The sequence below is a fragment of the Phytophthora ramorum genome (genome assembly GCF_020800215.1).
Source record: "Phytophthora ramorum isolate Pr-102 chromosome Unknown Phyram_PR-102_s0015, whole genome shotgun sequence".
In the NCBI taxonomy this organism is placed as follows: domain Eukaryota; phylum Oomycota; class Peronosporomycetes; order Peronosporales; family Peronosporaceae; genus Phytophthora; species Phytophthora ramorum.
The window spans coordinates 27164-155672 of NW_027150661.1; the positions used below are offsets into that span (position 1 = coordinate 27164).

Below are 128509 nucleotides of genomic sequence, written 5' to 3' on the forward strand. Positions count from 1 at the left end.
CCTGCCGCTCTCGTGTGAGGAGCAAGTGACGTACGTCGGTTTATGGCCAGTCTGGCATAAATCAACAACAACGACACAACGTAGCTCCAGCTATTCATCTACGCCCACATACCCGCAAGGGCAGTAATATCACCACTACGGAGTGAGTAGAGTCGACAGAGCTTCCATAATGAAGGAAGAGGGGAAGAGAGGGAGGGAGGGAGGGAGGGAGGAAGGAAGGAAGGAAGGAAGGAAAGAAGGGAGGAGGCCTTGAATCGGTGACAACCTGTCCGCTCGTCGATCAATATATGTTTCTTTCAAAATGGACATCGGACGATAGTACACTGGCGCACAGTGGTGCTCGGTATAGCAGGGTTGGACGGGACAGGGCGAGGCAAGGCAAGCGTCGGAGCGATTGGAGCGGTGAGAACAGTGAGGTATGTAGGTTGGCAGGCAGGCGGGTGGACAGACACGTAGGCAGACAGGTAGACAAGGGCCAGTGGGTGTGGCGTGAGGTGGTACTCATACTCAGGTGTGGTGGTACTCATACTCAGGTGTGGTGGTACTCATACTCAGGTGTGGTGGTACTCAGGTGTGGGTAGTTGTATTGCACGTTGTGGTTTCGTTTTACGTGCATGAAAGTTGGTGTGGTGTAGGCGTTTGGTTGGTTGGTTGGTCGTGCGGTGAGTTGGTTTGTTTGGATTGTTTGGTTTGTTTGGATTGTTTGGTTTGTTTGGATTGTTTGGTTTGTTTGGATTGTTTGGTTTGTTTGGTTTGTTTGTTTGTGATTGCATGCGCTGAGTATGTGTGAATGTTGTGGTGTTTATGTGTATATGGTGTGCTGTGCACCGTTGGTCTAATGGTTAGGATTCATCCCTTCCAAGGATGAGGTCGGGGTTCGATTCCCCGACGGCGCAACTTTTGCCTCTCTTAGCCGCGCCGCTTCCCATCTTGTACCTTGTTTGGAGCGCTTACCTACGCGTCCTTACATATGTACATGCGTGTCCAACCTACAGGCCATCCCAGCACCTCATATCTCCTTTGTGGATGCGTGCAAAAGCAAGTGAATACCAGACGTCGTTTCACGCTTCCACGGGCTTACAACGTCAAAGCACTCGGCCCTGGGCCCGGGGCCCGGGGCACTGGGCCCTGGGCGGAGGCAGTGTGGGGGTGTCGCTTGATGCGGCATGATTTTGGATTGGGTAGCGGTGAGGTCGTGCGTGTATGTTTTTGCTGTGTATTTGTCTAGGGTTGTGGTTCTGTGGGTGTTCGTTTTGGGGTAGCATGAGGTTGTTCTGGCGCGCCGTTGGTCTAATGGTTAGGATTCGTCCCTCCCACGGACGAGGTCGGGGTTCGATTCCCCGACGGCGCACGCCTTCCTTATGCCTCGCGTTTTGCGTGTTGTGTTTTGCGTCTTGCGTCTTGCGTTTTACGTCTTGCGTTTTACGTCTTGCGTGAGCGTATGGCTACCGCAGGCGAGCCACGTACTAATCGCCTCACGAACCGACTGGCGTGTGTGCTGCTCTCTGTCGTTGGCTGAGCTCAGGGTGTTTTGTTGCTTGGTGCACCTTTTGTCATTTCTTCTGAGGCTTATTACCAGGCCTCCAAGAGACTCGGAGGTCTACTACTGTCCTCCTCCAAGCTCCGATAACCCGGACAATCATCAAACGCAATCACAGCAGCATCTGACATCGAGTCGAGGCGAAACGCGAGTGATGCGGTATCGGTCCACCACGGCATTGGATACTTGGCTCCGAAGCCTTGTTCAGCAAGAGCAAGAGTGTCTTGCCTCTTTGTTTGTTTGTTTGTTTGTTTGCTTGTTTGTTTGCTTGTTTGTTTGTTTGCATGTCGCGTTGTCGTCTCGATATGGCGTCATAGATGGAAGTGAACATGTATGCATATACCAAATGGCGGTTGTTGTGCAAGTCACTGCATCTCCCCCTCTTCCTGCCGCTCTCGTGTGAGGAGCAAGTGACGTACGTCGGTTTATGGCCAGTCTGGCATAAATCAACAACAACAACACAACGTAGCTCCAGCTATTCATCTACGCCCACATACCCACAAGGGCAGTAATATCACCACTACGGAGTGAGTAGAGTCGACAGAGCTTCCATAATGAAGGAAGAGAGGGAGGGAGAGAGAGAGGGAGGGAGGAAGGAAGGAAGGAAGGAAAGAAGGGAGGAGGCCTTGTATCGGTGACAACCTGTCCGCTCGTCGATCAATATATGTTTCTTTCAAAATGGACATCGGACGATAGTACACTGGCGCACAGTGGTGCTCGGTATAGCAGGGTTGGACGGGACAGGGCGAGGTAAGGCAAGCGTCGGAGCGATTGGAGCGGTGAGAACAGTGAGGTATGTAGGTTGGCAGGCAGGCGGGTGGACAGACACGTAGGCAGACAGGTAGACAAGGGCCAGTGGGTGTGGCGTGTGGTGGTACTCATACTCAGGTGTGGTGGTACTCATACTCAGGTGTGGTGGTACTCAGGTGTGGGTAGTTGTATTGCACGTTGTGGTTTCGTTTTACGTGCATGAAAGTTGGTGTGGTGTAGGCGTTTGGTTGGTTGGTTGGCCGTGCGGTGAGTTGGTTTGTTTGGTTTGTTTGGTTTGGTTTGTTTGTGATTGCATGCGCTGAGTATGTGTGAATGTTGTGGTGTTTATGTGTATATGGTGTGCTGTGCACCGTTGGTCTAATGGTTAGGATTCATCCCTTCCAAGGATGAGGTCGGGGTTCGATTCCCCGACGGCGCAACTTTTGCCTCTCTTAGCCGCGCCGCTTCCCATCTTGTACCTTGTTTGGAGCGCTTACCTACGCGTCCTTACATATGTACATGCGTGTCCAACCTACAGGCCATCCCAGCACCTCATATCTCCTTTGTGGATGCGTGCAAAAGCAAGTGAATACCAGACGTCGTTTCACGCTTCCACGGGCTTACAACGTCAAAGCACTCGGCCCTGGGCCCGGGGCCCGGGGCACTGGGCCCTGGGCGGAGGCAGTGTGGGGGTGTCGCTTGATGCGGCATGATTTTGGATTGGGTAGCGGTGAGGTCGTGCGTGTATGTTTTTGCTGTGTATTTGTCTAGGGTTGTGGTTCTGTGGGTGTTCGTTTTGGGGTAGCATGAGGTTGTTCTGGCGCGCCGTTGGTCTAATGGTTAGGACTAGCCGAACGCCGCCCGCGTTGCGGGCGGTGGGTGCATGGTTGGTTGGTGCCCGTTCGCTCGCTCATCCAGCTCGCTTCACTACTATTTTTACTATGACAGGGTTATGTTTTATCTCAGTATATTTTACAGTAGACTTGTATCAAAACCCTAAGCCCGCTACGGCTCGCAAGCTTCGCCTTCGCTTGTCTACCATGCACTGTTTGGTCCTGGGTTTTCACCCGCGTGCTTCGCACACGGACTTCAAACCACAGGCGTGCTCGCTGCGCTCTTCTCACGTGGTTCCCGTGTGTACGAACCCTAAGCCCGCTACGGCTCGCAAGCTTCGCCTCCGCTTGTCTAGCATGCACTGCTTGGTCCTGGGTTTTCACCCGCGTGCTTCGCACACGGACTTTAAACCACAGGCGTGCTCGCTGCGCTCGAGGGGGAATGGTGACTCTCAACAATTACCGTTATGCAAAGTGACAAATGTATTACTTTCGTAAAATATGCATTCACACGAAGTCGCTGCCTACGCCCTCTCGAACAGCTGTCCGTACACTATGGTCGCCGTGTACACTCCGTCTTCCTCCTCCCGCTCTGGATACTCGACCAACGCCTTGAATCTCGACCTCGACGTAACCCTTGACATGGCCACATACAGCTGACCGTGGGAAAAGCAAGGAGTCGCCAAGTACAGTCCCAGGTACTGCACCGTTTGTCCCTGCGCCTTGTTGATCGTCATGGCAAAGGCAGTCTGGATAGGAAACTGCCTGCGTCTCAGTCGAAATGGGAAATCGCGGATGTCGCCATCGCTGATGAACACGATGCGCGGGATCAACACATGCTGGCCTTGCCTGTCGCCGGCCATGATGGTGGCGTGGATGACATGATCTTTGAGTTCGACGATTCGCAGGCGTGTTCCGTTGCACAACCCCAGGTCGGGATTTAAGTTCCCCATCATGATGATCGGCATCCCCTTCTTGAGTTTCAGCTTGTGGGGTGGGATGCCACTGATGTTCAGGGAGTTGAGCACCTCCTGCTCGAATAAGTTCCCGTCCTCGTCATCCTCCACTGAGTCCGTGGACACATATTCTCGAACTGGTCCAGTCATGCGATCCGCTACGGCTTCGTTGATACGATGGACTATCGCGTTCGTGGTGGTGAGGATGGTGCGACTCGCAAAGTACTCGTCCGTTGCGACTTCCGAATTGTTGATGTCGGCGTACATCTCGTCGATCATGCGCCGCATACCTCGCGGAATAGCTCCCGGACGGATCCCCTCGTCCTCATCTGGATCACCGGCGGGGTTGTCGATGAGCATGTCGCGTGGAATCTTAATGAAGTCATTTCCCAGATCATTGTGTACCTCGTGTCTCCCCTCTCCAACCTCCAGCAGGTACTCGGAAAACGCAGCCATTTCTGCAGCACTATCGGACGTGGCAGCCGTGCGAACACGCATGTTCTCTGTCAGACGCACCTTCTGGAAAAGTGGCCACAATTCGGATGACTTCAGGCATGCGTCGATTGTTTCTGTAGCCGAGCCGCCCTTCACCACCTGGAGAATTTGCCTCCCTGAAACCTGAAACCTGAAACTCGACCACGTATGGGAATGAAAAGAAAAGCTGTTGAAAGGCGGTTTATTTTGTCCAATCAGCAGTGATTTCATTCGGCTAGTTCCGATGTGATGTAGTCCACTCTACGCATTATAATAGCCAATCGCGCAGAGGCTCCACTAAATAGCCAATAAGAGGCCTCGAATTATAATAATAGCGAATGGGGAGGCCGCCTTCGCTGCGCTCGGCAGCTATTTATAGCCAACGGAAAGTCCGGATTTGCGTTACGCTCGAGGTGCGTACGGAATGACAGACGGACGGACGGACGGACAGGTTACTCTGTTACTTGTAGGAGATGTTTGCAGAACAGACTGAAGCACCAGGCGTGGGAACTCGTGAAAAGAACCGTTGTTAAAGGCGGTTTATTTTGTCCAATCAGCATCAGTGATTTTATTCGGCTAGTTCCGATGTGGTGTAGTCCACTCTACGCATTATAATAGCCAATCGCGCAGAGGCTCCACTATATAGCCAATGAGAGGGCTCGAATTATAGTATTGGCGAATGGGAGGGCCGCCTTCGCTGCGCTCGGCAGCAATTTATAGCCAACAGAAAGTCCGGATTTGCGTTACGCTCGAGGTGCGTACGGAATGACGGACGGACGGACGGACGGACAGGTTACTCTGTTACTTGTAGGAGATGTTTGCAGAACAGACCCAAGCACCAGGCGTGGGAACTCGTGGAAAGAAGCGTTGTTAAAGGCGGTTTATTTTGTCCAATCAGCATCAGTGATTTTATTCGGCTAGTTCCGATGTGGTGTAGTCCACTCTACGCATTATAATAGCCAATCGCGCAGAGGCTCCACTATATAGCCAATGAGAGGGCTCGAATTATAGTATTGGCGAATGGGAGGGCCGCCTTCGCTGCGCTCGGCAGCAATTTATAGCCAACAGAAAGTCCGGATTTGCGTTACGCTCGAGGTGCGTACGGAATGACGGACAGACGGACGGACGGACGGACGGACAGGTTACTCTGTTACTTGTAGGAGATTCGTCCCTCCCACGGACGAGGTCGGGGTTCGATTCCCCGACGGCGCACGCCTTCCTTATGCCTCGCGTTTTGCGTGTTGTGTTTTGCGTCTTGCGTCTTGCGTTTTACGTCTTGCGTTTTACGTCTTGCGTGAGCGTATGGCTACCGCAGGCGAGCCACGTACTAATCGCCTCACGAACCGACTGGCGTGTGTGCTGCTCTCTGTCGTTGGCTGAGCTCAGGGTGTTTTGTTGCTTGGTGCACCTTTTGTCATTTCTTCTGAGGCTTATTACCAGGCCTCCAAGAGACTCGGAGGTCTACTACTGTCCTCCTCCAAGCTCCGATAACCCGGACAATCATCAAACGCAATCACAGCAGCATCTGACATCGAGTCGAGGCGAAACGCGAGTGATGCGGTATCGGTCCACCACGGCATTGGATACTTGGCTCCGAAGCCTTGTTCAGCAAGAGCAAGAGTGTCTTGCCTCTTTGTTTGTTTGTTTGTTTGTTTGCTTGTTTGTTTGCTTGTTTGTTTGTTTGCATGTCGCGTTGTCGTCTCGATATGGCGTCATAGATGGAAGTGAACATGTATGCATATACCAAATGGCGGTTGTTGTGCAAGTCACTGCATCTCCCCCTCTTCCTGCCGCTCTCGTGTGAGGAGCAAGTGACGTACGTCGGTTTATGGCCAGTCTGGCATAAATCAACAACAACAACACAACGTAGCTCCAGCTATTCATCTACGCCCACATACCCACAAGGGCAGTAATATCACCACTACGGAGTGAGTAGAGTCGACAGAGCTTCCATAATGAAGGAAGAGAGGGAGGGAGAGAGAGAGGGAGGGAGGAAGGAAGGAAGGAAGGAAAGAAGGGAGGAGGCCTTGTATCGGTGACAACCTGTCCGCTCGTCGATCAATATATGTTTCTTTCAAAATGGACATCGGACGATAGTACACTGGCGCACAGTGGTGCTCGGTATAGCAGGGTTGGACGGGACAGGGCGAGGTAAGGCAAGCGTCGGAGCGATTGGAGCGGTGAGAACAGTGAGGTATGTAGGTTGGCAGGCAGGCGGGTGGACAGACACGTAGGCAGACAGGTAGACAAGGGCCAGTGGGTGTGGCGTGTGGTGGTACTCATACTCAGGTGTGGTGGTACTCATACTCAGGTGTGGTGGTACTCAGGTGTGGGTAGTTGTATTGCACGTTGTGGTTTCGTTTTACGTGCATGAAAGTTGGTGTGGTGTAGGCGTTTGGTTGGTCGTGCGGTGAGTTGGTTTGTTTGGTTTGTTTGGTTTGTTTGGTTTGGTTTGTTTGTGATTGCATGCGCTGAGTATGTGTGAATGTTGTGGTGTTTATGTGTATATGGTGTGCTGTGCACCGTTGGTCTAATGGTTAGGATTCATCCCTTCCAAGGATGAGGTCGGGGTTCGATTCCCCGACGGCGCAACTTTTGCCTCTCTTAGCCGCGCCGCTTCCCATCTTGTACCTTGTTTGGAGCGCTTACCTACGCGTCCTTACATATGTACATGCGTGTCCAACCTACAGGCCATCCCAGCACCTCATATCTCCTTTGTGGATGCGTGCAAAAGCAAGTGAATACCAGACGTCGTTTCACGCTTCCACGGGCTTACAACGTCAAAGCACTCGGCCCTGGGCCCTGGGCCCGGGGCACTGGGCCCTGGGCGGAGGCAGTGTGGGGGTGTCGCTTGATGCGGCATGATTTTGGATTGGGTAGCGGTGAGGTCGTGCGTGTATGTTTTTGCTGTGTATTTGTCTAGGGTTGTGGTTCTGTGGGTGTTCGTTTTGGGGTAGCATGAGGTTGTTCTGGCGCGCCGTTGGTCTAATGGTTAGGATTCGTCCCTCCCACGGACGAGGTCGGGGTTCGATTCCCCGACGGCGCACGCCTTCCTTATGCCTCGCGTTTTGCGTGTTGTGTTTTGCGTCTTGCGTCTTGCGTTTTACGTCTTGCGTTTTACGTCTTGCGTGAGCGTATGGCTACCGCAGGCGAGCCACGTACTAATCGCCTCACGAACCGACTGGCGTGTGTGCTGCTCTCTGTCGTTGGCTGAGCTCAGGGTGTTTTGTTGCTTGGTGCACCTTTTGTCATTTCTTCTGAGGCTTATTACCAGGCCTCCAAGAGACTCGGAGGTCTACTACTGTCCTCCTCCAAGCTCCGATAACCCGGACAATCATCAAACGCAATCACAGCAGCATCTGACATCGAGTCGAGGCGAAACGCGAGTGATGCGGTATCGGTCCACCACGGCATTGGATACTTGGCTCCGAAGCCTTGTTCAGCAAGAGCAAGAGTGTCTTGCCTCTTTGTTTGTTTGTTTGTTTGTTTGCTTGTTTGTTTGCTTGTTTGTTTGTTTGCATGTCGCGTTGTCGTCTCGATATGGCGTCATAGATGGAAGTGAACATGTATGCATATACCAAATGGCGGTTGTTGTGCAAGTCACTGCATCTCCCCCTCTTCCTGCCGCTCTCGTGTGAGGAGCAAGTGACGTACGTCGGTTTATGGCCAGTCTGGCATAAATCAACAACAACAACACAACGTAGCTCCAGCTATTCATCTACGCCCACATACCCACAAGGGCAGTAATATCACCACTACGGAGTGAGTAGAGTCGACAGAGCTTCCATAATGAAGGAAGAGAGGGAGGGAGAGAGAGAGGGAGGGAGGAAGGAAGGAAGGAAGGAAAGAAGGGAGGAGGCCTTGTATCGGTGACAACCTGTCCGCTCGTCGATCAATATATGTTTCTTTCAAAATGGACATCGGACGATAGTACACTGGCGCACAGTGGTGCTCGGTATAGCAGGGTTGGACGGGACAGGGCGAGGTAAGGCAAGCGTCGGAGCGATTGGAGCGGTGAGAACAGTGAGGTATGTAGGTTGGCAGGCAGGCGGGTGGACAGACACGTAGGCAGACAGGTAGACAAGGGCCAGTGGGTGTGGCGTGTGGTGGTACTCATACTCAGGTGTGGTGGTACTCATACTCAGGTGTGGTGGTACTCAGGTGTGGGTAGTTGTATTGCACGTTGTGGTTTCGTTTTACGTGCATGAAAGTTGGTGTGGTGTAGGCGTTTGGTTGGTCGTGCGGTGAGTTGGTTTGTTTGGTTTGTTTGGTTTGTTTGGTTTGGTTTGTTTGTGATTGCATGCGCTGAGTATGTGTGAATGTTGTGGTGTTTATGTGTATATGGTGTGCTGTGCACCGTTGGTCTAATGGTTAGGATTCATCCCTTCCAAGGATGAGGTCGGGGTTCGATTCCCCGACGGCGCAACTTTTGCCTCTCTTAGCCGCGCCGCTTCCCATCTTGTACCTTGTTTGGAGCGCTTACCTACGCGTCCTTACATATGTACATGCGTGTCCAACCTACAGGCCATCCCAGCACCTCATATCTCCTTTGTGGATGCGTGCAAAAGCAAGTGAATACCAGACGTCGTTTCACGCTTCCACGGGCTTACAACGTCAAAGCACTCGGCCCTGGGCCCGGGGCCCGGGGCACTGGGCCCTGGGCGGAGGCAGTGTGGGGGTGTCGCTTGATGCGGCATGATTTTGGATTGGGTAGCGGTGAGGTCGTGCGTGTATGTTTTTGCTGTGTATTTGTCTAGGGTTGTGGTTCTGTGGGTGTTCGTTTTGGGGTAGCATGAGGTTGTTCTGGCGCGCCGTTGGTCTAATGGTTAGGATTCGTCCCTCCCACGGACGAGGTCGGGGTTCGATTCCCCGACGGCGCACGCCTTCCTTATGCCTCGCGTTTTGCGTGTTGTGTTTTGCGTCTTGCGTCTTGCGTTTTACGTCTTGCGTGAGCGTATGGCTACCGCAGGCGAGCCACGTACTAATCGCCTCACGAACCGACTGGCGTGTGTGCTGCTCTCTGTCGTTGGCTGAGCTCAGGGTGTTTTGTTGCTTGGTGCACCTTTTGTCATTTCTTCTGAGGCTTATTACCAGGCCTCCAAGAGACTCGGAGGTCTACTACTGTCCTCCTCCAAGCTCCGATAACCCGGACAATCATCAAACGCAATCACAGCAGCATCTGACATCGAGTCGAGGCGAAACGCGAGTGATGCGGTATCGGTCCACCACGGCATTGGATACTTGGCTCCGAAGCCTTGTTCAGCAAGAGCAAGAGTGTCTTGCCTCTTTGTTTGTTTGTTTGTTTGTTTGCTTGTTTGTTTGCTTGTTTGTTTGTTTGCATGTCGCGTTGTCGTCTCGATATGGCGTCATGGATGGAAGTGAACATGTATGCATACACCAAATGGCGGTTGTTGTGCAAGTCACTGCATCTCCCCCTCTTCCTGCCGCTCTCGTGTGAGGAGCAAGTGACGTACGTCGGTTTATGGCCAGTCTGGCATAAATCAACAACAACAACACAACGTAGCTCCAGCTATTCATCTACGCCCACATACCCACAAGGGCAGTAATATCACCACTACGGAGTGAGTAGAGTCGACAGAGCTTCCATAATGAAGGAAGAGAGGGAGGGAGAGAGAGAGGGAGGGAGGAAGGAAGGAAGGAAGGAAAGAAAGAAGGGAGGAGGCCTTGTATCGGTGACAACCTGTCCGCTCGTCGATCAATATATGTTTCTTTCAAAATGGACATCGGACGATAGTACACTGGCGCACAGTGGTGCTCGGTATAGCAGGGTTGGACGGGACAGGGCGAGGTAAGGCAAGCGTCGGAGCGATTGGAGCGGTGAGAACAGTGAGGTATGTAGGTTGGCAGGCAGGCGGGTGGACAGACACGTAGGCAGACAGGTAGACAAGGGCCAGTGGGTGTGGCGTGTGGTGGTACTCATACTCAGGTGTGGTGGTACTCATACTCAGGTGTGGTGGTACTCAGGTGTGGGTAGTTGTATTGCACGTTGTGGTTTCGTTTTACGTGCATGAAAGTTGGTGTGGTGTAGGCGTTTGGTTGGTTGGTTGGCCGTGCGGTGAGTTGGTTTGTTTGGTTTGGTTTGGTTTGGTTTGTTTGTGATTGCATGCGCTGAGTATGTGTGAATGTTGTGGTGTTTATGTGTATATGGTGTGCTGTGCACCGTTGGTCTAATGGTTAGGATTCATCCCTTCCAAGGATGAGGTCGGGGTTCGATTCCCCGACGGCGCAACTTTTGCCTCTCTTAGCCGCGCCGCTTCCCATCTTGTACCTTGTTTGGAGCGCTTACCTACGCGTCCTTACATATGTACATGCGTGTCCAACCTACAGGCCATCCCAGCACCTCATATCTCCTTTGTGGATGCGTGCAAAAGCAAGTGAATACCAGACGTCGTTTCACGCTTCCACGGGCTTACAACGTCAAAGCACTCGGCCCTGGGCCCGGGGCCCGGGGCACTGGGCCCTGGGCGGAGGCAGTGTGGGGGTGTCGCTTGATGCGGCATGATTTTGGATTGGGTAGCGGTGAGGTCGTGCGTGTATGTTTTTGCTGTGTATTTGTCTAGGGTTGTGGTTCTGTGGGTGTTCGTTTTGGGGTAGCATGAGGTTGTTCTGGCGCGCCGTTGGTCTAATGGTTAGGATTCGTCCCTCCCACGGACGAGGTCGGGGTTCGATTCCCCGACGGCGCACGCCTTCCTTATGCCTCGCGTTTTGCGTGTTGTGTTTTGCGTCTTGCGTCTTGCGTTTTACGTCTTGCGTGAGCGTATGGCTACCGCAGGCGAGCCACGTACTAATCGCCTCACGAACCGACTGGCGTGTGTGCTGCTCTCTGTCGTTGGCTGAGCTCAGGGTGTTTTGTTGCTTGGTGCACCTTTTGTCATTTCTTCTGAGGCTTATTACCAGGCCTCCAAGAGACTCGGAGGTCTACTACTGTCCTCCTCCAAGCTCCGATAACCCGGACAATCATCAAACGCAATCACAGCAGCATCTGACATCGAGTCGAGGCGAAACGCGAGTGATGCGGTATCGGTCCACCACGGCATTGGATACTTGGCTCCGAAGCCTTGTTCAGCAAGAGCAAGAGTGTCTTGCCTCTTTGTTTGTTTGTTTGTTTGTTTGCTTGTTTGTTTGCTTGTTTGTTTGTTTGCATGTCGCGTTGTCGTCTCGATATGGCGTCATAGATGGAAGTGAACATGTATGCATATACCAAATGGCGGTTGTTGTGCAAGTCACTGCATCTCCCCCTCTTCCTGCCGCTCTCGTGTGAGGAGCAAGTGACGTACGTCGGTTTATGGCCAGTCTGGCATAAATCAACAACAACAACACAACGTAGCTCCAGCTATTCATCTACGCCCACATACCCACAAGGGCAGTAATATCACCACTACGGAGTGAGTAGAGTCGACAGAGCTTCCATAATGAAGGAAGAGAGGGAGGGAGAGAGAGAGGGAGGGAGGAAGGAAGGAAGGAAGGAAAGAAGGGAGGAGGCCTTGTATCGGTGACAACCTGTCCGCTCGTCGATCAATATATGTTTCTTTCAAAATGGACATCGGACGATAGTACACTGGCGCACAGTGGTGCTCGGTATAGCAGGGTTGGACGGGACAGGGCGAGGTAAGGCAAGCGTCGGAGCGATTGGAGCGGTGAGAACAGTGAGGTATGTAGGTTGGCAGGCAGGCGGGTGGACAGACACGTAGGCAGACAGGTAGACAAGGGCCAGTGGGTGTGGCGTGTGGTGGTACTCATACTCAGGTGTGGTGGTACTCATACTCAGGTGTGGTGGTACTCAGGTGTGGGTAGTTGTATTGCACGTTGTGGTTTCGTTTTACGTGCATGAAAGTTGGTGTGGTGTAGGCGTTTGGTTGGTCGTGCGGTGAGTTGGTTTGTTTGGTTTGTTTGGTTTGTTTGGTTTGGTTTGTTTGTGATTGCATGCGCTGAGTATGTGTGAATGTTGTGGTGTTTATGTGTATATGGTGTGCTGTGCACCGTTGGTCTAATGGTTAGGATTCATCCCTTCCAAGGATGAGGTCGGGGTTCGATTCCCCGACGGCGCAACTTTTGCCTCTCTTAGCCGCGTCGCTTCCCATCTTGTACCTTGTTTGGAGCGCTTACCTACGCGTCCTTACATATGTACATGCGTGTCCAACCTACAGGCCATCCCAGCACCTCATATCTCCTTTGTGGATGCGTGCAAAAGCAAGTGAATACCAGACGTCGTTTCACGCTTCCACGGGCTTACAACGTCAAAGCACTCGGCCCTGGGCCCGGGGCCCGGGGCACTGAGCCCTGGGCGGAGGCAGTGTGGGGGTGTCGCTTGATGCGGCATGATTTTGGATTGGGTAGCGGTGAGGTCGTGCGTGTATGTTTTTGCTGTGTATTTGTCTAGGGTTGTGGTTCTGTGGGTGTTCGTTTTGGGGTAGCATGAGGTTGTTCTGGCGCGCCGTTGGTCTAATGGTTAGGATTCGTCCCTCCCACGGACGAGGTCGGGGTTCGATTCCCCGACGGCGCACGCCTTCCTTATGCCTCGCGTTTTGCGTGTTGTGTTTTGCGTCTTGCGTCTTGCGTTTTACGTCTTGCGTTTTACGTCTTGCGTGAGCGTATGGCTACCGCAGGCGAGCCACGTACTAATCGCCTCACGAACCGACTGGCGTGTGTGCTGCTCTCTGTCGTTGGCTGAGCTCAGGGTGTTTTGTTGCTTGGTGCACCTTTTGTCATTTCTTCTGAGGCTTATTACCAGGCCTCCAAGAGACTCGGAGGTCTACTACTGTCCTCCTCCAAGCTCCGATAACCCGGACAATCATCAAACGCAATCACAGCAGCATCTGACATCGAGTCGAGGCGAAACGCGAGTGATGCGGTATCGGTCCACCACGGCATTGGATACTTGGCTCCGAAGCCTTGTTCAGCAAGAGCAAGTGTCTTGCCTCTTTGTTTGTTTGTTTGTTTGTTTGCTTGTTTGTTTGTTTGTTTGTTTGTTTGCATGTCGCGTTGTCGTCTCGATATGGCGTCATAGATGGAAGTGAACATGTATGCATATACCAAATGGCGGTTGTTGTGCAAGTCACTGCATCTCCCCCTCTTCCTGCCGCTCTCGTGTGAGGAGCAAGTGACGTACGTCGGTTTATGGCCAGTCTGGCATAAATCAACAACAACAACACAACGTAGCTCCAGCTATTCATCTACGCCCACATACCCACAAGGGCAGTAATATCACCACTACGGAGTGAGTAGAGTCGACAGAGCTTCCATAATGAAGGAAGAGAGGGAGGAAGAGAGAGAGGGAGGGAGGAAGGAAGGAAGGAAGGAAAGAAGGGAGGAGGCCTTGTATCGGTGACAACCTGTCCGCTCGTCGATCAATATATGTTTCTTTCAAAATGGACATCGGACGATAGTACACTGGCGCACAGTGGTGCTCGGTATAGCAGGGTTGGACGGGACAGGGCGAGGTAAGGCAAGCGTCGGAGCGATTGGAGCGGTGAGAACAGTGAGGTATGTAGGTTGGCAGGCAGGCGGGTGGACAGACACGTAGGCAGACAGGTAGACAAGGGCCAGTGGGTGTGGCGTGGGGTGGTACTCATACTCAGGTGTGGTGGTACTCATACTCAGGTGTGGTGGTACTCAGGTGTGGGTAGTTGTATTGCACGTTGTGGTTTCGTTTTACGTGCATGAAAGTTGGTGTGGTGTAGGCGTTTGGTTGGTTGGTTGGCCGTGCGGTGAGTTGGTTTGTTTGGTTTGGTTTGGTTTGGTTTGTTTGTGATTGCATGCGCTGAGTATGTGTGAATGTTGTGGTGTTTATGTGTATATGGTGTGCTGTGCACCGTTGGTCTAATGGTTAGGATTCATCCCTTCCAAGGATGAGGTCGGGGTTCGATTCCCCGACGGCGCAACTTTTGCCTCTCTTAGCCGCGCCGCTTCCCATCTTGTACCTTGTTTGGAGCGCTTACCTACGCGTCCTTACATATGTACATGCGTGTCCAACCTACAGGCCATCCCAGCACCTCATATCTCCTTTGTGGATGCGTGCAAAAGCAAGTGAATACCAGACGTCGTTTCACGCTTCCACGGGCTTACAACGTCAAAGCACTCGGCCCTGGGCCCGGGGCCCGGGGCACTGGGCCCTGGGCGGAGGCAGTGTGGGGGTGTCGCTTGATGCGGCATGATTTTGGATTGGGTAGCGGTGAGGTCGTGCGTGTATGTTTTTGCTGTGTATTTGTCTAGGGTTGTGGTTCTGTGGGTGTTCGTTTTGGGGTAGCATGAGGTTGTTCTGGCGCGCCGTTGGTCTAATGGTTAGGATTCGTCCCTCCCACGGACGAGGTCGGGGTTCGATTCTTCTCTTGGAGGCCTGGTAATAAGCCTCAGAAGAAATGACAAAAGGTGCACCAAGCAACAAAACACCCTGAGCTCAGCCAACGACAGAGAGCAGCACACACGCCAGTCGGTTCGTGAGGCGATTAGTACGTGGCTCGCCTGCGGTAGCCATACGCTCACGCAAGACGTAAAACGCAAGACGCAAAACGCGAGGCATAAGGAAGGCGTGCGCCGTCGGGGAATCGAACCCCGACCTCGTCCGTGGGAGGGACGAATCCTAACCATTAGACCAACGGCGCGCCAGAACAACCTCATGCTACCCCAAAACGAACACCCACAGAACCACAACCCTAGACAAATACACAGCAAAAGCATACACGCACGACCTCACCGCTACCCAATCCAAAATCATGCCGCATCAAGCGACACCCCCACACTGCCTCCGCCCAGGGCCCAGTGCCCCGGGCCCCGGGCCGAGTGCTTTGACGTTGTAAGCCCGTGGAAGCGTGAAACGACGTCTGGTATTCACTTGCTTTTGCACGCATCCACAAAGGAGATATGAGGTGCTGGGATGGCCTGTAGGTTGGACACGCATGTACATATGTAAGGACGCGTAGGTAAGCGCTCCAAACAAGGTACAAGATGGGAAGCGACGCGGCTAAGAGAGGCAAAAGTTGCGCCGTCGGGGAATCGAACCCCGACCTCATCCTTGGAAGGGATGAATCCTAACCATTAGACCAACGGTGCACAGCACACCATATACACATAAACACCACAACATTCACACATACTCAGCGCATGCAATCACAAACAAACCAAACCAAACCAAACCAAACAAACCAACTCACCGCACGGCCAACCAACCAACCAAACGCCTACACCACACCAACTTTCATGCACGTAAAACGAAACCACAACGTGCAATACAACTACCCACACCTGAGTACCACCACACCTGAGTATGAGTACCACCACACCTGAGTATGAGTACCACCCCACGCCACACCCACTGGCCCTTGTCTACCTGTCTGCCTACGTGTCTGTCCACCCGCCTGCCTGCCAACCTACATACCTCACTGTTCTCACCGCTCCAATCGCTCCGACGCTTGCCTTACCTCGCCCTGTCCCGTCCAACCCTGCTATACCGAGCACCACTGTGCGCCAGTGTACTATCGTCCGATGTCCATTTTGAAAGAAACATATATTGATCGACGAGCGGACAGGTTGTCACCGATACAAGGCCTCCTCCCTTCTTTCCTTCCTTCCTTCCTTCCTTCCTCCCTCCCTCTCTCTCTTCCTCCCTCTCTTCCTTCATTATGGAAGCTCTGTCGACTCTACTCACTCCGTAGTGGTGATATTACTGCCCTTGTGGGTATGTGGGCGTAGATGAATAGCTGGAGCTACGTTGTGTTGTTGTTGTTGATTTATGCCAGACTGGCCATAAACCGACGTACGTCACTTGCTCCTCACACGAGAGCGGCAGGAAGAGGGGGAGATGCAGTGACTTGCACAACAACCGCCATTTGGTATATGCATACATGTTCACTTCCATATATGACGCCATATCGAGACGACAACGCGACATGCAAACAAACAAACAAGCAAACAAACAAGCAAGCAAACAAACAAACAAACAAAGAGGCAAGACACTCTTGCTCTTGCTGAACAAGGCTTCGGAGCCAAGTATCCAATGCCGTGGTGGACCGATACCGCATCACTCGCGTTTCGCCTCGACTCGATGTCAGATGCTGCTGTGATTGCGTTTGATGATTGTCCGGGTTATCGGAGCTTGGAGGAGGACAGTAGTAGACCTCCGAGTCTCTTGGAGGCCTGGTAATAAGCCTCAGAAGAAATGACAAAAGGTGCACCAAGCAACAAAACACCCTGAGCTCAGCCAACGACAGAGAGCAGCACACACGCCAGTCGGTTCGTGAGGCGATTAGTACGTGGCTCGCCTGCGGTAGCCATACGCTCACGCAAGACGTAAAACGCAAGACGTAAAACGCAAGACGCAAGACGCAAAACACAACACGCAAAACGCGAGGCATAAGGAAGGCGTGCGCCGTCGGGGAATCGAACCCCGACCTCGTCCGTGGGAGGGACGAATCCTAACCATTAGACCAACGGCGCGCCAGAACAACCTCATGCTACCCCAAAACGAACACCCACAGAACCACAACCCTAGACAAATACACAGCAAAAACATACACGCACGACCTCACCGCTACCCAATCCAAAATCATGCCGCATCAAGCGACACCCCCACACTGCCTCCGCCCAGGGCCCAGTGCCCCGGGCCCAGGGCCCAGGGCCGAGTGCTTTGACGTTGTAAGCCCGTGGAAGCGTGAAACGACGTCTGGTATTCACTTGCTTTTGCACGCATCCACAAAGGAGATATGAGGTGCTGGGATGGCCTGTAGGTTGGACACGCATGTACATATGTAAGGACGCGTAGGTAAGCGCTCCAAACAAGGTACAAGATGGGAAGCGGCGCGGCTAAGAGAGGCAAAAGTTGCGCCGTCGGGGAATCGAACCCCGACCTCATCCTTGGAAGGGATGAATCCTAACCATTAGACCAACGGTGCACAGCACACCATATACACATAAACACCACAACATTCACACATACTCAGCGCATGCAATCACAAACAAACCAAACCAAACCAAACCAAACAAACCAACTCACCGCACGGCCAACCAACCAACCAAACGCCTACACCACACCAACTTTCATGCACGTAAAACGAAACCACAACGTGCAATACAACTACCCACACCTGAGTACCACCACACCTGAGTATGAGTACCACCACACCTGAGTATGAGTACCACCCCACGCCACACCCACTGGCCCTTGTCTACCTGTCTGCCTACGTGTCTGTCCACCCGCCTGCCTGCCAACCTACATACCTCACTGTTCTCACCGCTCCAATCGCTCCGACGCTTGCCTTACCTCGCCCTGTCCCGTCCAACCCTGCTATACCGAGCACCACTGTGCGCCAGTGTACTATCGTCCGATGTCCATTTTGAAAGAAACATATATTGATCGACGAGCGGACAGGTTGTCACCGATACAAGGCCTCCTCCCTTCTTTCCTTCCTTCCTTCCTTCCTTCCTCCCTCCCTCTCTCTCTTCCTCCCTCTCTTCCTTCATTATGGAAGCTCTGTCGACTCTACTCACTCCGTAGTGGTGATATTACTGCCCTTGTGGGTATGTGGGCGTAGATGAATAGCTGGAGCTACGTTGTGTTGTTGTTGTTGATTTATGCCAGACTGGCCATAAACCGACGTACGTCACTTGCTCCTCACACGAGAGCGGCAGGAAGAGGGGGAGATGCAGTGACTTGCACAACAACCGCCATTTGGTATATGCATACATGTTCACTTCCATATATGACGCCATATCGAGACGACAACGCGACATGCAAACAAACAAACAAGCAAACAAACAAGCAAACAAACAAACAAACAAACAAAGAGGCAAGACACTCTTGCTCTTGCTGAACAAGGCTTCGGAGCCAAGTATCCAATGCCGTGGTGGACCGATACCGCATCACTCGCGTTTCGCCTCGACTCGATGTCAGATGCTGCTGTGATTGCGTTTGATGATTGTCCGGGTTATCGGAGCTTGGAGGAGGACAGTAGTAGACCTCCGAGTCTCTTGGAGGCCTGGTAATAAGCCTCAGAAGAAATGACAAAAGGTGCACCAAGCAACAAAACACCCTGAGCTCAGCCAACGACAGAGAGCAGCACACACGCCAGTCGGTTCGTGAGGCGATTAGTACGTGGCTCGCCTGCGGTAGCCATACGCTCACGCAAGACGTAAAACGCAAGACGTAAAACGCAAGACGCAAGACGCAAAACACAACACGCAAAACGCGAGGCATAAGGAAGGCGTGCGCCGTCGGGGAATCGAACCCCGACCTCGTCCGTGGGAGGGACGAATCCTAACCATTAGACCAACGGCGCGCCAGAACAACCTCATGCTACCCCAAAACGAACACCCACAGAACCACAACCCTAGACAAATACACAGCAAAAACATACACGCACGACCTCACCGCTACCCAATCCAAAATCATGCCGCATCAAGCGACACCCCCACACTGCCTCCGCCCAGGGCCCAGTGCCCCGGGCCCAGGGCCCAGGGCCGAGTGCTTTGACGTTGTAAGCCCGTGGAAGCGTGAAACGACGTCTGGTATTCACTTGCTTTTGCACGCATCCACAAAGGAGATATGAGGTGCTGGGATGGCCTGTAGGTTGGACACGCATGTACATATGTAAGGACGCGTAGGTAAGCGCTCCAAACAAGGTACAAGATGGGAAGCGGCGCGGCTAAGAGAGGCAAAAGTTGCGCCGTCGGGGAATCGAACCCCGACCTCATCCTTGGAAGGGATGAATCCTAACCATTAGACCAACGGTGCACAGCACACCATATACACATAAACACCACAACATTCACACATACTCAGCGCATGCAATCACAAACAAACCAAACCAAACCAAACCAAACAAACCAACTCACCGCACGGCCAACCAACCAACCAAACGCCTACACCACACCAACTTTCATGCACGTAAAACGAAACCACAACGTGCAATACAACTACCCACACCTGAGTACCACCACACCTGAGTATGAGTACCACCACACCTGAGTATGAGTACCACCCCACGCCACACCCACTGGCCCTTGTCTACCTGTCTGCCTACGTGTCTGTCCACCCGCCTGCCTGCCAACCTACATACCTCACTGTTCTCACCGCTCCAATCGCTCCGACGCTTGCCTTACCTCGCCCTGTCCCGTCCAACCCTGCTATACCGAGCACCACTGTGCGCCAGTGTACTATCGTCCGATGTCCATTTTGAAAGAAACATATATTGATCGACGAGCGGACAGGTTGTCACCGATACAAGGCCTCCTCCCTTCTTTCCTTCCTTCCTTCCTTCCTTCCTCCCTCCCTCTCTCTCTTCCTCCCTCTCTTCCTTCATTATGGAAGCTCTGTCGACTCTACTCACTCCGTAGTGGTGATATTACTGCCCTTGTGGGTATGTGGGCGTAGATGAATAGCTGGAGCTACGTTGTGTTGTTGTTGTTGATTTATGCCAGACTGGCCATAAACCGACGTACGTCACTTGCTCCTCACACGAGAGCGGCAGGAAGAGGGGGAGATGCAGTGACTTGCACAACAACCGCCATTTGGTATATGCATACATGTTCACTTCCATATATGACGCCATATCGAGACGACAACGCGACATGCAAACAAACAAACAAGCAAACAAACAAGCAAACAAACAAACAAACAAACAAAGAGGCAAGACACTCTTGCTCTTGCTGAACAAGGCTTCGGAGCCAAGTATCCAATGCCGTGGTGGACCGATACCGCATCACTCGCGTTTCGCCTCGACTCGATGTCAGATGCTGCTGTGATTGCGTTTGATGATTGTCCGGGTTATCGGAGCTTGGAGGAGGACAGTAGTAGACCTCCGAGTCTCTTGGAGGCCTGGTAATAAGCCTCAGAAGAAATGACAAAAGGTGCACCAAGCAACAAAACACCCTGAGCTCAGCCAACGACAGAGAGCAGCACACACGCCAGTCGGTTCGTGAGGCGATTAGTACGTGGCTCGCCTGCGGTAGCCATACGCTCACGCAAGACGTAAAACGCAAGACGTAAAACGCAAGACGCAAGACGCAAAACACAACACGCAAAACGCGAGGCATAAGGAAGGCGTGCGCCGTCGGGGAATCGAACCCCGACCTCGTCCGTGGGAGGGACGAATCCTAACCATTAGACCAACGGCGCGCCAGAACAACCTCATGCTACCCCAAAACGAACACCCACAGAACCACAACCCTAGACAAATACACAGCAAAAACATACACGCACGACCTCACCGCTACCCAATCCAAAATCATGCCGCATCAAGCGACACCCCCACACTGCCTCCGCCCAGGGCCCAGTGCCCCGGGCCCCGGGCCCAGGGCCGAGTGCTTTGACGTTGTAAGCCCGTGGAAGCGTGAAACGACGTCTGGTATTCACTTGCTTTTGCACGCATCCACAAAGGAGATATGAGGTGCTGGGATGGCCTGTAGGTTGGACACGCATGTACATATTATTGAGGGTATGGAGGGTTACCGGTTTGGTATCGATTGTTGACCGTGAACCGGTTAACCCGAACCGGTCCAATCCGAACCCACGCCGATTACGCCACCGACGATTACGCCACTGTCGATTACGCCACCTGTGGGTACAAGATTGTAGGTACAAGATGGGCTTCGACGTGGCGCTCTCTCATTGGCTGAAGTAACTCAGTATTCAGTAAAGAATCAAGTAGTGTGTATCCAGTAGGTCTAGAGTAGCGAGAAGGCTAGCGAGCTAAAGACCTCAATCAATCACTTTCGAATCTTCTTTCTACCCTCAAGTGGTTTCCAGTCTCCGAATATCGTAATGCTATAATGGATGCGCTGTGCGATGCCAAGACGATCAAGCAAGAGTTTACGGTGCCTTACAACCCTCAACAGAATGGCATGTCGGAGCGGGTGAACCGGACGCTGGTGGAGATGACACGCTGCATGCTCAAGGAGAGTGGGCTTGACAAGAGCTACTGGTGCGAGGCAATCATGACTGCGACAGACATTCGAAATGTCTTGCCGAATACGTCTAACCCTCACGCAAGTCCGTTCGAGATGGTGTTCAAGCGGAAGCCTCGACTGGACCACATGCGGGTGTTCGGATCAGAGTGCTATGCACACATGACCAAGGAGAAGAGGAAGAAGCTGGACGACTCTGGAGTGAAGTGCTACTGTAGCGGGGCTACACATTCGGTTCACCTCCTACCTTAGTGCAACATGTAGAGTGCTGCCCGCCCTCGCTCCGTCAAGCTTCACGGTGTCAAGATCCATACCTTCCATCAGGTTATGAGCCCAAGCACCATGTCCTCTGGCTACGACGCCTCCACCAAGGTCTCCATCGACAAGTTCAACGGAGACAACTACGCGACGTGGAACCGCTACATGCGTGGCGTGTTCCTGACCAAGTCGGTGTGGCATGTCGTGAACCGAGAGACGACGCCGAGCTTCACGGACTCGCGGCCCAAGGACGAGTACGTCAAGTCGAGCAACATCGCGTTCGGACTGATGTTTCTCCGCATGTCACTTCGCAAAATCTTGACCGTCAGTCCCACAGTCACCTTGATCTCCTTGAGAAACCTTGCGAATGCGTCGGGAACTTCGCTCTTCATACGCAACGGGTAGATCGTCACGTAGCGACTCTTCATCATGATGAAAGTCACAATGTACTTGTATCCGGACTTGGATGCTGGCGTAATAGGTCCGAGCACACAATGTCGTCAGTGCGCTTGCTCTCCCTGGCTTCAAGCTCTCCCTTGTTCGAATGGAAGGTCTTGTGCACTTGCTTGGCGGTCGCGCAGACGCCACACACGTTGCCTTTTTCAGCCGGTGTACCGCTGATCCGCCCGTCCTTGATCATGTCGTTCAATGTCTGGAACGACGCGTGCCCGAGATGCCGATGCCACAGTCCAACGTCTTCCTCTACAATGTGGCATTCTTTGCCGGCGTCTGTGTTGAGATACATCAACTTGCCAATCTTTCGTCCAGTTGCAACTGAGACGTCACCGCGCTTGATCACACACTTGTCTTGAGTCATAATGACTGTCACGCCATGAGCCGTCGCCGCTGTGAGTGAGAACAAATTCTTGCTCAAATCTTGAACGTGAAGTGCATTCTCCAGCCGCGCATTGATCCATGACCTCCCGCTCCAGACACGCAACTACACCGTTCCGTGCCCAAGCACTTTCAACTTGGCACTGCTCTTTGCGCTCGCCACACTGTATGACTTCGTCATCGGAGTGTAATCCTTGAACGCTTCTCGCGTCTTGCACATGTGCGTCGACGCCCCACTGTCCATGACCCAGCTCTCGCTTGCAAACATCTCGGTTACATTGAATGCAACGTTCGACTCGTCCAGGACTTCATTTTCTGGACTCGCCTTGGAACGGCAGTCCCTCGCGTAGTGGCCAATTTTGCCACAGTTGAAGCACGCCCCGGATGGCTTCCTGCGCCCACCCTGCTGCTTCTTCTTCGTGTCTTTCGCGTAACCCTTGTTCGCGAGTAGTGCCGTCGCTTCCTCGATCCGTGTTGAATCCTTCTGACGCACTTCTTCGGCAATTGACTTGCCCACCAAATCAGTCAGCTTCAGTTCCGTCATCGACATCCGGAACGCTTGCACCAGGCTCTCGTAGCTCGCTGGCAGACTCCGCAGCAACGTTGCGCAGACGTCTTCATCACTTGGCTCACAGCCCGCGCTCTTCATCTCCAGCACGAGCTGCTCCAACTCTGTCACGTGCTTGCTGACAGAGGACGTCGTGTACTTGAACGATGAGAACTTCTCCTTGAGCCACAGTCGATTTGCCACATCCTGAGCTCTGTGGAACTTCTCTAGCTTGTCCCAAGCTTCCTTGGCACTCTTCGCAGTCACCACATGCATGAGCTGCGAGTCGTTGAGGCTCAGCACAATCGCCGCATGTGCTTGTTGCTCCTTCGACGAAGTGGCTTCAGCCTTGCCCTCAACGGCCTCCCACAATCCCTTGGACATCAGGTACATCTTCATCTTGTAACTCCACAGCGTGTAGTTGGACCCATCGAAGGGCTCCATCTTGAACTTGGTGTCGTTGCTTGGGCTCATAACCAAAAGGAAGTTGGCTATCTACGCGTGCGGAGGTTGGTAGGAAGAAGACGGCTTCGGGCCGAGATTGAAAAACCAAAAGTGTGTGAGATTGATTGAGTTAACTTGGTTTGCTCTACTTTCTACCTGTCTGTCCTGCGAGCCCTATGGCACCATAATAATGCCCATCCCAATGCGCAACCCACATGCTACAAAAAGCATGCCATGCGATCCTTGATATGGTGGGATTTGAACCCGCGCCAGTTGGCTTACACACAACCCCGTTAACCACTTGGGCTACGGAACGCCAGCCACACGTCCAACAACACACTCTATTTGTGCGTGTCTCACACGCACCCAAATGCACCGCATGGGATCCTAAAGGTACCCCACACGCAACTTGACATGCAACATATGCAATATTGGAGCGTACCATCCGGGATCTGCAGGTGTGCAACCCACACGCAAGCGTGTGACATCACACCCACCAACAGCAATCACAAACAAACCAAACCAAACAAACCAAACAATCCAAACAAACCAACTCACCGCACGACCAACCAACCAACCAAACGCCTACACCACACCAACTTTCATGCACGTAAAACGAAACCACAACGTGCAATACAACTACCCACACCTGAGTACCACCACACCTGAGTATGAGTACCACCACACCTGAGTATGAGTACCACCCCACGCCACACCCACTGGCCCTTGTCTACCTGTCTGCCTACGTGTCTGTCCACCCGCCTGCCTGCCAACCTACATACCTCACTGTTCTCACCGCTCCAATCGCTCCGACGCTTGCCTTACCTCGCCCTGTCCCGTCCAACCCTGCTATACCGAGCACCACTGTGCGCCAGTGTACTATCGTCCGATGTCCATTTTGAAAGAAACATATATTGATCGACGAGCGGACAAGTTGTCACCGATACAAGGCCTCCTCCCTTCTTTCCTTCCTTCCTTCCTTCCTTCCTCCCTCCCTCTCTCTCTCCCTCCCTCTCTTCCTTCATTATGGAAGCTCTGTCGACTCTACTCACTCCGTAGTGGTGATATTACTGCCCTTGCGGGTATGTGGGCGTAGATGAATAGCTGGAGCTACGTTGTGTTGTTGTTGTTGATTTATGCCAGACTGGCCATAAACCGACGTACGTCACTTGCTCCTCACACGAGAGCGGCAGGAAGAGGGGGAGATGCAGTGACTTGCACAACAACCGCCATTTGGTGCAATTCTGTTGCACTTGAGGGGACCCTCACCAACCAACAAGCAGTTGGCATCTACTGGCGATCTTTATGCCACTCCAAACAGTCAATACCCTCGCCGTTCTCCTTGGCATGTTGCTGGACCGCTCGAATCTCAATAGAGGTTAGCCATGAAAAGTCAGGTTCTTCTAGAGGCAACACACGCTCGACAACAGCTGGCCGTGCACTCCGTAGTACTGTATTCGCGTGGAGATCTGGCCCCGCTCTTCAACGACTCAGCAAATCGCTCCAAACATTGATTTCTCCAGGTACATGTTCGATAATGTACTTAAATGCCATCAAGGACATAGCTCATCATTGCAGCTTGTCCGAAGTGTTCTGGTATGAACTGAATGCGGACAGGTATCATCCTGATTTACCATGACCTTTCAGTATCGTAGATTCGCTGCCATAGAAGCAGTGAGCAATCAGTTCGGAATTCGCCAAGGAATACACAGTCCTTTCGTTCTCACCTCGGTTTACTGCTGTTCTCGAGCGTGGAGACAGAACAGCTACGAGGCTGCTCCGTTGATGCAGTTAGGTGGCTTCGCAGTTGCACTACACAGGAAGACGAGCAGTTTTGTTGGTACCAGCACGTAGCTTTGTAATCGAGCGCTGCGCGCGGCAGAATTGTGAGATTTATACATGCCAGTGATTGACTACTCCCTGCGTAGAAATCAATTGTATAGCCTTTCATGCGAATCGTAAATGCGTTGATTAACTAAGTCACCCAAGTGAGTTGTAAATGTACGTCTCCGCCCGAATGGAGGAGTCTACGCAGAGCCACTCCATCCACACTCCACAAAAACACACTGCCAATGGCTTGAGGCATTATTAGCCAATCACAACAGAGTTGCGAACGCGATGCACAAATTGCGTGTATTTAAGCAATGCGGGCACGAATCCTGCCGAGCAGGTGCCTCCTGCGTCCTGCTGGACGCTTCCATTCCTCGCACAACTTCCGTCCTCTCTGCACACCACACATTAGGGCTCTCTCCCATGGGTTTCGCCTCTGTCCTCCCCATGTGCGCAGATTCGCGAGCTCCTCCGACTGCTTCCAGTGCCAAAACTGCGGCCAGACGTTCGCCAAGTGGCAGGGCCAGTGCTCGTCCTGCTCGCAATGGGGCTCCGTGGAGTCCGCCAAGCCAGCCGAGCCGCTCTTCCGCCAGGCCAACGCCGCGTCCTTCACGAAGGCTAAGCCGAAGCGAGCAGTGGCCTGGTCCAGGACAGGCCGGGACGTCTTTGAGCAGGACGCCCCTCACGCTCTACGTATGAATGAAGTGGAGTTGGACACGTTCGTAGACCGTATCGAACTGCCAGAACGTGAGCTGGTACGGCGATGTCGCTGTCAAACTATTGAAATACTTGAGATTCACCAGCTACTGACGACCTGTTTGCTGTAGAACTGGGTGCTAGGAGGAGGCCTAGTGGCTGGATCGTTGACGCTCGTGGCAGGAAACCCAGGCGTTGGCAAGAGCACGGTATGACGGAAGCATTGCTCGCTGTGCTGTGGATGCCTGCTGATTGGGGTTGCTTTATGCATATCGCTATCTTTTTTTCGGCAGCTTGCTCTGCAGATGGCGAATATGCTGGCGAATGGGCCAGCGATGTGTGACCGTGGAGTTCTTTATGTGTCGGGCGAGGAGAGTGTGCTGCAAGTGCGCATGCGTGCCGAACGTCTCGGATCTGTGAGCGACAGTCTGTTCGTAGCTAGTGAGACCAACCTAGATTCCGTATTCCAATTGTTGGAAGGAGGAGGCGGTCGAAACACTGGTGGCGCTGAATACCAAGGTTTTGGCGCTATTGTTGTCGACTCGATCCAGACGGTCTATGCTGAAGACATACCCTCTCCAGCGGGAACCGTGAACCAAGTGAAAGAGTGCACGCTTCGCTTGTTACGTTTGGCCAAGTCACGCAGCGTACCGGTGATCTTGATCGGACACGTGACCAAAAGTGGCGATATCGCTGGACCCAAGATATTAGAGCACATCGTGGATACTGTGGTGCAGCTTGAAGGCGACCCGCAAAGCGCCCGGCGGTTTCTTCGCTGCCAGAAGAATCGCTTCGGCAACACCAGCGAGGTCGGCGTCTTCAACATGACGGACGAAGGTCTGCAGCCGCTGCCGAACCCTCTCATGGCGTTTGTATCGCCCCGCGGCGAGGACGAAGATGATGATTACTCCGACGATGGCGAGGATGCCGCAATTGAGCCGCTTGACGGATGCTCAGTTACGATTGCTATGGAAGGCAAGCGTCCAATTCCTCTAGAAATCCAGGCCCTGGCAAACCAAACGCAGTACAACGATGCCGCACGCGGTGGCGGACAGTCCTTCTCTCGTGTCCGCGGCATAGGCGTGTCGTTCGATAAACTGCTTTTGCTTTTTGCCGTCTTGGAGAAGCGTGCAAGAGTTTCTTGCCACAACCAAAGCGTGTTTGTGAACATCGCTGAGGGCTACACTATCCAAGAGCCTGCAGCCGACTTGGCACTAGCGGTGGCGTTGGCTAGCTCCGTTCTGGGTCGTCCTGTTTTGGAGCGCACAGCATTCCTCGGAGAGGTGTCGCTATCAGGCCACGTGCGACCAGTTAAAATGCTCGAGTCGCGCCTCACAGCGGCGCAGAAGATCGGGCTGGAGGTATGCGTGATTCCTAAGGAGCTCGACCAGACTACTCGTCGCGCACTGCGTAAGAAGTTCGCCAACTCGCTGACAGTCATCGAGGTATCGACTCTGCTAGAGGCGCTGAAGATCGCGTTCCGCTCTCCGACGACCACGTCGTTCTTGTCGCGATCCGACGGGGCTTCGACGGCGGAGGAAGGGAGCACGGTCTAGTCTGCAGTGGCTCCACGCGAGATGCAAGTAGTGTAGTATTTATTCCTTCACACACGCACGGCCGCAGGATGACAGCGGTCTTCTCTCTTCTTGCTTGCCTGTACTTTCCTGGTCTGCTTGTTCTTCTCCTTTCTCCATGTACATTCACCTCCGCTTCGCAGTGCTGGTGCTGCGTTTGTTCTTGCTGCCGACTAGTGCATCCAACGGGAGTCCGAGTTTGTCCTCTAGCGAAATAGAAGGGCTCGTCTCCGCTCGCTTCTGCGGCAGCTTGGCGACTGTCTTGGGCTGACGCGCCGCCTGCTGCTTGCCACTGAAGCTGGACTTCTTCTTGGCCTTCTGCTTCGCGTCCAGCTTGGGCCCCAGCACGCGTCCGGTCTTCAGCACTGTGCGGCTCCCTGTCGCCACCACTTTGGCGTGTGGCCGGTGGGTCGCGTGCTTCTTCTTGGGGTTCGTCTGCAGGTCCAGCTTCACTGCGCCATCCAAGCCTCAGTTAGTATCCAGCCTCCCTTCACCTTGCCCAGAGCATATAGAAACACGACGCACGGGTCGTCTGCATGGCCTCGATCTGCTGCGCCGTCAGGTGGTCGCCTGCGCGCAGCTTGCGCTGGTAGAACTTCTGCAGCGCCTCCTCCTTGTTGGACGACATCTTGCCGCCATGCCACGCGATGCGTCGCACACTGCTACTTCTCGTGCTCGGCGGCACTGAGCTCGCCTTCACGTGCGACAGGACGGCCACGCGCTGCATCGGGCGATGGATTCCAGCGGAGTATTTCGGGTGTGTTCAGCGACCGTATGACGCTGGCGCCTTGTATAATGTGGCTCACACCACTGTTTTCTAGATTAGTCTGGTACTATAATAGGAAAAGGTTCACACCCGCCAAAATGTTAAACGCGCTTTTGAATATGCCGCGGGCCAGGAAGCAGACGCCAGTGAGTGCCGCTGCGAGTGAGCCGGACATTGAAGACTTGATCAAATGCGAAGCGCCCGATGCCGTTGCGCGTGAATCGCCATCGCTTAGCACGCAACATGAAGCAGCGCGACACGACTTTCTGCCTCCGGAGCTGCTGGCCACACGAACGGAGCTGCTCGTGTGGTACGACGTGCACCGCCGAAAACTCCCGTGGCGAGGAGACCCGCCACCGTATCTGACAACGGCAACGCACACGAGTCAGAAGAAGAAGCAGGTTGCAGCGGCAGGAGGCAAGAAGCGAGGCATGGACGCGTTCCTGAAGGCACAAGTGAAGCTCGAGGTTGACACGGAGCAAGCGCTGGCGACTAACACCAAGGAGGAGACTGTTGCTGCAACGGATGATGGCGATACTGTGAAGCCGAGGAAGGTAGAGTCGTACGAGACGTGGGTGTCGGAGATCATGTTGCAGCAGACGCGGGTCGACACGGTGGTGGAGTACTTCTTGCGTTGGATCAACAAGTTCCCAACGGTGGCTGCACTAGCTGAAGCCAATGAAGAGGTGTGTGTGGCTAATTGTGTAGCTCTGCAGCTTGGAAGCTAATCCTTGGTGCATTCAATGGCAGGATGTGAACGCTTTGTGGGCTGGACTGGGATACTACCGACGCGCGAGGATGCTGCACGCGGGGGCAAAGTACGTAGTGGAGAACTACGGTGGCGAACTGCCGTCCTCTGTGGACAAGTTGCTGAAGATTCCAGGCATTGGGCCTTACACGGCAGGTTCGTTGCGAGAAAACCATTTGCCCGCCTGTTTTTTTGTGCTAATGTAACTCGTTACGCTTTACAGGAGCAATCGCGTCCATCGCCTTCGGACACCGCGAGCCACTAGTTGACGGCAATGTGATTCGCGTGATGGCTCGCGTGCGTGCTGTTGGGGCTGACCCGAAAAATAAGCAGCTCATTAATTTTTCATGGAAATCAGCGAAGGAGCTTGTAGGCGAATGCGATCGACCTGGTGCTTTCAACCAGGCGTTAATGGAGCTTGGAGCGACCGTGTGCACAGTTCAGGTAGGGAATGATTTCTTGCTCCAACGAACATGTCGATGGAGGTCTAACGGTGGCGTGCGTCATTGACTGCTGATGCAGAATCCTCAATGTTCGGACTGCCCGGTCAAATCGGTGTGTCTTGCCTACGAGGAGGCAAAGAAACTCAAGTCCAAGCCCGAGAGTCCTGTTTCGCCTCAACTGCCTGCTGAATCAAGCAGCCCCTGCTCCATCTGCGACTACACGCGTGTTGCGGAGTGGGATGACTCGCAACCAGAGGTAAGGTTGGTTCCGTTCGCCATCTTCATTGGCATGCATAGCTAACTCTTGGTTGTGATGGTCGCAGGTCACCAAATACCCGCTGAAGGCAAAGAAGAACGAGTCGAGAAACGAGGTCATCTGCGTTGCGGTTGTGTCCTCTCCATCAACCGAGAAAGCTGTAGCATCCACAAGGAGGAAGCGCAAAGCTTCAATGAGCGCCGAGTCCGACAAGCTCGACGCTTCTCCATCTGACTGGAAATTCTTGATGTCCAAGCGTCCGGAGGGCGGCCTCCTCGCTGGACAATGGGAATTTCTCCACACCAAGGTACACTGTGGTGGTGACCATGATTACTGAGGCACTTTACAGTCTTCCTAACTTGTTGTTGATGTTGTGTCGCCCAGATGGACGACGGCGACAAAATTCCGCCATTCTCCAAGCGAAAGACGTTCATGGACACCCGGCTCATGGACCTACTTGGCAAGTCAGCGCTGACTCGCTCCGACGCGTTGACCCCGGAGCGGAGCGACCTGGGCGAACTCGCGCACATTTTCTCTCACGTGAAGCACCACATGGGCATCGAGCATGTGCACTTCAAGTCGCAGCCAGAGCTGCTGTCAGCTACCGAGTCCGACGAGCTGCGGTGGATGACAGTCGCAGAGATGCAGCAACTGGGCATCACCACAGGCGTCAAGAAGATCCTGCAGCTCGTGCTGCACCCCAACAAAAGCAGCAAAACCAAGTCCACGTCCAAGGCGAAGCCACGCGCGACTAGCGCAAAAAAGCTGAAAACCATCTCGTCGTTCTTCAAAACATAGACACAATCCGTTCGCGCACCAAATGCTCGACTAGTGTTTTTTATTTTAACTTTTACCATTTTCCATTGAGCTGCAGACGGTATGACGAGGCAAACACCAACTTTGTAAAGTCCACCGATGAAACTCGGAACGAGCGCTAGCGACTACCCCACGCAATCTGCAGCTACAACTTGAGTACGCACCTACCACCACAGTGCAGCAACAGCAGCTCGCCGTAGTCGCCGCTCACCTCAGCGGCGATGCGCTCGCGCAACTCCTTGCCGAACTTCTTCTTGTACACAGGCTTGATGTCGTGCAGCACGATGTGGTAGCGCATTACGGCCTTCACGCATCACAGTAATGCCTTCGTTGACTTCGCTCATGGGCATCTGCTGAGAAGAGCCGGCTGACAAGCCAACTCGACCGGTTCCACGACGCCACACCTGGGCTGCAAACTCTCTCCTCGCTCGTACAAGCTGTAGTAGTGCGCGACCGTCCGTCGCTTCCAGTCCGGGTGCTCCTCGCAGACGGCCTTGATGTCCTTCTTGCCGGTCCGGACGAAATCAGTGCAGCACCGGGTACTCTATGGGTTAGGATCTGAACCAGTTCGAAAGGCTGCGGGAATCGCTCCATTTAAGACATCTTCCGGCAGAAAGAAGCCGCCACTCCCTGTCGCCTACATTGATGACATGAAAACATTTTTCGCCAGTCTGAAGCGCATCGAAGCTGAGCGCAACCAGGGAGGAGCAGGCACAAGTTTCCTACGACCTGCCCTTCTACTGCAAAGTGTAACACGAATCGATCTTGTGTTGAGCATCTCCCTGTTGAAGTGGGTACCGTACACAACTTCAGAAAGCCGGTGGCACGAGTTGCCATGAACCATCCAACTTCAGAAGGCGAGTGCAGTTAGCGTTTTGCCACCTCCGTCTCAGCTTTCCAACCACGACAACCGATCGCTCGCGACCTGCGTGAAATACGTTGACCCCGTTTTCGATCATCATAGCTGAGCCTTTCTCGCCCGATCAACGAGAACACGATCCGTGACACGCTGGGAGGCACGGATGATAGCGTCTGTCAGGTCAGGATGCGTCAAGATAGACATAAGCGATATCCACTGAGGTCTCTGCGCCGTCGAGCAAATCGATGAGCTTCTGAGGTGCAGCTTGGTCGCGAGAAAACCAGTAGTCTACAACTGTAGTTTGTAGTTTCCACAGTATGTCCTGCTCCCCATTGCGGCCAAATACTCTACGGTTGACCCCCATCATCTTTGCGATGTCCTTCAGCGATTGGTTTTTGTGTGACGCTAAGACCACGTTTCAAAGCATTTCCACCACGAAACGCATGGGGGTCCACCGACAGGGTTTACCTGAACTTCGACTCGTCTTGTTTGGGCTGGGCGTGGACGATGGCGTCGATCGTGCTGCGGGAGTGTCCCGTGCGTCGATGCAGCTGGGTAATTCTCTCCCCTTTCTGGTATCGCATGCAAAGCTGGGACTTCTCTGATGGGGTTAGTTGCGGACGGCGTTTCTTGGGTCAGCGTACTTCCGAGTTCTGTAAGTATTCGGTATGATGCGTCGTGATGCAGTGTGCTCCCTGAACGGTGGCGAGAGCGACGTTTTTCCCGCTATACCCCCGGCCTGGCCGAGGGGACGTTGGCGCACGGCAAATTCTGTCAAAAATATACATTTTCATCAAAATATTACCAGACAGCCAAAATTAGCAACATTTAAGTTTTGTTGCGCAGCAGAAAAAAAAAAATGGAGGCGGACGACGGCGTGGAGGAGCTGATCCCGCGCGTCGTGGCGCTGGAGATCGACCGTGGACTGGACCCCGTGGACGCCACGAAAGTGCAGGAGCGCGTCATCTACTTCCGAGACTTGGGCTCGTGGGACATCCCGCAAGTGCGCAGGCTGCATGAGCAATGGTTCCCCATCCGCTACAACCAGGCCTTCTACGACGGCGCGGCGCAGGGGATGTGGATGGAGACGGGTGGTCCATTGTTCGCTCGGCTGGCGGTGGAGATGCATCCCCCGACAGACCTGCAGACGCCCCCGGAGGAAAATATTCTCGGGGTTGTGACGGCCAGCACGCTGCCGCTGAGCAAAGTGGACGACCCGGACCTGATCTCCCCTGACGACTGGGAACACACCCACGTGATGTACATCTTGACGCTGGGCACGAGGTCGTCCGTGAGGAGAATGGGTATCGCGTCGGCGCTGCTGCAGGAGTGCATCGCCCAAGCCGGTCGCCAACCGCAGTGCGGGGCGGTCTATCTTCATGTGAAGGCAGACAATCTCAGTGCCAGACATTTCTACGAGAAGAACGGGTTCCAGAACTTGAGGTACTTACAAGGTACGCAGAGCGGTGGAAAAGTGCAGTGAATGTGAAGGAGTTTTGGAGACTGATTGCTGTTGGTGCAGACTACTACATGATTGATGGTGTACGGCATGACGCATTTCTGTACATTCGCTACGTGAACGGCGCCGCCCCGCAGAGCGGTTGGTTCGATCTCATCACAAGGTATAGTCGTTTGAGCGAGATTCGTAGATTGGAACGGCGCTCACTTTTGTTCATTTGCTGGCAGGCCCTTGTTCGCGTTGTTTTCGATCGCTTCGTTTGGCTGGAAAAAGCTCATCGAGGGATTCACCGTGGACGAGTTCGAGGATGCCACCACAGAGAAGCTCGCTCGGCCGGCAGCTTCGGCACCCGTCGATTCCGCGCATATAGTGCCGGTATGATTAACATATTTCTTGCACATCAATGTACTTTTATTATTCACTATTCATCAAACACACTCGTTGTAGCCAAGGATAGAACTTTGGACGGCACGTGGCGGTGTAAATGAAACGACAAAGTAATGAAACGGAGGCTTGCTTCAACGAAGCAGGTTGCCGGATTCACCACATTGCTGCGTGCGCAACTAAGCACCAACTTCAGAGATGAACTTCCAGGATCTGCTCAACGAGGTGGAGGACGCGATGAAAAGCCCTCGATCTGGAGGGAGCCAAGGAGCCGGCGTGAAATACACCAACGACGTCGAAAGCTCATCCAGAATCATCCAACCTGGATCCAAGCACAGGGTGAGTAAAGATTTTGGTCTGCCCAGTAGTACATGTACTGCTTGCTGACGGCCTGGCCACTTGAAAAGGGTAAAAATGAGCTGGACGACCTGTTGGACATGCTTGGCGACGACGACAGCAAGCCTGCTGCCATTCACCCTCGGCCAATGTCGTCGTCGAGGGCAGGTGCATATAATTCGTCGGACTCCAAGACATCACGAACTGAGTTTCAAGCTGGTGGCACCAAAAAGTTCGTTTTGCTTTTTTGTGCGGTCGGTCTTGCTGCTGCTCACAACTTGGCTTTGCTGTGTGGTGAAATGTAGGTGCCCTCAAGTGCTGATGGATGGAGGGCGAGCTACTCGAGGCCTTAGTACTGCATTCTCTTCGCGGAAGTACGTCTTCGTTGGTCACTAAGCGCCGCGTCACCTAACGACTCCGTTTTCTTTGCTTTGATTAGCGTTTGCTCCAACCTGCGCTGTAACGAGTGTGACTTCACAGTGGTGCAGTTCCCCGGCAAGTAAGTCTACATATCCGATCATATTAGCTGCATTCGCGTCCTACGCATAACTCACAATGCTTTTTGATGGTCAACAGGAAATGGGATGCGAGTGCCGACTACATGTTCTTTCGCGAAAATGTGCCCAACGAAGCGAAACTTCGAGTGAAAATGGAGATTTCTCCTGGTGAGTTGGCTCATAATCCACGTTGCTTTCATTACCAAAGACTAACATACTACGTAGAATTTGCAGCTTACGCGTGCCAATGCAAATGGCTCTCGGTCAGCTCGCAGATTCGAGTTGACAACTGCCAGGTGAAATGGTCCTGTGCTGGACATTAACAACAAACATTGGCATCTGAAGACGCGAAATACATTTCCAGTGCATCCTATTACCCGCTCAAAGGAGCTAATAAATATTTCCCAAATGCATTGCCTTCTCCTAGATCATGGTCGTAGCTGCAACTTTGGCTGCGACGCCAGCTCACCTTCCAGGACGAGTTGAAATTCCCGGAGCTCTTCTAGGCTCGGGGTTTTCCGCTCGTTGCTGTTGCTGCTTAATCCAAGACGAAAAAGCATCTTCCATACGATGAAAGCAGCGTCAGGGGAACTCTTTGCTCCGAGTGCGCACTGGGAAATTAGCGACTCAATTGTCTGTCACAAACAACGAAAAACGCAGTGTCAGATAACTTGACTCGGCTGAACCGAATCGATCCAACGGTGCTTACCGCGATAGCTGCTCGACTGGATACACTCCAGGTCATCACACGGTAAGCCCAGTATACGACCAGTAGCGGGTGCAGGTACTGCTGCTCAACAAGGAACTTTTGGATTTCATTCCAGTATAGATCCTTCGTTCGTGCACTTTCGAGTTCGTATGGATCATACACAGCTGCAGACGTAACCTGACCAATTGAGCCATCTCCAATTCGAGCTGAGCTGAAAGTCCAACCGGGTAGCACCTTCCGATACGTTTCCCTAAAAGAAACAATGAAAAAAAAACGTTAGAAAACCATCTCGCTACTTTGCTGCACTTTGCAGCAATCAGCAAAGGCACCTACAAGTGCGACGTGCGAGGTACAGAGCTCCTTAAACGCGAAATCATTTCGCTCGTCGAAAGCAATGCGATGTCTGGCTGGTTTGGCCCACCTAGCTCGCTAGCTTCACCACAAGTAGAAGACCACAGAGCTAGATACAAAACATAGTCGCGCTCTTTTCCTAAGTGGTTCACAGCCCGAGATCGCATAACCTATCACCAGGAAAGCGCAGCATTTGTCTACAGTAAGAACAAAACATTCCAAATGTACGCTTAGCCTTCCTTACCTTCCGCATTGCCAGCGCTTTTCGCTCTTGTGGGGTCGACGGTGCTGGACACGAAGCAATCGCTTCGGTTATTCGGCGCAGCACGTATCCAGCAAACAGTGAGCCGTGGCGAATAAATGGCAACAGACTCAGCACTCCTCCGCCACGCAGCTCTGCTTGAATTGCAGGTTGGTTATCTGAACCGGACAATAGCTGGCTCAGCTTTTGAAGTCCCTCTCCTTCACTGAACCGCCGCATCTGAGAGCTCGCCTGTGCGTTCTCTGCCTTAACAATCTGCCAGTTTACTTGCTCCAACTGAAGTCGTTGCAAGACAGTGGATAACATCTCTGATCGTCGCTGCTTCTGAGCTGGATCTTCAGCACTTAAACGTGGCAAAGGACTGAAAACGTACATTCCGTTGCGAGGTTGAGCTAATGGCGCGTACTCGGCACCAAATTGCTCTTCACTGGCAAATGCAGCACCACGCTCAAGTGTTCTCTGCAACTTCATCGATAGCTGATACGCGGGACAGCACGTTGTGGAATCCATAGAAATGAGGGACCACGAGCAAGACGAGCGATTAAGCTCTAAGTAGTGAGCCAAATGCACCATATCGCCCCTGCTCGAGGAGTCAAACATGGCATCGGTCACAACCGCGTGTGGTGCAAAGGCATCCAGCAATTCGTACAGGGGATTGGGCTTCAGTGCAAACGCCTGCTGCTCCTTTGAAGATGCCACTTCCACGCCTTCTTTTGCTGTAACTCCGAAGAAAGGCACCCCTGCGTGTGAAAACTGTTGGTACAACTCTACAAAGGAATAGCGCGCGTATGCGTCGCTCGCTGTCGTCGAGTGGCAAACCGGGTAGATGATGGAAGATTGGACGAGACAGACAACCACCAAAGGCGCTGCTAGTCGTCGAGAGAGCAAGATGGCCGCCTCCAGTCCATAATTCCCCTGCATCACTCGCAGGGTGTTGTGCATCCAGTACACGACAGGCTGACTGACGGCATTGGGAGCTCTCCTTCTACAACTTCGCGGAACAAACCAGATTCTCCGTCGTTCCTCCAGCTGAGGTGGCCACTGATCGTACAGAGTTGGGTGATCCACAGGCTTCACATGTTCATTTTCAAACTCGGTCACTGGAAGTTCACCTTGCTGTATGTTGTCCGGAATCTGCGTAGACGCCACCTCATCGGCGGCTGCATTCTGCGCCAGATTCCTGCCCAACCAATCACTCGCTCGCTCGTTCTGAGCAAGAAGTTCTTGCGGAGTCTTCACAGGTATTGCTGATTCCCACGGGGGTGCGATTTCCACTCCAACCGAGCCTGACGTCTGGGTCTTTTCGACATCGCCATCCGCTGGTGCAGTCATAGCTACACCTCCATCGCCTGTTTTAGCTGCAGCAGCAACGTTATCTCTCACCTCCTGCTGCAGCTTGCTCTGCTCTGCACCGTCAGCTCTTAACTCTGCAAAATCTCGCCGTCGCTCCTCTCCAGCGATTTTCATCTCCTTTGTGCCGCCTCTCTCCTCGCTCTTCCGCATAAACGCATCAATAGTCTCCAACTGAAGCGATTACAACGACAAAAAACGCCTTATTAGCTGTAGAAACCCCATTTCAACCCTCAAAAGAGCCCCATACCATGCCCTGGGAGATCGGCTCTGGGTGCCCGTCCAGGACGCGCACAAAGCCACCAGTCTGCACTCTGTACAGTCGAAGCGGCGTGTCTCCATGTGGTAGGGTTCCTTGTGCGCGCTGCTGCTCCAGTGTCGCCAACTGCGCCGAGATCCGACGCGCTTCGGCCGCGTCCGGCAGCGACATTCTGCCGGATAATTACTGAGTACATCGTACCCCGGTACCCTAGGGGTACGTATCACAGAATCAGCCCTGGTATCAGACCGGACCATTTTTTGCAGATCCTGAATGGAAGCGAAAGACGACGCCATGGCGCTGCGTTGCGGCGTCTGTGGACACGACCACGAGCAGGTACACGTCGGAAGCTTCGTGGATTGAAAGCGAAGAAGCGATCGCTGCGTTTTGAGGGGTTAAGATTTGATTTTGGACGCTGGGGAGGCACTAATCGATTGGTTTTGTGTCCCGCATAGGGAGTCATATGCTCCATCTGCGGACACACAGGCAAAAGTCGCTCGTACAAGTGCTTCAAGGTGGCAATGGAGTATTAATTTAAGTAGATGTGGAGATTGTCGATAGAGTGACTCATTTGCTGCTTGCATTTGGACAGATGGCATTCACGGCCTTCGAGTTCTCGGTGCAGCGGTTCGACTGTTTGGGACAGGACGAGGCCGTTGCTGGCACTGTGGCAGCGCTGGCGCGCGCGAATCTGGCGCTGTGGACGTTTATCCAGATCCTACGAGGTCGGATCTTCCCTAATATGGTGAAGGTGCTGCCGGATGACCCGGTGTCGCGGCATTTGGTCACCTTTGGTGCGAGGGCTTTGGGAAATCATTCGCTACGACGGTCAAGGTTCTAATGAGATCATGTCGACCATGAATTGCAGTTGGTGATGGACCGATGGGTATTGCTCGGTGGCGGCCTGCATCCGAGGAGAGCGGTAGCCAGGTGGCCATCATTGAGCGCTTTGGCATCCTGGCGAGCAAGCGGCGGCAGGGCTACGGTAAACGATTTCTCCGCGCGGTCGTCGAGGTAAAGAGCCCTTTTTGGATGATTTATTGTACTAGTAAGCGGCCTGATAGCAGTGCTTTGCAGGATATCGAGGCGATATACGCTCCGCAGCCAACGCACCCGCAGGCGCTAGTCGCGTACGTTCCGCAGAACGACTCCTTCGCGGCGATGAAGTTGTTCCAGTCGGTGGGCTTCCAGCCTGCGTCGCAGGTGGAGGTGGTGGAGGACAGCTCGTTCCTGCGAATGCGGATGGCGTGGGGTTGCAGCCGCTCATAGCAGCCGCTCATAGCAGTGCTAGAGAGCAAGCACATCGCTGTGAGTGAGAGCTGTGTGTGGCAAATTACTTGGTGAGTCTAAAAAAGCAATGAAGACGAATACTAGCTCAAGAGTTAAACCGGTTGCCCAGGCTCCCAGCTCTGCATTCGTATCGGTACCCTTGACACCACCAACACCACCTTTGGATACCTTTGCTACTACCACGCGAATGTCTTGTGAAGTGGACGCGGAGGACATGGGGGACGGATGCATGTGTTTCACTACCAGTGCGCTTTCGTTTAAGTGTCGGCTCGGCGCTAAGTGGCGCTCCGAGCAACTTCAACGAGTTCGGGTCCCAACCTTCGCATTGTTGACCCCCATATGGGTCGCAGCTGGACCAGAACAATATGGGGGACTTGGAGATGGGGGGGCAGCTATCAACGGGGGTACTACAGCAAGCAAGCACTGCAGTTCACTTCGCTGCGCGTCGCCGCTGGTCTTCACGTCGCCGCTTGATTTCGCGTGGACAGCATGGGACCACACTCGATAGCCGGTGGCTTGACGCAATCGGTGACCACGCGCGCCGTCCATCGCTCGTCGCCACTCCAGCCAAAATTCGCGCTCGACTTGAATCTTCGCCTGGGGCTAGCGCTCGAGCAGCAGCTGGCTCGTATATCTGGGTGCTTCGGGCAGAGATCGCTGCAGCGACTGGTGCGTCCATCCTTGTCGAACAGGATGCAAGCGCTGATATTAGAACGCAGTGCGCTGTGCCTTTCTGCTTCGATCGCGTTCGAGTGCACTTTGCATCGCGCACTATGGCTGGCGCCTTGCTTCCTCGGCGATCGGAGCCGGGCTGCGCGGCTGCACCGCATCTGCTCTTTCGATCATCAAATGTCCAGCTCGCCAGAACAGGCATTGCCTCTCGCCGTAGCGGAACGGCGCGCCAAGCGTGACTTGCAGCTAGTGAGAGATACATTGCGGAGACCAGCTACGACCTGCATATCGGCTCCGGACGAAGTTGTTGTCTGACTAAGTTGCCTTTCAACTTCAACTAGATTCTCATATCGCTCTCGAAGCAGAAACAGAATACACTACTACTTGGTGAACACTACTACTTGGTGTGCGTCACTGCCACCGCTTTCACTCGCCCCAACTGGGACAGTACAAGCAGGCGCTTGATTTTCAGGCCAGGCGTGAGCCAGATCAAACTGCGTGTGTGGCCTTGCTGCTGCTCGAAGCGAAGGCCCGACGGAGATGGCCTCGTAATCAAACAACACTCACGGCGGCGGCCTCGTCTACATAATAAGTCGGCAAGAAAAATTCACGTTCGACCAGCAGTGGCTTCACTCGTGTACCTAGTACATGTGGGTGTCCATCTGGTGTGAAAAGGATGCAGCACGTGCTTCAACTTGGGGTGATACAAGAATCGGCTCGCCGTAATAGTGCCCATGCATTTCTTCCTTTGTGTTCGCAGCGCACTTTGTCCGCAAGACGACCCACTGCCGTGCGACAGTCATCGTCACACCTCGTTAGAATCGAGGCAAAGTCACTTGAACCCCGTCCACCAAAGGTGATTTCAAGAAAGTAAGCCTACCGCCGAGCTTGATGGTGCAGCGCGACCTCGACTCCATGTCGGTCTAGGTTGGAAGCACTTGAGGCTCCCGGAGATTGCTTTTTTGGAATCCTACTTGGCAAGTCTCTCTACTAGGATAGTCTGGTGATGCTTAACGAATTGCACTTGAGCGCGGTAAGTGAGCGCTCGAGTGAGTTGGTTTTGTTGAGCAAGCACGTGGTGGAGTTAATTCAGGCCTACTTCGAAGTAATTAGATCCATAAAAAGCTTTATTTAGTGCTAATTTCGCCTAAGATTGTGAACTGTTCCCTAACGCTCTCGATCAGGATTTAGATGCTCATCAGTGGAGATAAGCCGAGTAGAGATAGAATGGCGGATAGCAAACCGCCAATCGGTCCTGTTTTGCTCTTGTTCAGGCAGGATTGGCCTTTCCCGTCTTTAGTCAGTCTTCCATCGTGAGGTTAAAATCGTCCAAGGTCTGCCTACCCCAAAAAAAAATATTCTTTTTATAAGTAATTAGGTGACGCAAGGCAGAATTAAGTAATAGAATTTCGTAATTACTGTATCACCCACTACAATAAATTGACTATTGGTTGTACGAAAAGTTAATAAAATGTGATATTGACCCAATAATACCAGTTTTGTAGCCTTTTGGAGTTGGCATGAGCCACGCCAGTCATTGCAATGACTTGCGGAGAAAGACGCCGTTGGACGGCGGACAGCAAGCCGAAGCGCAGCACTCCAACCCGCATTTCTTCATTTTTCGTTTCGACAAGATGGCTCCCAAAATTATACTATACTTCATGTCCATAATAAAATGTAAAACATGCATAATTGTTTGGTTATAGCCCGCACCCGCAGCATAATATTGTTATATTGCGTGGTTTAACCAATATTATTGTAACTATTGTCGTAGAACTAAGCATATTATGTAGTTACATCAAGGATATTATTGGTCTAGAATAATGTTTAATCAATTTGATTTGTTAATATTTCTAAAACCATGCATCTTGCAGGTTTTTAAAGACATCAGCCGCAATAGGGTTAAACGGAATATGACTCGCTGGTCGTCGACCTTCGAGATGGTGCTACGCTATAAGCGCATTCAAGATATTATTCGCCAAGCTGAGGCTGTTGAAGACCATGTTCCTACCGACGCAGCTCACAAGAAAATGATAGTCCATCTTGAGCACCTCTCAAAGATGGATAGTGTGTGCAAGACACTTCAACATGAAAGCACATGCATGGCGGATGTTCGACTTTGTTCGATCAAGTGGCTGATGACTACCCGATATAGCCAACCACTTGCGCCCGAGCGCAGAAATTGTGCACACGCCTGCATTCGAAGGGGAGGGGGAGGGGGGGGGGGGGGGGGGGGGGGGGGGCGATAATAGCAGAGCCCCGAAACTTATTCGCAGATTTGCCTGGCACTTGCTTCTACCAATACTGGTCGGTCCATCGCCTCTGCCAATCAAAGATGGCTTCATTTGCGCTCTAGACCCGTCCCTCTTCAGCTCGAAATGGCTTCACTAACCGTAAACGAAGAAGATATATCGTCAGTGGAATCACACTACAGCGACTACTCTCGATCGTAGGATACGGCTTCATTAGAAATTGACGGTATCTACGCACCGGCTTCTCTCTTGCAAGAGGTAGCGGTATTTTCATCACACGAAGGCGTGGGCTCACTGCCTCAGTTTATGGAGAAGTTTAGCGTGGATGATCTAGCAAACCTCGCTGAAGAAGAATCAATGCTTCGTGCTTAACCAACTCGCGCTTGGGGTCCCGGTCCCCAACAGTCGTGGACTATTCCTTGCCATCCAGAGTTGATTTATTTTAGCCCGGAAGCAGCTCGAGAAGCGGCTAATGCCTATGCTTTCTCTCATGGATATGCACTACTGCATAAGTCGACGTTGACAGACAAGAAAAGCGTCGACGCCGTGTAGTTGTGGTACGTGACCACTACGGTACGCGACGGAAATACGTTTCGACTGCATAGCGCAGACACCCAAATGCTACCACCCGGAAATGTGGCTGTATCGTGGAGCTTAATGTTGTTTTAATTGGCATATCTAACACGGACACTGAGCGTTAGGTAACACAGCACCGTGGTCAAGCTGTTGTCCACAACCATCCGCTATCAACACACCCTTCTGCTCATCCGGCGCACCATCGAGTTTCGCGCACGGCTGTGGTGCGGGAAACAATTGCTACCGGCGCACAGGTGGGTACACGAGCAGCTCAGACCACAGCTCGACTACGTCTGGAGCACCCTCACGTGCTCATGGTGCAACATGATATCTACAACGAGCGTCAGAGGGATGTTCGAGAGACATCAAATGGCTACAACCGCATCAAATTCTACTCAACGAGCTCTACACAGGTGACTCCAGCGTCGCATTTACGATGGATGAGCACGGTCAGGTTAACAATCTGTTTTTCGCGTGCGGCCCAGTGATCGAGATATACAAGGAAAGCTACGACGTAATCTTCCTTGATTATCAAGCGAGTAGAAATGTATGCATGCGTGCACGCGGACACTCGTGTACAACCTCTTCAGTGAAACATTGTCCGGCCTCGCCACTACCCGGATTTTTCGCATGGAAGACAACTGCACTGAGCAAAACCGGCGGGTTGTCGGTGCAAATTCGAATCTGTACTTCACTTACTGTGCTGCGAGTTGATGGTTGGTCACAGGCTTGAACTGGGTGTCGATACGCATCATGTTCATTGTCACGCGGTAATTCATAGCTACTGCCAAGTCTGTCGGGTCCTTACGTATTTGTTCATGCTGACCTCGATGGTGTAGTGGGTCATGCGCTCGGTGGATCGCACAGACAACGCCATGACTAGTGTTGAAAGTCAATTGAGAAATACAAAGCCAAAAAGATCAAGGAAGGGGTAAAACAGGTCGCGCTCTCAGAGCGAGACGTAAATGACACACATCAATACAAATGGGTGCACCGTTTTTTTGTCAAAAGCCTGCGCCAGCACTTGCAAAATATCCCAGGTATTTCGAGCTTTTGCGGCGAACAAATATAGCTAGAATTAACTAAGGGTAATTGGCAAATAAGCTGAATGCATCTGAAACACGCTTTCTGCAGCGTTTCGTGGTGGAATTGGTGAGCGGCACTGACAAGAGGAAGATGCGTTCGGGTGAAACTACACTAACGAGATTCTCCAAAGAAAAGAGCAGCCACGGAACTCTGGTGCGACATCACTTAGCTACAGTCATTTGGCCAAAGTGGCGCCTCCGACGTACAAAACAGTTGAACGACTGTTATCACAGCTCCCGCCGGTTTTGCTCAGTGCAGTTGTCTTCCATGCGAAAAATCCGGGTAGTGGCGAGGCCGGACAATGTTTCACTGAAGAGGTTGTACACGAGTGTCCGCGTGCACGCATGCATACATTTCTACTCGCTTGATAATCAAGGAAGATTACGTCGTAGCTTTCCTTGTATATCTCGATCACTGGGCCGCACGCGAAAAACAGATTGTTAACCTGACCGTGCTCATCCATCGTAAATGCGACGCTGGAGTCACCTGTGTAGAGCTCGTTGAGTAGAATTTGATGCGGTTGTAGCCATTTGATGTCTCTCGAACATCCCTCTGACGCTCGTTGTAGATATCATGTTGCACCATGAGCACGTGAGGGTGCTCCAGACGTAGTCGAGCTGTGGTCTGAGCTGCTCGTGTACCCACCTGTGCGCCGGTAGCAATTGTTTCCCGCACCACAGCCGTGCGCGAAACTCGATGGTGCGCCGGATGAGCAGAAGGGTGTGTTGATAGCGGATGGTTGTGGACAACAGCTTGACCACGGTGCTGTGTTACCTAACGCTCAGTGTCCGTGTTAGATATGCCAATTAAAACAACATTAAGCTCCACGATACAGCCACATTTCCGGGTGGTAGCATTTGGGTGTCTGCGCTATGCAGTCGAAACGTATTTCCGTCGCGTACCGTAGTGGTCACGTACCACAACTACACGGCGTCGACGCTTTTCTTGTCTGTCAACGTCGACTTATGCAGTAGTGCATATCCATGAGAGAAAGCATAGGCATTAGCCGCTTCTCGAGCTGCTTCCGGGCTAAAATAAATCAACTCTGGATGGCAAGGAATAGTCCACGACTGTTGGGGACCGGGACCCCAAGCGCGAGTTGGTTAAGCACGAAGCATTGATTCTTCTTCAGCGAGGTTTGCTAGATCATCCACGCTAAACTTCTCCATAAACTGAGGCAGTGAGCCCACGCCTTCGTGTGATGAAAATACCGCTACCTCTTGCAAGAGAGAAGCCTGATGGAAGGTATGGATCTTGACACCGTGAAGCTTGACGGAGCGGAGGGAGGGCAGCACTCTGGGCGAGACCGGAGCGGAGACTGGAAACCACTTGAGGGGTAGAATGAAGATTCGAAAGTGATTGATTGAGGTCTTTAGCTCGCTAGCCTTCTCGCTACTCTAGACCTACTGGATACACACTACTTGATTCTGTACTGGATACTGAGTTACTTCAGCCAATGAGAGAGCGCCACGTCGAAGCCCATCTTGTACCTACAATCTTGTACCCACAGGTGGCGTAATCGACAGTGGCGTAATCGTCGGTGGCGTAATCGGCGTGGGTTCGGATTGGACCGGTTCGGGTTAACCGGTTCACGGTCAACAACCGATACCAAACCGGTAACCCTCCATAACCTCAATACGCCCCCTCAATGCGAAGTCCCATGAATGCCGAGAGCCGCCGTCAGCTCCGTGTGGCGTGGTCCCGCAAGCGCCTTGGTCATGATGTCCGCCAGCATCACAGAAGTCTCGCAATACTCGAGCTTCACTTCACCGCGTTTCACTTCGTCGCGGATGTGGTGGTACTTGATGTCGATGTGCTTGGCGCGGCCGTGATTCACCGGGTTCTTGGTCATCTTGATGCACGACTGGTTGTCTTCACGGATCATGAGCTCGGGTCCCGTTTCGTTGGCAGCCGCCAGAATCTCGCACAGCAGGCGATGGATCCACTTGCCTTCTTGGATAGCCAGACTGAGCGCGATGTGCTCCGCTTCGCTCGTGGACAGCGACACACTTGACTGCTTCTTGCTTCCCCAGCTTACAGGCGCACTCATGAGCATGAACTTGTAGCCTGAAGTGGACTTGCGGTCCGCGAGGTCGCCGGCCCAGTCCGTGTCCGAGTAGCCACGGAAGTCGATCATGTCGCCCGGCTTGAAGCAGATGCCATGCGTCTTGGTGCCTTGCAGGTAGCGAAGGATGCGCTTGACCGCAACCCAGTGTTCCTCTTGGGGGTTCTCCATGAAGCGCGACACATAGCCAACGGCGTACGCGATGTCCGGGCGCGTGGCGGTCATCAGGTGCATCAGCGCACCAACAGCTTCGCGAAACGGAGCGTTCACCTTGGTCGCCGCGTCGCTTGGAACCAGTCGAGTGCTCATGTCCACCGGACTCACCACAGCCTTGCACTCGTCCATGGCGAAGCGTTTCAGGATGTCGTCCACGTAGCGACGCTGGCACATGGTCACGCTGCCGTCCGGGCTGTCCACCAGCTCGATCCCAAGAACAAACGCGCACTTGCCGCTGTCGGTCATCTCGAAGCGCGTCTTCAGGTCCGTCTTCGTGCGCGAGATCAGCTCAGGCAAACTCCCGGTAATCAGCACGTCGTCCACGTACACCAGCACGAGCACGAGCACGCAGTGACTGTCCACCATCTTGATGTAGAGGCACGGATCGAAGGCCGACACTTGGAAGCCGATAGAGCACATGAACTCGTCGAAGGTCTCGTTCCACACGCGCGAAGCTTGCTTGAGACCGTAGATGGCCTTCACCAGTTCCAGGCAGTCAAAGCCACCATCCAGTTCGACGCCTTCGGGAACCACGCAGAACACCACCTCCTTCATGACCCCGTACAGGAACGCTGTCACGACGTCGAGTTGGTCGAGAGGCCAGCCGAAGTACTTGGCGATCGCGATGATCATGCGCAGCGTCACGTACTTGACCACGGGCGAGAACGTCTCCGTGTAGTCGATGCCGTACTTCTTCTTGAAGCCCTTGGCCACGAGGCGCGCCTTGTACTTCTCGATCGAGCCGTCCGCTTTGCGCTTGATCTTGAACACAATTGGTGCCGATGGCGCGCTGGCCGCTGGGCAACTTGGCAGCTCGAAACACACCACGCAGTCGCATCGACTTGAACTCGCGCGGATCGTCTTGCGCTAGTGCACTTGATCCGGACCGTTCGCAGCCTCTTGGAACGTCGTCGGCTCCGATAGATCGGCTGCTGCTTCCACAGTGTTGGCACTGGCACGCCAAAACACTGGAGGCGTCGAGTCGTCGTCTTCATCTTGGTCCCCAGACTTTTCTTCTTTGTCGGGTTCAGCTCGGCACGACGAGGATACGTCCGACGCACTTGCTTCTTCTAAGCCAGCTCGGTGGCGAACGGGGCGCGATATTCTGGCAGTGTCGTCGTCGCCACTCGGTCGGCTCTTGCGCTTCCCCGCCTGCTTGAAGCTGGTTTGGCGCCGTCCATCGTTGTCGTCCAGGTCGAGCGCGTCCAGGTCCAGCGCAGCATCATCGACGTCTTCATCCGAAATATGCGTCGAAAGTCCAAAGGCCGACTCATCGAAGTTGACATCGCGACTGACAACCACCTGCCCCGCCTCGATGTCATAAAGTCGATACGCCTTGGACACTTCTTCGTAGCCGAGGAACAACCCGGCGCGAGCCTTGGGGTCCCACTTGCGCCGCTTTTCCTTCGGCGTCAGGATGTACGTCTGGCATCCGAACACACGCATGTGCTTGACACTTGGCTTGGACTTGTACACGATCTCGAATGGAGTCTTGTGTTCCACCTTGGGTGACGGCAGGCGGTTCTTCACGTAGATGGCCGTCATGGCCGCCTCAGCCCAGAAACACTTGTCCAACTTGGCGTGATGCAGCATGCTGCGGCCGATCGTGACGATGGTCCGGATGGCGCGTTCTGCCGTGCCGTTGGTCTGGTGCGCGTACGGAACCGTGGTTTGCTGCTCGATACCTTCGACTTCATAGAAAGCCTTGAGCGAGTTGGTCGCGAACTCACGAGCTCCGTCGTGCCGCACAACTTGACCTTCTTGCCGAACTGCGTCTGCACCTTCGTGACGTTCGTCTTGATGCAGTCTTCGCTCTCCGACTTGGCACGCAGGCAGAACCCCTTCATGCATCCGCTGGCTTCGTCCACGATCAGCAGCAGATATTTGCTGCCACCCAGTGACTCTTCTTCCATGGGGCCGCAGATGTCGAAGTGGAGCAGCTCGAACGTGTCGTAGCGACGCTTGTCACGGTTGCTTGGGAACGGCTTCTGGACCATTTTGCCTTGCTGGCAGCCGCGACACACGCTTGGTCCACTCGACTTGGAAGGTGCCTTCGCGTCCTTGATCATGTCGTTGTCGATCATCTTGCGAAGCACCTCCACCGGAGCGTGACCCATACGCGCGTGCAGGTCGACCGTCTTCTCACTGGTCGCTGCATTCGCCGATCGCTGAGGCGTCTGGAGCCAGTAGAGGCCATCCACGAGGTTCGCCGCCGCCACCACTTGCTTGGAGGCCTTGTGCGCAACGCGTATCTGGATGCCGTCGAACACGACTTGGAACAGACCACTCTTGTTGATCTGTGGCACCGAGAGCAGATTCTTGCTCATGCTCGGCACGTACAGCGCGTTCTTGATCTCGATGTCGCGCTCGTCGCCGTTGGGCAGAACCACTCGTTCCACGATGGTCCCCACACCCATGGTGGCCGCCTTGTTACCGTCGGCCACCGAAAGTTCGCCCTCGTTTCGCTCAATCAAATGGGCGAACTTGGCCTTGTCGTTGCAGATGTGGTGCGTTGCGCCGCTGTCGACCGCCCACATGCCGAGCATATCCTTGCCCGTCGAAATGCCACACTCCAGTGAGATCGCGAACGCCACTCGATCATAGCCGTAGCCGTAGTCGTAGCTGGCGTCGTCGTTCCTCCACTGGGCATTGTTGGCCCCGCGTCCACGGCCATTGCCATTGCCGCCGCGTCTTGGGCCCCGATTCTCGTCCATCTGCTTGGTCCAGCACTTGTCGATCGTGTGCCCCAATTTCCCGCAGTACGTGCACTGGCGAGACTCTCGGTCGGTGTTGAACGCCTTGGCCGCGTCCTCCGTTTTCATCGTCGCCGTCTTCTCGCCTTGCCGCTTGATGTGCTCATTCGTCAGCACCTTCACGACGTCTTGCGATCGCAGCTCAGCGCTACTCATCTCCAAGTTCAGCACGACGTTCTCGTAGCTCTTGGGGAGACTGCGCAACAGGCAGATCGCCACGTCCTCGTCCTCCATCTTGGCCTGAGCTTGGCGCTGATGTTGAGGACCTCGTTGCAGTGATGCAACACGTTCCCGCCTTCCGACATCTCTGTGGCGTTGGGTTTTGGTGCCGAACTGTCACGGTTTGGCTGACGTTGCACCTTTCAGTGAACGGCGACAGAGCGTCTTGATTGGCGGGTCTCATTTCCCGCGCTATAGTGACCTAGGAACAATAGTGACCGAGGTCTCGGCTGGGTCTAATAAAACCCCGGCCGAGATTAAAAGCCTCGTTTGTACCCATTTCATGCCGTACCCTCGGCTATGTAGAGCCGGCTATACGATTTCCCACAGAGATCTGTTTACACTTGATATTTGTATAGAGATATAGGACTAGCCAAATGATGACCTACAGAGGCTCCCAGAGCTGTAGGATAAAAGAAATAAATCAGCAGTCTTCCCCACAAGCCACCAAGGGTCAAGTCCGTCTTCGGTAAGTCTAGCTAGCTTGTCTTAGGGTCTGGATACGCTCGGCTGCGTGGGATGCCTGTCAGCGAGCTTGAGGTACATTGAACCGAGAGTTTGTTGCTGGTCAGTCCAAGAGATAGGAGTGGCCGAGAGTTAGGGACGACAAGGAGTGTCGGTCCCTATATATTGGTGGAACCCGAGAGTTCCCAAGTGTATTTCACTACCCGCCGAGATTACCCTCGGCAAACCCGTATTAGGCGTGACAGCCGGTACCCTTACTTCTGAGGGACTGCGGGGATTCGCGCGAAAGCGCAATATTGCATTCTAGCCCTCGCTCGTGGCTAGTAGTGCAGGTTTTAAGGTTGACCGAACTCAACCTTGGTATACAGGGGCGCTTACAACCAACCCGGTGTAAGGTATCGTTCCTGGTCTTCAGGTGTTGATCCAACGTTCGCTGACCTTTCGCGAGGGAAGCTTGTGTTGTTGGTGGGACTCATACCGTTCGGTAGTGAGATTTTCTGCGTGTTCCTACACGACAACTGGTGCCGCGACCCGGGATTGGTGTGACCTTCTGTGTGTCTTGGTTGCATATAGGTTTTTACCTTAACGAGCATTCGAGAGAAGAAAGAAGAGAAGAAGAGAGAAGATGGCGAAAGAAGCGAAGTCAGCGGTACCAGCAACGCCGGTGAGGTCAAGTGGAACGCGTACCGAGGGTTCGGGGCGTTCCGGTTCGTCGTTCGCGACGCCGAGTACGTTGGCGTCGATCAACGAGCGTTCGGACAGTTTTGATGAGCCGATGGACTATTCTGACGCCAAGGAAGATGACGAAGAAGATGACCTGGAAGAGAAGGCAGCTATGCCCGAGCTTTCGGAAGCCGCTGCAGTATCTGCAGGACGCAGCGGAGGGGTGAGGTCGCTTGCGCGAAACCTCACCGAAGAGTTGAACGAAGTGGCTGGTCCCGAACCAGCCAACGGTTACGACGAAGATGAGTCCGACGAGCACCGATCGTCGGCGATGGCCGAGGATGCGAATTCTCGGCCGAATGGCGGCCGGCCTCCTCTTAACGGAGACACCCCGGCCGCCAACCGAGTTCTGGGTCGATACCTAGAACTCATGAAGGTGAAGAGCAACTGGATGCGATCCTTCGCTCCAGAGGTTGTTCGCCAAGCCATCTGGATGGAGCTCGGTGGCGAGTTAACTGTGCCCGTGGAGTCGTGGAATACTCGGCAGGTGGCCGAGGACACGGTGCAACTCCTACGCGCTATGGGATGTGAACCCCAAGTGTTCCCGTCGGAAGCAGACCTCCGAGCATGGGCACCCGAGGACGCCGCTACGGCGCTTCGCAAGTGGAAGCAGAAGCTTCGGTCGGCCTTCGGGGTGGCCGAGGCGGGAGTTAGCCGTCCACCGAACGTCCGCCACGCATCGGATCCGGTCGACCCGTCCATGATTCCGTTGCCAGTGACCCCTGGGAGACGCCCCAGAGGGTCGACCGAGGCCGGAATATTTTCGGCCCAAGGTGCGACGTCGACGTATTTCCAAGACTCTCACATGGTGACGCCGAGGTCGGTCAGTCGTACAGAACGACTGGCGAGAGAGGCCGAGGGATATCGAACCGCTCCGACTGCTGGACGAAGTGCAAATCGGACGCCCAGCCGACGTTACGACCTCCGCGATGACTCATCTGACGAAGATTCGTTCGACGTCGGAGACACCGGGGGTGACTTGACGGGAGAATGGGCACGCCAAATTCGTGAGCTGAGCGCGGTGGGGAATGACAGTGCGACACCGAGGCTAGAGATCGCTACGCATCTCCCACTCGGAAACATTAAGCCGTACTTGGGACTCCGCGATAAGAGCGAGAAGTCCATGCAGTGGCTCCGAGCGTTCATATACGAGATGAAAGGGACGCACACGCCGCCCAACGAATGGTGCATGGCGTTTGAATTGAGCCTCCAAGATGGTGCTCTGCATTGGTACCGACAGCTGCCCCGCAAAACGAGACGCACGTGGAAATTGTTGAGCGATGCGTTCATTAAATACTACTGCTCGAGGTTCAACCAGTCTGCGAAGGCTCGGTACTACTCGGCCAAGCGAGAGGAGAAGGAGCATGTCTGCGACTACCTCAACCGACTTAACGGCTATGCTCGCAACGCCGGAGTGCAGTTCGAGCATGGCGGTCGTGATGCAAAGGACCACGTCGAGCACTTCTTGGATTCGTGCGAAGACCGAAGTCTAGAAGAGCGTCTGTGCCATGTCCGAGTTAAGAACATTCACGACCTCGAGGATATGATCAATGATATCCTTCGTCGCAGAGAGCGAAAATCGGGACGCGAGTCCTCGGTCCGCCGCCCTCGAGGGCAAGAGGTAGCACGCCGACGCGATGGTGGGCGCTCCGAGGATCCGCGGGACAGCTATCGCCGAGACCGACGTCACCGAGAGGACGACCGTCGTCGAGAAGACCGTTACCGAGACGATAACCGTCGCCGGGATGACCAACAATATCGACCGAGGGTCACTCTCACTGACGCACTGACCAACATAGTGACAGCACTGAATGCGGGACGCTCGGTGGACGCGCGTGGAGGATACCCGGAAGCGTACAACGACGGATATGATGACACCGAGGAGTATGGGCCGGAGTCTCACTCTGGCGATGACGACCGATACTCCGAAGGGTACTCGGACGACGGATACGCGTCGACCGAGGACCGAGGCCACGTGGCTGCCGCAAACGACTCTGAACGTCGCAATGCGGCTGAAGGAACGTTCGCTCGCGCCGACAACCGTCGGCCGAGGGCAAGTAACGGCCAACGCCCGTATGACCGAGACGACCAGCGCCGAAACTCCACCGGACGCGATGGTCGACGCCAATATGGTCCATGCGCCGCCTGTGGAGGGCTCACCCATTCGGCTCACTACTGTTTTAAGCGATGCAAGATGTGCAAACAGGTTCATGATGCCGGGAAGTGTGAAGCCTTCCAAGAACTCACGAATCTCCTCCGAGCTAAGGTCGAGAAGAAGGACCTCTCGCCGGAGTTGCAAGAACTCGTCTATGGGAGTCATTTAAACTAGGCAGCCCGCCAACTGAAACTGGGTTGGTCCCAATCGGGCTGCCACAGTTAGCCAAACCTGCGCTGGATGCGGACTATATGTTCGCATTCGCAGGTGTGAGCAAACGGCCTGATGACTTGAATATGGAATATGTGAAAACGACGGAAAATGTAAAGGAGAGAGGCGTAAGCCTCGGTGAGAGTGAAGTGAATGGACGACGTGTGGACGGAGACGGAGTGGAGCTAACCGATGCTTCGATCCTCAGCATGGCCAAAATCGACCATCCATCCCGAGACCTCGGCCAGACGATTAAACTGTTATCTGGCGAGAGAATGGGGTGGTGGTCATCCCAGCGCTATGACAAGAGGAAGCGATTGCGGGCCCTCGTCAATGGGGCTGTAAACGACTCGCGAACGAGGATTCTGCTAGACACTGGAGCGAATGTCAGTGTGATTTCCGCGTCATACGCGAAACGGTTGCGCTTGCGCGAAGTTCCAGATCACGGTAGGAGTCTGGAGGTGCGAGGAATTAACCCAGGGGTGATGGAGACCCGCAGACGAGCACTCGTTAAAGTCACGCTAGGCTGGGAGCGCGTGTACGAATTTGAAGTATGGGTTATGGATCACAGTGCAGGAGTGGACGTGGTCCTGGGAACAGACTTCATGATTCCAGCCGGAGTCCGGTTGGATCTGTTCCACGGTACTGCGAGACTACCGGACGAGGTAATGGTGCCCCTGGTGAAGTCGCAGAACCCAGCAGAGGCCGAGCCGTACAGCATGCAAGTGACTGGACGCCCGACCGAAGATTTGTCGGTCCCAGGGCGTGAGTGGCGAGAATTTAGGTTACCACGACGACGGCCGCCTCTGACTACTCACGATGTGTGGGCACGCCGGATTGGAAACCTGGTGCCCACTGTAACGAGGTCTCGACGAGGGCAGCCGACGATGGTGCGACTAACGAACGTGTCACCGAAGATTGCTCACTGCGCGAGACACGAATCGGTACTGCTGTGGGTGAAAAAGGGTGACCTGCCGCAAGGGGATGGATACACTCGTTTGAACTCCGCCAAGTATGAGGAGTGGCAAGTCCTGGCGTACGCGGAGTGTCGAGACGAGACTTTGTTCGCGCGGGAACGCAAACTCTACGAACGATGGTTGGCAGATCAGCCACCAGCTGTAGAACGACGAGACTATCCGACACCTAGCGGCATCCTACCTCGACCATCCGACGACTTGGAAGGCCTAGACGAGGGCCAGATAACGTTCGCGAATAGGGGCACTGAGGAACCGGCAGAACGAGACCGAACGCCGTTGACGACTTCGGTGCAACCCTCTGACGAACCTGTTGGAGATAGATGGGTCGACGTAGATGACGACTCGGTGGCGACCGACACCTCTGATGGCGCGGATACCACGTATACGAGTGAAGAGAACTCCATCCCAGTCCTCGGTGATGACCCGGAGACCCGATTGGACTCTGCCTTCGTAGCAATGATGCATGAGATTGCCGCGGGGGACGGTTCAGGTAGTGGGAACACCGATACCAATACGTCCGAACATTTAGCGAATGAGATCGAGTTGACGGACTATGCACACGAGTTGGCGTTCTTACCGGACCTGACCGAAGCCTCGGAAACGGTACTGGATTATTCAGGACCGAATGTTCTGAACCCGAGCGCGACAGCCCGTCAACAAGAAAGTCTCGTTGCGGTGCTGAAACGACACGAGAAGATCATGATTGCGAGTGGGAATGCTCTGCCACCACCGGCCTACGGCGTGGTGTGCGATATTGACGTACAGGGGCATCCACCCATCAAACAGAGAGCTCGGAGAACACCGCTCCGACACCTTCGGAAGCTGTACGAGCTTCTGAAAGGCTTGCTGAAAGCTCGTCTAGTGGCGTTTTCGGACAGCCCATGGGCGTCGCCCATCGTGATCGTGCTCAAGAAGAATGGAGTTGATATTCGGTTGTGCATCGACTACAAGCTGGTGAATGCAGTGACGGCGATTATGGAGTACGCCATGCCGTTAGTCGACGACTTGTTGACCGACCTGAAAGCCTACCTATGGTTCTGCTCACTTGATGCGGCCAGTGGATTCTGGGCTATTATGATGACGATGCGGGCCCGCAAAGTCTCGGCATTCGTCTGTGCACTCGGACATTTCGAATGGCTTCGTATGCCGTTTGGATTGAAGAATGCACCGATGATTTACCAACGAATGATTGACAATGCTCTGTGGGGTTTCGTTCAACCCAAAGGCGGCTGGCTCCACTTTTCGGAGCTTATGCGAACGGCCGAAGCCCACGCCGAGGTTGCGCGGACAGGGGTGACCGACCCTTCATCGCGACAACTCGAGGAGTCAACAACTCGGGTGACCAAATTCGAGGCCGACCGCGAATCCTCGGTCACGCTTGACGCAGTGAATGAGTTAGTGAACAGCCCTGTTGCCGACATGTTCTCCACCGGAGAACCGGATGAATCCTCGTTGGTGCCAGTGTTCGACCGACGGTCGTTTGTCGATGATATCTGTTTTGGGTCCGAGACTTTCGACGCGTGCCTGGACACGTTAGACCGTCTGCTCCAACGGTTCACCGAATGTCGCATTAGTGTGAGCTTTACGAAGAGTGTCTTCGTCCAGCCGAAGGTGGATTTCCTGTCACACGAAGTCTCTGCAGAAGGTATTCGAGCCGACACCAAGAAGATGAAAGCAGTGACCGAGCTGCCATTCCCTGCTTCAAAAAAGGGGATGCAGTCTTTCCTCGGTGCGCTGAATTATTACGGTCGATTCATCCAGGACTTCGCAGTGTATGGAGCAGCTTTGTACCAGTTGAAGGACGAAGACTTCACGCCTAGTGGCAGCCTCTCGGCAGCCAAACGAAGCTTCGCCGCGCTCCAACAGAAGGTTGCAGAGGCACCGATCCTCCGGCACTTTGACCGAGACAAGGAGGTGCATGTCACGTTATTCGCGAATGAGTGGGCATTGAGCTCCACTTTGATGCAATACCATGATGACAAGCTGCACCCGGTTCGATTTTGTGGCCGAGTCCTCAAGGACGCCGAGATGAACTACCACCCGGCCGAGAAGGAGGTCTTAGCGCTACTACTGGTGTTGAAAGTGTGCTACTCCCAGTTGGTGGGTCGGACCATCCACGTCTATACGCGTTTTTCGACGCTCGAATGGGTGCACAAATCCAAGACACTGTTCGGTCGAGCGACCCACTTTGCGGTTATGTTGTCCCCGTGGCACCTGGTGGTCAACCGAGTCAAGGAACGCGATTGTACGTTTGCTCAGCTTCTCCAAGCTGGCCTCACAAGCTTCGTAGAATTGGAAGACTCGTTAGCCCCAGTTACACCGCCGACGAAAGGGTCACCTACTGCTCGTATGGACCCTCACTTGCTTTATGCCTGCCTACCGAGGTCCTATACCGGATTTGTGATGTCGTTCGATGGTTCGGCCAAGACCGAAAAGAACGGTGGATATGGCAGTTGCTCGTGGATTTTGTGGAAATTACCAGAATGGACTGTAGTGACGGCTGCGAGTGCTTATCTCAAGACCACCACGGTAAACCTCGCTGAGTATGCTGGAATGAACAACGGCGTCTCAGCTGCGCTCGAACATGGAGCCGAGGATTTAGTCATCGTGGGAGACTCGAGACTCGCAATCCAGCAGTCCCTAGGGGTGATGGCATGTCGAAAGGAGTCTCTGATGGTTCAACTGAATCGTCACCGAGAACTCACGACCAAGCTGCAGTCGGTGAAGTACTTGCACGTGGTCCGAGAATTCAACGCTGCAGCAGATTCGTTGGCAAGCGAGGCTCTCAGCAGCAAAAAATCCAGCGTAGCTTCGACCGAGGCTAGGAAATTAGAATTGGTCAAGCTGAACCGGATCGGAGAGGTCATCTATGAACCCTCAGTACAGACCACGGCCGAAGAGAAACCGACAGTCAGCTTCGCCCGAGCCCAAGTAGCCCGTGGAATCTCCCGCGACAGATCTTTTTTCGACTTTGTGCGGGACGAACCCGACTACCTAACTGCAACAACCAGACACCAAGCAAAAGCGAGGAAGAAACGAGTCCAGTTTGCAGATGAAACGTCGGTGATAGAGCCGAATGGTACAGCCGAGCGAGACGAAGCGAATGGTGTGACCACCGAAGCTCAGAGTGAGCTGAGAGCCGAGCAATCGAGCAATGAGGTAGACCCTGGCGCTCCAAACGCAGAAGACGTTGACCCTGTGGTTATACAGGAAGAGCGCCGGAGACGAATCTCCGCCGCCCAGGATGAAGAGCTGAGATGGTCGAACCTAAAAGCGGTCCTCCGAGGCAAGGAAACAGACCTCAGCTACAGAGCAGCCAGAGACGCTTGGAAGATGGCCGACAAGTTTGTGCTTAGCGAGGATGGTGTACTGTATTTTCTTGGAACGAACCGTCGGTGGGGCAACGAACGCCGAGAGGAGACAACGATGCGTCTAGTGGTGCCCACAACGATGATTCAGGAAGTACTACGGAGTTGCCACGACTCGTTGGAAGGTGGCCACCAAGGTATCGGTCGAACGTACCACCGAGTCAAATCAGACTATTTTTGGATTGGACTATATGCAGACGCCGAACGACACGTCAAGTCCTGCCCCGACTGTAGTTCGAGCAAAAGCCGACCACAGTTCCGAGGCTATTCGCCAGGAAATGTCTTAGCAGAGCGACCGTTCCAGATGGTGTCGATGGATTTCGTCATACCGTTACCGAAGTCTCGTCGGGGCAACTCAGCCCTACTACTGTTCCAGTGCGCGTTCACAGGATTCGTCATGGGTAAAGCTATGTCAGACACCACCGCTCTGAGGGTCGCACAGGCTTTCGAGGAATGCGTGTACCGAAGATTCGGAGCACCAACTCTGATCCGACATGACCGAGACCCTCGCTTCATGAGCGAGGTGTTTCAGGCCTTTGCAGAAATGATGCAGTCTCGGTCAAGAGCGACCCTGAGCTATCGGCCGCAGGCGAACGGACAGCAAGAGAGGTCGGTGAAGACGGTCATGCAATCGGTGCGGGTGTACGCAGAAGACCCGCTGCAGCAAGACTGGGACGAGATCGCGGAGCGATTGATCTTCGCTATCAACAACTCTCAAGATGGCACCCGGAAGGACACTCCGTTTTACCTAGTTCATGGGTGGGACGCACAATCCACGCTGCGAGCGATGTCGTCGTCACTCAAACGAGGATTCGGAGGCCAGACTGACGCATTGGCATGGCGCCGAGAAGTGAACCGGCAACAGGAAATCTCGTGGAAAATGGCAATGGAGTACCAAAGTGTCGAGAAAGCTCGGAGGGCGAGAGAACACAATGAGTCGCTGGAGCGACGTGAGAGAGCTGCAGTACCGAATGTCGACGAAAACGAGACCTCTGACGAGTCACAGGTGGAGACGGGGGCAACATCTGATCCCACTGTCGAAGGACCGAGGTCTCTGTTCCAACCCGGAAGCAGAGTTTGGTTGTATATGGAACGAGTCAAGCCAGGGTTGACCAAGAAACTCGCCCACCGATGGCATGGACCATTCAGGATCAAGAAAAAGATCGAAGAGTTTGCGTACGAGTTGGAATTGCCAGACCGAAGTGGGTATAGGTTCTACCCGGTGGTACACGTGTCCCGACTCAAGGCCGTCAACGAATTTGGAGACCGACCGAAGAGTCGGTTAGCACCTGAAGTGACCGAGGATACGAGACTGGACTTCGATGAGGAGCTGTTGCCTGAAGATAGCTGGGAGCCAGACCAGCTCGCTGGCGAATATGAGGTAGAAGCCATCCTCGATGACCGATCCCCGCTGTCGACGGGCACTAGCCGTGCTGTCCGAGAGTTCAAAGTGAAGTGGATCGGGTATGATGAGCCCACGTGGGAGCCTGCCTCAAATTTATCATGCGGGGGGCTACTTTACGATTATCTGCGAACTCGGCGCAGCGAACGACGATTGCAGATGGTTCAAGTCGCTGACGAGAACTAATCTGGAGAGCTACCGAGAGTTGAACTGTCTACGGGGGTGATACAGCCCGTAGCAACAGATGAAATTTGCTACTGTATCAAAATTGCGAGTGATCGACTATTGATTGCTACCAAGCCTCGGACGAGGCCTGGTTGCGACGTCGGTTGACGAATGTACTGCCTGCGGGGGTGATGCAGCCCGCAGCGACAGACGAAAACTGCTACTGCATCGAACTTGCATATTTACATGTGACGTGAACGATTTTCGAATGGAATTGGATTAAATGGAATTACTTGGAGCTCAAGAACTGCCGCTACGGAGGACTACGGGCTTCGGACGGCACACTGGCAGCTTGAGGAACGAACGAAAAAATTAGTGAGACCAGACCGAAGCCTAGACCTCAGTGGTCGACGCGAGGTTGGCCAGAACATCCAGGTCTGACCCTTGGGGAGCGGCCGACGTGTTGGTCGGTGCTGGAACCGGGGAGTGACCAGGCGAAGATTCGGAGACGTCTTCGTTGGCTTCCTCCTGGCTCGGTTGGTCGGGAGCACCACCGACAGAAGCTTGGGCAGCCCATGGAGCCGTCACCGACGCCGACGGCAACGAAGGATCCACCATCAAACCCGACACCACTTCCGCCTGAGTCATCCCTCGGGGCACGAACATTGGCACCTGAGGGTTGCATGGGGCGAACGTGGTGTTGAACGGGTGGCTAGCCGGCGCGTCGACCCAACAATTGCGCCACGGCTGCCTGTCATCCAACGTGGTGAGCTCTCCGAGCCAATCTTCTGACGCCGGAGCCCACTCAATCACCTCGAACGAATATTGGAGGTACGTGGGCTCCAGCAAGAACTCGGTGATCGACTCCCGAGGCTTGCCGGTGCGCTCGATGCACCATTCCCAACAGCGGTAAAGCATCTGTTGGCGAATGCGATCAGCACGGAGGTTACGGGCCTTGTTTTACTCGGTCCAGGCGGCACGGAGGGCGACGACCGACGGATCGGTCGCTCCAAGCCTCTGTGCCTCGCTCCGGAGAAAAGTCTCAACGGCAGCTACCTGGACCCAGTGGCGCCGCTCCCACAAAGCGAGACCGAGGTCTGCTTTCTCCGTCCGGTCGGTCGAGACGCCTTGGAATTGGCGCCACATCTTCACGGTGCGCGCCAACCCACTTGCGCGAATCGAAATCTTGGACCCCGGCGGATTTTGGTCCAGCCCGAACAGGCATGGAACCTCCGGCATCTTCTGGCGCACTTGCTGCCACGGATGAGCCGGATTAGTCCAATCCGCCAGGGCCCGGATCCCAGCAACCGAGCATGGGGACTCGACGCCCTTCGCAATGGGCGGAGTCACGCTCTGGTTCTGGATCTGGCACCAGGCAGTTTGTGCGCCTGGTGCCGTGAACCCAGGGGTCAAGAACGGGTTCGCCAGCATCGAAAGACGCTGGGAATCCACGCTCCCGGGGACCGTCGGCACGGCCGGGGCGAACGAATTCGGGTCCGTGCCTGGAGCGGTCGACAGCGTGGCCGTGACCTCGGAGTGCGCACGACGCGTCACAGACCGAGCCGCCGAAAGACGTGCGCGTGGCTGGCTAGCCGACGCTGCAGAGGTCTCGGGGGCACCCACAGCAGACCCAACCGGAGTCGCCGGTGTCAGAGCCGACGAGACCGAGGGTGGCGCCGAAACTGGTGGGCCGACCGAGGTCACCAGAACGGCAGGCGACGACACAACTCCACTGACCGGACCCGGGGCAATGACACCACCACTGGTGGGAGCCACCGGGGTCTTAGGAGCCTGGGGAGCCTCGGACGACTGGCCAGAGCCAAGGATAAAGTCGTCCGAAGCCTCCAGAGTCTCCAGAGCCTTCATCGAGCGCAAATTAGCCAGCACCGAAGCACTGCGCGACGGGCGGCCGTCATGCCGCGGTGGGGTTATCACCGGGGACGAAAATGGTCCGGACGCAGGAACCGCAGCCGCCGGAGCTTCGGTGACGACCTCCTCCCCCGACAAGTCAACGACTTCGGCCGAAGATGGAGGCACCGAAGAATCCGGGGCAGGCGTATGCGCCGGAGAACCAGGTGACGGCCCCGCCGAAAGACTCGGTGAGGGTGTAGGGATCGACCCAGACACGGGAGATGACACCGGAGTCGACCCAGAGGCGCCCGAGGGTCCACCTTGAGCGCGAGCTCGAAGGTCGACCGACGGTCGGCCCAACCGCTTGCCAGCGGGAAGAGCCGACTTCGACAGCGAGCTCGGAGAAGAGCTGCGCTGTCGGAGACGCTTGCGCCGGTCACGCCGACGCCTGGAGACCGAGGGGATGAGCGGCAAGTCATCCGACTCGTCGCTGTCATCCCCGGCGCCGGCAGACACCTCGGCTGGAGCCTTGGCCTCGTCGCCAGAGTCCATGGCAGCATCGGGGCTGTCCTCCGAACTCTCGGAGGACGAACTCCGGCTGCGCTTGGAACAAATGCTCGGAGGCGACAGCCCGAGCAACTCCCAGTCGATGTCCTCTGAGGTGATACCTGACAGAGGAAACATGAAGAGTTAGAGGATGAGAGACGACCGAACAAGTGGAGACTGAAGACTTACCAGCAGAGGCAAGGACCAAGGTATCCACGTCCAAGTCGTGGGCAGCCGAGTGACGGCGCAAGACGGAGTTGGCTCGCTTCAGGCTCGCATTTTCCTCTTGCAGAGCCTGCAGCTGAGCCGGAACCGCACCCGCAGAGGCTTGAGCAGCCGCGGCGAGGTCGCTCCGAAGCTTGGCCAGCTGTGCCGTGTAGGCGACGAGGCCAGCTTTAAATCGCTCCCGATCCTTCCGGATCAGTCGCTGAGCAGCCGCCGCCGAAGTCTCGGCAGCCTTGGCGCGAGCCGACAAGCCCGCCACGATGTCGGCGTGGTGGCCGAGAGCCGCATTCGCAGCGTTGTGGTGCCGGGTGAGAGCCACGTGATCTTGGCGGAGCTGACGCAAGGCATCCATGGCCTGGTTGCTGTCGCTCGTCGCCTGGGTGCAGAACACCTCGATCTTCTCACGTTGTTGCACCTCTGCGTGCAACCGATCCTCTGAGTCGGCGCACTGGGCCTGCAGCCGAGCGATCTCATCCCGCAGAGAGATGATCTCCTCGGACTCGGCGAGCGAGAGCCGAGCAGGTACAACAGCAGCCGACAGAATCTCACCGAGATCTGTGGCGCTCTCCAGCCGACTGTCCAGGACAGAGTCGACGCGTCGTGGACGCTGGCGCGCAACGCCGACGACCAGGTGACCCAGCTGCAATAGCTGCCGCTCGATGGACGAGGGGTCCGAAGGCTCGGCTTGAGCACTACGGGGTAGATCACCATCGGTGGGGTCAGTTTGACACCCAACCGAGACGCTGTGAGTCGCCGGCGACCCCGGCGGTGTCGAAACAACCGTCGGAGTGGCGCCAAGGAGGTACGCCAACACCGGGGAAGACCCCGGTGATGACGGAGGCGTGGGTGGGGACGAACCCTCTGCACCCTCGCCAGCAACCATAGGTGTGGCAGTCGGCGACCGAGGAACGGTCACCGAAGCTCCGGCGGAGCCAGAAGCAGCGGATGGAGTGCCGCTAGCATCCTGTGAACGTGGATTAAGATGGATACAAGCACCGAGAGGTCAGGCAAGGTTCAAGGAGCATGAAGAAGAAACGAGAAGCAGGAAACGAACCTCTCCGGATGCATCAAGGGCATGAAGGGCGGCGGCCGTAGCTCGGTTGAGCAACGGCGAGCGGCGAGCCATCAGGGCGCGATCAAGAGGCGCCGCGACGCGCACTACTTGCGGAAGCTTGCGTCGAGGCGGGGGCAGTTGTGGCGTTGGGTTTTGGTGCCGAACTGTCACGGTTTGGCTGACGTTGCACCTTTCAGTGAACGGCGACAGAGCGTCTTGATTGGCGGGTCTCATTTCCCGCGCTATAGTGACCTAGGAACAATAGTGACCGAGGTCTCGGCTGGGTCTAATAAAACCCCGGCCGAGGTTAAAAGCCTCGTTTGTACCCATTTCGTGTCGTACCCTCGGCTGTGTAGAGCCGGCTATACGATTTCCCACAGAGATCTGTTTACACTTGATATTTGTATAGAGATATAGGACTAGCCAAATGATGACCTACAGAGGCTCCCAGAGCTGTAGGATAAAAGAAATAAATCAGCAGTCTTCCCCACAAGCCACCAAGGGTCAAGTCCGTCTTCGGTAAGTCTAGCTAGCTTGTCTTAGGGTCTGGATACGCTCGGCTGCGTGGGATGCCTGTCAGCGAGCTTGAGGTACATTGAACCGAGAGTTTGTTGCTGGTCAGTCCAAGAGATAGGAGTGGCCGAGAGTTAGGGACGACAAGGAGTGTCGGTCCCTATATATTGGTGGAACCCGAGTGTTCCCAAGTGTATTTCACTACCCGCCGAGGTTACCCTCGGCAAACCCGTATTAGGCGTGATTGCCGGTACCCTTACTTCTGAGGGACTGCGGGGGTTCGCGCGAAAGCGCAATATTGCATTCTAGCCCTCGCTCGTGGCTAGTAGTGCAGGTTTTAAGGTTGACCGAACTCAACCTTGGTATACAGAGGCGCTTACAACCAACCCGGTGTAAGGGATCGTTCCTGGTCTTCAGGTGTTGATCCAACGTTCGCTGACCTTTCGCGAGGGAAGCGTGTGTTGTTGGTGGGACTCATACCGTTCGGTAGTGAGATTTTCTGCGTGTTCCTACACGACATCTCCATGCTGAAGAGTTGGCGCTTCAGGTAGATGCGACCAGCCTTCTGCGAACCACCGTACAGCGTCTTCAGGCGCGTCCACGCAACCCACGCTTCCTCGCAGTCGTTGACCACATGATGGTAGTCCGCGTCCATGTGGAGCAACATCAGTCCGAACGCGATGTTGCTCGACTTGACGTACTCGTCCTTGGGCCGCGAGTCCGTGGAGCTCGGCGTCGTCTCTCGGTTCACGACATGCCACACCGACTTGGTCAGGAACACGCCACGCATGTAGCGGTTCCACGTCGCGTAGTTGTCTCCGTTGAACTTGTCGATGGAGACCTTGGTGGAGGCGTCGTGGGCAGAGGACATGGTGCTTGGGCTCATAACCTGATGGAAGGTATGGATCTTGGACACCGTGAAGCTTGACGGAGCGGAGGGAGGGCAGCACTCTGGGCGAGACCGGAGCGGAGACTGGAAACCACTTGAGGGGTAGAATGAAGATTCGAAAGTGATTGATTGAGGTCTTTAGCTCGCTAGCCTTCTCGCTACTCTAGACCTACTGGATACACACTACTTGATTCTTTACTGGATACTGAGTTACTTCAGCCAATGAGAGAGCGCCACGTCGAAGCCCATCTTGTACCTACAATCTTGTACCCACAGGTGGCGTAATCGACAGTGGCGTAATCGTCGGTGGCGTAATCGGCGTGGGTTCGGATTGGACCGGTTCGGGTTAACCGGTTCACGGTCAACAACCGATACCAAACCGGTAACCCTCCATAACCTCAATAAAGCCGGTGCGTAGATACCGTCAATTTCTAATGAAGCCGTATCCTACGATCGAGAGTAGTCGCTGTAGTGTGGTTCCACTGACGATATATCTTCTTCGTTTACGGTTAGTGAAGCCATTTCGAGCTGAAGAGGGACGGGTCTAGAGCGCAAATGAAGCCATCTTTGATTGGCAGAGGCGATGGACCGACCAGTATTGGTAGAAGCAAGTGCCAGGCAAATCTGCGAATAAGTTTCGGGGCTCTGCTATTATCGCCCCCCCCCCCCCCCCCCCCCCCCCCCCTCCCCCTCCCCTTCGAATGCAGGCGTGTGCACAATTTCTGCGCTCGGGCGCAAGTGGTTGGCTATATCGGGTAGTCATCAGCCACTTGATCGAACAAAGTCGAACATCCGCCATGCATGTGCTTTCATGTTGAAGTGTCTTGCACACACTATCCATCTTTGAGAGGTGCTCAAGATGGACTATCATTTTCTTGTGAGCTGCGTCGGTAGGAACATGGTCTTCAACAGCCTCAGCTTGGCGAATAATATCTTGAATGCGCTTATAGCGTAGCACCATCTCGAAGGTCGACGACCAGCGAGTCATATTCCGTTTAACCCTATTGCGGCTGATGTCTTTAAAAACCTGCAAGATGCATGGTTTTAGAAATATTAACAAATCAAATTGATTAAACATTATTCTAGACCAATAATATCCTTGATGTAACTACATAATATGCTTAGTTCTACGACAATAGTTACAATAATATTGGTTAAACCACGCAATATAACAATATTATGCTGCGGGTGCGGGCTATAACCAAACAATTATGCATGTTTTACATTTTATTATGGACATGAAGTATAGTATAATTTTGGGAGCCATCTTGTCGAAACGAAAAATGAAGAAATGCGGGTTGGAGTGCTGCGCTTCGGCTTGCTGTCCGCCGTCCAACGGCGTCTTTCTCCGCAAGTCATTGCAATGACTGGCGTGGCTCATGCCAACTCCAAAAGGCTACAAAACTGGTATTATTGAGTCAATATCACATTTTATTAACTTTTCGTACAACCAATAGTCAATTTATTGTAGTGGGTGATACAGTAATTACGAAATTCTATTACTTAATTCTGCCTTGCGTCACCTAATTACTTATAAAAAGAATATTTTTTTTTGGGGTAGGCAGACCTTGGACGATTTTAACCTCACGATGGAAGACTGACTAAAGACGGGAAAGGCCAATCCTGCCTGAACAAGAGCAAAACAGGACCGATTGGCGGTTTGCTATCCGCCATTCTATCTCTACTCGGCTTATCTCCACTGATGAGCATCTAAATCCTGATCGAGAGCGTTAGGGAACAGCTCACAATCTTAGGCGAAATTAGCACTAAATAAAGCTTTTTATGGATCTAATTACTTCGAAGTAGGCCTGAATTAACTCCACCACGTGCTTGCTCAACAAAACCAACTCACTCGAGCGCTCACTTACCGCGCTCAAGTGCAATTCGTTAAGCATCACCAGACTATCCTAGTAGAGAGACTTGCCAAGTAGGATTCCAAAAAAGCAATCTCCGGGAGCCTCAAGTGCTTCCAACCTAGACCGACATGGAGTCGAGGTCGCGCTGCACCATCAAGCTCGGCGGTAGGCTTACTTTCTTGAAATCACCTTTGGTGGACGGGGTTCAAGTGACTTTGCCTCGATTCTAACGAGGTGTGACGATGACTGTCGCACGGCAGTGGGTCGTCTTGCGGACAAAGTGCGCTGCGAACACAAAGGAAGAAATGCATGGGCACTATTACGGCGAGCCGATTCTTGTATCACCCCAAGTTGAAGCACGTGCTGCATCCTTTTCACACCAGATGGACACCCACATGTACTAGGTACACGAGTGAAGCCACTGCTGGTCGAACGTGAATTTTTCTTGCCGACTTATTATGTAGACGAGGCCGCCGCCGTGAGTGTTGTTTGATTACGAGGCCATCTCCGTCGGGCCTTCGCTTCGAGCAGCAGCAAGGCCACACACGCAGTTTGATCTGGCTCACGCCTGGCCTGAAAATCAAGCGCCTGCTTGTACTGTCCCAGTTGGGGCGAGTGAAAGCGGTGGCAGTGACGCACACCAAGTAGTAGTGTTCACCAAGTAGTAGTGTATTCTGTTTCTGCTTCGAGAGCGATATGAGAATCTAGTTGAAGTTGAAAGGCAACTTAGTCAGACAACAACTTCGTCCGGAGCCGATATGCAGGTCGTAGCTGGTCTCCGCAATGTATCTCTCACTAGCTGCAAGTCACGCTTGGCGCGCCGTTCCGCTACGGCGAGAGGCAATGCCTGTTCTGGCGAGCTGGACATTTGATGATCGAAAGAGCAGATGCGGTGCAGCCGCGCAGCCCGGCTCCGATCGCCGAGGAAGCAAGGCGCCAGCCATAGTGCGCGATGCAAAGTGCACTCGAACGCGACCGAAGCAGAAAGGCACAGCGCACTGCGTTCTAATATCAGCGCTTGCATCCTGTTCGACAAGGATGGACACACCAGTCGCTGCAGCGATCTCTGCCCGAAGCACCCAAATGGAGCCAGCTGCTGCTCGAGCGCTAGCCCCAGGCGAAGATTCAAGTCGAGCGCGAATTTTGGCTGGAGTGGCGACGAGCGATGGACGGCGCGCGTGGTCACCGATTGCGTCAAGCCACCGGCTATCGAGTGTGGTCCCATGCTGTCCATGCGAAATCAAGCGGCGGCGTGAAGACCAGCGGCGACGCGCAGCGAAGTGAACTGCAGTGCTTGCTTGCTGTAGTACCCCCGTTGATAGCTGCCCCCCCCCATCTCCAAGTCCCCCATATTGTTCTGGTCCAGCTGCGACCCATATGGGGGTCAACAATGCGAAGGTTGGGACCCGAACTCGTTGAAGTTGCTCGGAGCGCCACTTAGCGCCGAGCCGACACTTAAACGAAAGCGAGTTTTTCTCAGCGGCGCTTCAAGCCGAGGCATACAAATTGCCAGTCGAGTCTGATAACGGACGCAACTTACTCGAAACGTGGAACGCGCACTGGTCGTTTCACGACCAAAAATCTGAGGGCTCGGAGCGCGCTGCTCACTTCGCTTCCTGCGCCGTAGCCACCAAGCACATACACTCGGCCCCCATGGCTTCCGCGTCCAGACGGCGGGGTAGTATCGGAGACCGCCGCGGCTTCTTCCACTTGTGCGGGTCGCCCATCCGCACGCACAAGCTCGAGCTCGACTACGTGCACGGCAAGGCGCACTCCCCGACGCAAGTGCGGCCCGCCGAGCTGGCGGCCGACGTCGACACACCGCTCATGCAGCGACGCCCCGGCAAGAAGAATTTCAAGCAGAAGCAGCGCCAGGCCGAGGCGGATGCCGCCATGGTCGCGCTGGCCCGCCACTTGGGCCAAGAGGGCGGCGGCTACTACGACAGTCCCCGGCGAGACTTCGAGAGGAGTCCCACAGGCGTCGACAGCGACACGCCCATGTCCTGCGTGGCCGACGAGGGCAGCAACAACTCGATGAGACTCGAGGGCGCTCGCCAGGCGGGCATCCCGCTCTACCTGTCGGACTGGTTCAACAAGGACACGAACCAGCGTCGACGACAGACGAACGTCGTCATGACAAGAGAGGAACCGGAGTCCGAGTCGGCGACCAGCGACTGCTCCGAGAGCAAGGACGACCAGTTCCTCAAGCCGCATCAGAATGTCGACATGGCCGACGTGGTCGTCGGCAAAGTGATCGGGGAAGGCGCGTTCGGCAAAGTGTTCAAGGCGTCGTGGAAGGGCCGAGACGTGGCGGTGAAGGTGCTCATTCGGCAGAACCTGAGCGCCGACGTCGTGCGTGAGTTCGAGACGGAGGTGAAGATCATGAGCTTCCTACACCACCCGAACATCTGCATGCTGCTGGGGGCGTGTCTGGCCCCCGAGAACCGAGCACTCGTGATCGAACTCGTAGAGCAAGGCTCCCTCTGGGCCGTACTGCGCACACGACGACGACAGCTCACAGACGAGATGCGCGCACGGTTCGTACTGGACACGGCGCGCGGCATGAGCTACTTGCACCACTTCGAGCTGCCGATCCTGCACCGAGACATGAAGAGCCCCAACCTGCTCGTGGAGCGCGACTACTCGATCAAGATCTCGGACTTTGGCCTCTCGCGCGTCAAGGCGCAGATCCAGACCATGACTGGCAACTGCGGCACTGTGCAGTGGATGGCGTACGTGGCTGGCGACTGGTGCACCTATATGGATCTTGAAGCGACGCTCACATGATTTGTTTGCTTTGTGCTTCAGGCCGGAGGTGCTAGGCAACCGCAAGTACACAGAGAAGGCCGACGTGTTCTCGTTCGGCATCGTGGTGTGGGAGATCTTCACGGGCCAGTGCCCGTACGACGGCATGACGCAGATCCAGGTGGCGCTGGGTGTGCTGAACCACGACCTGCGTCCGCCGATTCCTCGCTCGTGCCCGCGCTTCTTCGCGCGGCTGATTCGGTCGTGCTGGATGCGCGAGCCCAGCCTGCGCCCGTCCTTCTCGGAGCTGGTGCGCGCCTTCGAGCAGTACGTCGCGCACCAATAGCGGCGGAGTCCGTTTAGGCAAGACATGAACCACGCCATTGGTACGAGCAAGACGAAACGCCGAAAAACAAAAGTTGGGGGCCGAGAGCGCTGTGAATTATTATTTAGATGTCGTGCGTGTAAACCTTGAATTGCACACAGTATGAATACACTCGCTTGTCGAAGTCGCTGCGGCAACCGACGACATTGGCTACCCAGTCGACGCGAGGAAGAGCGTAACGCTACCATAAGTTTAGCTGGTAACTGCGACCGCGAAGCCATCCCCGCCATTATTCAGCGCGGCATCAGGCCAGTTCGGTGGGCAGCTATCCTATCACAGGATGGTGCCCGGTGGGCGCTGCCCTCCCCAGCACAGCTAAGTGCCTCGGTGGCGCCACCCAACGGCTCGTGTGTTCTAAAGTATATGCATGCGCGCGGCGAGTTCCCCGTCAAATGAGCCCGCGGGACTCGCATCGCGATCTTCCGCAAGGCCATCCTCGACGGCGTGGCGGGAAAAGCTTGGCAATTGGCCGCCCAAGCGTCGCGCTGTCGCATGTTTACAAAAGTTGCAGTTGGGTCCGAATCGAGGCTTCAAATTAGGATCCGTGTCCTAGTTTCGGGCTTCATCCAGGCTTTCCCATCCTACAATACGTCTACAGCCGCTGTTCAGCGCCGAGCTCTGGATTGATGGCAGGTGGGTCAGTACCCCTTCTTCCTCCGAGCAGACGCGGTCTCGGCCGCTCTCGACGGAGCGAGCGCTACAGGGAGAAGCGAAGCCAGAGGAGCAGGACAGGCCTCCTAAGGGGAGCGAGCGTCTGGACTGCGAACCGAGACACTTGGGTGCATTTTCTCTCCCCCGTTTGCATCTCTCACTTCCGAAACGGCGAGGAGGAGAGGGGCAGTACAGTTGCTGCAGTTTGCTGTGGACTGATCCGACTGTCTCCCTGGCGTTGGAGAAGTCGGCACTCTCCGATACGATGGACACCAAGCGCGACGAGCTGCTGCGTCTGGTGGCCGCGCTCAGCGGCGCCTGCAAGCAGGACAAGAATGTGCTCAAGGACGGCGAGCTTGTGGACGCGCTGGAGACGCGCGGTCGACAGATCGCGCGGCTGCGCAAGCAGCAGAAGAAGGTGAAGAAGACCCAGCAGACGCTCAGTAAGGCCGAGAACAAGACGGCCAGGAAGCTCAAGGAGCAGGTGCGGGCCGGGGAGAGCAAGGCGGCCGAGGGCGTCCCCAAGCGCAGAAAGCTCTCGCTGGACGCTGAAACCAACAAGACGGACCCTCTAGGACACAACCACGAGTTCAATGTCTCGTGTCTCTTCCCGTCCATTGAACGCCAGCAGAAGGCCAAGAGAGAGTCCATGGATGAGTGGATCTCGTCCCTGCAGAACAGCAAGAAGCCTGAGTCTATGAACCCTACGGACGCTGTGACCTACTACCGCCCAACAACCCCCACCACGGTGGCGGTGGAGGTGGAAGTGAGCGAGGAAGCGGTCATGGTGAACCCACTCAAGGCCTACCAGTACAACCACGTGCGCCGCTCCGTGTCCCCTCAGCTCAAGACCCCGCGTGCGGTGCGAGCCGCTTCACCGTACAAGCAGATGGAACGCTCGGTCTCTCCGACGGCTGTGGACCTGTCGGCGTCCTCGACGTCTACGATGGCGTCGTACTACGACGACATGTACGACGAGTACGCAGTTTCCCCCGAGATCATGCGGCGATACACTCGCTCGGCCTCGGATCGCGCACCGTCCTTCGAGTCTATGGATTGGACTCCGTCGGATGATGACAGCAGTGACGAGTCCATGCAATTCCGCAGCATCGCAGATGATGTGGAGCAGCAGGCACCTGTGTCGAGGATGGTGACCCGTCAGAGCTCGGCGCACGCCGCCGACGCGCGATTCAAAGCGCTAGAGCTGCACGCAGCAAGTGGCAACGAAGGATACTACTCAGCAGAAGAGGGAGAAGCCACCGCCGAGGCATCATCGCGTGTGAAACAGATGAAGAGCCCCGTTGCAGCCAGCTCCACGGAAGTCGTGATGGAAGTGCTGTACGGCATCATGGAGCACAACGAGAACTTCAAGTGGTTGATTGATCCTGAGAATCAGGCTCGTGTGGCCAAGCTGGTTGAGTATCACTTGAAGGAGCAACAGAACGGTGACGCATCAGTGCAGTGCCACGAAGACGAGCTGTTCATTAACGAGCTCCGCGCTCAGGTAGACGAGTTGATCCATGAGAATCTAAAGATCAAGACGGAGAACGTCCGACTCATGGGAAGAAGCTCGCAATCTGCAATGTCCGAGAGGGGTGTTGAGGAGATGAAGAGGCGCCTTGCACTGAGCGAGGAAGCCGTCAACATGCAGAAAGGCTACCGCCGTGAAGCTGAGGCGGCCTTCCAAACTGAGCTAGAAACCAAGTCCAAGCTGGTGTCAAACCTCCAGCACGACATCGAAGAGAAGGACTCCCAGATCGCCAAGCTCCTAGGGAGTGGTGCTGAGCTGCCCTCGGGTGTGGATGTTATCTGTGACTCGGAGGTGTCCAGACTAAGGAACACGGTGATGGAGAAGGACCGCGAAATCTGCCGTCTTAACATCCAGCTGTCGACGAAGCAGAAACTCGTCGACGAGATTGCCAAGAAGGTTGTGCAGCAGCTAGAGACCACGGTGAAGCCTTCTTCGGGTGAGACCATCGCGACGCTCGCTGACGACCTCCACCTCGATATGGACATGTTTCTGTTCAAGAGCGTGGCTGAGAAGCAGGAACTCGTTGACGAGCTGAAGGCCGCTCTGGCGTCCATGGAGCGCGAAGTGAGTGGCCTGGAAGCCCGTGTGGCGAAGAAGGCGCGCGATACGTTGTTGCTGAAGACGAAGTTCAAGTCGATGTCTGCGCGTCTGACTGAGGCCAACGTGAACATGTCACGCATCCAGGGCGAGAACGCTTGCCTCGTGACGTCGCTGAAGGAGAAGCAGGGCAAGATGCGCGACCTGATCGAGTTCTTGGAGGGGAAAGAGAAGCAGGTGATGCACTTGGAGGAGCAGGTGAACCTTCGCCAGACGCAGCTGGAGCACGTTATGACGGAGTATGAGAAGATGCAGCACCAGCACCAGCACAGCAAGAAGAGCACGAGCGGTCGTGGTCCGGCTCACCGTAAGACAGCCGTCCACGCTTAGTAAGCTGAGTGTCTCGACTGGCTGATCAAACCGTCGAGCAAATGCTTCCTCACTGCTCCTCTGCAACCGCTTTCCCTACCCAATGACGCCCAAGAAAAATTCAAGAAAACGAGGTGTTCCCCGCACCCGCATCAAGACAAACATGCAATCGCCACCACCATGCACATACCCAAGAAACGGCTTCGCTCGTGTTGCCATCATCAGAAACATCGCCAAGAGCAAGATTCATGACCAAGACTACGGCGCCGATCGACGCCGGCCATTTTTTCTACATTATTATTGATAAGTTATACGATAGGGAGTAGCTGCAGCAGCGGAGCAGCAACCAGCACGAGGAGCGCTCGTCTATAGAGAAGCGAGCCAAGCCACAGTAGCCTACGTGATGTTCCAAATCAATCGAATCGACAAGCATTGATTGGAATTCATTTTTGTTTTTGTTTTGGGCTGCTCACGCTCATAGATCAAGGGCCTCTCACAGTACACTGGAAAGGAAGAAGATTGACGGCCCACGGTGGCAGCAATTTTCGTGGTGCGTGGCGTGGCGACGCTGGGTTGTCGACTTACAGCGACTTCTCGTACACCACGCGCTTGCCCACATCCGAGTGCTTGATCTTGTTGGAGATGAATGCACCTTTGCGACGCACGGGGCGAGAGGTGACCCCGAGTCCGAAGACGAACGTGGCGACGAACAGCAGGAACATTCCGACCAGCAGTAGGATAGGCACCCACAGCGGCGCCGTGAAGAACGACGTGGCCAGGAACGGGATGATCCAGAACGGGAACGTGAAGAACGCCACCAGCATCGTAGGCACCGCGATGGCCAGGAACACGGTAAGCGCTCCAGCCGCCGTGATGCCCAGCACAGCAGCCAATGCCACACTCAGCTTGCGGTGCTTCTTGGCAAAGTCCGTGGGCAGCTGGCAGTAGCCCGACACGGCGCCACAGGCGGTCGACGAGAGCGAGCACAGCGTCGCCACGAAGGCGTCACGGGCGTCCAGCAGCTTCGAGGCTCGTCCAGCCGCACGGAAGGCCTTGCGCACTGGTGGGCCAAACCACACCAGCACGCGGAGCTCTCCACGCTTGCCCGAGCCACGCGATCCCTCTTTGAGGCTGATCGAGTACTCGGTAGAGTCGCCAGACTGGGACTGCACAACCGTGTCGACACTCTGTTGGCCCGAGCCAATGAGCTCGTCCCCAGATTCGTCCGCGTACACCTCAAAGGTCAGCGTCGTGCCCTTGTCGTGCTGGCTGGCGTCGTAGAAGAGCTCCAACTCGTTGTTGACGCCCTCGCCCCACTCCGGGCTCGTGCCTCCTTGGAAGGCTGGGTCCGTGGTCGCCCACACCTTGGGACTCGAGTCGTCCAGCTGCACCAACACTGCAACACAATACTAATTAGCACTAGCTGCAAGTCTTAATAGCGAGTCGGCAGCTCACCGAACGGGTCTTGGCGCTTGCCAAAGTCCATCGTGGGCAGGTTGCGGGCGCTCAGCACCTTGACGTGGATGGTGCCGTTCATGGTCTCCAAGGGCTCGGTGATCGACTGGCTCTTGGTCGTGGGAATGGGCGGCTGCTTGGGGCTTGGTGGCTGCTGCTTGGGCGTTGGCTTGGGCGGCGACGCGGGCTTGGGAGCGACGGGCGCGGGCAACTCTGGAGCTACGGGGGCGACTGGCGGAGCGGGGGCGGCGACCTCCGGGGAGGAATCGGAACTGCTGCTGCTGCTGTCCGAGGAGGATTCGGCCGGGGGAGGCGTCGTAGTGGCTGCTTGCTGCTCTTGCTGGCGCTTGGACCTGCGGGCCATAAAGTCTCTTGACACTTGGCCGGCGAGTTCTCAACTGGCTCAACTGGCTGAGTGGACTCAGGATCGCGTGGGAAACACTGTGTATTCGTATAATCTGACAAAAGGCTTGGCAGATGCCAGACGCTTCCCGGAGAAATTGTATGCCACAATACTGTGGAAACAGATAAACTACTATAACGCAAATACACTTTGCTAGCCAACAAGTTGAAGTGGAAGACCTACACGCGAGCGTCACATTCGAATATTGCGATTATTGCTGCAATAATATTGTGTATATGGCCGAGGAATTTCATTGGCTCAAAGACAGCAGCATTTCAGCCATTGCTGTTTGAAATCGTCGACTTTGTTTGCATTGGCTGAAATCCGAACTGTAGCCATATCGGATTGGCTGGTTAAAACGTCACTTTCTTATTGGCTAAAACTAAGGTCAAAGCGGTGGCCACCAGCAATCTGTGACGCTGCGCACAAGCGGCGATTTGCCATCGCGTCAACCTCTTGCTGTCGCTGCATCACCTGCTGTCATGCCCAAGGACAAGAAGAAGCGCGCGCGTAACGTGGGCACGGCCTCGGCCGCGCAAAATGCGCTGGGCCGCACGCTGGCCACGCCCAACACGAATCTGGGCCAGCATTTCCTCAAGAACCCCATGATCGTGACGCAGATCGTGGCCAAGGCGGCCATCCGCGGCACCGACGTGTGTCTTGAGGTCGGTCCTGGTACCGGTAACCTGACGGTGAAGCTGCTGGACCAGGCCAAGCGCGTGGTGGCCGTAGAGTTCGACCCGCGAATGGTGGCGGAGCTGCAGAAGCGCATCCAGCACACGGAGCACATCAACCACCTCCAGATTATCCACGGAGACGTCATGCGTGTGCAGTTGCCGTTCTTCGACGTGTGTGTGGCCAACCTGCCGTACCAGATCTCGTCGCCCTTTGTGTTCAAGCTGCTGGCCCACCGCCCCATGTTCCGCTGCGCTGTGGTCATGTTCCAGGAGGAGTTTGCCAAGCGCCTCAGTGCCAAGTACGTCGGCTGCAGAGAGAGAGAGAGAGAGAGAGAGAGAGAGAGAGAGAGGTTGCTATAGGTGTACTGATAATGTTGATGCTGTTGCTGTTGTTGCAGACCGGGTGACGAGCTGTACTGCCGTTTGTCGGTGAACACGCAGTTGCTGGCCAAGGTGGATCAGCTACTGAAGGTCGGACGCAACAACTTCCGTCCGCCGCCCAAGGTCGAGTCGCGCGTGGTGCGCATTGAGCCACGCAACCCGCCGCCGCCGGTCAACTTCACGGTGCGTCAGAACTCAAAGCAGCTGCCAGCTTGTAGCTGCTATTGAAGAGCTAACGTTGTGGTGATGACAGGAATGGGATGGTATGATTAAGATCATCTTCAACCGTAAGAACAAGACGTTGCACTCGTGCTTCGTTACCAAGTCCGTACTCAAGATCCTGGAAGAGAACTACAAAACCTATTGCTCGCTGAACAACGAGGTACGCTCGTGCAACATCTACCAAGCGAAAATCAAATTGCTGTACCGTACTAATGTTTGACTTTTACTGTGTAATTGCAGCTCCCGGAAGGGGATATCGACATGAAGAAGAAGGTGGAAGAGGTGCTGTCTTTCGAGAGCTACGGCGGAAAGCGTGGTGCCAAGATGGACCAGGACGATTTTTTACTGTACGTCGCCTGCGGATATTTATCACTTTCTTTGAACCGGACGCTTATGATAGTTGTCTTTTGATTTTCAGGCTGCTCGAGCGATTCAACGCCAGCAAAATCCACTTTTCGTAGAGTTGGTACTGCCATTTAGCTCGCCACGCTTGCGACGACAGTCCATCGATTGCCTCGCTCAATCTCGGTTTGGCCGTCATATTCTCTCGAGGTGTTCCCTTGCTTATATCGGTATATAGATTCACTGTTCGCTTGCTCCTCCTCTTGCAGTGGCGCTTGTGTCGTGTCCGTTTCGCGTTCTTCCCACATGTATAAAAAGAGTATTGCAGGATCGAGGCCACTTGATGTTCATGGATGACCACCCCAGTTTTGGTGTACTTGCCGTGAAAATAGATGCGAAACCACAGCAAGGCACTTCCCAGTCCCATCCGTGCTCTGGAGCTTTCAGACCAGGAGTTTCTACTTCGGACAAACTGCAACTCGTAGCAGACAACAGCACACGAGTTGAGAGTGAGGATACAGTCGTAAGAAATGGAGCGTGAACGCGATCGCGACCGAGACCGCGGTAGTCGCAGTGATGATCGAGGGTGTGACGACTCCGGGTACGAGCGCAGTAATCGTGATAGCGAGCGAGTTCGGACGAAAGACCGCGACTGGGATGAACGCAGCGCTACGAGCAGTACGAGCAGCAGCCGTGATCGAGATCGCGACCGGGTCAAAGACCGCGATCGCGACCGGGACCGTGAGAAACGTCGAGAGAAGGACAGCACCCGCGACCGGGATCGAGACAAGGACCGCGATCGTGAGCGAGCCCGTGACCGTGACCGAGACCGAGACCGTGATCGCGACCGTGATCGCCATCGTACCCGAGATCATCGGGACAGAGATCGAGACTATGACTACGATCGTGACCGTGACAGGAGAGACTATTCTTCGCGCTACAGTAGCTCTTCATTCTCACGCCCAGCCACGTATGATCCACGCCTGGCGCAACGCACACAACTGCGAAGCCGTCGAGGTGATGGCGATGAGGACGATGATCGCTATGAGGACGTGATCCGCAGAAAGCAACTGCAGGATGAGCTTGGTCTTTCGGACGAGGAGGAGTTGCCTTCAGGAAATGGCGACGGAGAAACTGGAGGTAGCTCCTCGCGTAGCAATAATTCCGGTGGTGATAACGAAGCCCGGGCGCGCATCAGGGAGCTTCAGCGCGAGTTGAAAGAAGCCCGTGATGCGGAGCAAAAGGCCCAAGAGTCTCTTAGCAAGCTGCAGCTACTAAGCAAGTCGCAAACTGCCATCCTGAAAACCTCTATGAGCAAGAAGCTTCAGCAAAAGGAAGAGATGGTGGGTGACATGACCAACATTATCAAGGAGCTCGAGCGCAAGCTTACTGAAGCTGGAGTGAAATTCGATGTGTACAATTTACCCGACACCGCTAAAGTGTCCTCTGGTCGTGTTGGAATGGCCTCGGACAACGACGCCGAGGCAGAAATCAACGCTATGAAGACGGAGATGGAACGTTTGATCGAGGACAACAGTGCACTCAAAGCGGCTGCAACGAAGGCCAGCATGAGTGATTCTAAACCACCCCCGCCTGTAGCTTCCACATCGGACAACATGGTCAGCAAGGCAGCCCTCGATGGTGTGGAGGCTGAGAAGCGACAGTTGATGCGCCAGATGAAGGAGATGCAGCAGCAATTAGCTTCACTGAAGTCAACAGCTTCTACACCTCCACCAGCGCCCTCAGCACCCGAGAGTGGGTCAGCTCCAGCGTCCTCGAACGCGGAGGAGATGCAGTGTTTGAAAAACAAGGTATGCCTTTCACTCACCATAAGCGTTTGCCATGCGTTCACCCTAACTCGATTTGATGACGTTGACCCTATCGGAACTGTTTGTAGCTCGCTGCTGCAGAGAGTTCCCACCAGAGCCTCCAGAAAACGGTAAACTGCTTCCTTCACGTCTTTGCTTTGTAAAGCATGTCTAATGGTAAATGTTAATTGTTGCAGATCCAGCGGTTGGAGAAGGAGCTCGCAACGGCAATGGCTAGTCGTGCAGTTGCTGCACCAGAAGCTACTCATGCTGCTGCACAAGGACCTTCCAAGCTCGAGACAGAACTCCAGGTGCGTCTCCCTTTCAATGCCACAGTCATCGTTGGCGAATTTTGCTCACATCACCATATTTTCATTGCAGACACAAGTTCGTGAACTGGAAACACGCCTCACAGAGCTACAAACTCAACTGGAGCAACAAAAGCACGATAGTCAAGTCAAGGAGGCTACCGCCAACGAACGCTACGCGAAGCTCAAGGCGACAGCTGAGAGCGAGCTTAACAAAATCAAGGAGCAGGCCAAGAAGGCCATTTTGGAACTGAAGCGGAAGCTCGAGGTTGCTTCCAAGGGCCAGCAGCGCAAGCAGGCAGCGATCACGGGACTGAGCACGCAGTTGCGGGCCCAGCGTACCGATCTTGTCACGCTGAAGTCGCAGGTCACAGCTCAGCAGCAACAGGTCCCCGTGATGGCCAAACAGTTGACGGAAAGGATCATACAGCGTGTCCAGAAGCAGGCAGATGCCATGGCTGGTGTCGTGGACAATTACAAGCGTGAGATGAAAGAACGGAAGCGCTTGTTTAACCTTGTGCAGGAGCTCAAGGGAAATATCCGTGTGCTTTGCCGTGTTCGCCCGATTTCGAAGTCAGAAGTTGCTCAAGGCAGCAAGATGATATGTAAGTTCACGCCCGAGGAGATCACTCTGAGTGGCGAGAAGGGCAAAGTGAAGACGTGGGAGTTCGACCACGTCTTCGACATGGCCTCGACTCAAGACCAGCTATTCTCCGAAGTGAAGCCGCTAGTCACAAGCATCCTGGATGGCTACAGTGTGTGCATCTTTGCGTACGGCCAAACCGGCTCGGGTAAAACGTTCACGATGGCAGGACCTCCTGAGAATCCTGGCATCAACACACGTTCGCTTCAGGAACTGTTCGAGCGCAAGGCTGATCGCATGAAAGAGTACCAGGACGAGCTTACCGTTAGCGTCATGGAAATCTACAACGAGCAGATCCGCGACTTGCTCGCACAAGACGCTGCAAACACGAACCTGCAGGTTCGCCAGGGGCCCACGGGTAACTTTGTTCCAGGGCTGACAGTGGTGCCGGTGCAAACGCTCGACGAAGTTGTCGAGCTGATCAAGCGCGGAAACAAGAACCGCAGCACGCATGCTACAGACATGAACGAGCACAGTAGTCGTAGTCACTCGATCCTCTCCATCCAACTGAAGAGCCTGAACATCGTCACCAATGTCGTCGCTAGCGGCAAACTATTCCTCGTCGATCTCGCAGGCTCCGAGCGGCTTTCGAAGACGGGCGCGGAAGGACAGCGGCTCAAGGAGGCACAAAATATCAACAAGTCGCTGTCAGCGCTCGGTGACGTCATTGCAGCACGTGCAAGCAAGCAGAAGCACGTGCCATACAGAAACTCGTCGCTGACGTATCTGCTGCAGGATGCACTGGGTGGTGACTCGAAGACACTCATGGTAGCTTGTGCAAGTCCTGTGGACTACAACACCGAAGAGACCTTCTGCACACTGAACTTCGCTGCCAGAACGCGCAGCGTTGAAATGGGGAAGGCCACAAAGAATGTCGCTCATTCCACATAACTCACGAGTACGTCGAAGCACTACATACTTACGTGCCACTCGGGCTTAACTATCCTGCGAAGCAACATCAACCTTGATACCTTTCACAGACATCCTTACCACTTGAGCCTCAACCCTGACGCCGTTTTCTACGACTTCTTGCATCGGTGACTTTTTCGTTCTGACTCCCGACACCTCGATTGCGTTTGCTTGTCTTCAGGTTTGTTGACGATAGGTCGTCCTGGTTGCTCTGGACAGGTGCGTCATCTTCGCTTTTTGCTTCATCTGCAGACAGCTCGTTGGACTCGGTGTCTGGACTGGACTCGGTTCCTGCATGATGCTGTGCGCGTGGTCGTTTCCGGAGTGGTGAGGAGGCATTATCGACAGTCGCAGCAGCGCGTTTGCGTCCTGGCGGCTCGTGTCGAGTATGACAGTCGACGTACATCTCATCCTGCTCGTCGTCTTCGGTCTTGTCTACTTCGGTTTTGTCGTCAGCCTTCGCGTCTGTTTCCTGCTCGCTCGCTGAATTATCCTCGTCATCCTCTTCAGCGATCGATGATGTTTGCATCGGTGTGGGCTCCGAACTAGCTGATCGCCGTTTGCTTCTCAGTGGGGGCGACAGCATGACACCAGTAGATACCCGCTTCCTTCCATTTGCAATGCCAGTGGAAGTGACTGCCGACTGGAAGTCGAACAACGCCCGCCATTGTGGGTCCAAAGCCTCAGCGTCACCAGGAATATCACTCAGTGCGTGAAGTCGCTCCATAAAATACTCTCGAAGTTGTGCCATACTTGAATTGTCCAAATGGGAGAGGTAAATGCGCATGGTCTCCAAAAACCCAAACTGTACCGGCTGCTCCAGGGAATAGCGGACACCTTCACACAAGAACCGCAAAAAGGGAGCTCGCAGCGATAAAGGGACTTTCCCAACACCAAGAGATTGGCTGAACCTCTTTGCTAGCTCTTTCAACTCCTGCTCGCTGTCTTTCAGCTTTTCCTTCAGCTCTTCTAGCTCTGAAGCTTCGTCATTGCTGGCTTTCTCATTTGACGCAGCAGCTTCGAGGTCTTGTTTCCAAATGAGAATAGAGCTGAACATATCGCGAAGTGCCGTCATTTGAATTTCCAGATAGCGCACGGGTGTATCTGTCTTCACTAGCTTGCCAAATGCCTTCACCACCTCAACACCTGGTTTGCCACTTGACGTAAAATACTGCAGAACTGCTGCAGCTTGGCCTTTCTTGCTTGGGTTGCATAACGATACTCGCCCGAGCGCGACTAAGAGCTCAGCTTTGCGTTGCTGTTTCTCTTCCCACTCACGAATGACATCTTCTTTTTCCTTCACGATGGTGGGATCATTCTCGACCATCTCGTCTTCAAATTCAGGCTCCTCTTCCTCAGCTTCATTCATCTGAGCCTGGAAATGCATTTCAGTAAGAAGGTCCAGTACACTTGGCAATGCCCACTCCAGTGAATTGTATGGTGCAGTTGCATCCTGGAACTTCTCCACAAACAAACAGCGTGCGTCGCAGAACGTTAAGAACGCGAAGCGCTGCGCCTCTCTCACATATGCTGCCACATCCGCATCTTCAAATTCAAGCTCTTCCATTGAGTCCACCGATTGCGGGTCAGGTGTTTCCGCATTTTCCTTGTGCTCTTCGCTACTTGTCCTTTGGGTTCTCGCCAGGTGCATCTCCAACACTGATATTAATGCTTCTTCAAGCGTGGAGCGCGAGTGGCATATTTTTTTGATTTGGACACTAACGGAAGGGTCAACGTCATCAGCATCACCAGATTCAGCTGAAGTGCTATCGCGCTTTTTATCATCTTCAATGTTTTTGAAGATGGGAGCAGTGATCCACAGCAAGTCAGAATAAATAATTATCAAACCGTGCTTGATTGTGTCTGCATGCTGAAAACCTTCATCCAAGTCGGTAACACATTTTGTTCTTCGACGCAGCAAATCTCCTATTGCGACAGCAAGTCTGTCCATTCGCCCAAGATGGAGTTCCGGCACAGTCGATTGGCCAGGAACGCCTACCGCGGATGAAGCCAAATCAGGAGGCATGTACTCACGGACATTCAGATACTTCACCAAACACTTGAGTCGACGCATACCGATCCGCAAACCGTACTCAATGTCCAATATCTCTTTGGCCTTGGCGCCCTTCTTTTTTCTTCCTCGTGTCTTCTTGCTCTTCGTTTTTGGCGTGCCATCGCCAGAAATGGCTAACGTATCGCACAGTTTCATGTCAGCTTCAAGGAGACGATCGATCTTGTCCAGGACCTCTTGAACCAGTTCACGCACAATCACTTCTGCTTCACGTTTTAGTGACGCATGCTCCGTTCGAACCAAATGGGTAATCGAAAGCGCCAAACTTGTTAGCAGCTCGTCATCAGAGTGCAACAAATATGCGCGCTTCAATTTCTCGAGGAGCTCTTTAATGTGGCTGCTGTGGTGACCAATCACCTCGCTCTTTAGCGTCAGCATCGGGATCAATTGCAGCAGCAATGCCAGCTTGTCGGGGTCAGACTGGTACAAAAGAAACAAGCTGGGGATATCCTTGCAATACGCCACAGTAATTTCTTCCTACAGTCATTGCAGCGGAGAAAACATGTTAGCACGGCAACCATTATCTCGCTGTGAGCAAAATACCGTGACGTACTTGCAGTTGCTCCGATTCCTTTTTGGCGGTAGCACTTGTTCCTCGGCTAGCACCATCCCCCACAAGTTTGCTCACGGATGCTACTAGTAACCTCATCAAGATGGTCTGCTGCTCGCTGCTTAGGTCTGGCGCGCTTTTGTCTACTAGGATCAAATCCGTCATCAGCCTCCAATCCTGCAGGACAACTGTGAAACGTACAGATCAAACGAAATCAGAAACGAATGCAACGGAATGAATAGCATCCAACGCGAACTTACGACAGTCATCTAGCCCCCAAAACGCATCGACCAAAGTTTCTACTGCGCCCTCAGGTACACCGTGATTTTGGATATACTCTTCCGCAAATTCCACGAGTGCAATAGCCTGGGTGTTCAATTGCTCCTTTTTCAATTTTTCGTTTTTCGTTTTCGAAACCGCAACGCCAAACGCTTCGTACTGGAGGCACACGAACTCCGCGGCAGCTTTTCGAATCTCTTCGTGCTCCGCATCAAACACCAACTTTTCCACGGGCTGCAGCTCAATATCCGAACTGATCAGACTGTGTTTGTCAACCGCAATCAATAGATGAATGCACTCCTCTACGACAGCGTCGTCCACATCATTGCAGAGCTCCAAATACCGCGGCAAAAAGCGAGAAGTAAAGAGCTCCAACTTTTCTGTGAAGGCATCATTCCCATACAGTTCGCACAAAATCTCGACCACTTCAAGACGAACTGAAGCCGATTTATCGCTTAGCAACCAGCCCAAATATTTCAGGAAGCTGTCCTTCAGGAACTGGTCGGGCAGAGTAGTGATCCAATGACCAAGACACTGCATGCTTACAACACGAATCTCCGGCATGACGTCGCGGTACCGATGCACCACCACCCCAGTGAATACCAAATTGACAAGTTTCAGTACCTGCTCAAGTCGGTTCTCATATAGTGTTTTGTTTTCCTTCAAAAGGGCCATCTTCCCGATGTTTGGGCTTTTATGAGTGCCAGGTGTCGCCTTACCTGGCGAGTTTGTTTCGGCAATTAATTGTCTCGTTGCAATCGCCAGCTTCTCGGAAATGGTTGCGGCTGTACGCACTAAGGAATTGCTTAGCGTTAGCACAGCAACAGTAGTCGTGTGCCGAATCGGTCGAATTTCAGAGCTACAACAATCAGCATCACGTTAGTACAACCACACGAATCGCCACATCCCCATATGCAACCTTTCCTCACCTCGACAAAGAGGTCAACCAGTCTATAAAATTCGTGGCGATCTCCGACGTGAACAAGATCTCGCTTTCGTTGCACTCCTTCACGAAAACCTCCCAGAACTCTTCAAAGTTGCGCTGGAACTTCTTCATGCCTTTTCCACGAGATACCATAGGGTACTCCCCATTTCCTTTCTCCAGATCCTCCACGACATGATTCACCAAGTCACTCATATCCAGTTGAGCCAACGGTTCCGATTCAGGAACGCATTGACCTGTACCTCCGCACGCCTACCAATACAAACAATCACGTTAAATCCCAATCCACCAGCTCCATCTCGCCAGCTTTATTACCTGCAGCACAAGATTCAGCACTTCTCTCGTCGCCTTCTCCTCCTCCTCCTCAAACCGGTCACGCCATTCACTCAACAGGTTCTCAAGCGACGCCTTTCCTTTCTTAATCGCCTCTGCACGAACAAGTTAGCGTCTAGCTCTGCCCTATCCAATTAGATCACACTGCAAGTACACGTACCAAACAGCGACTCTCCATCGTCTTCGTGCTCGGCATCGTTCCCTGCTGTCTCAGTCTCCGCTTCCGTCTCTGCTCCTTTTCTCTTGCTCTTCCGCTCGCGTCTAGCCAACCCCAAACTGCGCGCTTGGCTCCACGGCGAGCGCTTGCGTCTACTGACTCTTGCCTTTGCAAGGGGCGTCCGAGCCGCTTTGCGGGCGTTCGCGGGCTTCTTCAGCTTGGTCCCAGACGGCGTGAACTCCTCGTCTTCTCCTTCGGGGCCTTCGCTACTGTAAAAGTGTACAAATACGTCAGATATTGAACTTGAGCATACCAAAACCAACAAGAATGGAACGGTGGCAGCGAACATGCGCCAACGACCATCATTCTGATGCGCACTCGTTCGTACCTGCTTTCCTCGCCTTTCTCGTGGCCCTGCATTGCGTCTTGCTCTTCAGCCTGCGCCTCCACCTCATCGTCACTGCCACGTGCGTCTTCCACCTGGTAGATCGGCGTGGGCTTTCGCCGCAGACGCGTGCTGCGCCGCGCACTCATCACGTCAAGCTGCTCCGCGTGCGGAATCGATCAGTGAAAGGTTGGTGACTTGACTACTCTTTAAGAGGGATATTTCCGTTCTTATAGAGGAAGAAAGTCTTGCTATTAGTATACCCCTTCATATCGGTTGTCTCATCAATAGCAACATATCGTAGTTTCCGTGATGCACTGTACTACGAATCCAAACAACTTCAACCACACGTTTTAGTCTGCCATGTCATTTCCCAAGCTACCGTCGAGGATGCGGCACCTCAGTTGGCTTCTGCTGTTTCTACCAACGTTTTCCGTCGCTGCTGAGCGCGTGTCCTACTCGGACAATGTGTGTGACGACGCCAAGGTGGCTTCGCTCCCGTTCTGCGACGCGTCGCTGCCTCTGGAGGCCCGCGTGGACGACCTAGTGAGCCGCATCCCTCTCGACCAGGCCGTCGGGCTCCTGGTGAACAATGCGTCGGCCGCGCCTGGCGTTAGCATCCCGAGCTACGAGTGGTGGAATGAGGCACTTCACGGCGTGGCCTTCTCCCCTGGAGTGACGTTCAAGAGCCCGCTAACCGCCGCCACCAGCTTCCCGCAGGTGCTCAGCACAGCGGCGTCGTTCAACCGCACGCTGTTCTATCAGATAGCAGAGGTCGTTTCCACCGAAGCACGGGCCTTCTACAACTCCAAAGATGCAGGACTCACGTTCTGGACACCTAACGTCAACATCTTCCGTGATCCGAGATGGGGTCGAGGACAGGAGACGCCGGGGGAAGACCCGTACCTTACGGGAGAGTACGCGGTGGCCTTTGTGCGAGGACTGCAAGGAGAAGCCATGGAGGGCCGCGAAACCGGGGAAGAGAGCAAGTTCTTGAAGGTCTCAAGTTGCTGCAAACACTTTTCAGCCTATTCGCAAGAGGTGCCGAGGCACCGCAATGATGCTATTGTGACCAAGCAAGACCAAGCGGATACCTACTTCCCGGCGTTCGAGGACTGTGTGAAGCGAGGCCACGTGAGCTCCATCATGTGCAGCTACAATGCCGTCAATGGCATTCCGTCTTGTGCTGACAAGGGGCTGCTGACCGATGTGGTGCGTGGTCAGTGGAAGTTTGACGGATACATCACTTCTGACTGCGAGGCTGTTGCCGATGTGATCTACCAACACCACTACACCCAGTCACCAGAACAAACGTGTGCTACGACACTTGGTGCTGGCATGGATCTCAATTGTGGCGAATTCTTGAAACAACATCTGCCAAAGGCCGTGGAGCAAGGCATTGTTTCGACGAAGATGATGCACTCTGCCTTGAAGAACCAGTTCCGCGTGCTAATGAGACTTGGCATGTTTGAAAAGGGCAGTCAGCCGTTTGCTAACATCACCAAGGACATGGTGGACACAGCTGCGCACCGGCAGCTCGCACTGGAGGCTGCTCGACAGGGCGTCGTGCTACTAAAAAACGAGGATAACACCCTTCCGTTGGCTACGGATGCTTTCAGCAAAGATGGATCGCTTGCACTGATCGGACCGCACTACAACGCTAGTGACGCCTTACTTGGAAACTACTTTGGCCTACCCGCGCACATTGTGACACCGCTGGAAGGGGTAACACACTATGTGCCGAATGTTGCTCATTCACTGGGGTGCAAAGTATCGGGTGAGGTGCTGCCTGATTTCGATGAGGCTATTGAAGTTACGAAGAAGGCCGAGCGCGCTGTTGTCTTTATGGGGCTCGACCAAAGTCAAGAGAGAGAAGAGATTGATCGCTACCACCTGAAGCTACCGGGTTTCCAGATCGCGTTACTCAATCGAGTTCTGGAGGCTGCCTCGCACCCAATTGTGTTGGTGATCATCTCTGGTGGAAGTGTTGATTTATCACTATACAAGAACCACCCCAAGGTCGGAGCCATTGTTTTCAGTGGCTATCTCGGGCAAGCTGGTGGCCAAGCTCTAGCCGACGTGCTATTTGGCAAGTACAACCCAGCTGGAAAACTAACGCAGACGTTCTACGACAATCAGTACGTGAATGCGATGTCGATCTACGATATGCACATGCGTCCGACGCTTGTGACGGGGAACCCAGGGCGGACATATCGCTTCTTCACTGGCGCCCCTGTCTACGAGTTCGGCTTCGGCTTGTCGTACACCACTTTCCACAAGACGTGGGCTGTCGAGCCGCCCCGTGTGCTAAACGCCGCGATTCTCTCCCAGCAGCTCCAAGACGACACCATCCGTGACAAGCGTTCGTGCGTGGCGGCTTTCGGTGTCACTGTGACGAACTTGGGTGATGTGGAGGGCGAGGATGTCATCCTGATCTACGCCGAACCTCCTCAAGCTGGGGAAGGCGGACGTCCACTAAGATCCCTGGTTGCGTTCGAGCGCACGTCGCTGATTGTGGCAGGCCAAAAAGCCACCGCGAAGTTCTGTCTGGAGGCGAAGGCGTTCGCGCTCGCCAACGAAAGCGGCGACTTTGTCGTCGAGCAAGGCAATTGGACCATCCACGTGGACACTCTGCAGCACCGCGTGGACATTCAGGCAGGCGCTGCTATTCCTGAACCAACGTTGAACCGAGACGTCACACGCATGCCGCTACATCGCGGTGCAATGTGGGAGTAGTACTTGAAGTAGTCTTCAGGAGGACGTCAGAGGACTCCAAGGTGGACACTTTTGACAAACTGTTTTTAATCCAATCAGAGTGTGCTCATTTGACTTGACATCATATGATTGGTCGAAACTCGGTCGCCTATCACCTCCAGTCAAATGTTGCAGTCGCTCGTCAGTGTGGAATTGCATTGCTGGCTGTCATAGACCTTCCTGCACTGTAGACTATGGCGAAGAAGGTGCGTCCGCAAGCGGCGCAGGAGCAGGAGGACCTGGTGATGACCATCGCGTCAGATGACGAGCTGTCGAACGCGGAGGAAAGTTCGGACTCGGAGGACGAGGACGCAGCCGAGCTCAAAGGCGCCGTGCTGAGCCGCCAGCAGCAGGCCAAGGAGGCGCAGCAGAGCAAGAAGGAGAGCGAAATCGCCGAGGACTTTGAGTTCGACGAAGGTGGCGCCTTTTCCTCGGCCGGCGGCAGCTCGTGGGACTTCACGGCGGCCATTTCGCGCATCGAGAAGATGGAGAGCGGCATTCCAACGGCCACGAAGCGCACGTCGATCCAAGCCAAGATTGACAAGCGTCGCAAGGAGAAGGAAGAGGAGAAACAAGCCAAGAGGGCCAAGAAGGAGGCTAAGAAGGTCAAGAAGCAGGCAGAGAAGGAGAGCGACAGCGAGGAGGGTAGCGGCTCCGAGGAGGACAAAGACGAGAGTGAGGACGAGAAGGAGGAGCAGTCTTCGGACGAGGAGAAGGAGGAACAGGATGTGGAAGATGAGGACGTGGTGGTGGAGGAAGAGCGTCTCCAGTCTGCACTGCAGGACAGCAAGAAGGACCAGCAGTCCCGTGATGAGCTGGTGGACGCGTTGGAGAAGAAGAAGGCTGCGGAGTTCTTCGAGTCGGATCCGTTTGCGGCTCAGGAGTTTGCCAAGACGAAATTTGAGACTTTTGCCGACCTGAAGCTGTCGCGTCCGATTATGCGGGCGATCACGCACATTGGCTTTGAAAAGCCTACGCCGATTCAGCAGCGTGCCATCCCGATTGCGCTGACGGGCAAGGATATCTGTGCTAGCGCCCAGACTGGTAGTGGTAAGACTGCCGCTTTCTTGCTGCCCATCTTGGAGCGACTTCAATTCCGCTCGCGTCGTGTGCAGTCGACGCGTGTGATGATTATCTGCCCCGTGCGTGAGCTGGCGACACAGTGTCAGTCGATGTTTGAGCAGTTGGCGCGCTATACGGACATTACGTGCTCGCTGGCGGTGGGAGGCTTGCCGCTGAAGGCCCAGGAAGCGGAGCTGCGCAACCGTCCCGATGTTGTGGTGTGTACCCCTGGTCGTATGATTGACCACCTGCGTAACTCCAAGAGTGTTCACATGGATGACCTGGAAATCCTGGTTCTGGATGAAGCGGATCGCCTGCTTGAGCTGGGTTTCACAGAAGAAGTGCTTGAGCTCGTGCGAATGTGCCCGGTGCAACGCCAGACGATGCTGTTCTCCGCTACGTTGACCTCGAAGGTCGACCAGCTGATTGATCTGTCGATGAAGCGCCCCGTTCGCATTAGCACTGACCCGCTGTTCGATATGGCCAAGCACCTGGTGCAGGAGTTCGTGCGTATCCGTCCGAACCGTGAAGACGACCGTGAGGCGATTCTTTTGGCGCTGTGTACCCGTACGTTCCGCACGAACACGATTGTGTTCATGGAGACCAAATCGCATGCACACCGTATGATGATCATCTTCGGCCTTGCAGGCATTAAGGCTGCCGAACTTCACGGTAACCTGCAACAGAGGGATCGTCTCGAAGCGCTTCAGAAGTTCCGCGACGGCTCAGTGGACGTTCTGTTGTGTACCGATATCGCCGCTCGTGGTATCGATGTGCGCGGCGTGCACGCCGTTATTAACTACGAAATGCCCAAGGACATCACGACTTACGTGCATCGTGTCGGTCGTACGGCTCGTGCTGGTCGCAATGGTCGAGCTGTCACCCTTACGAGCGAGGCCCGTCGTCTGGTTATGAAGCAGGTGTCGCGTCACTGCAATGGCTTTGTGAAGTCCCGTGCTGTTCCTGACGCCGTTATCTCGCAATGGAATGCCCGCATCGAAAGCATGCAAGAAGACGTGAAGCTGGTCATGCACGAGGAAACGCTTGAGAAGCGCATGCGTGAAGCCGAAAAGGAAGCCACGCGCGCCTCCAACTTGCTGAAGCACCGTGACGAGATCAACTCGCGGCCGGCTCGCACGTGGTTTATGTCGGAGAAGGAAAAGAAAAATGTGAATGAGCGTGCTGACGAGGAACGCCACGCCAAGGAAGAAGCTGCTCAGGAAGAAGCGGAGGCTGCTGATACCATGTCGCGTGCAAAGAAGATCAAGCTCATGAGTCACAAGAAGCGGCGGTTGTTTGAGATTCGCGAGCGCGAGGAGCGCATGCTTGCGGACGCTCAACAGGACGACGAAGAAAACAGTGGGAAGAAGAGCAAGAACGTGTTCACGTCGATGCATGTTGCTGGTGCTGCTAAGCGTGCGAAGAAGGCGCAGCAGGACACGACCCGTTCGCGTGAGGAGGAATCTATTGCGGAGATTCACGAGCGAAAGCGTCTCAAGCGGGAGAAGGCTCGCGCTGCGCGTAGCAGCCACGGATCCGGTGCCTTCGACGTCGACATGACGGGTGACAGTGCGCCGGCCAGCAAGGCAAGGAAGCAGCGCGACGCTAACGCGGGCAACAACCCATTCGAGTTCAAGGAGAAAATCACGGACTTCAAGAAGCACGCGAATAAGGGAGGCTCCTTCAAGTCCAAGACCAAGTACAAGCGGCGCAAATAGATGTAGAAGCGCTAGCTAGCTTCTGTCAGCAGAAATGTACCCCATGTATTTCAGAGCTAAGCTTTCTGGTGCCTGTTTACTTGCTTAGCCGAAGCCGAACCCCTCCGAGCCCTCGCGGATCGCGAGCAACAGGCACTGCTTTAGCTTCTCCTCACTTTCATACTCAGGTAGGTCCAGTTGATTGAAACTGCATCAACCAAACACCAAACAATAAAGTCAGCCATCTTCACCATCGATCCTAACGAAAGCAGACTACTCACCATGTATGTGCGGACGGAAGCGCGCTGTTGTTGCCGAAGGCCTTGTGAATGTTGAACTTCTGCGTGCCACGCATACCCTCGAGCGCCTTAAAGCCCTCAAGAGGCACCTTGGAAGTGCCGGTAACAAACTGCAGGAAGAGCGCCCGCTCCTCGTGTGTAAATGAATAAAGCACATTCCAGAACCACCGGATAACTGAATCCGTGGGCTTGTAGTTGGCGTACTCTGTGTTGGCCTTCAGGTCGTCAATATCAATCTCAGGCATGCCCGAGATCAACAACTCCAGCTCGTTCTCGTTAAAGATCGCGATAAGCTCTGGAGGCACCAACTGGTGGAAGCCCTTCAGGAACGCATCAATTTGCTGTCGGATGCCTGTCGCCATCCTGTGGTGCGTCACAAGCTTCACGTATTCCATCTTGTTTTCGTCTGTCACGTTGACATTCCTGCCGTTTGGAATCAGGTCGACCACCTCCACCTTGCCGAAGTTGGACTGCTCTGCCGAAAAGGTCAGCTCCAGCCCAAGATCTGCAATCGAGTTGTCTAAGATTGAGTGAAGATTCCGGTAGTACTCCGGGTCGATGGCTTCCATGTCGTGATACGAAATGGACAACTGCAAAATATGTTTGTAGAACGACCGCGTGAAGTGAGCATCGAGAAGTTGCCCGTCCGCCACCGCCTTGCCCAGTACTTTGCCCACAAATTCAAAGTAGCTCAGGTGATCCTTGTTCACGTAGGAAAGCGGGTTCGGCTGGAAAGTAGGCGAATCAGCAGCTGACGTGAACAGCACGTAGTTCGGGTTAAACATCTCGCGAGCTAGAATCATATACCATTCTCGCGTCACCCCACCAGCATCAATGCCCTCTTCGCCCGTGAACGAAATGTGCAACTTCCGGCGCAATTCAGTACCGCTCCGCATACGTAGCGCATAGTACGAGTCCTCGAATATGTGTTCGCGGCGTACCGGAATGCGTACAGAAGAGCTGCCCCCACCATGATTCCGCAGCGCTGTCTGCCGCAGCCGCTTCATTGCGCTGTGGAAGTATGTGCGCTTGTTGTCGAAAGCTAGGTAGGCTCGGCAGCGAGGGATTTTAATAAGAGCCGCTAAGGACGTATCCAGCAACGACGGCTTTTCGCGAACAAGCAGGTTCAAAAGCACCCGATTCGACTCCACAAAGCTTGCTAGTCTCACCGTTTCACTGGCCTCAGACATCGATGATAGCGCCGATGCGGTGCGTTTCAGAGCACTCTTTGGCGACACCTTTTGTTCTCTGTTCTCCATCAGTGCTGTTGCATCTGCGCCATCAAACCCACCCACACGCAGCGCTGCCACGAATGCCTCCTCGCGCTCGCTTGAGTCTGGTACTCGCAGCGACATCGATGCTGCATCACGAGCAGTGACTACGAAGAAGGCTTCCACCATAGGCAGGAACCGCGCCAAAAGTGCTGCCATCGCACACGATGCACCTGCGCTTTTGCCCTCAATCACTGTACCTTCTGCGTCATCCCCGGGTGCAGCAGCTTGAGATTCAGATGCAGTAGCAGAAGTTCCGGGAGATAATGTGGTGGACGAAGCAGCCACAGCACTGCCATCTTGGTCATCAAGACCACCCTTCGCACGCGCCTCTGTAAGGGATGCACTCAGGGCATCCCAAAGCGGGTCTAGACCTATAGTTTGGCAGCACTCAGAAAACTCGGTAGTAGTTTCACTTACATCCGACAGAGAGTGTAGTAACCGAAGAAGCTTAAGTTCATCCTGGGCTGACGGCAGCACAGCGGATGCCTCATATCCGGCGTTTTCAGCTGGCGCATCGCCTCCCTTGTACCGATCAACACGTGCCAACTTGCTCGCATGCCGCACAATTGCTTGGATTACAAACTCACGGTTGCCATGCACGTGGTTTAGCAGTTTCAGCACAGCCAATGTGCGTTCCTGCATCTGAACAGTGCACAAATCCATGCCCAGCACAGCCACCACCTTACCCATGTGCGCTTCATCCAGCTCCACTGCCGGAACAGCTACCCACTCGTCTCCAAGTTCTGCAGTTGATGCATCATCTTCATCACCCTCCTTCTTTTCCTCATCTTCACTTCTTGGTTTGTGCAACCGCTCTAGCGGCGACAAAACCAGCTCGAGCAGTTCCAACAGTGCATCCAAGTTAGTACCGTTGCAGTACACCACTGGGAGCGCCAGCAAATCGATAAGTACGGCAACACCGCATTCACCTGACTGACACTGCTCTTTCTTCACCAAGCCACCTTCTCCCCTAGCTTGATGCCGCATACCGTGAGGTTGCAACATTTCCACGGTAAAGCGAGGATTATACTTTGCTAGTGACACGAGAACATGAAGCATGCGATTGACCACTTCGGCAGGTACAGTAGACTTTCCAATAGCGCGGTTCCCATCGATACCACATCCATACAGTGAGCTCGGAGGGAACTGGATCTTGCCACTGCCATCATCGTCATCATCCTTTTCATCACCAGGAACCAAGGGCTCTGCGAGTGGTAAAGAGATGACACGCAATAGGTTGCGCCGAACGCTGCAACGCGTTAGCGGGTACAGACAAATATTGGCAAGAAGCCGCTGGAACACACGATTCTGGATGACAGACTGCGTCATAAAGAGTAGGCGCAACAAACCGCGCACACATCGATCATCGAAAATTCGCTCACTTGCATCCTCCTCTTCGTCCTTCTCCACACGCAACATACCCTTGTGCGCTGTAGAGCCACCCGTTCCTTGTCGGTATTCACGGCGACTACTACGCCGCCCTCCACCAAACTCTTCATAATAGATACGGGACCGCCGACGGTTGCTCCCTCGCTCAGAGCTATGGGAAGTTAACATGCGTCGCAGAGTAGGCCGGTTAAACAGCTCGTCCATTTCACCATCGCCACCACCTCCCCGCTCCTCTGTACCCCGATCACGTTCGCGATACGTTGAACGGAAGGCCGCACGCTCGCGCAATACCATAGCTTCCGCACGAACCTGTGACGACAAAGTCTGCAAAAATGCGTCATCGCACGTAATCAAGATTTCCTCGCGCAATTCCGGCGCCAGTGACGCAACGAAAGATGCATTATCCATCTCTTGCGCGCGCGAGGTGTCCGCTGTCTCCGCGCGGGCAGCAGCCTCGCGCTCGCGTCGTTCATTTTCCAATACTTCAGCACGAATATCAGGAGGGAGCGCCTCCAGCGTTTCGCGATCAAAGCTGGAGTTAGCCATGTCTAAGTCCATCTGTGACATACTTTCAGAACCGCCACCACCCCCAGCAGTAGCCGTATCACTACGGGCACTAGTAGACTCAGCGACCGCAGGTGCATTTTGCGCGACAATCTCCGCTTGCATGTCCGGAGGTAGCGAAGCAAATACTTCAGCGTCCATGCCTTCAGGGCACTGGTACACCTGCTCTTCCTCTTGTTGATTTAGCAATGCGGTCGACAACTCGTGCGTGACAGCTTCAACAGTTGATTGTGTTTCTGTCGGTGGATCTTCTGCCTTCGACTCCTCCTCAGTTGTCCGAACGCGAGTATTGGCATCACTTGCGGCAGCAGACTGGCTAGATGCAGCCCTGAAACTAGATAAATCGAGTGTGAAGTTCATCATAGAATCGGAAGCGTTAATAGATGTTGTGGTTGTAGGTAGAGATACCGGAGCTGGCGGCGGCGCTGAACTTTCAGTGTTGCTTTCTGGCACAGATCTTGCGACCGCTGAAGAACTAACCACCCCAGTTTGACCTTCCGGTAGCGTTTCTGTGTCAGCTTCTACAACATCCGCATCAACGTCAGATTCGGGCGGTGACCGTATTGACGACTCTCCGAAAGTACTGGCAAGGGCCAATACAGAAGCTGCTTCAGACACGGTCTCGTGACTCTCTGTTCGATCGCTGTTAGTTGGCGCAGTTGGCACAACAGTGCTCTCGGTAGCATCATCAACGGTTCTGGTCTCACTGGCTGTATGCTCTCCGCTGCGTGGTGTTCCAGTGCTGCTGCCGGCATCCATAGCATCATCATCATCCCGTTGTTGCTGCTGACGGGAAGCCTCTTCATCGCGCCCATCTGTGCCTGATGTTGTTGGGGGCTCATCGTCATCCGCGCATATACGCGTGATCTGTTGCTCCAGTCTCGAAGCCACCGAGCGAACATCAACATCACGACCTACACCACTTGGACCCCATATCACCGGGTTAGACGCGGCACCACCAATCACGTCACCACCTCGACTACCAAGCCCGCGCGCTAAATCAACACCAACGAAAACATCACTGAACATGTCCCGATCCCCCCGGCGCAAACCCAGGCGCTGTCCTCTGGATGGCAAAGTTGAGGCAGGGATATCCAGAGAAAACTCACTGAGCAAGTTAGATACAGCAGACAAACGATTAATGCGGCTTGGCGGTCGACCACGACCGCCACCACGCTGCAGCAAGTCACGTCCTAGAGCCAACCGTGATCGGCTTCCACCCAGCGGCAACTGTGTCTGCACTTGGTCAGTCAATTCTTGCAACTCCCGCAAAAGCGAAGAGTGACGAGGCAGTGAAAACCGTCCAGGATTGCGCAACAAACCATTAGCATCCAACAAAATTGCATCCCCGCGTCCACTGGTGCGCAGCAACGGATGCGTAGTGGCACTAGCGTTGAGTTGATCCACGCCGTTCCCATCAGTGCGACCCAGTTGACGTTCACGTCGTGAGCGATCCCCCCGACCAACCGCATCAAACGAGTCGAATAGAAAGTCATCGTCGAGCATATCTGGGAGCTCTTCAATGTACTGCAGAAGAGAAGTTGAGAACATGTTTCCAGCGCTGCTGCCGGTTGGATTTCGCGTGCCCAATGAAGATCCAAGCCCATTTCCATTACCCAATCGGCCACTTGTCGCAGCAGAATCCGATCGAGTTTCGTTGTCTGCTTCTTCTTCGCTTTCTACATCGCCAAATGTCAACACGAGCGTTTGGGCAGCAGAAGAGGTGCCAGTTGCGCTGCCACCACCATTGTAAAGCCCGAGAGCGTCACGCATTGACTCAACGAGTCTATCCTCGGAGCGTCTGGCCGCTGCACCCCCATCACTATCACTAGTGCCTGACCTAACGTTTCGAGTAGCTGCCAAGCGAGACCGACGCCGCTGCTCTTCCGCAAAGAAGGCCTCATCATCGAGCATGTTTACGTAGGAAAACTCCTCTTCATCGACCTCATCAAGGGCATCCAGGATTGAAAGTTCCGAGTCTAGTGATCCCCAAAGACGACTCGAAGACGCGCGGCGACTAGACCCATGACCCCCCGGGCGTCGAGACATGTGAAGATGCTGGTGCTCTTCAAACTCATCATCATCTTCTTCGTCGTCGTCATCTTCGTCTTCGTCTTCATCGTCGTCCTCATCATCATCGTCCTCGTCATCTTCCTCACCTTCGCCTTCATCCGTAGAGTGATCCGATACACTACTGTTATCACTGCGGTCATCATCGCTGTGATCGTCGTCATCGTCATCGTGCATGTCCTGGTCGTCCATTCCAGAAAGCGGAGACTGCATTGAAACGTCGTCGTCATCTTCTTCGTGGAGTGGATAGAACCCGGCTTCAGCGCTATTGGCTGGCTCCTGCCGACCTTCAACATTCACATCCATGGTGTCACCCCTGCTACCAGAGGCTCTCGGTGAACTCATCTCACAGTTACCTTCAGAAGAAGCTAGTACGGATGACGTTGTCACTGCAGGAGCCAACGTGTCCGCACTAGCATTGCTGACAGCAACATCTGCGTTGGTCTCAACAGATTCTGTGTTACCAGACGCCGTAGAACTGTGGTTTCGCTTCTTCAGCAAGCGCCGAACACGGTGTGTCACGAACGAGCGTGTAAGTGTGGAAAGTGGACGAAGCAGCATCGTGCATGTGGCATGCGCCAATGGGTGCGTCAAATCAATTTTGCGTAGAGCTTCAGCCAGTAGGGTCACGAAAGAATGTTTACCCTTAAGGCCTCCTCCCAACACGACCTTATCCCAAGCAAATCCCTTTGAAGACCCCTTTGGCCACAAGATACTCATGATCAAACCCGACCACGCGTGCAGTGAGCTCAATGCACGTTCGTCACGCACTCGCAAATCGTCGCTATCGCTCGCGATGTTCACAGCTTCTCCTTGGGGCCACTCTTGCAGCAAACGTACAAGCTCCAATATAATGCACTTCGAGCCTTCTCCAGAATGGCCTCCGATGCTCACCAATAGTCTGTGTGCGTTGTGCACACGCATTCTTGTACGACTGTCAACGAACGTTTTCATATCTGCGATCAACTGATCCGAATCACCGCTACCAAGCCTGCTGTTTCCATAATAGCCATCTTCCTTCAGTGACTTGCGGGCTGCAGCAAATTGGCAAAGCTCTCGCGAAGGTAAAAACTCGCACAGCACCAATCGGATAAAGCTTTCGCGCTCGCCGTGAGATCCAGATTCATCTTTCGCCTTAGCAAGAACAGTTGCACAGGCGGGGAAAAAAGTGATCAGGTGAACCAGCAACTGCAAGTACACCCCAACACACAAGCCTGCAGATGTGGACACGCCTTCGCTACTCACTGCATCGGGGGCATCATGTTGTTTCTTGGAGTGCTTTTCTAGGTGCCATAATCGACAAATGCGCCCAATAATCTTGTGCACGATTACGTGAGCATGGTGCTTGTGATCTTTCGGTAGCTTGTGTTGAGCCTTTGCCCCACTCCCGCTATCCTGGACCGGAGTCGACTGATCAACGGGATGCACTGGCTCAATCTCAGGTTTCGTCGGTCTCGGTATAATATATGTGCGACCAGACTCAGTCTTTTTAACCTTCACCGAGCTCTGCAAAGCCTTAAGAAAAACAGCTTCATTACGTGCTGCAAAGGGTGCAACCTCCGTCAGCAACGCACGCGGTGTGATACGCATTTGATTTGGTGAACCAAAGCGAGTTGACAGTTTCGTAATCGCACGCCGAATCTTGTCTTCCATCATACGCTCCAGTACCTCGGGCGATTCTAGCGCCTGCGAGAGTACGGTGCACGTCAGTTCTTGATATCCCACGAAGAATAGCCCCTCCGGAATTTCTAGCACAGCATCGAGGCCGCCATGTGCCGAGAAATAAGACGCCAGATCATAATTCAGTGTCAAACGCGACAATAACTGCCAAATAGCGTGTGCGAGAGTCTTGCTGACCGTAGAGGACGCCGATGCCGACACCCGCTTGAGTATTTGCAGGCAAATCTCAACAAGCTTTTGGTCGAATGTGCTGTCTTCTGTTTGACTGACCGACCCATATACATCAATTTTGGTTTCTTCCTTTGACTCATCGTCATTGTTCGCATTGGTGCTAATCAGAGCATCATCACGAGGAGAGGTAGATGATGCGGATAATCGCTTAGCCGCTCTTCCTGCAACCACAGCGTCCAGAACCAACAGCACGGGCGTGCAAGAAGGTTTCAGGTTGTCCCCAGTGCTCGAAACAAATGCTATGAGTCTGTCAACGCACGATGGTGACTGGAGTTGCATAACAGTCCATGCGTCAGAGTTCAGCTGGAGTACAAGCGCCAACAAATGAGCCATCATAGCCAAATACTCATCGCCGCCTTCCTCATCACCGTTGAAATAATCCAAAATGGCAGCGTTCAAGCGTTGAATCACCAAATCGCGATCTTCATCTGAGCGCGAGCATAAGAAGCCGAAATATTCTGCGATTGCCTTCACCAGATTTTGGCTCGGATACAAATCGTTCGGGGTTTCAGCCCCCTGTGCCCGCGAATGCTCTGTAGCGTCCTGACTTTCTTTGGCAGCCTGCACACGAAGGATTTGGAAGCATACAACCTCGAAACTATCTCGTAATGAGATATATAGTGTCTGCAAGTCCCCCTCAACCTTCTTTTCGTTGGCTGCTTCTTTCTCTCGACGGAGAGTAGCTTCAGCCGCAACACTGTCCTCAGCCTGTGCCTCCTCCTGTTGCCCTCGTTCATCCTCCGCCTCATCATCGTCCTCAGGGTGCCCAAGGATCCACTCCATGGCCAGTTCCACGTTGTTTACTTGAATCTGTCGTAGCGCACGCTCCACCCGCGATTGTTGGAAGCCCATAGATACAAGGCTATCGACAATATCAGAATCTGGCATAAACGATTGACGTCGGCTACTTCCTCCGACCCCAGGCGGGACTCCTCCACGCGATCCTCCGAAGAGTGACCGCCGAAGCGACAGCGCTTCGTTGTATAGCTCGGCACTAGGAGTTCGCTCGCGGTTACCCCGACTGAAGCCCAGTCCTTGTCTGCGACCTGTGCCACTTAGCTCGCCTTCACCATCCGATCCTGTTGCCGCATCATCATTATCCATGCGATTTTTCAAGATGGTTACTGCAATAGGCATGACTTCTGCTAAACACGAGTCCACAGGGGAAGAAGGGAACTTCGGGTGTTTCCATATTGACAGCAACGCACGTACGCACATTCCATGTAGTTGCAATGTGAGTCTCCGTGGCTCGAATGGTTGCTCATCTGACTCCCCAGCTTCATCACTAGTAAGCAACGCCGCTGTCAAGGGAGAGGCAGACAGTCCTTCCAGGTTGGACAGCTTGCGCAGGACGCTCGCAGCAATGTGAAACGATGTCAACGCCATTTGCGAGGGCTTGTTACTGTCATTGTCCTCATCATTCTTTTCACCTTCAAGGCACACCGTGAAGAAACGCTCGATAATATTCATAACCACGTCCATCAGGTTTGTAGCTGTGATTTGAGCGCCAGCGCACGTCGCAATTGTTTTACCTCGCGTTACAGCAGCGTCTTCGGAAGCGTTGTCTTGAATCATCGGAACATCATCACTTGACTCTGAAATAATTTGCTGAGGTAGCTGAGGTCGCTCAGTCGACATCTCCATGTCGGAAACATTTCCAAGTGGCTTCAAGAGCTCAACAAGTAGCAGCGTGTTGGCTTGCTTCTTCTTGCCTTCGAATAGTACAACTGAGATCGTCTCCAATAGGAATGTGAGGTAATACTGCTGCACAAACGTATCGATCTGCGTTGCTCGATTAACTGATACGGCATACAGCAGATGACCCTCCAAAAATTGCGTCACTGATCGTGCAAGTGTCCTCGCATGCGGCGCAAGTGGGACCACGATATCGTCCCCTCGGCGATGCTGCATCGGAGCCGACAAGAAAACCTTGCTGTAAGCTGTTAAGAGCCCACGCATGCTCAATGAAAAGCGTAGAAGCAGGAGAGAACCCATTTTCCACATGGAGTTCTTACTGAGCTTGGGTAAGGCAGAATCTGACCCAGTGGGCATCTCCATGTTGGTATCTGCCTCGCCATCAGTTGCCTTCACTTCCTGGGCTTCTTTAAGTTTTTCCTTCCGTTTCTTTTGGTGAAGCGCTGCCAAACTTGCACGCTCGGATTGCACCGAACGGTCTACACGGAACAACCGCGCTAAGATTTGCTGCGTGGAAGAAGTTGTGAAGTCCGCAAACCACCGCCGGCTTTGCATATGAGTGTGAGCAGTTTCCAGCGTCCAGATGAGCACAGAAACGAGCCATTCCAACACTGCCAGAACCCGAAGATACTCGCCTACAACCATTACCTTGCCAGCACCAGAATTGGTGTCGTTGTTGTTGCTCTTCTCGTTGGTGGTAATCAGCTGTGCCAGATCAATATCGCGCAACGAGCTCAACACCCCTTCGGCGCCTTCGTCGCTCTCGCTTAAAAACCACGGCAATCCAACCTTTGCACGAGCACGTTGAAGATTGTCCAATTGCGAACTCAGCTCTTTCACAATAGCTGCGAGAAGATTAGTCGGCTGTTGAGACGCGTACGAGCGCAGCGCAAGCGTGATTGATTGTACAGCAGGGTTATGAGCCAAAGAGCTCTCGGGTGATCCAGCCTTCGTGATTTTCTTGCTTGGCAGTGCACTGTCCAAAAACGAAGACGTACTCGGCAGTATTAATTGGTACAGCGCCAGCAGCAATCGAATACCTCCGAGGTCAGCAAAATACGCCGCATGCTCGGATTTGGATAGCAATGGCTCCAGCAAATCAGCCACATGTGTCGTCATTCGTATTAAAACACCATGAGGCTTGTCTTCGACGGCGGTAGATAGTGTTGCCAATGATGATGTCTTTGGTAAAACAATCTCTTCACCAAAGCGAATCACCTTTTTCAGTGCATGGACTGCAGCTTGAATAGCCGCGTTTTGGAAGCTCGGCACGTGACGCATTAACTCAAAAATACCAGCGCCAACCACCGCTGCTGTCTCGCTCTGGAAACAGTAATCTTTGGCCTCATCTTCTGTGTATTGAGGAAGCGCGAATATATCTAGGAGGTGCATGAGTGGCTCGTACTTTGCCACTTTTTCCGCATGTGTAGTAGTAAGGCACAGTGCATTCAACACTGTTGGAACAGCTGTAAGCAATTCGCTCGCTGGCGGCAACAAGATTCGCGACGGGTATAGCTCCGCAATATCCCATCGCGTGAGTGTTTTCAAGAACGCATCTGCCAATCCGGCGGCATGGACATGATTCACACTGCTGGGATCATTGTTGATAATATCAGAAACCACGATAGCCGATTGAGCAAATACGGCGGGGCCAAACACATCCACATTAGACAGAAGCTGCAGCAACACCTTGTTGAGAGCGCTGCCTTCGCGAATGGCACGGCTTGTGGCTCCTGCGCTCATTACGCCTTGAGAATGAAATGACATCGACAACGACGCTAAAATGGCAAGCAACAACACCTTCCTCGTCTCAGAAACTGCTCCATGAGTTGCCGGGCTCCTGTTGGGACCAACGATACTGGCGCATTCAAGCTTGAGTCGATCCACGAGTATACCAACTCCGTTCAAGTCACGGTACAGCGCAGCTGCCCCTGAGTGACCACTAACCGTAATTTCTAGCGCTTGTACGCACTGTGTCGTCACAACCATGTGAAAAGCACTCACGACAGGTATCGTAATCACGTGCAGAAGAGCTGGTACAATGCCGTTTTCCGTAAGAACAGCAGCGCCCGACTGAATCGCCACCACAGCCGTTAATAGGCCTAATACGGCCTCCACCCAGCATAGCTTTGTCTCCTGAATACTCCCGCTGCTGACACTTCTGAATGGGGGTGCACTAACCACCTCTGCCTCCTGTGGAGAAAGCAAATCCGTAGTGGCCTGCACAAAAGCGACTGCTAGACTCATATCCATATCTGTGTCCGCTGTGTCTGATGCTAGTGCGGGCGGCGATGCAGAGCCTGTTGCTGCAGTTGCAGATCCAAGAGCTGTGACGTCACCTAATTCAGCCATGCAAAAACGCACGAGAGACGGAAACACACCGTGCGGCGTCCCCTTGACAACGCCCAGAGCTTGCAACACGTTCGACTGACGACCCAGTACGCCCATACCACCTGCTCTACCAATTCGATCGTTCACTAGCGCAGTAAGAACAAGTAAGGCTGTAACTCGCACGCGCACAGGCACGCGGTCAATACTCTCGACGCGAATAAGTTCAACGATACTTCGCGTGAGCTCCGGATGCTGTTCCACGTAATTTGTCACGTCCCATGCATCACTAAACAGCGAAAAAAGTGCGAGCAGCGCATGCAGCCGCTCCACCACCAGATTTTCACGAGCCATGACGCTGCGTGACGCGTAGGATGCTCGCACTTGTGTAAACAATTGGAAATGCAGCCTCTTGGGGATCTTATACTGCTGAATCAGCCGTTCACAAGTAGTAGCCGCCGCGCACGCAGCTTCTGTAGGCGGCGTAGTAGGTCCCACCACCATCTCATACGACGGGATCGTCACATTGACCACACGAGACGTCATGTCTTCGTCTCCTTCTTGCTCTGTGCTGTAAAACTGAAACTCCACATCCTTCGACGTCGCCAAATTCGCTGCAGCCAAATACTCCACCACTTCCAAACTGTTTTTGGGTGCGCTCCGTGCTTGAGCCACCGTCAATAACCTCCTTCTCAGTAAATTATTCCTGCCTGCAGCAGGGTCCACAAAGCTCGTGGGGTCTGCAGCGTATCGATGCACTTGCGAGGGCAACGCCAGCATGGCCACCACCTTCGTCGCTTCGAATACAACTCGTTCGTTCCTAGCTCCTAGCAGAGCCACCACGGGCTCTGCAGATGGATACACCGCCTTATTGGCAGCGTTCTCCAGCAGGAACGCGGAGAACTTCAAGATCTCGAACACCTGCTCCGTCACCTCCTGCTCCGTCTGCGTGGCGATTGGCTGCTCGGTCTTCTCCATCTCCATTTCCACCAATAGCAGCGTGGGATACTGCTGCAGCGCCGCCAGTAGTAGCTTGTGCAACTTCGATAGCACCGGCCGCCAGTTGGCCAAGTCGGCCTGCGCCTCCAGCGGCCAGCCCTTGACACACGCCAGCAGCGGTGCCACGCGGGCCTCGGGAATCTGCAGCAGAACGTCCATGAGCCGCTTCTCCTTGTCGTTGGGCGGCGCGCGCGGCATGTTCACGCCGGCGCTGGCCGCCTGCATCTTGTTCTTTGTGTTTCTGAGCCGCTTGCCGCGAGTTCTAGGCCTCTGCGAACGCGGCGAAGAGCTGCACACGCGCGCAAGACGATGTGAAGCTCGCTGCGTCACTTGCCGGTCTTCCTAACGCGCGCGGGGGCCCTGGAGAGTCAAGAGAAACGAGCGGTCGGACGCGGAAGACTCGGGTTTTCTCGTCGTTTTTCCTTCTGGTTTCCGGGGGAGGAAATCTTCTAAGGGGGGGACGGCGATTGGCTCAAATAACCCGCTTTTCAACGAATGAGAAACAAGATACTTTTTTGTACCCATCTATCTAGTACGGGGCAATTCAATGGAGGAAGTGCTTGTACGCCTCGTTCGAGGTCTCCTCCTCGCAGCGGAAGCCCACTTGGCTCAAGAACGAGTCAAACGCTGCATTGTCCTTCGGGGACACTTGGAACCCTACGAGCACGCGGCCAATGTCGGCGCCGTGGTTGCGGTAGTGGAAGAGACTCACGTTCCACTGACGAGTTGATTGACTGTCAACAGTGAAAAACAAAACGGTCAGCTTTGTACACATGCGAGTTATGAACGATATGGCTAACTGTGCAACATACCCGAGAGTCTCGAGGAAGTCCTTGAGTGCGCCGGGGCGTTCCGGGAACTCCAGGCGGAACAGCCGCTCGTTCGTGACCTGACACAAACAGTTTACCAGGTGAGCACTAGCTCCGTTGTTTGGGATGAGCACGGTGACCTACATTTTCAGGGCGACCACCAGCGAGGTGGCGCAGGTGCGACTTGGCCAGCTCGTTGGAGGCCAGGTCAATCGCGTGCATGTCGCCACGTTTGTTGATGGCGTTCACGACGTCGACGAACTCGTCCTCCTTCTTGGTCTGGATGCTCATGCAGATGCGCGCCTCGTTGTCGCCTTCAGAGTCCATTCGGTACGTGAACTCCGTCACGTTGTGAGGGACTGTTGCAATGCACATTGGAGCAGAAAATTAGTCAAATTGAGCGCGCAGCCTCATGTCCGTGCAAAGTGCCTCTACGTACAGATGACGTCGTAGAGATCCTGAAAGCTGCCAATCTTCTCGGGGATCTTGACGGCCATGAAGCGCTCGCGGTCATCCGAGCGCTCCGAGATGAAGCGCAACCGGTCGAAGTCCATGTTGGCAGCAGCCAGCACAGCCACATACTTTTCGTCCTGCGCGTTCTTCACGCGGGCATACTTCTTGGCACCAGCCACACTGATTGCACCTGCCCAGCATCATCGCATAATGAAAATCTGCGTCAATAATCCGAGCGTAGCGCCTGCAGTCTGATGCACATACCGGTGGGCTCCATGAGCGAGCGTGTGTCGCCGAACACATCCTTAATCGCTGAGCAGATCTCGTCGGTGGATACAGTGATCACTTCATCCACTAAGTCCTTGCATAGTCGGAAGTTCTCAGTGCCGACGATTTGGATGCCAACTTCCTCTGTAAATCGGTTAACACTCGAGACGGTCACAGGCGAGCCTTGCTTCAGCGACTTTTCCAGGATATTGGCGCCTTCCGCCTCCACACCGATAATTTTGACTTCCGGGGCCACTTCCTTCACGTAGGCGGCAAGACCAGCAATCAGGCCGCCACCACCGACAGGGGCAAAAATCGCTGCCGGGCGGTCTCCAGCCGTCTACGCACCAAACAACAGCGCAAAAATAAGCACAGCGCTCACGCAAAAATCCAAATTGTACGCGAAGCCGTCGCCCGTACCTCCTTCAGGATTTCCATGCCGATCGTGCCGTTGCCTGCAATCACGAGCGGGTCGTCAAACGGGTGCACCAGCGATCGACCCTCAGTCTGCGCAACACGGAAGGCTTCTTTCTGCATGATGCATGTCAAGTTAGTTCCAGCCCACCTAGCAACACCCACCACTGTGTGATAGCCAACGTACCAGCGATGCTTCAAAGTCCGCACCGTGCTCGACGATCGTGATCTTGCTCTTGGTGGAGTGGGAGATGTTCTGGGCCGTGCCGACCGGCGCAATGACGATCGCGTCGACGCCCAGCTTGGCAGCAGAGTAGGCCACGCCTTCCAGGTGATTGCCGGCCGCACAGGCCACGATGCCCCTTTCTCGCTGGGCGGGGGTCAGGTTGGCGATCTTATTGTAGGCGCCGCGCAGGTTGAACGAGAAGGTCGGTTGCATGTCCTGCACGTCAACACACAGAGACTCAATGTGCGGTCTACACTATACAAGCAATTGCAGGTGGACGCACCTCGCGCTTGAGGAAGAGACGGCAGTTGCCCGGCAGCGACTGCGTCAGCGCCGGTGCGAGCTGCAGCGGCGTCTGGGTGGCCACATCATAGACGCGGCTCTCGAGCACCTCGCGCAAGTAGTCGTGCGAACCGGGGCGCACCCAGGACGGCTTGGCGGCCAGCGAGGACAAGCCGCGGCGGAGCATGGTAGCAATTGCAGAGTGAGACTCGAAGCAGCTGGGGAAGGACAACCGGCGCGTGCGTGGCAACAAGCAGCTCAGCTCTGCGCCAAGAGGAATGCTCCGTGTTTGCCCAAACAGACACTCGACTCGACTGAAAATGGTGTGCCCACATCAACTCCGAAATTGTGTATCGTACATCAACTACAGCCCCCATCTGATTCCGACATCGACAATCTGATTCCGACCGATCGATCATCGACGAAAGCAACTTCAAGCGACCTACACTGGCAGCAGTTACGGCGTTTCCCAACGAATGCGAGCCCTTCGTTGCCCCGCGGCGATAAATAGAAACCGATTTGCGAGCTGCAAGAGATGGATGGATACATGTGTACATGTGCTCGAGTACGCACGCCTGTCCTCTACAGTCACAACGGTCCATCAAATGCTTCCCTTCCAGATATGTCCACGGGGCCCCTAATGTCAGCGCATGTAGTGTTGTTGACCGCAAGTACTAGTACACCACACATTATGAGTTATAATTATAATAGTTTGGTATTAGTCGACCGGTCTCCATCCAACTCGCCGAGTTACTCAGCGACCGCGTGGGTTTGGCAGCGATGAAAATTTGCGACAAACTGCGGCAAGCTGTTTGCTGTTGCAGCCAAGTTTGCATCTGCAAGACCAAATGGGAACATGTATTACTGCAACATCAGCTATTTTAATAGCTACTAGTCTAGTAGTATCCGCTGACAACCGAGCCGATTTACGTTGGAGAAAGTCACGCCGCAAGTTGCACGCGTGTCCATATAGTCGCTGGACCTGATTAGGTGCAGTGTTTTCGACAACTGCCATCGAGGGGGTTAGTCAAAGAGGCGAGAGGCTTGATCGTTTGCCGTTTTTTTCCAGTTCGCGGAGCACAAATGACGCTGCGTCAAGTTGACGACGGTGGTACCCGAATCGGCGCGCTGCTGGCGTGTTGCAGATCAACGGCAACTGCCGTGGCAGGGCCTGCCGCAGACACTGTCAAGTCTTTAGGTGGCCAGTACTCTCTGTGCTTGTCGATGTGATTGCAAATGAAACGAAGAGGTTCACCTCTGAAGCTCCAGCATGCGAGCTAGCCTAAAGCGACCCTTGTTACCGCCGGACTGACCCAAATCGGTTTCTAAATGGGTCCGCGCCCAAATCAGTTGACCTGGCGACAGGCGTGAGTAATGGCAGTTCAGACTAGTGTGGTGCACACTAGGAAAAGGCCTGCCCGGCGGCCACGGCATTCCCACTTTATTCGAGGTTCAGCGTGTCTCTCTTCCTTCAGTCAATCCGAGTGTTGGCGGCGGCGAGATCTGTAGCATTCGTTCCACCCGTCTACTCTAACCCCCCTCCCCTCCCTCTCTCACGATGAAGCTCGTCCCCGTGCTGGCTGCGGCGCTCGCCGCCGTGTGCGTGTCCACGTCCGTCGCGCAGAACACCGCCGGCCTTTACGAAGACGCAGGTTTCGCGCCGATCGTCGTGGGCCAGGAACTCAAGATGACGCCGGCGCTGCGGAGACACTTGCAGACCGGCAGCTCCAGCACCGAGACGCCATCCACCACGACTCCTGCCACGACTACAGCCACTCCGACGACGACGGCTCCGGCCCCGACGACCGCGACACCCGCGAGGACGACCGCGACGCCGACTACTACAGCTCCAGCGCCGACAACAGCGACTCCTTCGACTACTACAGCGACACCGACGGCAACTACTGCCACACCGGACGCTACGACGGCTACTCCGACGGCTACAACGGAGACCCCTTCGTCTACTACCGCGACACCGGAAGCCACGACTGCTACCCCTTCCTCGACCACTGCGACGCCTAGTGCGACTTCGGCAGCATCTTCGACCTCGACGGACACGACGACGACTTCCTCGTCGTCTTCTGCGACCTCGACTTCGACACTCACTCCTACGGCTACGGAAAGTGCCGTCTCGTCCAGTTCGGGCTCGACCTCGAGTACCAGTTCCGACACGTCCTCGGGCTCAAGCATGAGCACCGGCGCTGTGATCGGCATCGTGGTGGGCATCGTGGCGGCTGTGGCCATCATCGCCACGATCATCATGTGCGCCATCCGCAGGCGCCGCGAGACGGACGATGACCCGCTCTCGCCTTTCGAGCTTTCCATGGACAAGGGGGGCTACAACCCCACGCCGGGTGGTTTCAGCGCTCAGAACTCGTACAACCCGCGCGCGATTGGCGGGGGCTCGGCGAGCGGCTCGACGCGGACCCCGCCGGCCGATGCCGTGGCAGCAGGTGTGGCTTACTCACAGTTCTACGACAACGCGGCCACGTCGCCTGGCTCGATGAACCGCCTGGAAAGCAACGTGGACTCGGTGCAGACGGACCCCGGAAACCCTGCGACGAATGGCACTAATTTGTGGCTGAGCGCCATGGAGCCCAAGGACAACGACTCGTACTTGAGTGCGCACGAGTCTCCTCGCTCATCGCGCAACAGCAGCCGCAACAGCTACGAGGTCTCGTCGAACCAGGGCATCGACGTGGACCAGAGCAGCCAGATCAGCGGAAACAGCAACAAGGAGAGCGACGACTTCCCTGACCACCACGAGGACAACGACTCGGCGCGTGGTTCCTACGAGCTCTAAGCCAATAGTTGACAATACTAGGCTAAGCAACAGCGAGCGACGACACACAAGGATCAAGACGAGTGCAGTTTTCTTCCGTGTCGTCGTGCTGTAGAGTGTGGAAGTGGTTGGAATGCGTACAATGGTTGGCTGTTTGGTTGGTATGCGCTGCTGCTGGCTGTTCCAGAAGGGAATGGATCAATCAGCTCGGCACAGCAGAGCGAACCAGGCAGGACGGACTTTGATTTTTGAAGACCAGACCCGATGTAGAAAGAACAGACGAAGGAGGCGACGTCAAGCAGGCGCATGCTGTTAGGTGCAAGTGCAGCGTGGTTACCTATGGATCCGATTCCTATCGTCGGAAGTTATCAAGAAAGCACGGACGGTTTTTTTAATTTATACCAAAATTGACTGCTTTAGGCAAGTGCTGGACTTACCGACCTCTAGTTTTCATCGTCACTGTCGTCACCTCCAGCAGCGTTGTCACGCTTCACCTGCTCGATGAAGGCATCGAAGCCGGCACCACCTGCGAGATGGTCGACGAGGTCTGTCGGTGCGCGATACCCACTCAACGGGTTAGCACGGATGCCCTTCTTGGACTCGACGATCCGGAAATCGATCACGTGGTACTCATCTTCTGCGTCCTGCGCTGTTGCTGGGCTGCCCGTTTGTAGCTCCAACAGTTCCTCCCACGAGAAAAGCAGTGTATCCGTAACAGCACCGAAGACGTTAACGTCTAGGAGGTAGACGCGGTGGCGTTTGTCCACGTACACGTCAAAAACGTAGTTTGCGTCGGGGAATATAAACCCGCCCTCCGTTCTCCGGAAATTTTTCTTGTAGAACTCATACATCAACTCACAGAGCTCGTCCTGTTGGTCCGGAAGGAACTCGTAAAACTCATCGCAGTTGCGTTGCGATACAGCCACAAGTCGGTGACCAACGACGAAGCACCGGAACAGCATCGAGTCCAGGAAGTTGCACCACTTCTTGAGCACCAAGTAGCTCTCACGCGGCTTCTTCTCCTTCTCGACACTGCAGCCAATATAAGGCTGCGTCAAGTCGTGCACCACAAAGTCTGAGGACTGGAGCAGCAGGAAAACGTCCTCAAAGCTCGTACACTTGAGGGATCCGAGCATCCACGCAGCATCGCGAGGAGCGCTCCAGTTGGTCTTGGGGAAGAGCTTGCCGCCGAAATCCTCGAGCACCTTCTCCACTTGTTCTCGAACTGTAGAAATGACGCGCAGCTGCTCGTCCGTGAGCGCGCTGGCCGCGTCTTCCTCGTCCTCATCGCCATCATCTTCAATCCCTGAAGCTACTGGGGCGGTCGGCAGCGTTACACCGTCGGCAAGAAGCAGCGACACAAAGTCCGATGGGAGCGGCACCACTTCGCCCTTGATGGACACGCGCTTCAGCGCCGGATACCACGCGGCGAATGCGCAGTTGTCCACCTGCGCAGCTGTGTACGGCGGAGCGCCATCGCCAGTCGTCGCCATGCCGACGCACTTGAAAACTGAGGTGCGCCACACTGAGCCACCAATATATTGTAATTTCAAGTTAAGGGCATTTTGTATTTAACGCGCTCGACCGTTGAAGAGCAGGTGCCACCGAAGCAGTTCCAATTGAAGCGAGGCAGCTCATACGCCAAAGATGCCGATCATCACCTTCGTTGCGCGCGTGTCCGACGGCATGTTGCTGGTATGAATGTGTCCCCTGCACATCGCGACATTCACGACTGACTTCTTCTCTTTTTCTGCCTGCAGGTGGCGTCCATGGAGTCCATCGGAGATGCCAACGGGAACCTGGACACGTACAAGCAGCAGGCCAAGCAGATCATGAAGCGCCTGGACCAGCGCTCGCCCACCAAGTGCAGCATCGAGTCGGGCGCTTATACTTTCCAGTGCGTTGACACCAGTACTATGTTAGGGTTGTTTACGCCTCTAACGCTGTAGATGGCACAGCTATTTGATCCAGGAGGGCGTGTGCTACTTGACGCTGGCGGACCGAGGCTTCCCGAAGCGTCTGGCCTTCTTGTACCTGGAAGAGGTGCATGCTGGCTTCGTGGAGGAGCTGGAGCGCGACAGCGGCAACAACTGGCGCGACGTGGTCACCACCGTCGCGAGGCCCTACGCGTTCATCAAGTTCGGTGGGTAGACGCACTGGAATTGCGGAGCTTTTGGAGTTGCCTGACGAAAGTTTTTGCGAGCAGACAAGTTTATCCAGAAGAAGCGCAAAGAGTACGCAGACCCCAACTCGTCGCAGAACATGCACCGCCTGAACGACGACCTGGCCGACATCCACAACATCATGCGCAAGAACATCCAGGAGGTGCTCAATCGCGGCGAGCGTGTCGAACGTAAGTTCCTCTGGATTGCGAGGAGCGCGAACGTGGGCCTTAGAACTAATGCTGCTATTTGTTTTGCGGGGCTGCTAATTAGACGTTTCGCGCATCTCCTCGAATCTGGCGGACAGGTCGAAGGACCTCAAGTGGGGCGCCAAGAAGCTGCGCTTGCAGGCCATCTACCGCCAGTATGGCCCTATCGTGGCCGTTGCGCTCTTCGTGCTACTCGTTATTTACATCAAGTTCTTTTAGATAAGGCAGCTGAGTTCCAGGAAGGAGATTACCGGTAGACGCGCAAGCTGCAGAACCAGAAGTGAGCAACTGGAATTGAGGCTGCTCCGGACAAGTGAAGCAGGCAAATCCTAGAACGCTAAATTCGAGTATGTTCACCGTTAGTTGTTGTCTCCAAAGTGCTGTCAATCTTTTTTGTTGGCGAATTGAAGTCGAAAGCAAAAAGTATCCGTTTGGGCCATCGTTGCCCATGAAAGGTCGGGCCGCGATCCCTCGGCTATTGCGCTCGATCGGAAGAGCTGCCGGACATTGAAAGCATGGCGTCCAAGGATATCTGGACGCTGATCTCCACCGTGGAAGATCCTGTTAAGAAGTCACAGAAAGCAGTGGAGGGTGCAAAAGGTGAAGCAGTCGAAAAGCCCGTCGTCGCAGCAACACCGGAGGAACGAGACACCTTCACATTGATTGTGGGCCCGCGCGGATCGGGCAAGACCTCCCTCACAGCTAACTTTCGCAATTCATCCAAGGCGGAGGAGATCAAGCCTACGACTGCACTGGACTATGTGTTCGTTCGACTGCGAACTGCCGGTCGACCGGCGGTCGCTCATATGTGGGAGTTGGCGAGCACCAAGTGTGTCAACGAAATGATCAAGGTGCCGCTCGGACCCGAGCGTATCTTGAATGGCGCGTTGGTGATCGTACTGGATCTATCAGCACCTGGAGACGCTGTCCCAGCGCTGGTGAAGTGGTTAACTACACTCTACACGGTTGTGCACGAGGTTCTCAAGCTCAAAGAGAAGAACCCGGTGGAGAAGTTCGCCGTGGATGCACTCAAACAGGAGGCTATGGCACGCTACGGCACTGGACATCCCGACAAGGAGGAGGTGACACCATTGCCACTGCCCGTGCTGGTGGTGGGGAACAAGTACGAAACTTTTCGGGACGAGGACTCAATCAAACGTAAGGGGGTCACCCAAGCGGTACGATATCTCTCACACATGTACGGCGCCAGCGTGCTGTTCACAAGTATGAAAGACAAGAATCTCGTGACGCAGTTTCGGTCCATCATGAAGAACTTTGCCTTCCGATCCATGGCGCGTGGAACCAGCAAAGAGGTTGATCCTGCGAAACCACTGTTTGTGCCTGCGGGGGCCGACCTCTTCGAGGATATTGGGGTACCAAAGAGTGCTGGCTGGCGTCAGGATCGATTCGGCAAAGACCAGCACGAGGAGAAGGCGCGGCAATGGATCAAGATTGCTACCGAATACTACCCGCCCTCAGCAAATGCGGCTGAAGACTTGTTGACTTCAAAAGAACTGAGCGAGCAAGACGACAAAGACGGAGAGGAATCCACGAACCAATTCCCCGAGCCGAACATTGATCGCGCACGACAGCAGAAACGGTAAGCTACGTGTGTTCGCTTGCATCGTGTTGCAACCACATACTTATCTGCTTTTGGTCCAACAGGGAGGAGCTGCGTCGATACCGCGACAATCGTCGGAAAGCTCAGGAGCGCAAGTCCCGAGGTGCTTGAGGAAAGCCTGCCTCATAAACAAGAGAGCCTTGCCTCTCGCGTCACGCGCCAATAATAAAGACAGAGCTCGAAGAGGCAGCATGCTTTCATCGAGAAAGCACTCTTAGCACCTCGACGTGTTTGTAGCAAAGAACACTTGCCATACACCAGGACGTCGGCGGGGTTTTCACTGTCAACCCTCAGACAAGCTGCGCAACAAACGAAGTGAATGGCATTTGCTTACGCTGCTTCTCCTCTCACTCCATGTAGTTGCTCGTAGTGTCCCCTGCTCTTACTCGACCTTAACCTGGGAGATGCCGTTAGCGTCAATTAACTGCACCACACACCACCAAAAGTCAACAACACAGTCAAACCAGCCTCAACCCCTCAAGATTCCTCACCGTGTACGCCCACTGGCCGTTGCGCACGAGGAAGCGCATGTCAAGCTCTGCGCGGCACTTCTTGAGCACATCCTTGGCCTCGTCCAGCGAGAGCTCGGGCTTCCACTCGCGGTCGAAGATGGACAGACAAAAGTGCGCGCCGTAGCCGTGCGCGCCGAAGTTCACCTTGACCATGGCGCCCAGGTAGTCGATCCAGTGCAGACTGGGCTCGGCCTTCTGCTCGGGGCTGGCATCCACGGCGCCGATCAGCAGATTCACCTGGTATGGAGCTCGGCGCAGGAAGCGCGCCAGCTCGCCGCGCACGTAGTTGGCAGTGGCCGGGCCGTTGAGCGTCACGCCGTTGCGCAGCTCGTAGAGCTTCATGTTCTTCTGGATGTACTCGCCGAAGGCCAGGCGGTCGCTCTGCGGACCCGACGTTACCATCACTTTGTGGTCGTCTAGGTTGATAGACTGAGGAATAAGACATGTCGATGCAATAAAAATTAACATAAAAATAATACGATCGGGTTGCGATTTCGCAGCAAGCACAGCGCTGAGGAGCGTGGGAGTTGTGTGGGAGGACGAACCTTGTCTTCGTCGTCCTTGTACACCAAGATGCTGCGCGCCACCTTGCAGTCCGCCGCCAGCAGCACGAAGTCCTTGCCCACGATGCCGAAGACTGAGTCCATTGTCGCTTGCTCTTCTTCCTCCCTCTTTTACGTTGTGGATCTTGCTGCGATCCCCCACGATGGAGCGACCAATGATTGGTCTAAATTCCGCCAATCATCGGATCTTATCGGCACAAACGATCGGTGGCCACAGCCACATGGTATGCCACCGACTGTACACAGAAATCGAAAAAAAAGAGTTCACCGCCTAGCCCTAAGTTCCCCCGCCGTTCGTCCCGCGTTCTTCCGGTTGAATGAGGCCCCTTTCCCACGTATATCCGGTTACCAATCAAATTATCCAGATAAAACTTCCCTGTGAGACTTGATGAGGTCGACAAATTCAGAGCGAAAAATTGCAAACCTGTGAAAATGTATATGCAGTATATAAATTTTTTCACAGGTTTGGCAAACTTTTCGCTCTGAATTTGTTATTGAAGCGACTCGAAGTATAATAATTACTGTAGGATAAGTTTGTTCAAGACATAAATCCTAGCCTCTGATAAGCTTTCCTAAAAGGCCCACTAAGTAAAGCTGCCCCCAAGTTGGAGTTTAACCCGATTTTGCAAATCACTGTTCGTTAGGTTTAGATGTTAGAGGTGCCAACGAATTTCTGTAATATTCTGGAATATGTATCACTTCCATGATAATGGCAAATACTCTTTTCCAGATATAGTGCTAACTTACACGATACGTGCTTTTTGGTACGGAAGTTTTCATCTCTAGGAATAGATACACAACCTGTACTGCGGGTGGGCAAAGTCAGCCCCCCTGTAACGGGCTAACAGAACCCGTTACCGACGTACACTGTAGTTGCGAGGAAGTAGGTAAAATGAACTCTGATTGATTGATGTGGACATGCAGTAGTCGAGACTCGAGACCGTCCCAACCAACGGTTGTACGCTCGACTCTGATTGGCCACCGCGCACACGCGGTGGCACCCGTATGACAGAGGCCTGTCACACCATTCCCCATTCAGGCTAAGAAACACGCAGAGAAGGCGAAGCTTGGATCTTCGTCAGTCGAGAATTGGAGCTGCGATGGACACTGGAGACCTCACGTACGAAGAGACACTGGAGCGGTGGGCGCTGCACGATTGCAGCGCCGTGCAAGGTGATCGGAGTGCGGACGAGATGATCGCGTTGTTCAACCGATGGAGATCGACTCGCAGTAAGCCCGTCGCGGCGAGAGGCACCGTGACCTATCGGTCCATGGACCGATCGTGGACGTCCTTCGTGGAGCGCTGGAACATTGAGGGTGAGGAGATCTTCACGCAGAGACTCGAGCAGCGCGAGGCCACGCACTCGCGCTTGTCCGTCAGTGCTCTGGCCCTCGAAATCTGTGAGACGTCGTACGACGCCGACCGCAAATCCTGCTTCGTGCACTTCAAGACAGGATGTCCACGATGTCGCGGGTTCGATCTCCCGCGACCGAGTGCAGAAGAGTGGCAGCGCCAGGTTGAGGAGTATCCGCTCACCGAGTCCGAGCGTCGACTGATAGGAAGATTCGAAGCTTCGCTTCATGCGTCTAGGCGCGGCGTGGCGCCGCGCCGTCCGGAGGACTTGCCCCCTCTCCAAGGCTTGCCTCGTACGCCGCCACGCAGTCCGGAATGTCGGCAAGAAGGATCGCACGGGGCTCCCAGCTATCCGGCATGGGGCCAAGCCAGCGAACAAGATACTGGCGGTGACTGGGGACGGGGTCGTCGCGGTGACGACCACCGCGACTCCGACGGCCGGAACGAGGGGCAGCACGGGCATCATCGTGCTGGAGAATGGCCTCGACCACGTGGCGAATATTACCAGCACCATCGACGAGAGGAGCGGGGCCGTCCCGCTCAAACGGAGAATCGCGGACAGGACGCTGCGATCGCGCAGCGTCTGGATCGGATGGCGCGTCGTCTGGACGTGCTGGAGAATGAGAACCAGGAGCTGCGTCGCCGAGTGCCGCGGCGCCAATCGCCGCAGCGGGGCCAAGACCGGAACGCTGGGGAGTGGCAGCGTCGTCGCTGGGGATAAGCGCGGGATGGTATCGCCGCAGCCGACCGACGTAGAAAGTAGGATGAAGCCGGAGCGCTGTAGGTAGCTGTAGCGTGTAGGCATCTCCTAACACTTTCAACACTTGAAATGGTCCAATATACCTTGGCGCGAGCTTGTTCGCGCCCAAATTGGTAACCAAAATGGGTTGAATGCCGGACGTCGATAGCAAGACGCGGTCGCCGACGGCGAACTTCTCCATGTTCTTGCGGCCGCGTCGATCAGCGTTTTCCTTCTGACGATCGACTGCCACTGCAATCGCGTCACGAACATAGCGCGCCACACTCTGGCGTCGCTGCAAGAACTTGCTGACAGCCGCTGTGTCGAGCGGTTGTGGGGACGGAATGGGGTCAAAGTTTGCTGGAGGCGGCGCGGGCGGGGTCGCCGCGCCGGACGTGTCTTCATATGCAATTGCACGAGGACGCTGACGTGGGTTGATCAGCGTCCGACGTGTCCAAGATGCGATGTCGGATGGTGCCGCCCTCGTGGCGGCACGCGTACGCATGCCTCGAGTTGAGGCTCGGGCACCGTGCCGAGTCGTGACACCGTTCATCAAGGCGGAGGTAGCGCCGTCAGCGGCCTCAGTGCCGCTGGGCACTTGGTCGGCATTGGAAAGGTGCGCCGAGTCGTTCTCGTCGTCAGCGCCGCCTTGGGGAATCGAGCGCTCCATGCCGAGGAGCGCTGGAACGCGGGGATGGCGACCGTAGTTGACGTAAAATGGCGTGAGACCGGTCGACGCGTGAACGGCGTTGTTGAGAGCGAACTCAACCATAGGCAGGAACGAGCTCCACGACTCGAACGACGTGGCGAAGCTTCTCAGCACGTCCTCGACGACCCTGTTTGCGCGTTCGGTCTGGCCGTCCGTCTCTGGGTGTGACGCGGTGGACATCTTCAACCGCGTCCCCACTAGCTTGAAGAGCTCGGTCCAGAATGCGGCGGTGAAGCGGGGATCGCGATCGGAGATGATCGAGGTCGGCAGTCCATGGTGCCTGTAGACGATGTCGAGAAAGATCGCCGCGGACTGCGCCGCGGTGATGGTGACAGCGACCGGAGCAAGATGAAGCATCTTGCTGAAACGATCTACGAAGACGAGAATCCCAGTGCGGCCTTGAGCATCTCGAGGCAGCCCGAAGACAAAGTCCATACTCACGGAAGACCACGGATCCGCCGCAACTGGGAGGGGTCGAAGCGGGGCCTGCTTCGACTGCGACGGCTTGACTCGTTGGCACGCTTCGCAGGAGCGTACCCACATCCGCACCCACTTGTACATGTGCGGCCAATAGAAGTCTCGCGAGAGCGACGCGAAAGTCTTCTCGCGTCCGAGGTGGCCGCCGCTGGGAGCGTCATGGAACTCGTGAATCAGCCGAGCCCGAAGGTCATCGTCCAGCGGGACGACGATGCGCGGCGGATCGGCGCGATCGACGCTGTATGTCAGCAGGCCTCCTTCCAGTTGGTATCGATCAATGCGGGCACGGCTCCGTGCGGACAATCGGCGCCGCGCCGTGTCGGACGGGTCTCCCAAGTACTTGATCATCTCGGAGCACGCCGCGTCCGCCTCGTACGCGGCCGATATCAGGTCTCGGAGTGGAGTAGTCGCTGCGACTTCCACTGCAGCGACCTCTTCAGCAACACACACAGCGCACTCGTCGTCATCCTCGTCGCCAACTGCGTGTCGACTCGACTGCACGTAGTCTGGCCGACGCGAGAGCGCGTCGGCGAGGATGTTGGCCTTGCCCGGCTTGTAGTGGACGACGAAGTTGTACTCGGAGAATAGCGAGAGCCAGCGCGCCATGCGCTGGGACAAGTGAGGGCTCTTCGTCGCTGTTCTCAACGACGCGTGGTCGGTGTAGATCGCGAAGGTCTGCTCGCCGAGGAGATATACGCGGAACTTGATGAGGGCGTACCGCATGGCCAGCAGCTCCTTATCATGGACCGGATAATTCCGCTCTGCCGGCTTCAGCTGGCGCGACTGGTAACTGATGACCCGCTCGCGCCCTTCGTCATCGAACTGCATCAAGGCGCAGCCGATCGCGAAGTCGCTCGCGTCGCACACGACATGGAAGGGCTTCGAGTGGTCTGGAAGCATGAGTACGGGCGCGGTGGACAAGCTCGTCTTCACCGCGTCAAAAGCCGACTGGTGCTCAGGACGCCACGACCACGCGGCATCTGCCTTCAGAAGCTGCGACAACGGACGGATCATTGCCGCGAAGTTCTTCGAGTAGTGGTGGAGGTACGTCGCGAGACCAAGCCACTGCCGGAGCTGCTTCTGATCCTGAGGAGCGGGCCAAGCGCAGATGGCTTCGATCTTCTCCGGGTCAGCACGGACACCTTCCGTGCTGACGTAGCTCCCGAGCACTGGGATCTCGGGAGCGCAGAAGATGCACTTCTTCAAGTTGGCATACAGCTTGTTCTCCCTCATCACTTCGAACACCTGCCTCAGGTGTTCGAAGGTGCATCTCGACGTCCGTCATGCCGCCCGCGGCACGACTGTGAATGAAGATGTCGTCGAAGTAGCTGGGCGCAAAGTCGCGGAACGGCCGGAGCAGATTTGACACCATGCGATTGAAGGTGGCAGGGGCGTTCTTGAGCCCCTGCGGCATCACGAGCCATTCCCAGAGCATTCCACTGGGCGTGCTGACGGCAGTCAACGGCACGTCGGCTTCGCGCATCAAGATCTGGTAGAAGCCATCCATCAGGTCGATGGCGCTGAACTTGGTGCTGCCGGACATGGTGTCGAGCACCATGTCTTTCCTCGGAATCGGCGTCTGCGCCGGGATGGTGGCGTCGTTGAGCTTGTTGAAGGCGTGGACGATCCGCCATCCGCCGGTGGCTTTCTTCACGCAGAACGTCGGGCTGGAATGCGGGGACAGACTCTCGCGGACGTGTCCGGCTTGCCGGCGACCTTCGAAGAAAGCGTCGATCGCTTCGACTTGATCTCGGGGAAGCGGCCACTGCCGCGTCACACAGTACTTCGCGCCTGGCACGAGGTCGATCTCGTGCCGAACACCACGATCGGGTGGAAGGGCGGCTGGAACCTTGTCCGGAAAGATGTCGCTGAACTCGCGTACAAGAGGAGCGACTGGGTTGCCGGCAGCCTCTAGAGCCGGCAACGACTGGGCAGCGTATCGTGCTGCGCGGGCGTTCTTCGGCTCAGCACCTTTCGGACGTGTGCGAGCGTCGGACGTTGAGTCCGATGCGTGGGTCTCGACGGCTGCGATGGATGCGGCGTCTTCGGCGACGATCATGCACACTTGTTCGATCTCGCCCTTCTTCAAGTCGCGAAGGAAATGTTTCCACGAGAGGCCAGGCAGTCGAGTGATCTCGGCAGCGTCGCATGGAGGACGTGCGACCTCGACGTTGCACGCACGCGGAGGTTCGTCCGCGTCATTCCCCACCAGGACTGAGATCATCTCGGTCTCAGCTTCGACTGGATCCCGCGACGGCGCACGAGGTCGTCGCGGTTTACGACGACCGCGACGACGAACCGGGCGTGGAGAGTCTTCCACAGCTGACAGTGAGAACCCATGCTCGATCACGTCAGCAGACTCGGGGTGCCGGAACTCGACATCGGCACCAAGACGCGGAGCCAGTTGTTCGGCCGCGTCAACTTCTTCGGGGAGCTCTCGCTCGACCACCCGCGGGAATCCATGCTCGACCGCAAGTGGGAGGCCACGCTCAACCACATCATCGCTCGGACGTGGGAACCCATGCTCGACCACGTCATCTTCTTCTTCGGGGGAGAGCCACTGCTCATCCGGACGTGGGAAACCATGCTCGACCACGTCATCATCGTCTTCATCCGAGAACCACTGCTCATCGGGACGTGGGAACCCATGCTCGACCACGTCGGGCGCGTCCTGAGACTCCTGCTCAGGACCGGCGCAGGTTGCGTTGTCGCATACTGCACATGAAGGGCCATCGCTCGCTTCGGGTGCAGCATGGGCCATGGATTCGGGGTCCATGACTGTAACATGCGGCCATTGGTTTGGCGTTCCGCACAGGAACGCTTCGACGGCATTCACGTTGATATCGCGGGGGCGGACTGTACCAGCGAGCCAATCGATGGCAGGCTGGTGGCGAGCGAGCCACGGGATTCCGAAGACGCAGTCGAAGGAGCCACTCAGCTCGATCACCAAGAACTCCTCCGAGCCGCGGAACCCGTCAAACTCGTACGCGAAGGTGGCAGATCGCCGTGGCGTACGCCGCGGCTTCCCGTCAGCATACTTTACGATCATCTCACCGCCGCTCTCGCGGATGCTCATGTCCGCCGGCAATGCCGACAAACTCGCGGCGCGAACGAAGTTGTTCGTCGCGCCGGAATCCAGCAGGGCGCGTATTGGGCGCTGTGCACCTTCAACGTGGAGACTGAGTACGATCAGTCTCGAGTCGCTGCCAGATGTGGTGGCTGATAGGCGTGCGTGAAGCACGGGAGGGCTAGGAGGAGGTTCTGCCACCAGAGAACCATCGCTCCGTACACACCCAGTAGGGCGCCCCGCACCTACTGGTCGTCGCCGTTTTTTGGAGCGGCGACGTCGTTCGCAGTCGTAGCGTTCGCCGCCATGGGCGACGGAGCACGACACACCGCCGCGCGATGGCCAGGTTTGCCACATCGAAAACACTTCATAGGACGCGACCCCCGAGTGGAGGATTGGCGTGAAGGCGACGTCGGCTCCCGACGTCCGCGATAGGACTGGATAGCATCCACCTCCATGGGTTCGGGCTCTGGGTCAGGGACAAGAGGCCGTGAGACATCGAAAGCTTGCGATGCCGACACACTATAGTCTTCACGCAAAGCGACAGTGAAGGCTTCCTCCAGCGTCGATGGCGTCTTGCGGGTCAAGTAGAAGGGCTGGTAGCCAGCATTCATACCGGAGACAAAGACGTGGACTTGTGTGGCCATGTCGACTGGCTGCGTCGTGATACACGAGGCGAGATGGCGCGCGCGTTGAATGTACTCGAGCATGGTCAGACGTCCCTGCTTTAGCGAAAGGAATGCCGACCGTTGAACGCTTTCATCTTGGGGCGGCTCGAACGCGAGTCGCAGGTCAGCCTGCATAGCTGCCATCGTCGGGAAGCAGGAGGCGTCGGCCACGAGTCGGCCGAGCGCCCACTCCTTCGCCTTCCCGGACAACTTGGAAAGCAGGAAGCGCGTGCGCGCGAGCTCGGTAGACAATTGCCGAGCTTCGATCGCTATGTCCACCTCGCAGAACCAGCGGTTCAGGTGAAGGCGGGTCTTGCCTTCGCCGCTGTATGTGGAGACATCGAGCTTGACGATGTCGGTCTTGTTCTTGGACGGCGTGGGAGTCGTCGCACGCCGACGTAGATCAGCGAGCTCACGCGTTAAGAACTCTTGAGCACACAAGCGTTGTTCGTGTTCCGTTCCAGTCGTCAGGAGCGTCTTGACGACCGTGTCGCCTGACACCGCTGCCAGGCGGTGGAGTGCTTCCCACTCCATCAGCGTCAGGTGCGGGAAGTTCTCGTGCTCCAACGACATACTCGAGATGTCGTTCATCTTGATCTTGGGCGTTGAACGGACGACGAAGTGCTACCAGATGTAACGGGCTAACAGAACCCGTTACCGACGTACACTGTAGTTGCGAGGAAGTAGGTAAAATGAACTCTGATTGATTGATGTGGACATGCAGTAGTCGAGACTCGAGACCGTCCCAACCAACGGTTGTACGCTCGACTCTGATTGGCCACCGCGCACACGCGGTGGCACCCGTATGACAGAGGCCTGTCACCCCCCCCTCCTATGTTCAATACGATCGGCATTTTATTAACGCTTCAACTGCAAGATGCTTAATACGACGTGTGGCCGCCATTACCGCTTTCAACCTCTTCGGCATCGACAGAACACACTTTTTAACTACATCGTCGTCAATATTAGCAAATTTTCTTTAGCTTCACCTTAAGCGTCAATAGACGTTGCCGGATTTCTTCTTCATGATGAACCAGACACTTTCGATGGGGTTGAGGTCGGGGCTCTGGGGTGGGTGGCCCAGCGAAATTAGCTGCAGCTCCCGGAGGCAGCCAGCGCGGTATGGGCCGGCGCGTTGTCATGCACGAACAGGGTCTCGCCAGAAAGGCCCAATAACTGCTTTGTAATAGGAATTTCCTTGCGCAACAAGCGTCATTAATAGTTGCCTGTCACCGACTTCTCGCAGAAGTGGAGCGTTCCTACGCCGTCAGCAGAGATGGAACTCCACACCATCGAGGACTTCCTGCTTGACTTGAACGTGGGCACGACACAGCGCTGGTCAAACTCTTCGTGAGGCCTTCTCCACAGACGCCTTATCGCTGAACAGCACTCGATCCCACCACTCCGAGGCCATTTTGTCAAACCGCTTGGCGTACACAGCGCGAAGCTGACGGTGTCTACAACACAGGAACGGTTTCTTCCGAGCCTATCTTCCGTGCAGTCCAGCATCCCGAACCCGTTCACGGACGACTGTACTCGATACTGGCATGCCGGTGTCCTTGGCTACCTGTGCAGCGACGACCGCGGCGCTAACAAAGCGATCACGTTCGACTTCACGAACGATCCTTCGATCAACGCGGGCATCGGTTCGCCGAAGTCGCCCAGCACGCCGTGGTATGGTACTGTGGCCGTGCTTTTTGTAAAAGCTGATGATCGATCGCACGCTGCCTCGAGGAATGCAGAGGTGTTTGCTTATCCTCTTGTATCCCAGCTTCTTCTTCTGCCACGTGATGACGACTCGATCTCGGAGGTCTTGAGAGTACTCACGTCTTGCAGTGCGGGTCATTTAGTGGCTAGATGGGTGAAAGTGAAGTGATATGAACGCGATCGATCTCAAGCTTAGGCTGCGTCTCGCCCACAGGTTCGTCGACTGGTTATCAGGAAACGGTATAATTAATCCAATATAAAAGCAATACGACCCATTGATTCGCGAATTCTTGAGATAACCTACCAATGAGCAATGAGCTTAAAGCTCACAAGTTAACAGGCCAACGCTATTGCTGTCGAGGGCCAACGTTCCACTTGAACTCGAAGTTTGCAGGATGCTGAAGTTATTAAGCACAAAGACGGAGGGGGGGGGGGCGACTTTGCCCACCCGCTGTAGTCTCTGGCGATAACTAGATATATATGTGCGTTAGTGAAGCATCGAGTTGTACATACAGACAACGGGTCTAAAATCTGCCCACGACGCTGCCCTTGTTACGATGATGTGGCACACTTTTGGTCGTGCGATCGACACGTGCTTTGCTCGCAAGCAATTGCTCTCTATTGCAGCATCAGGCGAATTATTTCTTCATATTGCACGCGTTAAAACTTCCGTCGTCCAGAGTGTGTCCATCTTCAAGTTCCCCGAGCGGTGGCAGCAATGCATGCTTCATGCATTTGGCTTGCTGTTTGTTGCTATGACGAGCCTTCCGACTATCTCTTCCCGTTAGTGCCTCAGTACGCTGTATCATACCTTCCAGGTGGGCAGACGCACACTCAAGAGGAAGCAGTGCTGTACTGGGGAAGCCTGACAGAAACAGAGGCCTCGACAGCGCAGCCACCACACAAGCGAGAGAGGAAGTGACCAAAAATGTCGCGAGTTATATCACAGAACTTATCCGTGATACGCTTAAGGAAATGCATCCTACAGTCCGTCAAGACATTACGCTTAACACGACCAGTCACTCGCTGCGCCGTGGTTCTGCTGCATACGTCAATGCATTCCCGGGTCTGGGCAGCCGTGGCGGGCGTGGTATCTCTGAGCACGTGGGCACGGTGCCGGCGCTTGCTCTCCATTGACGTTTGCTGGCTGGCTTGATAAAAACGGAATGAGGACTGGTGGTCGAGAAGGAGATTTTTATATTCGTTAAATTACGAGTTTAGCCCTTTCCACCACCGTCCGGAATGAATAAGCCCGCGCTGATTGACGGATTATTTCTGTCGTGGCACTTGTGACTCTACAGCAGCATTTCCGACTGACGCCTGGAATCTGCCATTTACTGATGAAAACACGCCGCAATACAATATCATACTGAAATGTAATGTTACAATCTGATGAGCCCAGGGACCCCCACCCCAAATCTGGTCATTCGTTGATGTAATTTTTCAGGATGGATGTTGAACTTCCCAGGATGATAAATAACGAGAGGCTAGTACATACTGTTTAGAGAGGTACTTATCTGACCCACCTAAGAGCTAACATTTGCATGTTCGAGTCATAACATTTGACAGAAAAGTTTGTTAGGTGCGTGTGTTACCGCAAAATAAAGCTTACATTATGGACTATCGCGTGATGCTATTGACTTTCTAAAACAGAATAAACGGGATGAGGATGGTCCAATTCATTTAGGCGAATTTGGGTGTCGGTAGTTTTCTCCCCCGAACTGCCTTCAATTTATGGTAATTGGTACCATCATAATATCTACCAACGATCTCATATGCGTTTATGTGCCACTTAGTCGTTTGGCGCACCGTGGAGCTTCTCTACATTGTTTTATATTTGGAGGGTTTTTGCGGTGCTTTTGCTTCAATGTGCTTCGCGGTTCGTAAGAACGTTGTACGTTTAATTTTCTTATTTTTTTACTGGAATATAAGTACTATTTCAGGCTTCGCACTGTCGGGCGAAACACGGTGGTCGGGGCACCCGCCTCGTAGCGTCTGTGGTGTACAGCAGGAAGGAGAGTTATTGTAAATTTCCATATGGAGTTGGAGGGTGTGTTTTTTTTTTTCAGGTTAGAATCTGCTACATACACGTGGTGGACTAGATAACAGGTTGCTTGGCGAAATCGTGTTGTTTCGTGCTTGCGGTGCAGCGGTTTGTTCGCTTGTTGTTGATCTGTCGTTGTAATGGGTCTGCTTAGACCCACTACTTAAGCTTACACGTGTGCGCACGTGTAGGAGGAAGCGTAGGAGTAATTTACTTAAGTTCAGTATACTTGTATCCACAAGTATACTTAAACCTAGATAAATGAACCAAACGAAAGCTTTGGTGGTAAATGAGAACTGTATTGATTGTAAATGGGGTTTCCTCCTAAAACTGATATTTCTAATGAGAGGTTCTGCCATTGGATGGCTGGCAGAACCCCTATCTATTGAATGACTCTCATTGGTAGAAAGGTGTTACTTTCTACCAGTCATATGCCTTTTGCTATGAATGTGGACCACCCTGTGGTGGTCACCTGAATGTGTGCCTTAGTGCATGTTGCACTAAGGTAGGAGGTGAACCGAATGTGTAGCCCCGCTACACCATCCCCCCGTTAGGATTTGACGTGCCGGTCTCGACACGTCAATCCGTATTTTCTTCGGGAGAACACGTGCTCATTCCCAATGAGCACGCCAACGACGTATTCGTCCAAGACGCCGGCCGCTTCGGCAACAGCAAGTGCTGTCGTCGCCTCCAAGGCGACGACGGCCGCTGCCTCAGCCACGACCGCTACTGGCATCGCCTCGACGGCGATGCCGACAAGCGCGGCAACAGAGAGTCGCCTCTCTGTTGCTGGATACCACTCGAGATGGCATGAGAAACATGCCATCCGAAACAAGACAGGCAAGATCATTGCTGTCGAAACCGGAGTGGGCATCTACTCTCCGGGTGGAGAGGGAGTTCCCCTCGACTACGGAAGCGAAGTCGAGGAGGGGGAACTCGAAGGAGACAAGGACATCTTGTCTCCGGGCCACTCTGACCCCAATGTGGGTCTACGTCGTCCACGCGAGGACGACTCGAACGCTTCGAGCTCGAAGCGTTCGCGCAGCGGCAGTGGAACACCGCTCGCTGCCGCTGGAGCCTTGACGACTCCGCGGGATGGAGATGACTCTGCTCCATCCGCTGTTGTTGCGGCCTCGCACACTGAGCCAGTGCGCGAGCCGTGGATGCCGTCTCAGTCTGAGATCGGCAGCCGATTCGGTGCGACCGCGCCACCGAATCTGTACGCGCTGTACTCGTGCAACGCCATCGTTGACGATGACGTCGCGAAGCGAGTACACTTTGATCCGTTAACGAATCAAAGGCGCGACTACTACATCGGGCTCTTCCATGAGCTCCGATGGTTTGCGAGCAAGAAGACTTCTCGCAGAAGCAAAGTGCCCGAGTGGCAGGCACTTTGTCAAAGTTGGAGTGCCTTTGTTGAAAACTTCAACAAGAACCCCGCTGGCTATCGCGACCGGATTAGCCAGGCGCGGGAGCGCTACGAGAAGTTCTCGAAGCGTGGTAAACTTGAACGACTGCACCATGGTGCAGTCGGTATTGGACTTCCTTGCGCAGTGCCTTATGACACTGCTTGTGAGTACTGCTACCCCGGAGCAGTACGCATCACCGAGCGGGACGTCAACGGGTACACGTCCATGTGTGTACCTGACGACCTCAAGACCCTGCGCGCCAGTTTTCAGGCGCAGGCGTCTTCTAGTGCTGCGGATAATCGCAGCACTTATCCGAGTGCTGTAGGCGACTACAGCGCTCGCCCAAGTTTTACGCCCTTCGGCGGAGGTGGCGGTGGCGGCCTTCGTACGCCGTCACCATTTCCGGAATGTCCTCCATCAGGACATTCCGTGATTCCCACGTATCGTGTTGGGGAGGAAATCCTCTCCAACGAATACGAAAATGAACCGGACCTCGGGTCTGGTTCCGATGACCAACAATTCGCTGGACGATCCAGCGAGTTGCCCCGCGTGCGTCTCGCAACGGGGGTGGGGGGGGCGGGAAGACGCCCCGGGTTTGGTCAACCAAACCTTGAGTCTCGCTTGGAGGCTGTTGAGCGTCTCCAAGCGTCGCAGTTCGCTGCTCTGCGTCAGGAGCTGAGCTTGTTGAAGGATCAGCTCGCGGAGGTTGCGCAGACGACCTCGAACGTAAAGGTCGAGGTCGGGACGAGGCTCTCTAGCGCCTTGAAGCGCGTCGCCGCGCTCGAGAGCGCTTTGGCGAGTCACCAGACGTAGGTGACTCGTGCTGCACGTACGGCTTCAGTCGCCCAACGTAAAACGTTGGGTGCAAGCGCATGCTGGACGGTATGTCCAGTGTGTACGCGTTGCCATGCTTCGCCAACACGGTGAATGGCCCAATGAAGCGCGGAGCAAGCAAGCTTGCTCCGAAATCGGAAACTGCATGTTTAGCTAGGTTCTGAGTAGCTAACAGAACTAATGAACCAATTTTAAATTCATTTGTGTTTCCTCTGCCGGTGTTATCGGCATTCAGCTTCTGTCGATCGACAGAAGCTGCTATTGCGTCCTGGACAAACCGAATTACGGCTTGTCGACGCTGGACATAGTCCATTGCATCCGAGCTGAACCCCTGGTTCAGTTCGTGCTCCTTGTTCGCAGCAGGCCCGGCCTGCGCGTGATGTTCGTTGTCGTTTAAAGTGTCTACGCCCGTCGTAGACACTGTCTTGTCGTCGCCATGACTGCGCGCAGTACGTGCGCGAGTCGACACAGCTGATACATTGCTTGTATCAGCGTGCTTATCCGGTTGTTTTGAATTAACCGGATATCCTCCCCCACTTAAGGAAGGAGCTACCGCACCGAGTACGCTCGGTACGCGTGGGTGCCTCATGGCATTCACGTAGAACGGTGTGTGTCCTGTCGAGACATGCACCGAGTTGTTGATGGCGAACTCCGCCATCGGCAAGCAGTCGCTCCATTGATGGAACGAGTGCGCGTAGCTCTTCATGATGTCAACCAGCACGCGGTTGACACGCTCTGTTTGTCCGTCGGTCTGCGGGTGATCCGCAGTCGACATGGACAACTGCGTCCCAAGAAGTGTAAACACTTCTTGCCAGAATCGCGCTGTGAAGCGCGGATCCCGATCCGACACGATGTCGAGTGGCATACCATGGTGTCTAAACACCATGTCGACAAACAGACATGCCGTCTGTTTGGCTGTCACCTCGGCTGGTACTGCAGCAAGATGCACCATCTTGCTGAAGCGGTCAACAAAGACCACAATACCAGTCCTCCGCTTGTTGTCTTGCGGAAGACCAAAAACAAAGTCCATTGAAATGGACTGCCAGCACTCCGACGGAGTCGGTAGTGATTGAAGCGGAGCCTGCGAGTTGGGCGCAGGCTTCACGCGCTGGCATACCTCGCAAGCACGAACGTACTTGCGTACCCACTTGTACTGGTGACTCCAATAGAAGTCACGCGTGAGAAGCAAATATGTCTTCTCACGGCCAGGATGTCCCGATGTCGGGGCATCGTGGTACTCGTACGTGATCTTGAGCTTCAGCTCATGATCATCCGGCACGACAATGCGATCTGCGTTGTCGTCGACTGCGCTGTAAAGCAGCAGACCATTGTGTACACGATAACGGTGTACACGGGCACGAAGGTGTTTGGCCAGCTTCTGACGAGACTTGTCAGAAGGTGTGGAGAAGTACTCCAACAACTGCTTCGCATCCGCATCATGTGCGTATGCGGCCTTCACGTCGTCCAACAAGGACGACGAGGGTGTAGTCGTCCTGACGACGCCAACTGCGTTGGCGTCGGCCTCTTGTACCGCATAATCTGGTCGACGCGAAAGCGCGTCGGCCACGACATTCAACCTTCCAGGTTTGTACTCAACCTGGAAGTTGTATTCAGCAAAGAATGACAGCCACCGTGCCATTCTTTGTGATATGTGCGGCGACTTGATCGCCGTACGCAACGATGCGTGGTCGGTGTAGACCACGAATGGTCTACTCCCAAGTAGATACACTCGAAACTTTGCGAGTGCATACTTCATGGCAAGGAGTTCCTTGTCATGTACCGGGTAATTGCGCTCAGCTGGCTTCAGCTGACGCGATTGGTAGTAAACCACACGATCACGACCTTCGTGATCGAGTTGCATCAGTGCGCATCCGATCGCGAAATCGGATGCATCGCACACAACGTGGAATGGGCGATCTTGGTCGGCCACCGCCAAGATCGGCGCCTCAGTCAAGCCCTGCTTGACTGCTTCGAAGGCCTGCTGACAATCAGCAGTCCATTCCCATGCAGCCTCTTTCTTTAAGAGCTGCGACAGCGGGCGAATCTTGCCCGCGTAGTTGCTCACGTACTTGCACAAGTACGTGGCGAGTCCAAGGAACTGCCGCAGTTCCTTTACATTTGAAGGCGTAGGCCATTCATTGATCACTCTGACCTTTCCTGGGTCAGGGCGTACGCCGTTCTTCCCCACGAGACACCCAAGTACGGGTATCTCGGTCGCCCCGAAGATACACTTCTTCAGGTTCGCGTAGAGCTTGTGCTTTCGCATGAGATTAAGCAACTTGCGGAGATGCTCTGTATGCATCTCCACATCCGATTTACCATTCACAGCCCGGCTGTGAATGAACACGTCGTCAAAATAGCTCGGTGCGAAGTCGCGCACCGAGCGCAACAAGTGCGTGACGCACCTGTTGAACGTCGCTGGGGCGTTCTTCAGCCCCTGCGGCATCACGAGCCACTCCCAGAGCATGCCGCTCGGAGTGCTTACCGCTGTGAGAGGGATATCACTCTCACGCATGAGGATCTGATAGAACCCGTCTCTCAGATCCAGAGTACTGAAGATAGTACTCGAGGTCATCGAATCGATGATCACATCTTTTCGAGGTATCGGCGTCTGCGCCGGTACCGTCGCATCGTTCAGCTTGTTGTACGCATGAACGATGCGCCACCCGCCCTGTGGTTTCTTCACACAGAACGTAGGCGCGCTGTGCGGGGACTTCGATTCCCGCACTTGTCCTGCATTGCGACGACTTTCAAAGAAGTCGTCGATTGCCTTGACTTGCTCACGCGGCAGTGGCCACTGTCGCGTGACGCAGTACTTCGTTCCCGGCACGAGATCAATCTCGTGCTGAACACCCTTATCCTGCGGTAACTCCGCAGGAATGTCGTCCGGGAGTACATCCTTGTACTCACGCAAGACCTTGTAAAAGGGGCTCGCCTTGAGCGAGTCCCAGCCTTGCTCGTCGAACCGTTCCTTCTTCGACTTCGCGCTGAGGGCGTCCGCGCCCTCAGAGATGAGCTGATTCAGCTCTTCTGCTTCACACGTCATCCTCTCGACGTCCGAGAGGATGCAGATCTGCTCGATGCGTCCATCGTGCAGGTCGCGAGCGAAACGCTTCCAGCTTGTGACTGGGAGCGACATCAACTCCGACGCTAACGTCGGAGGATTATTCAGCCTCATCTTCTTGTATTGGAGACCAATACTCGTACGCGTCAAGACATTCAATGTCTCGACGGTCGTCTCCAACTCCTGTGTCTGCCCGGCAGACACTGCTTGTAGTGTCTCGGTCCCTGACCGAGACTTGCGCAGCTTTTCTTGCTTGCGCCGTTCACTTCTCGTGCGGAGCCCGGCTCCGCGAGTTTCTTCTTGTCCAGGCCCGGCCGTGGACAGTTGTTCCTTGTATTCGCCGGCGGGTTCTACCCGCAGGCGCACGCGTTCAAGCCCGGCTTGATCGCGCACCGCTTCGTCGTGCAGCCCGGCTGCACGCGAGCTCGCAAGCATTTCCGGTGCGGGACGTTTGCAACTGTCCGCACTGCTTGCAGCGTCGGCTCCCAGAGCCGACGCGCCTTCTTTACCTCGACGCCTAACGGCGGAGTGTCTTTTGACCAATTGTGTGTCGACATTACCTGTCGACACTACCGCGTCGCCCCGGACGCTTCGAGTCCCTCTCGAATCGGATTGAACCAGGCCCTGCTGATTCGGTTCACATCTTCTCCCAACGACTCTCGCAGTCGTTGGCGTTCGCTTGGGGTGACCGGAGACAGCCGCATTCCGCGCTGTCTCTAGTGGAGGGCCGCATGCACCACGCGGTGCATGTGCTGCGCCGACAGGGCCATCGCTCTCTGTCGCGCTGTTGCTGCTCCAGAAGCGCACGATCGTGCGCTTCGTCCAGTCGATCACCGGATCATGCCGTGCAAGCCACGGCATGCCCAACACCATATCGAACTTATCGTCCAGTTCCAGGACGATAAGCTCGTCGACGAACTCCTTCTCTTGATAAGAGAAGCGTACGCGTACGATACGCTTCTCGGTTCTAACAACGACACCCGTTGCTAGCCTCACTTCCAATAGACTTCGAGGTGTTTCCACTTCCTCGAAGTCAAGCCTTGGAAGGCTCTGCAGTCGAACAAAGTTGTTCGACGCTCCACAGTCCACTAGAGCACGAAGAGACTTCTCTCTCTTCGAGCTTACCTTCAGGATGACAAGGTTCGGCTTGTCATCTTGCTTCTTGCAGTGAGATTGACTCTCACTGGGGGCAGCGATCTTCATTGCAGCGTGTCCGATGTCGACACGCTCGATCGCATCACCAGCAGGGCGCCCCGCGCCTGCTGGTCCCTTTAGTTTTTTGATTGCCCGTGACGATACCCAGTATCGCCACGACGGCTCCTCGCCGCGTGCACA

At 54.6% G+C, this 128509-nt stretch overlaps 22 protein-coding genes across 22 annotated transcripts; 14 read left to right on the top strand and 8 right to left on the bottom strand.

Moving 5' to 3' along the window:
* Positions 1-25697: 25697 nt before the first annotated feature.
* On the top strand, positions 25698-27635 carry KRP23_12345 (DNA repair protein RadA; the record flags this gene model as incomplete). Its single annotated transcript, XM_067882953.1, has 4 exons — positions 25698-25723; positions 25841-26138; positions 26211-26288; positions 26373-27635. 4 exons carry the CDS (start codon positions 25698-25700, stop codon positions 27633-27635), a joined length of 1665 nt encoding a protein of 554 aa, XP_067739253.1.
* A 144-nt stretch (positions 27636-27779) lies between these two features.
* On the bottom strand, positions 27780-28380 carry KRP23_12346 (uncharacterized protein; the record flags this gene model as incomplete). Its single annotated transcript, XM_067882954.1, has 2 exons — positions 27780-28105; positions 28179-28380. The coding sequence occupies 2 exons, from the start codon at positions 28378-28380 to the stop codon at positions 27780-27782; spliced, it is 528 nt and encodes a 175-aa protein (XP_067739254.1).
* Positions 28381-28517: 137 nt separating this feature from the next.
* Positions 28518-30664, top strand: KRP23_12347 (Adenine DNA glycosylase; the record flags this gene model as incomplete). Its single annotated transcript, XM_067882955.1, has 6 exons — positions 28518-29105; positions 29170-29323; positions 29391-29611; positions 29690-29866; positions 29934-30173; positions 30251-30664. The coding sequence occupies 6 exons, from the start codon at positions 28518-28520 to the stop codon at positions 30662-30664; spliced, it is 1794 nt and encodes a 597-aa protein (XP_067739255.1).
* Positions 30665-32400: 1736 nt separating this feature from the next.
* Positions 32401-33501, top strand: KRP23_12348 (N-alpha-acetyltransferase 60; the record flags this gene model as incomplete). The annotated part of the gene is made up of 4 exons (XM_067882956.1): positions 32401-32995; positions 33064-33163; positions 33228-33375; positions 33448-33501. The coding sequence occupies 4 exons, from the start codon at positions 32401-32403 to the stop codon at positions 33499-33501; spliced, it is 897 nt and encodes a 298-aa protein (XP_067739256.1).
* Positions 33502-33582: 81 nt separating this feature from the next.
* KRP23_12349 (Protein C8orf37-like protein) lies at positions 33583-34540 on the top strand (the record flags this gene model as incomplete). The annotated part of the gene is made up of 6 exons (XM_067882957.1): positions 33583-33723; positions 33792-33952; positions 34026-34094; positions 34160-34219; positions 34297-34385; positions 34443-34540. 6 exons carry the CDS (start codon positions 33583-33585, stop codon positions 34538-34540), a joined length of 618 nt encoding a protein of 205 aa, XP_067739257.1.
* A 105-nt stretch (positions 34541-34645) lies between these two features.
* On the bottom strand, positions 34646-37319 carry KRP23_12350 (uncharacterized protein; the record flags this gene model as incomplete). The annotated part of the gene is made up of 5 exons (XM_067882959.1): positions 34646-34852; positions 34927-35176; positions 35260-35447; positions 35522-37063; positions 37140-37319. The coding sequence occupies 5 exons, from the start codon at positions 37317-37319 to the stop codon at positions 34646-34648; spliced, it is 2367 nt and encodes a 788-aa protein (XP_067739258.1).
* Positions 37320-37421: 102 nt separating this feature from the next.
* On the top strand, positions 37422-38417 carry KRP23_12351 (uncharacterized protein; the record flags this gene model as incomplete). The annotated part of the gene is made up of 5 exons (XM_067882960.1): positions 37422-37484; positions 37604-37663; positions 37741-37942; positions 38017-38162; positions 38226-38417. 5 exons carry the CDS (start codon positions 37422-37424, stop codon positions 38415-38417), a joined length of 663 nt encoding a protein of 220 aa, XP_067739259.1.
* A 27912-nt stretch (positions 38418-66329) lies between these two features.
* On the top strand, positions 66330-67767 carry KRP23_12352 (putative serine/threonine-protein kinase; the record flags this gene model as incomplete). Its single annotated transcript, XM_067882961.1, has 2 exons — positions 66330-67408; positions 67485-67767. The coding sequence occupies 2 exons, from the start codon at positions 66330-66332 to the stop codon at positions 67765-67767; spliced, it is 1362 nt and encodes a 453-aa protein (XP_067739260.1).
* Positions 67768-68722: 955 nt separating this feature from the next.
* KRP23_12353 (uncharacterized protein) lies at positions 68723-70915 on the top strand (the record flags this gene model as incomplete). Its single annotated transcript, XM_067882962.1, has 1 exon — positions 68723-70915. The coding sequence occupies one exon, from the start codon at positions 68723-68725 to the stop codon at positions 70913-70915; it is 2193 nt and encodes a 730-aa protein (XP_067739261.1).
* Positions 70916-71475: 560 nt separating this feature from the next.
* KRP23_12354 (uncharacterized protein) lies at positions 71476-72713 on the bottom strand (the record flags this gene model as incomplete). The annotated part of the gene is made up of 2 exons (XM_067882963.1): positions 71476-72290; positions 72350-72713. 2 exons carry the CDS (start codon positions 72711-72713, stop codon positions 71476-71478), a joined length of 1179 nt encoding a protein of 392 aa, XP_067739262.1.
* Positions 72714-73234: 521 nt separating this feature from the next.
* Positions 73235-74493, top strand: KRP23_12355 (putative dimethyladenosine transferase; the record flags this gene model as incomplete). Its single annotated transcript, XM_067882964.1, has 5 exons — positions 73235-73728; positions 73828-73993; positions 74064-74192; positions 74273-74379; positions 74451-74493. 5 exons carry the CDS (start codon positions 73235-73237, stop codon positions 74491-74493), a joined length of 939 nt encoding a protein of 312 aa, XP_067739263.1.
* Positions 74494-74904: 411 nt separating this feature from the next.
* Positions 74905-78130, top strand: KRP23_12356 (Kinesin-like protein KIN-14A; the record flags this gene model as incomplete). The annotated part of the gene is made up of 6 exons (XM_067882965.1): positions 74905-74975; positions 75294-76185; positions 76272-76313; positions 76380-76493; positions 76564-77095; positions 78114-78130. 6 exons carry the CDS (start codon positions 74905-74907, stop codon positions 78128-78130), a joined length of 1668 nt encoding a protein of 555 aa, XP_067739264.1.
* A 3-nt stretch (positions 78131-78133) lies between these two features.
* Positions 78134-82909, bottom strand: KRP23_12357 (Cohesin subunit SA-3; the record flags this gene model as incomplete). The annotated part of the gene is made up of 7 exons (XM_067882966.1): positions 78134-80590; positions 80667-80851; positions 80924-81801; positions 81872-82137; positions 82201-82313; positions 82379-82644; positions 82764-82909. The coding sequence occupies 7 exons, from the start codon at positions 82907-82909 to the stop codon at positions 78134-78136; spliced, it is 4311 nt and encodes a 1436-aa protein (XP_067739265.1).
* Positions 82910-83150: 241 nt separating this feature from the next.
* Positions 83151-85496, top strand: KRP23_12358 (Beta-D-xylosidase 4; the record flags this gene model as incomplete). Its single annotated transcript, XM_067882967.1, has 1 exon — positions 83151-85496. The coding sequence occupies one exon, from the start codon at positions 83151-83153 to the stop codon at positions 85494-85496; it is 2346 nt and encodes a 781-aa protein (XP_067739266.1).
* A 212-nt stretch (positions 85497-85708) lies between these two features.
* KRP23_12359 (DEAD-box ATP-dependent RNA helicase 28) lies at positions 85709-88294 on the top strand (the record flags this gene model as incomplete). The annotated part of the gene is made up of 1 exon (XM_067882968.1): positions 85709-88294. The coding sequence occupies one exon, from the start codon at positions 85709-85711 to the stop codon at positions 88292-88294; it is 2586 nt and encodes an 861-aa protein (XP_067739267.1).
* An 84-nt stretch (positions 88295-88378) lies between these two features.
* KRP23_12360 (E3 ubiquitin-protein ligase UPL1) lies at positions 88379-101027 on the bottom strand (the record flags this gene model as incomplete). Its single annotated transcript, XM_067882970.1, has 2 exons — positions 88379-88481; positions 88555-101027. The coding sequence occupies 2 exons, from the start codon at positions 101025-101027 to the stop codon at positions 88379-88381; spliced, it is 12576 nt and encodes a 4191-aa protein (XP_067739268.1).
* A 319-nt stretch (positions 101028-101346) lies between these two features.
* KRP23_12361 (L-threonine dehydratase biosynthetic IlvA) lies at positions 101347-103440 on the bottom strand (the record flags this gene model as incomplete). Its single annotated transcript, XM_067882971.1, has 8 exons — positions 101347-101536; positions 101615-101691; positions 101756-101970; positions 102051-102254; positions 102329-102671; positions 102752-102862; positions 102933-103187; positions 103255-103440. 8 exons carry the CDS (start codon positions 103438-103440, stop codon positions 101347-101349), a joined length of 1581 nt encoding a protein of 526 aa, XP_067739269.1.
* A 1371-nt stretch (positions 103441-104811) lies between these two features.
* KRP23_12362 (uncharacterized protein) lies at positions 104812-106056 on the top strand (the record flags this gene model as incomplete). Its single annotated transcript, XM_067882972.1, has 1 exon — positions 104812-106056. The coding sequence occupies one exon, from the start codon at positions 104812-104814 to the stop codon at positions 106054-106056; it is 1245 nt and encodes a 414-aa protein (XP_067739270.1).
* A 422-nt stretch (positions 106057-106478) lies between these two features.
* KRP23_12363 (Cell division cycle protein 123-like protein) lies at positions 106479-107528 on the bottom strand (the record flags this gene model as incomplete). The annotated part of the gene is made up of 1 exon (XM_067882973.1): positions 106479-107528. One exon carries the CDS (start codon positions 107526-107528, stop codon positions 106479-106481), a length of 1050 nt encoding a protein of 349 aa, XP_067739271.1.
* Positions 107529-107682: 154 nt separating this feature from the next.
* Positions 107683-108625, top strand: KRP23_12364 (Vesicle-trafficking protein SEC22b; the record flags this gene model as incomplete). Its single annotated transcript, XM_067882974.1, has 5 exons — positions 107683-107730; positions 107796-107932; positions 107994-108178; positions 108242-108388; positions 108471-108625. 5 exons carry the CDS (start codon positions 107683-107685, stop codon positions 108623-108625), a joined length of 672 nt encoding a protein of 223 aa, XP_067739272.1.
* A 296-nt stretch (positions 108626-108921) lies between these two features.
* On the top strand, positions 108922-110138 carry KRP23_12365 (Cytoplasmic dynein 2 light intermediate chain 1; the record flags this gene model as incomplete). Its single annotated transcript, XM_067882975.1, has 2 exons — positions 108922-110006; positions 110072-110138. 2 exons carry the CDS (start codon positions 108922-108924, stop codon positions 110136-110138), a joined length of 1152 nt encoding a protein of 383 aa, XP_067739273.1.
* Positions 110139-110409: 271 nt separating this feature from the next.
* Positions 110410-111186, bottom strand: KRP23_12366 (Proteasome subunit beta type-2; the record flags this gene model as incomplete). Its single annotated transcript, XM_067882976.1, has 3 exons — positions 110410-110451; positions 110519-110968; positions 111085-111186. 3 exons carry the CDS (start codon positions 111184-111186, stop codon positions 110410-110412), a joined length of 594 nt encoding a protein of 197 aa, XP_067739274.1.
* Positions 111187-128509: the final 17323 nt, after the last annotated feature.